The sequence below is a fragment of the Gastrolobium bilobum genome, unplaced genomic scaffold (genome assembly GCF_033153095.1).
Source record: "Gastrolobium bilobum isolate Gb01-03AN ecotype WA unplaced genomic scaffold, APGP_CSIRO_Gbil_v1 utg1505, whole genome shotgun sequence".
Lineage (NCBI taxonomy): Eukaryota > Viridiplantae > Streptophyta > Magnoliopsida > Fabales > Fabaceae > Gastrolobium > Gastrolobium bilobum.
The window spans coordinates 1-143594 of record NW_026897785.1 but is presented as its reverse complement, the minus strand read 5'-3'; the positions used below and the strand labels follow the sequence as shown (position 1 = coordinate 143594).

General features: G+C 34.0%; 13 protein-coding genes, 1 long non-coding RNA gene and 1 other non-coding gene across 23 annotated transcripts; 8 read left to right on the top strand and 7 right to left on the bottom strand.

Annotated features, from left to right (window-relative positions):
* Positions 1-6240: 6240 nt before the first annotated feature.
* Positions 6241-12350, top strand: LOC133310314 (uncharacterized). The gene is made up of 5 exons (XM_061511230.1): positions 6241-6369; positions 9723-10018; positions 10146-10268; positions 11367-11657; positions 11964-12350. The coding sequence occupies exons 2-5, from the start codon at positions 9770-9772 to the stop codon at positions 12171-12173; spliced, it is 873 nt and encodes a 290-aa protein (XP_061367214.1). The 5' UTR covers positions 6241-6369; positions 9723-9769; the 3' UTR covers positions 12174-12350.
* Positions 12351-13019: 669 nt separating this feature from the next.
* LOC133310316 (uncharacterized) lies at positions 13020-15194 on the bottom strand. The gene is made up of 2 exons (XM_061511232.1): positions 14985-15194; positions 13020-13475 (listed from the first exon to the last, which is right to left on the bottom strand). Exons 1-2 carry the CDS (start codon positions 15097-15099, stop codon positions 13189-13191), a joined length of 402 nt encoding a protein of 133 aa, XP_061367216.1. The 5' UTR covers positions 15100-15194; the 3' UTR covers positions 13020-13188.
* Positions 15195-16573: 1379 nt separating this feature from the next.
* Positions 16574-19645, bottom strand: LOC133310311 (uncharacterized). Of its 2 annotated transcripts, none has more exons than XM_061511224.1 (4): positions 19567-19645; positions 18297-18525; positions 18107-18183; positions 16574-17701 (listed from the first exon to the last, which is right to left on the bottom strand). In XM_061511224.1, exons 2-3 carry the CDS (start codon positions 18516-18518, stop codon positions 18127-18129), a joined length of 279 nt encoding a protein of 92 aa, XP_061367208.1. In that variant the 5' UTR covers positions 18519-18525; positions 19567-19645; the 3' UTR covers positions 16574-17701; positions 18107-18126. The 2 variants fall into 2 exon arrangements, with proteins under 2 accessions (XP_061367208.1, XP_061367207.1); XM_061511223.1 differs by lacking the exon at positions 19567-19645 and adding an exon at positions 18728-18756.
* A 17762-nt stretch (positions 19646-37407) lies between these two features.
* Positions 37408-48333, top strand: LOC133310306 (ADP-ribosylation factor GTPase-activating protein AGD5-like). Its single transcript, XM_061511215.1, has 11 exons — positions 37408-37690; positions 38712-38770; positions 38953-39043; positions 39789-39843; positions 39954-40044; positions 40175-40400; positions 45789-46014; positions 46147-46325; positions 46573-46902; positions 46999-47057; positions 47961-48333. The coding sequence occupies exons 1-11, from the start codon at positions 37640-37642 to the stop codon at positions 48115-48117; spliced, it is 1524 nt and encodes a 507-aa protein (XP_061367199.1). The 5' UTR covers positions 37408-37639; the 3' UTR covers positions 48118-48333.
* Positions 48334-51913: 3580 nt separating this feature from the next.
* Positions 51914-57330, bottom strand: LOC133310310 (cytochrome c-type biogenesis ccda-like chloroplastic protein). 4 transcript variants are annotated; one of them, XM_061511220.1, is made up of 13 exons: positions 57246-57330; positions 57000-57093; positions 56549-56665; positions 55950-55984; positions 55335-55465; positions 55145-55230; positions 55036-55067; positions 54396-54557; positions 53724-53796; positions 53537-53637; positions 52674-52766; positions 52520-52566; positions 51914-52349 (listed from the first exon to the last, which is right to left on the bottom strand). In XM_061511220.1, exons 2-13 carry the CDS (start codon positions 57091-57093, stop codon positions 52277-52279), a joined length of 1044 nt encoding a protein of 347 aa, XP_061367204.1. In that variant the 5' UTR covers positions 57246-57330; the 3' UTR covers positions 51914-52276. The 4 variants fall into 4 exon arrangements, with proteins under 4 accessions (XP_061367204.1, XP_061367202.1, XP_061367206.1 ...); XM_061511218.1 differs by having other exon boundaries at positions 57198-57325; XM_061511222.1 differs by having other exon boundaries at positions 57009-57093; positions 57198-57325.
* A 3482-nt stretch (positions 57331-60812) lies between these two features.
* On the bottom strand, positions 60813-68150 carry LOC133310308 (proteasome subunit alpha type-6). Its single transcript, XM_061511216.1, has 9 exons — positions 67888-68150; positions 67256-67350; positions 67086-67167; positions 65852-65948; positions 64203-64261; positions 63961-64043; positions 62587-62682; positions 61773-61832; positions 60813-61109 (listed from the first exon to the last, which is right to left on the bottom strand). The coding sequence occupies exons 1-9, from the start codon at positions 67961-67963 to the stop codon at positions 61017-61019; spliced, it is 741 nt and encodes a 246-aa protein (XP_061367200.1). The 5' UTR covers positions 67964-68150; the 3' UTR covers positions 60813-61016.
* A 4611-nt stretch (positions 68151-72761) lies between these two features.
* On the top strand, positions 72762-73954 carry LOC133310301 (uncharacterized). Its single transcript, XM_061511209.1, has 2 exons — positions 72762-73097; positions 73271-73954. The coding sequence occupies exons 1-2, from the start codon at positions 72762-72764 to the stop codon at positions 73952-73954; spliced, it is 1020 nt and encodes a 339-aa protein (XP_061367193.1).
* Positions 73955-94794: 20840 nt separating this feature from the next.
* On the top strand, positions 94795-107677 carry LOC133310298 (myosin-2-like). Of its 2 annotated transcripts, XM_061511206.1 has the most exons (26): positions 94795-95869; positions 96229-96330; positions 96426-96569; positions 96654-96804; positions 96906-96933; positions 97082-97250; positions 97470-97533; positions 97669-97682; positions 97772-97856; positions 98655-98758; positions 98851-98989; positions 99280-99398; positions 99499-99651; positions 99736-99825; positions 100391-100468; positions 100699-100857; positions 101496-101693; positions 101919-102124; positions 102199-102334; positions 102749-102878; positions 103189-103299; positions 103382-103494; positions 105072-105287; positions 106718-106777; positions 106832-106871; positions 106923-107677. In XM_061511206.1, the coding sequence occupies exons 1-26, from the start codon at positions 95432-95434 to the stop codon at positions 107207-107209; spliced, it is 3534 nt and encodes a 1177-aa protein (XP_061367190.1). In that variant the 5' UTR covers positions 94795-95431; the 3' UTR covers positions 107210-107677. The 2 variants fall into 2 exon arrangements, with proteins under 2 accessions (XP_061367190.1, XP_061367188.1); XM_061511204.1 differs by having other exon boundaries at positions 106718-107677.
* Positions 107678-108571: 894 nt separating this feature from the next.
* LOC133310317 (chlorophyll a-b binding protein 13, chloroplastic) lies at positions 108572-110289 on the bottom strand. Of its 2 annotated transcripts, none has more exons than XM_061511234.1 (3): positions 110090-110289; positions 109803-109964; positions 108572-109246 (listed from the first exon to the last, which is right to left on the bottom strand). In XM_061511234.1, exons 1-3 carry the CDS (start codon positions 110195-110197, stop codon positions 108737-108739), a joined length of 780 nt encoding a protein of 259 aa, XP_061367218.1. In that variant the 5' UTR covers positions 110198-110289; the 3' UTR covers positions 108572-108736. The 2 variants fall into 2 exon arrangements, with proteins under 2 accessions (XP_061367218.1, XP_061367217.1); XM_061511233.1 differs by having other exon boundaries at positions 108581-109246; positions 110060-110287.
* A 294-nt stretch (positions 110290-110583) lies between these two features.
* TRNAF-GAA (transfer RNA phenylalanine (anticodon GAA)) lies at positions 110584-110656 on the bottom strand. The gene has a single exon. It is a non-coding gene; the product is annotated as a tRNA-Phe (tRNA).
* Positions 110657-114817: 4161 nt separating this feature from the next.
* Positions 114818-118167, top strand: LOC133310312 (protein FAR1-RELATED SEQUENCE 5-like). 3 transcript variants are annotated; one of them, XM_061511226.1, is made up of 3 exons: positions 114818-114967; positions 116259-116784; positions 116887-118167. In XM_061511226.1, the coding sequence occupies exons 2-3, from the start codon at positions 116272-116274 to the stop codon at positions 117148-117150; spliced, it is 777 nt and encodes a 258-aa protein (XP_061367210.1). In that variant the 5' UTR covers positions 114818-114967; positions 116259-116271; the 3' UTR covers positions 117151-118167. The 3 variants fall into 3 exon arrangements, with proteins under 3 accessions (XP_061367210.1, XP_061367209.1, XP_061367211.1); XM_061511225.1 differs by having other exon boundaries at positions 114818-116784; XM_061511227.1 differs by having other exon boundaries at positions 114818-116784; positions 116865-118167.
* On the top strand, positions 117324-118085 carry LOC133310300 (protein FAR1-RELATED SEQUENCE 9-like). The gene is made up of 2 exons (XM_061511208.1): positions 117324-117350; positions 117417-118085. Exons 1-2 carry the CDS (start codon positions 117324-117326, stop codon positions 118083-118085), a joined length of 696 nt encoding a protein of 231 aa, XP_061367192.1.
* Positions 118168-118564: 397 nt separating the features above from the next.
* On the bottom strand, positions 118565-120448 carry LOC133310297 (uncharacterized). The gene is made up of 3 exons (XR_009751440.1): positions 120352-120448; positions 119201-119393; positions 118565-118950 (listed from the first exon to the last, which is right to left on the bottom strand). It is a non-coding gene; the product is annotated as an uncharacterized LOC133310297 (long non-coding RNA).
* A 2594-nt stretch (positions 120449-123042) lies between these two features.
* Positions 123043-125973, top strand: LOC133310299 (uncharacterized). Its single transcript, XM_061511207.1, has 5 exons — positions 123043-123105; positions 123624-123688; positions 123791-123823; positions 123921-125064; positions 125704-125973. Exons 1-5 carry the CDS (start codon positions 123043-123045, stop codon positions 125971-125973), a joined length of 1575 nt encoding a protein of 524 aa, XP_061367191.1.
* Positions 125974-128988: 3015 nt separating this feature from the next.
* On the top strand, positions 128989-143344 carry LOC133310315 (uncharacterized; the record flags this gene model as incomplete). The annotated part of the gene is made up of 9 exons (XM_061511231.1): positions 128989-129076; positions 140210-140432; positions 140595-140755; positions 140871-141016; positions 141129-141191; positions 141289-141392; positions 142091-142244; positions 142321-142363; positions 143153-143344. Coding segments are annotated over exons 1-9 (1174 nt in total), but the record flags the coding sequence as incomplete, so codon positions are not given.
* Positions 143345-143594: the final 250 nt, after the last annotated feature.

The window sequence follows — 143594 nt, the reverse complement described above, 5'->3', positions numbered from 1 at the left end:
AAGCCAAAGGGCTATTTTTCATTTATTTTTCCTTAACTTCCCTATAGGTCGAATTCCCACACATACCTATATATCCAATATTCTTCCCTCCCATTCCATTACGTCACACCAACCTACCATCCATTTAAACACCATTCACAATCATACAACATCAATTATACCATTTTTACATCATCAAACCATACATGACCTAAGTTATCCAAATATTTTCTCAATAATTTTTATGAGTTTAATCACTATAAAACATCATTCTAAGCCACTTTATCTAATACACATTTTCAATTTGAGCTCTCTATCTAGAGCTGGCAAAATGGGCCGAGCCCGCCAAACGGGGCGAGGCGGGCTAAGTTTTCTAAACCCGCTGCCCGCCAAGCCCGCCCGGGCTGATTTTTTTATTTTTTTTTAATTTTTAGTGTAAAATGTGACGGGCTTGGCGGGCAGCCCGCCCCGCCCGCCCAAACGGGGCGGGGAGGGCAGAGATATCTAGCCCACCTTCAATGGCGGGGCGGGGCGGGGCGGGCCAGCCCGCTTTTTGGCGGGCATGGGCGGGCAGCCCGCTTTGCCACCTCTATCTCTAACCATATCAATCCATATACACATGCTCTAGGTCATCAATTTCAAATCTTCTAAAATAAACATCCATAATTAGAATTAGAGCTACTCACCAAGGATCAAGGCCAAAGGCTTCACAACACAATACCCAAGCAATAGCTTGAGCAACAACTCCCAGAACACCTATTTTTCTCCAAATTTTCGTGGCTGATTTATAGGGTTTTCTCCTCACATAATGCTCCTCACAAGATGCACTATACATGAAAGTCATTCACAAGAGGGTGGGGAACAACTTTGTAGTTGGAAGTTTCTCTCAAAAGTGTCTAAAAAAAATTAGAATTTCACAAGCTCAAAACCCTCCACAATGGTGAAAAGCTCGACGGATTGAGAAGAAGGAGGAGAGAGAAAAATGAGAAAAATCTGATTTCAAGTCACTTTATTCACTTAAGTCACTTAAGTGGGCCTCACATGTCAATTAACTTTCTTAAATCACCCAATTTAACCCACAAATTCATAACCTACGTATTTTTCTCGTTCACGTCATATTTTTACTTTCTAGAAATACTGATCATATTTTCGCGCTTATCGGTACAATTATACCGCAGTATTTTACATCGATAAAATAACTTCATCAAAATTTTCAAAACTTGCCTATCCACTTGATTTTTCGTTCTGAATCCTTTTTCGGCATTATTTTTACCATTTGAGATCTTCTATTCAATTTTTCTTGTCTCGGTTTACGTGTTTGGTAAATTACCATTTTGCCCTTTTTACGTATTTTGGCCCTAATTTCAGGATTTTCACTAATCCTACCCCTTAATCCACAATTTCACATATAATTATATATTTAAAAATACGAGGTGTTATAAAAAGAAAGTAGATAAGAGAATGCAAAATTACACCTAAACGATGTAATTTTATTAAAAATGATACAAAGTTGTTAAAATGAAAAATATTTTTCTTATATTGTTGTAGATAAGTTATCTTATGTTAGTGAAATAAAATTATAAGAGAGACCCATAAATGATTGGAGAGAAAAGAAAATAAAGGAGGGACTCACTTTTATTATGTGTTTGTAGGAAGATGGGTTATCTAATGTTGAATGAGATAAATGTAATATATATATATATATATATATATATATATATATATATATAAGTATTTCTCCAGTCACAGGAGATAAAGTTATCTCCAGTTAGCGCAAAACAACGTCATTTTGGGCTATAAGATTAAAAAATTAAATGATAAAAACTAATATAACTCTGCAATATATTAGAATTACAAAAGCATCTTGATTTTTTCTCCAAAATGACGTCATTTTGGGCTCACCGGAGATAACTTATCTCCGTTGACTAAAGAAATTATTTATCCATGTGTGTGTGTGTGTGCGCTTGCGCGCAAAAAATCAAGGGATTCGGTCCACATATAATTATTGTGTACAAAATTTTGTGTTACAACACGTAGCATAACATTTCATTATTGTGAGGAAAAAATCAAGGGATTGGGTCCACATATAATTGTTGTGTAGAAAATTTGGGTTACATCACGTAGCATAACATTTCATTTACCTGTGTGTGTGTGCGCGCGCAAAAAATCAAGGGATTGGGTTCACATATAATTATTGTGTACATAAATTTGTGTTACAACACGTAGCATAACATTTCATTGTTGTGTAGAAAAAAATCAAGGGATTGGGTCCACATATAATTGTTGTATAGAAAATTTGGGTTACATCACGTAGCATAACATTTCATTTACCCTTGTGTGTGTGTTCATGTTGTAGGAGAATTATTTGTTACTACTAGTGACTCTTCAATTTTCGTGCAGTATCTTTTTTATTTTTTTAATAGATTTTGGCCCCACATAAGATGTGTCTATAATATGAGAAAAAAATTTCTACTGCATGAGAAAATTAAGATCAAGGGATTGGGTCCACATATAATTGTTGTGTAAACATATTTGTGTTACATCACGTAGCATAACATTTCATTGTTGTGTAGAAAAAAAATCAAGAGATTGGGTCCACATATAATTGTTGTGTAGAAAATTTGGGTTACATCACGTAGCATAACATTTCATTTACCTGTGTGTGTATGTGTTCATGTTGTAGGAGAATTATTTGTTTCTACTAGTGACTCTTCAATTTTCGTACAGTATCTTTTATTATTTTCTTAATAGATTTCGGCCCCACGTAAGATGTGTCTATAATATAAGAAAATTTTCTTCTACTGCATGAGAAAATTAAAATCCATATATAAATATATATGGTAAAATCATTTCTGCAGCCGCTTTACGTACAGCAATGACAAGTATATGGTTATGATTCCCCACATTTAATTCTTTGTATGGTTATGATTCCTCGCATTTAATACTTTCAAGTATATATATGAAAAGTATTTAATGCATGTATAGCAGCTGCAGAAATGTAAACTCATATATATATATGCACTTATTGCGAGACGAGTCCTCATATGAACTTCAGGCTTTGAGGGGGTATTTGGTAGAGGGGATTTTTTTTACCGAGAAAAAAGATTTCCTGGAATATGGTGGGAATTTTTTTCCCGAGTAAGTTACGAAAAGGTGTTTGGTAGGTCAAATTTTTTTGGAAAAGTTGGGTTAATTTTACTTATGCTATATTTGGTTGATTGTAAAATATTGGTGAAAATCTGAATCGAAATGGCAAAATTATCCATTTTTACACAACTGCTGGTATATTGTATAAGGGCATTTTTGTCTCAAAGTGTGAAAATATGTTTTCCAGTTGGTGGGGGAAAAAATAATATGTTGGGTAGGATGGTAATTTTTTTTTCATGTATAGTTAAAAATGGAAATGATGGAGAAAAAACTATGTCGGTATAATTTTACTATTATTCATATCAAATATGATAAAAAAAAGAAAATCTTCATTCCACTTTCTCAGGATTTTCTCAAAATACTCATTCCAGATATACCCCTGACAAAAGAGAAATAGTTCAACTATTGAAGAGAGAGTGAGAACAGAGAGAATCTTCTCTTTTTTTGAAGAGAAAGATGAAAGGAGAAAGAGATGAGAATTAGTTTTTAGGGCTTTACTAATCTCATGCAATAGAATAGAACTCTGTCATGCAATAGAGATAATCATGTGTGGGACCCATCCATTATAGAAAAAGAAAAAAGAATAAAAAAGTAATACGCAAATCGATGTATGTGTAGGAAAGAAAAATTCTCTTTTACAATATAAGAGTATATTTTCCCTAATTTTTAACATATGCACTTATTTCCAGTCTTATTTATATCCACATATTTCAAATCTTCTCTCTTTGTAGTATTTTTTACTACTATTCAAATTTATAATTTTTAACTTTGAGTGTTTTTTATTTTCTTTTATTTGCATTAGCAGATTATATTTTTTATATTTTGAGGTTTTTAATTGAATTCATTAATAATTTAAATATTTATTTTATTTGTTATCATATATATATATTATATAACTGAAAAATATTTCTGCAGTTACTGCAGATAAGTTATATGCATTTAGTCATTTACTCCCAAAACGACATCGTTTTGGTGTTGAAATATTAAAAATTATAATTATAAAGATTGTTATAACCCTGAAATAAATTAAAATTACAAAAATACATTAATTTTTGCCTCAAAACGACGTCATTTTGGGTTCAATGCAGATAACTTATATGCATTAACTGCAAAAAAAAAAAATGAACCCATAGTATAATTAAAGGGGTTTACATTCATCATTTAATATGACACAAAAAAATTTTCTACACATATAATATTTTATGAGACCTGCACTTTTTGAAATAAAAAAAAAATTAAAACACGTAAAACAAATCTCTATAATATTATATAGTCAATTTTTTTACATAACTCTTATAAACGTGACAATGAACGAGAGCCTTGTGCAGCAACTTTGATTTTACCATAGAATATTCTCCTTTCGAAAAGCTTTTTTCTTTTTCTCAGAGATCACGAGATCCACGTTTTTGAAGTGTGCGCCACATCACGTGACACCTGCAGTTCTATATATAAATATACAAAATATAACAAAAGCTGTCGCATGTAATGACTGTCTGTAGTTGAACGATCAGATCCTAACAGCTGATAGATAAATACTAGGGGTGTACCTACAATATTATTTGAAGTTTAAATAGCTATTTTTAGATTAGTTTGATAATTAGCCCATCATCATGTTGATGTTTACGTCGTAGAGGATATTTGTGATTTCTAAAAAAAAAATTAATTTGATAATTGTTTGCTATATAAATGTGTAAATATGGATCATGCAAAATCCTCTGGGTGTGTCATTCATAGTTAAAGTCAGCAAAACGAGCTCGGCTCAGTGGGCCAACCCGCCCTATCGGCTAAACGAGACGGGACGGGTTGAGTTTTTCAACCCATCTCAAAAGCGAGGCAGGGCAGGCTCATTTTTTTGCGGGTTGATGACGGGCATAAACGGGCCGAGGCGGATCAGTGTAAAATAGACTCGGCTTGGCGGGCCAACCCGCCAAATGGGGCGAGGCGAGCTCAATTTTTTCAGCCCACATTCAAAAGCGGGGCGGGGCGGACTGACTCATTTTTTGACGAGTTGATGGCGGGGTAGGGCGGGCCGGGGTGGGCCGCCCACTTTGCCACCTCTATTCATAGTCATAAAGCTGATTGCAAGGTAGTCATGAATAACGGGTGTTAACTGACCGAGCTGAGCTTTACTCTTAAAAAACTAAGCCTGTGTTTAAATATGTCAGCCTGACCAAGCCTGTTACCTGTTATAACTTATAAAACGAGAGGCTCTAAGGTCGAGCTTTTGAATTAGAACCTGAGACATTTTATTAAACGAGCTTTTATACAAGTTCAAGTCTGGTGCCAACAACCAAATTTAGACATGTAAGTTCAGGCCTTCACGAGCCGAGCCAAAAGTCCCTGAAAGACCCTTGGCTTGTTTAGCACCCCTAGTCATGAGGATCCCTTTATTATAGAATCTAGAAGGTTCAAATACATGTATTTCCTTTGTTTTACGATATTAATATAAAGAAAAAAACATATTATATTTACAATATATTTCTTATCACCTTTTATAATTATTTTTATAGTTGTTGAATCAAAATCAAATTAACAATTCTCACTTAATATTATTTTATAATGGTTGATTTATCTAACAACCATAAAGAGATTATAAGAGAAAATAAATTATAAATATACGGTAGGATATTGTAACAACCAATTAGTATTACTATCAATGTTACTACCAATCAATTTTACCGTTAGATCGATTATGTTGTCCCAACAATTATATATATTCCATCTTTGTATGGTTATAATTTTTCATATTTAATGTGAAAGCATTAAATATGAAAAATCACAATCATACAAAGATGAAAATAAATATAAAGTACTAAATATGGAAAATCATAACCATACAAAGATGAAAATAAATATAATCGACCTAATGGTAAAATTGATTGATAGTAACATTAATAGTAACACTAATTGGTTGTTACAATATCATTCCCTTGTAAATATAATCTTCCTCGCTAAATAATATTATAGTCATCAAAGTTGTATAAAAAAAAATTTAATTTATATAAATAATTTATTCATATTTTATGTCACAATAAAAAAATGCATTGTAGACTACGCAAGAGAAACGCGCAATTATGTGGACTTTGACCGCGTCATTGTGTTGTCCAACATTAATGTTATCTGAACCCACAGAGTTACACTTACTTACTTCTGTTTTCTCAAATCAACGTTTCAAGCTCAAACCGATCTTTGTGGTTTCCTGAAATAGCCAAAGAAGAAGGCAAAGGAAAGTTTTGAACCTTGGTAATACCTTCTTCCGACTTGTATTTCTATGCTCTTTTTTTTTTTTCAGTGATTTAGTGTAATTATTTTCATGTGTGATATCATCACGTTTAAAGAATAGTTAACAATGCCACATATCCATTTTTCCTTATTTGAGAAGGAAAATCTAGTGTTTGTGATGTTTTGGTATTATTGTCACACTAGGGAGAAAAAGTGAGTTATTTTATTTTATATTATTTTTAAGTTTTTGTTGTGATTGCAGAGAACACACCATTGTCTAATTGTTTTTGTATTTATCAGTTGTTGGATCACGACTTAGATTTGTACTTCCATCGAGCATTTTATCTTGTCATTTTGAGTTGGATTCGAAAATTTGTCTTCTTTCGTTGTATGATTGGTTTGATAGAAACAGAGGAAGACCTGGTCATGAAAAGAATCTGAGTGGTATAGAATATTTTTTGGGGTTTAATCATATTGAACTGTTGGGAGAAACGGGTGGGGGAATGTTAGTACTGCAGAACTTTTGAGGAAAAGTAGGAAAGTGTGAGTTTCATGTTTAAAGATGATCAAGAGATTGACATGATGCAACTAGTTTCTTCTGTCTTTGGTTCAGGCAAGACTAGTTCTTTAACTGTTGGAATTTGTACATCAAAGGTATCTAACACAACCAAGACCATTTCCTGATAAAAGTTATATAATCAGGTATCCGAAAGAGATTCAGATGCCTTTATACTATTTGAAAAAACCACTCCCATTAAACCCCGACTAACGAGGATGGAGTGAGGGAAATTCTTGTACGCAGCATTTTTCTTGCATATTTGCAAATAGACTGTTTTTCGTCTTCGAACCAGTTATCTTTCAGTTATAAGTTGACAAAAAGTAGACGGGTGTAGCTGTATATTAACATCCTGAGAAATAGGGGTGTGCACAGTTTGATTTTCTATACCGAACTAGAAAAGTGGTTCAGTTTAGGCGAACCAAACTGGTTTTGAAAAGTGGTTCGGTTCTTGGATCAGTTTGAAAAAAAAGGGTTCGGTTTCGAATTGGTTTAATAAAAATGATTCAATTCTTAAATTAGTTCGGAAAAATGTGGTGCGTCTTGGTTTGGTCACGGGGTTCAGTTTAGTTCATTTGGTTTTTTAACACTTATAAAAATGGGTATGGTTCGATTCAGTTTAGTTTTTAGCCCAAACTGAATCAAATCGTTAAAGTGATTTGGTTCTTGAATCAAATTGGTTTTGAAAAAAAGTTCGGTTCTTGAACTGATTCAAATAGGGTGTGTATGACAACCTTTCCGGAATCAATTTTTTTTTAATTTCTGTTCCTGGGAACAGAAATGAATAGAAAACTCCTTTGGTAAAACTGGTTTATTTTTTTGTTGCCAGGATGAACCAGTTTAATTTTTGTGCTGAGGAACAAAAAAAAAATCCAAAAAATTATGTTTTTTTGTTCCCGAGCACAAAATGAGAAACATTTGTCTCTCTCAATCACTCTCCGCCTCTACCATCATCACCACCACTACCATCATCCCGACACGACCACGGTCACCATCGTCGCCGCCGTCGTCGTACCACCAATGTCGTTGTCACCACCACCACCACCACCACCTCCACCCATCACTACCATCACTATCACCACTACCACCGCCACTACCATCACCATGCCATCGCCATCGCACCACCGTCGCTATCACCATGTCATCGCCACCTCCACAACTACCACTACCACCACCGCCACATCACCATCGCCACCAACCACCACTACCATTAGCGCAGCCACTTCCATTACCACCACCACCACCATGCCATCACCATGCCGCCGCCGCCACCACCACCACCACCATCGTCGCAGCCACGGCTATTAACGTCGCCGCCGCCACTGTGCCACCATCACCACCACCACTACCATGTCATCGCCACCGCCACCGCCACCGCCACCGCCATCACCACCATCGCTGCAACCATTGCCATCACCACCACCACAACCACCACCATGCCATAACCATCACCACCAGCACCATACCACCACTACCACCAGCATTATACCACCACCATCATTGCCGCCACTACCACGCCACCATCATTGTCACCACTACTACCACCGCCACCATCATCGCAGCCACTGCCATCAGCCCATCACCACCACCATGTCACTACTACCACTGCTGCCGCCACTATCGCCACTATTACCACCATCATCGTCGCAGCCACTGCGTCTCCACCACCGCCATGTCATCACCACCACTACCATCACCACGCCACCGCCACCACTACCACCATTACCACTACCACCATTACCACCACCACCGCTGTCGCCACCACCACCGCTGTAGCCACCCCCACCACACCATATGGAAAAGAAAGTGATGATCCGAATTTTTTTTTTATTTAATAGGAATTATTTTTTATTATATTATTTGTTGTGTTATCAAACACAATTCTCATTCTCAGAATAAAAATAGAACATGTTATCAAACATATTTTTTTTTCTCAAAAACTGTTCCAAGGTACAGAAATAGAAAAGAATTATTTCTTTTCAGAAACAGTATCAGGGAACAGAATGGTTGTCATGCACACCCATAAAATGGTTCAGCTCTGAAACCAGTTGAAAAGAATGTAGTTCTTTTGGTGCAGTTTGGATTAGTTCACAGTTCAATTCATTTGGTTTTTTTTCACACCCCTGTTGAGAAAGGGATGCACCGTGTAAAAGGTAACCATTTGTCATGGTGGCCGTGGTACCTTGGTGACCAAAAGAAATTTTGGTATAATGAACTATGAAATATTTTCCTTTGTTTCTTCCTTTATCCTGGTTGAGTCATATGTTCAGATTAAATCAACTGATTCACCTTCAGTCTTGTTCTCAAAGAGGGTTGAAGTTCCTACCTGTAGATCCTATGTCCATTGGCATTGTATCCTTATTTTAACAGCCACAACATTACCTGTTCAAATTAACTAAAGGTGCACATGCCAGGACCAATTTTAAAGTGGAAGAAAAATAAATAAATTTAGATTTAGAATCAGGTTTGGAAAATGCTAGATACAATTAAGTAATTTTTACTCTTCCTGATTATTTTGGATAAGTGGACAATGATTAATCAATGTTTATAGAACTGACAAAGTAACAAGTAACAAATTCTCAGTTGACACTTTATATGTGAAAAGCTCACTCCAAACTTCCCGGAAGTGGCATCCTTGTGAACTAATATCATGGAAACTGATTATTCTGCTCAAATTTATGTTCTCTTAAAAGTTTTAACAGTTTATATACCTTTGTTAAAACGGCGTATGTATTGCATTGGAGTTCTGCATGTTACCATTCTAAATATTATTATCCTCATATGAGTTCCCTTAATTACCTTAGTCATCCATCTGCAGGCTCAATACCTAGAGTTCCACCAGGCTCAACAGCAGAAACAACTAAAATGCATCCTGCGCAGATTGTTTTATTTGGATCGACTTTCTGTGTCATGATAACAGTGCACTTTTCTATGAAGCTACTCTCAGATCATGTTTTAAACTGGAAGAAACCAAAGGAGCAAAAAGCCATAGTAATTATAATCCTTATGGCCCCACTATATGCTGTGGACTCCTATGTTGGTTTGATAAATTTTTTTGGAAGTGAAGCATTCTTTACATTCTTGGACTCAATTAAAGAGTGTTATGAGGCTCTGGTAAGATTTTATACATGCAATGTTTGTGCTGGGAAACCCTACCAGTACTTTCATGCTAAATATATTTTAAAATTTTTAATATTTTGATCTATTACAACTCACAACTTACTCCATGTGTTACCTACAGGTGATAGCTAAGTTCTTGGGTTTGATGTACAGTTATTTGAATATTTCCTTGAGTAAAAACATAGTGCCGGATGAGATCAAGGGTAGAGAGATTCACCATTCATTTCCAATGACTCTTTTTCAGGTGGTTGATCGTCATCAAATTTTGTAATGTTCTGATTCAAACTGTCTTCTGTCATGTCTTTCGCATGATTATGTTTGCAGAAATGATGCATCACATCAATGAATATGTTTCTGGAGTTTTAGATTTATGGTCTCTTGGACCATGTACCGCAAAAAAGGGTGCTTTATTCTTAGTATTAACAATTAGTGATGTTTATCATTTCCCTGTGACAAATAATGATTCTGCATTGATGTAGAGATGTAACGCATTCTTAAAGTCGCAACTAATACTGGGATCATGCTTACACCATATTGGATGTTTCCCTTTCAACGGCAACAACTTGGTTTTGTACACATACCAACATATATAAGTTAACTGTAAAGCAACAAAAGCACTTCATGAAAGAACAATGAATATATTTATTTTGGTAAAAACATTATGTCTAGTATATTAATAATTAGAGTAAATACCTTTTTTAGTCCTCAGCAAATTTCACGATATCCGTTTTAGTCTCTAACAAATAAAAAGGCCCATCGTGGTCCCTAAAATATTCAAAATGGATCCATTTTAGTCCTTTGAGAGACTAATATGGGTCTTTTTTGAATTTGTCAGGGACCACGATTTCAACTAAATGAGTCCATTTTGAATTTCTTAAGGACCACGATGGGCCTTTTTATTTGTTAGGGACTAAAACGGGCATCATGAAATTTGCTGAGAACCAAAAATGGTATTTACTCTAATAACTATTATAGCATGTACAGTTTTCTTTTCTTTTTTAATTAAAAAAAATCTAAATAATGAGGTTTTACCAAGTGTTCTTGAGATGTTTAAACCTATAGGTTAGTGCACATGTTTTCCCAACTCTTTCCCTCTCAAAGTACCCCAGTCAAATTTTTTGCTGTAGCCAAGGGAAGGAGGGACTTGGTTATTTGGTTCTGCGAGGATGTTATGCAGAAAATTGCATGTCCTTCATGAAGATGTGTAGAATCACCAGCAATGCACAGTATAATACACTTGATTCATCAATTAAACTAATCACACTAATTAATGTATTCTTTTTACTTGCGTGAATATTTCTACCTATAAATGTGTTTAACTCATCATAGCCACCATATGCAGCCTCATACTACTCGGCTGGACCATCATACGCTTAAGCTTCTCAAAAACTGGACTTGGCAGTTTGTAGTGCTACGCCCAGTGTGCTCCGTCTTGATGATAACTCTACAGTATCTTGAAGTTTATCCCAGTTGGGTCAACTGGACAATCACAATCATTCTAAACATTTCAGTGTCACTGGCATTGTATTCTCTTGTTGTTTTCTACCATGTCTTTGCTAAAGAGCTGGAACCACATAAGCCTCTTGCCAAGTTTTTATGCATAAAAGGGATTGTCTTTTTCTGCTTTTGGCAGGTATTTTCCTATGCTTTACCTTGATCCTTTGTACCATGATTGATCAACAGGTATTTTGTTTTGAATTTCAATTTCTCAATCACAGCATGCAACTATTAGTTAACATATTGGTTCTAGATTATGTTAATTGAAGACTAGCTATTTAGGCTTAGTAAAACATAAACTTATCCAAGATTATGAACACTACAATTCTCAGGGCAGGACATACTATCCTGGAATAAGCAGTTTTTTATTACCTTTACAAGATTTTTTTGGTTGAATAGATGTTATATTAGTTTAACAACTGTGTTAAATTCAATTATGCAGGGAATTGTGCTTGATCTCCTGGCAGCATTAGGAATAATCCGGTCCCGTTATTCCTGGCTAGCTGTGGAACGTATTGAGGAAGGGTACCAGAACATTTTGGTCTGTGTTGAAATGGTTTTCTTCTCTCTATATCAGCTATCTGCATACAGTGCTGCACCATACAGGGTTAATAACAACAGTAGCGTTTCTTCAGATAAAAAGTCAAAGTGATTCCAGGACATGGACTACTACTGTGTGTTAAGGTTATCAATGTATGCACTTTCAATATCACTATTGCTTCTCCCCATTTCTACACGAGACAATTGTTAAACAGTTGCATGAAAACATTGCGAAATATGCCAGAGTCTATTAAATAAAGGTCGAGATGCATTGATGCTAATTCTTAATATCTAGAAAGTTTTATCCAACATTTCTACTTTGATGCTCAGCTTTCAGTGTGTTTGTCTTAACTCTATTACAGATTCAATTCCTTTAGTTGCAAGTTATTTATATTGTAGCCTCTATATTTTTCATTTTCATAATAAGCTCGTTGATATTACAATTACAAAGGAAGTAAACTTCAAAAGTTCAAATTACTGAGTCATGTTCATGTGGCACTCACAAATACCATTATATAATCATAATATGAATTTCCACAAAAAAGGTTATATATTCATAATATAACTAGATAGATATATTATATTAAAATCGTTTTTATTCTGTTTTGTTTGAAAAGAAAGGGGAAAAAAGAGACAGATTCTTCTTGTTAGGGGCAATTTGAGAGCAAACTGACTTGCATACTGTTTTCATGCTGGATTCATTTGACTAGCCTCGTTAAAATATAATCAGCATGATAAGAAAAATACCCAATCATCTTATCATCGCATAAGTAGATCAAGCCATGTATTTGGTATGTTAAAGGCCTTATGTTAGACGTAACTAATTCATGCTCAGACCTGAGACCAGTTTAAATGGCTAGTCAGATTTTGGTTTTATTCAGTATTCACCAACATTTTCTGTTCTACGCTGAAATAAACAAAATAAACATCTTAGTTGGGGACTGCAACATTTGCATTGAAAAATAGATTATCATTAATAATGTTGGATTGAACAAGTTCTAGGACCTGGTAGTATCTACTCACTACACCTCAAGTGAGAGGAGGGAAAACAAAAAACAAAGCACATATTATGTTGCACTATCTTCATAGATATGTTCAATCTCTTGTGTTATTAAGTAAATTACATTCTATAGACGAGACCGAATGAATACTCTCCTTCCATTTTTCTGCACAAGATTTATTTCCTTAGAACCATCATCTGATTTGTTTGGAGGCAGTGACTCTTCAACACTTCTGGTTGATGTTTTGTAGTGCTGCTTTATATTATTCATGTCTTCCTTCACTTCCTCCATGTTTGTTTCAAAATGAAGGTCATTTGCAACCTTTAAATCAGGTTTCTTCTTGGTCTTTAAACGGTTTGGCAAGGGTATATTTATCAACCCTTCCGAAACCATCTTATCTGCCTGTTTTCTACCTGTAATAAATTATAGCAATGATATTTGCACATGAAAAAATCTACATTATTCTTTCATCACTTTTTTTTGTAAGATTATAAAACAAGAAACATACACATTTAAGCACACAAAATCTCTAAAGAAAAATTTTATAGTAACACATAAAGTTAGGATACACGGACAGATCCTGACTTTAAAAAAAAAAAAAATTGTGTTTGCTGCACTAGAAATACTGGTGCAACGATAGCAAAAATTGGGGACCCGTCAATTTAAAGACCATATTTTGAATATATGATAATAAAACTGAAATTTACCCCATCCCCAAAATATATATATATATATGGGTTTTATAAGAGTTATGTTGTAGGAAAAGTGATTGTGTTATGTTATAGAGATTCGTTTTGCATGCCGAAATTTTTTTTTTTTTTTGCTGCGGGCTCCACAAAATGTTGTTTCTGTAGAAAACTTTTTGTGGTCATATTAAATAATAGATGATAAACTATATATATATATATATATATATATATATATTGATGTTCATAGTCTACGTAGCAGTAATATCTCAAGTACAATAAAATGAAAGGAGTAAAGTTATCTCCTCCGAATACTTTTCCAACTTTATAAAGAAAGTATTAAATGAAGAGCGAGGATCTTTACAACTAATTTGATTACTTTTGAATTAAAATTAAATTCAATGGCTCGTGAAAAAGTAAACATATTTTTTGTGCAACATCAAAAGTATTTAATATTTTATTTATTTAATAATTAAAAAATATTAAGATGAAAGATAAAGAGAATTTATAACAATTTTAAATAAATATAGAGAGAGAAATTAGATGCACACCATTATTTAAACAGCAAATATTTTTTTTTTTTTTTATAATCCAGAGATATTCCCGTTTAACTTACTTCAGTTATCTTGGTCTCGGAGTACGACTCGAAATCTAGCTCTTCGTTGGAACACAAGGTATATTGAGTTTTACTACCAAAAGAAGGATGAGATTAATCCCCTCGAGAAGAACGACACATTCTCTTACCCTCAAATTTTTTTTTAAGAATTTCCTTAAGATAGAATTTGAATCCGACCCAAACAAATTTTGAAAGGTCAGTTGCCAAGCGAGAGATATGGGGTTTAAGCAAATATTTGTTGAAAGTTTGAAACAACTTGCTAGTAAATAAAAAAAAAACTAAACCAATATAATTCAGTAGTTTCGAATTGGATTAAGTCTATTTTTGTTTACCAACTGAAAAATAAAAATTATAAAACAAATAAAATGCCTAAAAGGAACCGACTTGTTTAAAAAATAAAATAAATACAGGAACAAACTTTAGCAACGATACGTTCCAAAAATAAAAACTCGAATCGCTCGAGTTTCTGAAAATAAAAAAATAAAAAAACGATAACGCATTTCTTTCTCAATAGTTATATATTCTTACCAGAAAATGAAACTATATTTAGAAATGATTCAGAAATGAAATGAAACGAAACGAAAGCTTTCGATTAGCTTAAGAGAGAAAAAAAGACCAACCAGGGATGATTTTGCGGGAACCGTCGATGGCGGAGCCCACGGCCAACTTGACGAAATCGACCAGGATTTGGCTTATATTATGGCGGCGGGCCATATCCGGCACGGCGGCGGCCATTTCCGGCAACGGATTCCGATAAGCTTCTTTAAATCGAACCAACTTGTGGTTATGTATTTTGATGGGGGAGCTTTCAATTTTGTTTGATTATTTGGATATTTATATAGACATTAGAGCATGAATGAAGGATATTTGTATGCTAAAAGTCATATCAAATTTTTGCGTTTTTATTTTTATTGTGTTCTTAACTTATTTTTAAACTTTTTTATATTTTTAAGTAATATTTTATATGTTAAAAATTAAAATATTTTTTTTTCATTTTCTAATAATCTAATTAATTATTTGGAAAAAAAATATTACGTACTCTTAAAAAATAATATATTCAAACATTTTTACTTTTTATTAATATATTTTGTTGAATAATAAAAATACGTTAAAGCAGATTTGTTTACTTATAAAATAATTAATAACTAAATGTTTATTCCAACTCCCCTCTCCATTTTTTTTGGCAAATATTGTATTGGAAATCATCAATATCGGGTACATCAATTCCATACACATCCTCACCAAGAAAAGGAAATAAAATAAACTTCCTTATTAAAAAATAAATTAATTAAAGCACAGGGAATTTGATTAAAATTAAGCACAATAATAAAACTCAGAAAATAGATAACACTATGATGCTGGACGCCTACCAACCAGCAAATTAGTGATTTGATCTTTATAATTATTTTTAACTGAGTAGTAAATTTAATTGTTTATACGAGTTAATTTTTAAATTTATAAAATCTATATTAATTTAATTGTTTTTATGTATTACTTTAGTCCTTAAAAAATTGACTTGATAACATATGGAGATTAGAGTATGTGTTTGATTCTTTTCGTAACGTCTTTGAAAGGAGTTTAAAGCCTTAATCTCGGAACCTGTCTCGGATCGAACTAGTCACGAAACGATGAATTGATTAAAATATTTCAAAAAAAGAAAAAATAACTTATACGCATAATTAAATTTGAAGATTAAATAGTAAATACCAAGAACCTTATTCAAGTAATTAGTTATTTGTTTGACTTGCCCCCAATAAATGTTTGATAGTGATTAAATCAAACTTGATCAATGAATCAGTTTTAAAAAAAACAAAAAAAAAAAAACTAAACTTCATTAGAAGAATAGTGACTAATTAACTAAAGTTTTATAAGAGTTATGTTGTAGAAAAAATGATTGTTTAATGTTATAGAAATTCGTTTTGCGTGTCATAATTTTATTTTATTTTTGCTTTAAAAAATATAAACTCCACAAAATGTTGTGTGTGTCAAAAAAAAATTCTAATCATATTAAAAGACAAACTAAATCCCCGATTAACTATTACCCACAATGAATAAAAGTTCAGGGCTTCATTATCATGCTTACGTAACAGAGACTTGCAGCCACAAGATATAGATAAGTGTGCACATTTGTTTTCTTCAAAGTCCTTGCGATTAATTATACATAAATTTTAATCGAATTTAAAATTTTTAAATTAAATTATAACATGTTACAATTCCTTCGATTTTGAGTGTAATAGACTACTAGTATCCTTAAGAAATATCATTAACTATATCCTAATGTTTTTTTACAAATATCACTCAACGAAGTTATGCGGTGTGGGCACAGAATACATATGATGAGCTACAACAACCGTGAAATACATTTATAATTCATCAAGCCTATGTCATAGTTCAATAAAAAACCATGATGAGCCACAGCCACTAGAACCAACAACATGCAGCTGTGAATGTGATCAGGAAACTTGTGAACTTGGCTGAATTGCATGCATAAGCTGATCAATATCTTCAATCAAAATTGCTTTTGCATGTGGAACTGGTGCAACCAGCATCTCCTGAATTTGCTTCTGAATATGTTCTTTCAATCCTACGTGTACCTTTGCATACAGATTTCCATGCTTGTGTGCGCATGTCTGCCAAAGTTACATTCCACCTCATAACAGAAGGAGAGCATGTTATCCGGCTGGTAAATGATGCAAGCCACCTATAATAGAAGACTTATAGCCAAGACCTTATATTTTACCCTTCTTTAGATCACCAAGAGCTTTTCAGTACAAACAGATTTCTCTTTAACTATATCTACATTATCGGTATTCTCTATAGCTGCTTGCTTGGCTACAATTCTCTACGTTAAGAGGTATTCTACCTTTGGAAAGAAACCTCGAAGGTTTTTCCTTACAACTGAGTCACTGTTCTGTTTTTTCAAACTAAAAAATCTGAAATCCCCCATACTTCTACCCTCCCCTCCTATTTAAGCTAATTCCCTACCTCTACAATTTTAGCCGCCCAACTATTCCAAGTAACTACTCTCTGACCCAATCAAAAAGTTCCTCCATGGCATGAAACATGAATGATACGAGCCAGGGAAAGGAAAAGAGGCAGCAAGGTTGCAACTTGCAATGTGATGTATTACTATTACATCAAAAGTAGTTAAAAAAGAGTAGACAATGTTGCTTATGCTAAGCCAATTTATCAATCAAGCTTAACTGACTCAGTTACCATATTGTGCGGCTAAATGCGATATATACAAACTGTAAACAAGCCTTTTCTTAATCTTTTAGTCTTCAAGATCCATAAATAATGCTCAACACCCCCACAACGTAGTTACCAAATTTCAAACCTGTGTTGGGATTGATAAAAAAAAAAAAGACAACAGGATCAGCTGGTGTTAAAAGGTACCCTAAGATTTAAACTAATAAAAAAAAAAATAGTCCTCATTAAACCCGACTAGCGAGTGTGGGATGAGGGCAATCCTTGTACGTAGCCTTACCTTTGCAAATAATTGCAAAAAAACTATTTCCCGAATTCGAAACCGTGACCTTTTGGTCACAAAGAAACAGTTTTACCACTATTCCGATTTGCCCTCAAACTAAGATTTAAACTAATATATTAAATAAATAAATAAAAAGCAATTATGACTATCAGAAGCAGTATCTGAAGCCAAAATAACATGCACGTAGACCTCATACACGTGAGCACACAGCATACAGTTATAAACCTAATATTGATTCTCCCCAAAACTTACCATCGTGAGTAATAATTCTTTCACAAAGACAGACCAGCAAAAAGCAAATCCAACTCCTCCTCCTGTGATACAGTTCTCTGACATAACAGGGTAAAAGCAAAATACAACTGATAACTAGGTAGAAGCAAATACATTATTTAGAAACTCAAAGACAAAACAACCTATAGCTGGTAAACATAGAATGGCCAACCTGAATAGACATAAGTTGCATAATTGTATGAAGAACCTTCAGACGATGTATAACATAGGTACTGTTTGCAGGCAGTTGGTTCATTCTCTTTATTTCTTCATGAACTGCAGCCTGCTTTTTCTCAGACCATATTTGTTTCTGTGGTTCAGGCTGATCAACAGTTCCAATCTCCATCATTTGATCATCGGTATTGCTACCCTTTAAATGATCAAGGGAATCCATTTTTCCACTGAACAAACCAAACATCAACAGAACAAATACTCAGACACCCTTCGCCAAAAGAAAAATACATAAATAATACTCAGACACCACAGCCACACCAAACAAACATGTAGAAAAAAAAACTCTTAAAGGGCCATATATAATCTTCTCAATTACAACATATAAACATGATAAACCCTAGATATTGGCAATAAATCTAGTACTCCAACCTTAGTCACCAGGGTTATAACCACCAACAGAAGTTGTTTTCCTAAAATGTTTCACAGCTTCAAAACAACCATGCAATGTTAATTGATCTCAAGAACTAAAAGCTTGATATAAGCCTCTAGTACTCTGCAAAAGTAACTACAATCAAAAGAGAGAAACTGACAAGTTCGAGTTAACATGAATTGTAGCAGCAGCCAAATACAACCAAGGAACATTTCTAGATCATTAGCCATCGGCCCATCACAAAGGATGAATATATTTTAATTGATTTACAACAAAAAAAAGGACTCATGCAACAACAGAATATCAATATCACAGAGAGAACAGGTTTCAAGATCAATGGGGAAATAGAGGAAAGCAAATTTCCCAATTAAGTTCTATAGTTAAATAAAAGGTAATAACCCGATACAAACTTCCCCAGACAGTATATGCTATACACAACTAAATAAAATCATATTCCAGATAAATTCTTGTTTTAACTATATCCACAATAAAAGTATAACCTAATTAAGATTTTTAAACTAGAGTGAAGGCATTCAACTAATGTTTATTAAAATGACACTATATGATTCAATGATAGTGCAAAATACACTTTATGCAATCAAAATTAAATCCTTAATTCATTTCCCTTCCCAAGCATGACAATATTTCGAAAAATGGTCCCCGTTTATACACGCAACGCTTTTCAACGAATTACCAGCATAGAGATTATGCTTTTCAGTTTTTCTTTTCTTTGCTTAAACCCTAAACATATTATAAACTGGGGAAATAACCAACACGAAATTATATAGAAAAGTAAAGAGAAATCGGAACCCTAACAAGAAAGAAACGAAAAACTTACAAGGAGGAAGTGTGAGGAATCTTCCAAATCGCACAATTTGGGGCAAAATGAATGTCTTTTGTTCAGCTTAATAACGACGTCGTTGGCACAGTGACGCCGCAAAGAAAAAAAAATATTGAGGATATTTTGGGTTCCATTTTTTCTAGCAGGTGAATAAATAATAAATGGGAAATATGTCTCTCCTCCACGGAAGAGACAATATTTTTCTTACAAATACATTGAAATGTGTGTCTTTTATTCTTTTTTTCTTATTGTGGTGGGACCCACGATGCTTTTGAGTCTGCAACATGAAAGAAGATGCCTCCTACTACATAAGAAAATACAAACACATAATAAATATCTACTGCAGAGAGAATAAACGTCGAACGAGACCCACCGATAAACTATGATACACGGACACGGGACACGACACGTCGACACGTTAATTTTAAAAAATGTCATATTTCGACACGTTGGAACACGTTTTGATATTAAATAAAAATTTTAATATATATAATATAATTTATATTTAATACATATAAGAGTCCATAATAAGTCATATAACCAATCAAATATTTAAATTTCATAACATAAATATAAATATAAATAATTTTTCGTACTTTGTTAATTTTTCATGTCAAATTTAATAACAGAAAAAAATAAATTCATAAGTTATTTCTTTTATATTTAGTTAACAAAAAAAAATTAAGATTTAAAAAAAAAACGTGTCCGAGCGTTGACCGCATGTCGGAAAAAGTTGACTGCGTGTCAGAAAGATGTGTCGGAGAGTTGACTGCGTGTCTCCAAATATCGGACGCATGTCGGAGCGTGTCCGTCACGCAAATTTTTCAAAAACTTGCGTATTCGTTCTTGTTAGCTGATAAATATGTGTCTGCGGAAGATAATTTATTTATGTCGCATTTTGCTATAAAATAAGGGATTTGTATTTGTCATTTAACATGACACAACAAACTTTTCTACACACACAATATTTTATGGGGTCCACATTTTTTTAATAAAAAAGAAAAAAAAAATTACGGCACGCAAAACGAATCTCTATAACATTACACAATCATTTTTCCTACAACATAACTCTTATAAAACCCATAAAATAATACCATGAATCCATTCTACATAAACTAATTAAGCGATGTCATTAGTTTGTAAATTTTTTATACGCTCTAATTTTCGAAAAATCAAATTAAAATGAAATTTTAAATATAAGTAATTTATTTTATAACAGTGATGAAATAAAGAAATTAATCTTTTTCATGTTATAGGAGATGATTTTATATTTTATATTTTATATTTTACATATACATAAAAGTGTATATAGCGATTTTACTAAAAAAAAAAAAAAAGTGTATAAGGCTCGTATAAGATCATGTGAAGAGAAGAAAAAGAAAATATTTGTTACATACATTTATATATATATATGTAAAAGATAAAATTATCCCTATAACATAAGAAACATTAATCCTTAAAATAAATATTCTTGTGAACAATAGTAAGTTGTTTATTCTATATTTTAAATTTGAAAATAATTCAAAATTTAAAATAATTCAAATATTTATTATATAACTGAATAGGTATTAAATTTTTGTACTAAGGAATTTCTTTTCATTAATAAAAAATTTCAAGTTCAAGTAGAGGTAGTAATTTTTAACACGATGCAAAAAATTTGTATACAAGTTAACCTATTTTTAAATCAGTGTCGTGTTGTGTATCAACCCGCAATTATAATACTGACCCGTGTTAATTTTATTCTAAGTTATTCCACGTGTCCTGTCAATATGACATTGGTGAAAGCAATATCCACTACAAAGAATATTTATGTTATGGGCTATCTGAGTCATGTCAATCCCACAATGAACAAGACCCTTTGAAGTTAGTATGTTATTGATGTCTTGCTAATCTGTAAAATAAATAAATCAAATATTTATTCTCTCAAAAATATTCATATTTGTGTCTGACCTCAACCAAACAAAAACGCAATCAGCTAAAACAAATTGTCACCCCTAAATTTTTACCAGAAATAGAGGAATCGGAACCCTAACAACTAACAAGAAAGAAACGAAAAATGAATGTCTCTTGTTTTTTTTTTTGGTTACAAAAAATGAATGTCTTTTGTTCAGCTTAATAACGACATCGTTGGAAGACACTGACGCCGCAAAGAAAAAATATATATATATGGAAGGTATCTTGAGTTCAGTTTTTTTTTTCAGCAGCGGCATAAAATAAATATCTACAGCAGCGACAAGAAATGGGACCCATTATTTAAAAAAAATATCCCAATCCGATGTCATATCTTGATAAATATATGTTTGCGGCAGATAAATTATTTTTGCCGAAGTTGTAGAAATAACTTTGCCATAAAATAATACCAAGAATTCATTCTACATAAACTAATTAAGCTATGTCATTAATTTCATTTCGAAAAATCAAATTAAAATGAAATTTTAAGTATAAATAATTTATTTCATAACAGTGATAAAATAAAGAAATTAATGCTTTTTATGTTATATGAGATAATTTTATCTTCTACACACTCATAAAAGTATGGGAGACCCATGTGAAAAGAAGAAAAAGAAAAAAAATGGGACCATTTACTTTTATCTATATGTAAAAGATAAATTATCTCCTCTAATATAAGAAACATTAATCCCTAAAATAAATATTATTTTTGAACAATAGTAAGTTATTTATTCTATATTTTAAATTTGAAAATAATTCAAATATTTATTATATATAGTGAATAGGTATTAAATGTTTGTAGTAAGGATTTTCTTTTCACTAATAAGAGATTTCTAGTTAAATCTACAAAGAAAAGAGAGAGAGAGAGAGAGATTTCAAGTTCAAGTAGAGGTGGGAATTTTTAACACGATGCAAGAAATTTTATACAAATTAACCAATTTTTAAATCAATGTCGTGTTGCATGTCAACCGCAAACACAATACTAACTCGTGTTAATTTTATTCTAGGTTATTTCTTGAGTTTGGTGAAAGCAATATTATACTAAGATTATTTGTATTATGGATTATTTGTATCGTGTTATGTCATGTCATGTTGTGTCGTGTTAATTTCATAATGAACAAAGCCTTTTAAAGTTAGTATGTTAGTGAGGTCTTGTAGACTTGCAAAATAAATAAATCTAATATTTATTGTGTCAAGAATATTCATGTTTGTGTCCAACCTCAACCCAACACAAACACGACCTGCTAACTCAAATTGTCACCTCTAAATTTTAGTTCTAGAAATAGAGAAAATGATTTTGGAAGAATCATCTCTATATGGATTTGAGAGTGTTCGAACCGAACCAATAAAATAATTAATTGATTGTAGAAAAAAAATCCATAAATATTTACTTTTTAAATTTCAATTGAAACTTTTGAATTTTTATTAATCATCATCTGTATTATATTATGGGATCTATTTGTCTCTGTTGCATGAGATAATTATCTCATGCAACATGAGATAATTATTTCCTTTATATTATTAACATTTTGTTGTATCCATTACAAGGGTTAAAAAAAAAAATACATTATCATTTACTAATATATTATCATATGATTTAATGAGTTTAACAATAAATGAATAGTTAGAATATTATATAACCTGACATTATGTCATTAAGGTTGATTTTTTTTTTCACATTCAGAGTGCATTAAAATTAAACTTTTATTATCAACAACTAATTCAAGTAGTGAGTAATTTATTCTCCTTAATAAATGACTCGAGCTTGGATAATTGAAAAAAATAATCTTGAGAGAGCCACTCTCAATATAAATCTGATAATGCCTGAGTCGATCTAATCGTATAATTGATGAATCAGTTGGGGGAAAAAATCTTATTAAAAAACTTATTAGTTAAGGAAATGCTTTGAATGTGAGAAAAATTGAAATAAATGTAATGGTGACATGTGTAATAGAGTTTGAATTATACGTAGAGATAGATATGGATAGATTTGGAAATAAATTTCAAATTCTAAAAAGAGTTTATTATCATGGTTTAAATTCCAATGAATTATATAGATGAAATTGTAATAATTATTATGTGATGCTCTGAGTAGATATAAGAAAGAGATCTAAAAAGGATTCAGCTTCTTTTGTTGGCAATGATTTAATTAAATGATTAGAGTGGGGGATGACAGCAATCAATTATATAAACTTGATTAGCAATACACAAGCATTCGTTTCTTTCTCACAATCTCCAGTGAAAACAATCAAGCAACAAATAGTCCAATGATTAAGGTTAAGAATGATATATAGTATATATCATATGGGGTTTGCATTTGTCATTTAACATAACATAACAAACTTTTCTACACACATAACATTTTGTGGTGCCCACACTTTTTGAAGAAAAAAGAAAAAAAGCAAATTACAACACGAAAAACGAATCTCTGTAACATTACACAATTATTTTTCCTACAACATAATTCTTATAAAATCCGTACTATATATGCATCTTTATATGAACCTTCGAAAATGGAAACAGAGGGTGTCACATGGCCCTTCCATTGCTTTTATCCCTACCGACTGACACTTTTTTATTGTAGGTTGACTAATATGTAGATTCTTATCTTTTCTTTGGTGCCTTTCGTTTCATTCATTAGCACCAAACATTTACCTACGAGACAAGGTTTGGCCACCTGCTTTTGCTTCGCCTTTACACCAAAGCATGCAAGATCTTCACAAAAATAACTTTATATTACGGGGTTTATACTTTTTATCCAATATAAGAAGAGTCTTCTCAAGTTACACTCGCATTGTTTTGCATGTTAATATTTTTAATTTTTTTATTTACTTTTTTCAATGTAACCTATTTGAGTATGTGTGTGCTGCAAAAATTCCCATCTTATATTACATGAGAAGTATAAACCCCTTATATTATTGAATTGACCAATGACCATCATATATATCATATCAGTTATGTTGGTTGCATGTGACGTGCTCACATAATTTCCAAAAAGTGAAGTGAATAATTGATTTTGATTAAAAAAATATTTCAGTTATAAATAATGCACACGCCATTAATGCAGATGAATAAAAGAAGAAAGTAAAACAAAATAAAAATCAAAGATAGTGATTGGGGTTATGTGAAAATATTTTTGTATTGTAAATAACATTTTAAAACAAAACAGAGAGAGAAAAAGAACGGAAGAAAAGAATTCGGTTGATTGATTATATATAAATTATGTGACAGAAATACAATGAATGAGTTACATTCATGATTTTAGTGTCATATATATTATGAATTTAATTTCTCTCATATTATATGAGATAAAAGTATTTTTTATACATATATAAAAACATATGGGTTCACATTTTTTATCCTCTCTCTTTTCTTTACATAGACCCCACATATTTTTATATATGTGTAAAATATAATTTTATCTCTTATAATATAAGAAACATTAAACTCATATATTATAAATGTCACATTTCACTTTATATTTAAAAATAGGAAAATGATTTCCTTATGTTACATGAAAAATCATTGTCTCATGTAGAAATATTATAGTTTCTTAGCAAATTTATGGCTGTTTCCAAGAGAAAGTAGTTTTTATTATTATTATTTTTTTTTTTAAAAAGGTCGAAATAAACAAAACCTTAGCAAGAGAAAGAGAAGCGTACTTTATTTTCGTTTTCTGAGTGACACTATTTTGGTAACAACGGGCAAGTAGTGGTCCACTTTAAGAAGAGATTAATTTTTGTACACTTTATATTTTTAAATTAGCCAACAGCAAATCTTGGGATTAATAAAAAACTTAAAATATGCTGGTTATTCCTTGTGCTCTCCATCGTTTTCAAACGAAACCATGATGATGGTTTGGCCAAATCTCTGACAGCGATTCCATTGTCCAACGGAAATGATATCAATTTTCAATCAATTAGCAACAACCAAAAGAGACTAGCGGAAGCCCCTTTTTTTTCCTCAAGTATTCTCGGATTAAAGTGGAAGGTTAATTGTTTTGAGGCGAGAAATTATATTAAGTGAGTAAAAAAATTTTAATAAAACTTTTTTTATATATATAGCTAGGGATTGAACCTTTATCAATATGTTTAAGAAACTTATTATCGATCAACTGTGCTAAAATTTGTTTATGCAGAAGCTATTTTTACTTGTTACTTCGCCAAATAATTATTAGAGAAATGATAAGAGAAAAATAAGGAAAAATAAATGATTATTTTTCATAACTTCAGAGGATTTTTTCACCCAAATATCAAAAAGTACAATCTTAGTTTTTTAAATAATGATAATTACACACACAATTATATGTATATAATTTTATTATGTATTTACTGTTTATTTTATTTTACTTTATGTCCACTTATATTCTAATTCTATTACCTTAAACAAATATAAAATGGGGTTGGCCTTGACGTGGTCAATCATAATTATAGGTTACTTTTATATTCTTCACTCTTTGTTATTTCATTTTCTTAATGAATAAAAAGTCAAACTTAGCTCTCATTTATTTTGTTTTTGTTTCTTTTCTTTATAGTATTTCTCCCAATTCTCAACAAACATTCAAACTAATCTTATATGGAGCGATGTTATTTATTTTTATTTTTATTTTTTAAAACAAAGTTTAATGAATTGCCTATTGATCAATCAGGTCACTAATGTGTAATAATTAATGCTCATAATGTAATTGACTTAATCTGTTAAATTTATAATTGAAGTAGGTAATATTAATATTAAAGACATCACTAATTCATGGATAACCTATTGAATTTGTCGATGTAATTTAATTTTTAAAACATACGAAAAAATATGCATGGGTCACCCACTACAAAAAAAAATCTCAATTTTTGACGGAAATTTTCGACGAAATATATTCCGTTCAAATTAAAGACGGGAATTTTGAGAAAAAACGTATTCCGTCGAATTTTTTGACAAAAATAATATTCCGTAGAAAATTTTCGATCAAAAAATAATTCCGCCGAAAACTTTAAAAAATATATGTTAAAAGAAATTACATTTATGAAGTTTTCGAAGGAATTCATTTTCCGTCGAAAATCTTCGACGAAAAATAAATTTCGTCGAAAACTCTTATAAATAATTAATCAAAAAAGAAAATATATTTATAAAGTATTTGACGAAATTTGTTTTCGCCAAAAAAATTCGACGGAAAAATAATTTCATCGAAAACCCTTATAAAAAATAGATCATAGAAAAAATTATATTTATGAAGTTTTCGACGGAAAACAAATTCCGTCGAAAACCCTTATAAAAAAATAAATCAAAAAAGAGAATATATTTATGAATTTTTCGACGAAAATCAGATTTCGTCAAAAATCAAATTTCGTCGAAAACCTTATAAAAAATAAATCACAAAAGAAATTATATAGTTTTCCGTCAAAAAAATTTGACGAAAAAATAATTCTGTCGAAAACATTTTAAAAAATATTTTCATCAGTTTTCGACCGAAATTCATTGATTTTTCGTCGAAAACCATTACAACAATTTTCGACGAAATTTTATTGATTTTCCGTCAAAAAATTTCGACGGAATTTGATTTTCGTTGAAAATCAATACATCAGTTTTGGACGGAAATTCATTAATTTTCCGTCGAAAACTTTCGACGGAATCTATTTTTCGTTGAAAACCATTACAATAATTATTTACGGAATTCCATTATTTTTTTGTCAAATATTTTCGACGAGATCTCTAATTCTGTCGAAAAAATTGTTATCAACGAAGAAAAATTCGATAGCTTGAATACGTTGATAATTCGACAGCTTGAAGTTTTCGACATAATTTTTATCATTTTTGACGAAATTTTTTCGACAAAAGAATGGACTTTTCTAGTAGTGATCCGCGTTCTTGTTTTACTTCACAAAACACAAATGTATGATCTTTTTTGGACATTGATACAGGATTTACCAATGTTGTTCCATAGGATAAAGTAATATTGTTTATATAACAAAATCAAATGTATTATGTCTATGCTTGTTCATTTGTAATCCAGAAAAAAAAATTAAGAACAAAAGGATATTATAATTTTTTATTTTCATTATATTGTTTTTAGTTGGTGAAAAGAAATGAGCCATTACTTATTCTCACACCATATGGGGATGAGGGGGGTATTTTAAATGCATTATATTTTCTAAAATTAAAAAAAGTACTTAATTATATTTATTCTACTGACTCTTTTATAATTAATGCTATTCGGATAATATTTTTTGTAATTTTAATAAAAAAAGTATCTAATTTCGTAATACTGAGGGAAAGAAAAAAAAATGTTTAGGCAATATTTAGCAATGACAATAGTAATGTTCATGAATTTATCATAATTTATGTGCCACTGCCTATTGTGTCGAGTCCATACTTTATTAACCCCTTTCTCTTATTTGACCCTTTATTTTCTTTTCTTGTTACGGTGTATATTTAAAGGAAAAATATTTGTTATTTTAAAGGACACAATTTTGTGTCATTTTAAATAAAACGACGTTGTTTTATGAATATTTAGTGATTTTTTATATTCTTTTTTCTCCGTAAAATTAAAAAGAGAGAGAAATTTGGGGGAGAAAATGTAAAAAATACCAATTATACATTGAAACGACGTTATTTTATCTAAAATGACACAAACTTGTGTCCTTTAAAATGATAAATATTTTTCTCATATTTAAAATTTTATTTATTTTTTAATTTAGTTCTTGGATAAAAATATAAATAAAACTACTATTATTTACGTCCTAGATTTTTATTGTTAATAAAATACTTTATGTTAAAGCTATAACACAGTGAAGTGTAAAGATTGATTTAAATTTATTTTATGGAAAATATGTCTCTCATGTTGTATGAGATAATTTTGCCTTATTTACACATAAAAAAACACTTTTTGTCTTTCTCTCTCTTCTTTTTAGATGGTCTCATCCACTTTTTTATATTCTGCATGAGACAAAATTATGTTGTGTAACATGATAAATATATTCTCTTTGTTTTATATATAAGAACTAAAATTATTATATTTTTGGTCTTTGTGATGCAACCAATAATACTATTTTCGGTGCTTTTGGAACTATGCAATTTTCGATGGCCAAAATGTAAATTGTTGTGCAATCTTTCCTGCACAAGTAGTTGTAGCTACATGAAAACGCATAAGCCACAATATAACTTGAAAAGTTTTGGTGTATAAATAGAGGCCTTCCTCTTGATTCAATGCATCCAAAGTTCAAAGGAAAGTGCTTCCTTTATATACTAACTTAGAGAGAAAATATCAAGTGTCTCTTAAATGTTATTTTGAGTGAATGTGTACTCTCTTAACATAAGAGAGAGTGATATTTTTCTATTCTTGTAATTTAGAGAAATATTATTATTTCTTCCATTTCATGAAAATATTCTCTTATCTTGCCTATAGTTTTTCTAATTGAGTTTTTCACGTAAATCTTATATGTTTTTTCAATTGGCGTATTTGTTAATCTCTTGACTGGTAGAACTAAGATAAAGTTAATTGCACAATTGTTGTCTAAGAAAGTACTTAAAAGACAGGAATTTTTACCATTGTGCCCCTAATTAATTAAAAATTACCATTATGCCCCTGTTTTCAAACTATTTAAAAAATTTGCCTTTTCACTAAATGTAACACCAATATGTCATTGTTTGATTGTTGACCAGGTGATGTAATCGATTACATAATCATTTTAATCGATTACGTTTTGTGTGCCATTATGTAACAGAAGCTTTGTAATCGATTACATAATGCCCACCGCTTTTTATACCAAAATCTCTCACGTTTCTCATCTCTATTCCAATCCATCAGTATTTTATTTCATCTAGGAGTGTTCATCAACCGATTCAAACTTTGATGATCGAACCAAAAAATCGATAACTGAATTAACCGAAAATGGAAAAGTTAAAATAAAAAAAAAACTGCATATTTTAATTGGATTGGATCAGTTTTCGGTTTGGTTAGTGAAAATCGATTCAATCCAAACTGATCCAATGTATTACACATTTATGGTTTTCAAAAGATAGTGACTTGGAATCTTGTTATTTTGTAGACTTGTAATCTTGGATGTTATTGATAGCAAACTATCTTGTTTTAATTTTTTATTATCTATTAATCTATTTTAACTCTTCATGAGTTTTAAGACTTTTTTTAGTTTGAAGACTTGAATTTTCCAGTAGTTTATAATTTTGAATGACTTTATTTTGATAATACCTAGTGATTTGTATGAATGAAATTTTAGACTTTTAAAAAAACTAAAAATCAATCCAATCCAAACCGAATAAAATTGGATTGGATTTAAAAAAAAATTCAAACTGAATGAATGATTAAATGATCAATCTGAAGGGATTCGATCAAATAATTTTTGCTTCAAAACCGATCAAATCCAAAGGACGAACACCCCTAATTTCATCCCACAATCTCTAAAGCCTTAATCTTGTGAAATCATTGTCATTACACTCACATATTCAATTTTTTTTTTCAAAAATCTAAACCCAAACCAAACTAAGTCCCAATTTCGTGTGAAAGATGAGCTTAATTTCAAACACCTATCTTGCAGTGATCTACCATAATGGGAGGCAATTTAAAGGTCCAAATAGTGTCCAATTTGAAAGAAAAATAAAAATGATGAAAATCAAATGAGGCACTACATACAATGAACTCAAAGGGGAGAATTCACCAAAAATTAGGGCTACAAGGCAGACAATGCATTCATCGCTTGATAGCCAGGTACAAGAGTATGGTTGATTAGGATACAATATACTAAATTGGTAATGATTTCAATGATGATGAATATGTGGATTGTGCCATAAATGCATTTGTTAACCAGAGACTGAATTTTATTTATTTAGATATATGTTGAAATTGATTCTGATCAGTCTTCGTCTCTTTTTTTTGTTGGAAATAATCAGTCTTCGTCTCTACCCATGCATACAAGCACTCCACAGTATTTTGCTCAAAGAGACAGAGTTGTCGGTTTATCTGCACCTGCACAAGTGTTAAGTCAGATAACATTAAGGGAGAAAAAAGATGATGAAGAGGATATGGAGAGTTATAAAGAGGGAGAACCTGCGAGTGTTATTCTACTAAGTGACTCCTTAGATACTGACGTGGAGGGTGATTTTGATGCTAATATGAACCTAGTAAACTTAAGTTCCCCGGCTATGTCACCACTTAATGTTGACCCAGTTACCACTGATAAGTTAGTAAATTTCAATTTTTTATTTAAAATTTCATATTTGCGTTGTTATCGCTTCTAAAAAAATATCATGCTTTAGATGTAGGGTCATAAATTGAGCCATTTTGGAATGAAAGCCAACATCATTCCTTCATTATTTGGGCGCACCCTAATGAAGAGATGGAAATGTTATATGGTGACGATGATGTGTACGATGATTAGCAATTAGGGGATCTGTTGTATATGCAATAGGAGTTTGGTTCCAAATCAGAAATGCAACATGCCGTGAAATTACATTGTATGAAGGGTTATCATACAACCATAGTTGCAGAAAGCGATGGGCATAGATTTGTGATGAAGTGTTGAAACCATGCCGACGGTTGTCCCTGTTATGTGAGGGCAATCATGCCCAAGAGTGGAAATAAATGGATTATCTATAAGTGGGGTAAAGATCACACCTGCTTACGAGGGTATTTCCGGGATCATAAACAACTGGATTCATAGGTTATATGTGTAGCCATTATGGGTATGTTTTTGTATGATGTGCAGTTACCTATGGTTTGTTTATGTTATTTATTTAGTGAAAAATACTTATTAACAAAATTGAGAACTTGCTTTGTTTACATATGATATGATACATTCATTTATGTGAAAATATAGTAGTATGTGTGGAAAGAATGAATTCTTCACCATTAAAGAAGCTAAATGACACTTAGGTAGCCTAAAACAAAATTATGGTCAAAGCCACTAGTGTAATTGATTGCCCTATAGTGGTGCAATCGATTAAATTGATTTTGACCATATGGTTTGTTTTCCACTCACAAAAATTTTTTATCTTAATGAGTTTGGTTCACCATTAACTTATTACATGTGACTTGGGGAGGGGTTTTCATAAACTCACAGGACCTACTTGCATAGTTGATTCCCTAAATGTACCAAAATTAAGTTTGAGGTTGGTTTTGACACACCAAAGTGTCATTTAGCTTCTTTAAATACTAAACTTGATTTATTCCACATATATTAGTGTATTTGGACTAGAAAAACTCAGTTGTGGGTCTTAACGACATTTTAGGTTAAAAGTGCCAATATTAAGCTTTTGTTCTAAAGTACGTAATTCAAAACTTGCATACATTAACACTATATTCAATCTTCAACAAATAAATATCAATAACATCAAAATAGACCTCCATTTCATTAATAAAAGTTCGTTACATAAAAGGAATCTATAACATGAATGAAAAATACATCAACATCCTATATCAGCCCCACAAACATAAAAAAACCTAAATCTACTCTGACTTGGTCTCCTCTTCCTGCTCATCTGACACATCTGTCCTCATCACCGCTTGCTGCATTCTCATTAATATGAACTTGTGCAAACCTATCCTCCAGGCCCTTCAATCGACCCTGAATGTGCCTAAACCTCTCATTCTGTTTATTCACCATGCTTTTCCACCTCTTTTTCTATTTACTCTTCATGCGATCTATTCTCCAAAGTGTGGCATTGATGCCTTTCATGACAACACTCAAGGTCCATCCACCTGCCATCTCCTGCAGGTCAGCACCATTAACATGATCGATCATCATCACTATCATCATCATCTGCCCCAGCCTCATCCATCTGTGCGTCTGGTTCAACCACATGGACTTTAACTTGGGGTTGTGTTTTCCACCAATACACAACCCTTGTCTTTACGATCTCACACTACTCTAGTAGGTGCTGTCCGAACTGGGCATTATACTGCTTGTTCTTTTTCATACGCTCGGACTCCATGGGAACTTTAAAATGCTCTAATATCCTCTAAACCAGGAAGACATATGGAAGTGCACCCTTGTTCTTAGCCTTATACATAATCCAACATATATAGTGCCTCTAATTCGTCTGTATGCTATGACAGATAGCCCACAAGAGAGGTCATTCACCCTCTAGCACCCTCCTATGATTCTGTGCTCGCGGGAACAATATGTGGGTCATGATGTAGAACATAATATGGGCATTAACACTAAACAGTCCCACAGTATAAATAACATCTTCCCCACACGCGATATCACGCCTCCTGGTCCCCTGCACAATATCCCTTCACACATATCCAGGAATGGGGGCATTGTTTTCCCCATCATACTCCACTACATCACTTGCATCGAAGTCGTGTCCTAATAACTCAAACCATATTGGAGCTGTCATCTCTATCCCTTTTTCGCAAACACGAGACCTCAGCTCACCTTGTGAATAACTGAGGTTATTGTAGAAGGTTCTTACCATAACCTCTGAATATAGACAAGACATCTCAGCCAACACTCTTAGATGTGACGCCTCCAACAATGCCACTACGTCAAATCCCTTCGACACAAAGAATGCCAAATCCAATGACTTCGGCCCAATAATAGGTTTGCCAACCAAATCATATATAAATCAAGCATGCTTCGAGCCATCATAATCAGGCAAATATTCTAATGGGAGGTCTATAGGCTCAGGCTCATGTGTCCTCGAAAAAGAAGGACGACAGTTGTGGTGCTTGGTCCGTTTTTATCTTTCAGTTGCAAATTTCTTCGAAGTTCATTTGCTGTTAGCCATGACAACAACAAAAATCTACAAAAACACAAGAAAACTTATCCACAACACATAACACAAACATAATAAAAAATAAACTGAAAAATCAGTCATGAAAATCGACCAAAATAATAAAAATTACAAAATCTATGAAACTTAAACCCTAAATCATATACATTCATCAAAACCTAAACAAAACAACCATAAAATCGAAAAATCAAAGCAAAACCTTATGCCAATTGAACTAAACCACTACCCAATCAGTCTAGGGTTCATAAATCCGAAAAAGAATAAGTAAAAAAATAAGCAAACCGAAGAAAACATATCGTGCAACATGAAGAAACAAGCAGGAGATGTTGTCTTGTGAACCCACCACATGATTGAGGGAAGATTTTAGGCAAAAATCATGAATTTGAGTCTTAAGGTTTGTGTACTCGATTACCCTTTTGTTTATAACCCTCTTCGGCCAAATGAGGATTTTTAAAAAACATCCCTGACATACGTTAATCGATTACACTATTGTAGTAATCGATTAACTTACGTGGTCAACGGTCAAACATGTATTTTTTAATCAGTTAAGTCATTTTTGTAGTCGACTACACTATTTCACGATATTTAATCGATTAAGTAAGTGTTTAATCGATTATATTGCCTAGTCAATGATTAAACAAAGGCAGATTGGTGTAAAGTTTTGAGTCAAGGGAAAAATGGTAGTTTTTTAAATTAATTAGGGGCACTATGGCTAAAAAGCCATAAAAGACACATAACCTTAAATTCAATGGCAGAGCCACTTGGTAACCAACTGGTTTTAAAAAATGGTACATGTTTTCTTTAAAATTTATTGTACAACCTTGATACTAGTTGGATTTTCAAAAATGGTATAACCTTGGCACTAGCTGGGTTCTACCTGGTTGGACTTTTGGCATTGGCTTGGTTTATTTCCTAACTCCGCCACTGCTTAAATTTAGTGGTTATTTAATTAATCACCGTTTAATTGTACAAAAAGACTCTCATTTATGTTTACCTAGGCAATTAGTACTATTAGTAGTGTCTTGAAATTCATATTTCTTATTTCTTTCAATTCTATTTTAGCTGTATGATGCTCTACATTTTATACATATTATAATCTTTTTTAAGTTGGTTTATTTTATAGTAATTCAATGTCAATCATGCAATGTTATAATGGAAGTAGAAGGTGGAGACAGAATTAAAATAATAATATATATAAAAATTAAATTACTTTTTCATATGATAATTTAATTAAAATAAATATTATATGTAGAGATCGAAAATATATTTTAAATTTATTTCTTAAAATAATAATTTATTATACGTCTAGTTTTGATTAATCTTTAAAATGTTTACTTTATTTTAAGAAAGCTTTCTTCACAAAAAATTTGTTATAATCTCCTTCCTCACATTTCTACATCAGATTTTCTAAGCGGATGCAAAGCCCTCATTACCTATATTGCACCGATATTGATACAGGCTCTCAAGAACGGACACGCTACAATTTGAAAATTTTGCGTGTCGGGCCCGGTAACCGGCCGCATCGACCCGGTAACCTTCGTCACCGTCGGTTCCCGCAACCAAGCCTTTTTTTTATTATGTCTTTCTTTCTGAAGGGCTTGCGGTTCATTACACCAAAGGCTGGCTTTCAGTGAACTATTGAAGCTATCGAGAGAGTACCAAATGCTGATGAAGGTTACCGACTTTCGATGGACGCGGAGCCAACGAGTCTTTAAGTAAGTGGGCGAACAACGTAACGAGTCTAAGGTTACAGAAGCGTTCGCCAACTTTGATAGGTAAACGCATTGCAAGCAAATAGAGCAGAGAGCTTACCGTCTGTTTCTATTAGAGTCGCGAGTTTGTTGTAGTCGGTCCGTGAAGGGAGAACTTGCTGCTTACTTGCTATATCCTCGCGTTCTTGCACGGCGTGTCCGACACGCTTCCGACACGTGGTCAATATTTGGGGATACGCGGTCAACTCTCCGACATGTTTTGACACGTTTTTCGACATGCAGTCAACTTTTTTCGACACGTGGTCAACGCTTGGACACGTTTTTTTAGTCTTAATTTTATTTTATTAACTAAAAATAAAAAAAATTATTTATAGATCAATTTTTTTCTGTTATGGAATTTGACATGAAAAATTAACAAGGTATGAAAAATTATTTTTGTTTATATTTATGTTATGAAATTTGAATATTTGATTGGTTATATGGCTTATTATGGACTGTTATATCTATTAAATATAAATTATATTATATATATTAAAAATATTATTTAATATCAAAACGCGTCCCAACGTGTCGTGTCCCGTGTCCCGTGCCCGTGCCCGTGCATCATAGGATACAGGACACGGGATATGACATGATACTCTGACACGTTAATTCTAAAAAGTATTAGATTTCGACATGTTAGGACACATTTTAATATTAAATAATATTTTTAATTTATGTAGTATATATTATATTTAATATTCAATAATCTAATAAAAAATAAAGTTAAACTTATAATGCCCATCAATTTTGCAAAGAAACATAAAATATCACAAATACTTATATTAAACTCAATAAAATGGTAATCATAATCTAACGAATCTAATAATTGTAACTAAAAACGCAACGAAATCCACACCAAAAAAAAAATGCAACGCAACCATTGAACCCTCTTTTGAGTTTCTACAATATATGTTGGAGTGTCAGAGAGTGTCGAGTGTCGGAAAGTATCAAACACGACATGTCAGATTTTTTGAAGTGTCGGTGCATCACAACTCATCCTTACTAGCCCTAAACAATTCACATTTAAAAAATATCTAAATATAGATAACGTTATTATAAATCACTTTTAATCGAAATTTATAAAATTAAGTTAATGCAAAATTAATTTTGTAATAACTTGTGGTCTAGTGCATTACACACTTTTTTAAGAAGGGATATTTAAACTAGAAAATGAGAATATGTAAATCAGTTAAAGAATATAACTATAAATTTTTTAAAATAAAATAAAATTAAAAATAGCATGTTTTATTTTTGTAATAGATTATATTAAAAAAATAAGTTACTATTCATATGAATGTACTGTAATTTAATAGATAAAAAATAGAAATTCAAAATTTATCTTCACACTATGAATTGCTAACATCAAACTCCAAAAAAACACAACTTAACTTTAATAATAAAGGGTTAAAATATGATAAAAAAAAGGGGTTAAAATATAAGAATTTCCTTTATACCTAAAATTTAAATATATTGTAAATAATTTTTAATTGATTTAATTATTTTAACTAAACTAAGACAGAGTCTTTTGTTAAAAAAAATCAAAAGATGTGTCATACTTATCACTGTTTCAGGCGTTGTTAATAAACCTGGCCCAGCTAGGTCGATTTGAAATCAGTGAATCGGTCATATAATAGATCTGGGTGAAGCAGCGGATCGCTAATGCATTGAACCCGGTGCGACCCAGTCAGTTTTAGTGAAAATCGATGACTCAGTAAGTTAACCGGTGACTCAGTCCGATTTATTTAAAAAAAAATTCAAAATTTTTATAATTAACATATTGGAGTAGTCTGTTATTTATTGACTTATATAAGTTATGTACTACAAGCATTATATATTTGTTTGATCTTTTATTAGAGAATAATGTGTAATTTATTATTTTTATATTAAAATATTTAGAACCAAGTCAAGATGATACGGATCAACCTCTCTTTATCCCGTATCTCGATCCGGTCAATGACTAGGCTAGTTTTAATAATATTGAGTTTAGACTTATCACTTTTACTACCTAAATAGTTATTGTTAGATCAATTTAAATTTAATAATTAAAAAAAATATAATTGTCATAATTTTAAATTGATCCGATAATAACCAATTGATAATAGAGAAAAATATTTATCTTTTAAATGACACAACTTATATCCTTTCACTCTCACAAAGAGATGAGACCCACACCTTAATTTTTTTTTTTGTCAACTCTCTCTTTCTCTCTCTTAAAATAACACAACTTTATATTCCTTAAAATAATACACACTTCTTCGTTTATAATAAGATTAAAATGGCCGTAACTATAAGTCTATAACTCTTTCGTATAAAAAATTCCTAATTTTGTTTTTTAAAAAAAGGGCAAAACAGGCGCAAGTCCCAAAAACAAAAAAGCGAGAAAATATAGGGAAAACACAGATAATTAAAGTCAAGAAAGGGCGCATCCATTGCGATTTCTCTTCTTCTTCTCCTTCTTCGTGTTTTGGTCGCATTCTTTCTATAACAGATCGCAACCTAGAGAGAGAGAGAGGAGAGAGAAAGCGCGTTAAAAGACCAATTTGACCTTCGATCTTCTTCATCTTCCTCTCTCTCGCTTCTCGATTCGTTTTCAAGTTATTTGTTCGTCACATTCATTCACCATGAACGAGAAGGCCAACGTTTCTAAGGAGCTCAACGCCAAGCACAAAAAGGTTCCTCTTCCTCTTAGGTTTTCCTTTTATTTTCATTTCATTTCTTTATTTCTTTCTTCTATTTTTTTTTTTTGAATTTTATTTCAATGTCAATAATAATATGTTAATGTGCCATTCCTGAATTCACAAATCACCTCGGATCAATAATCTTGAATTATCGGATTGGATTCGATAATTCGAGAAACCGAAGTTCGAAGTTGCGACTTTTTGTGATTCCTTATGTCATAAATAGCTGTTAAATAATTCTTTTGTTAAATTCGATGAAAAAAATGTGTCGTTGGTTGGTGGTAATGGTTTTCTGAGAAATTGATCTGCTTGTTACGTTATTCGTTTACTGATTGATTTTATATGTTTAATTATTTTGGGGATTAAATTAATCAAAGGTTATTGTAATTACTATTTAATTTTCTTTTTCTTCTTTTTGGAGGTGTTTTGAGGTCATTTGCTTGCTCAATGAAATACTATGGAGCCATTGGAAGCATTGTTAGTTGGGAACTTGGGATTACTCAAAATCTTTGTGTTAATCTGGAGAAACGTTCAAACATAGTTTTTCCTTTAATTGTCTCTCACTTTATTTGTTTTCCTTCGTACTTCCTGTTATTTCTGTATTTGTTAATTTCTCGTTTTGAGGATGATTTAATACATGAAACGGGTTTCGGTCATAAGGAAAAGACTTTGTGCGGATCTTATTTGATTTGAAAAAAAAGTTGTTTATTAATTTTATTTATATTTTGAGCTGCAAAAGGCCCTAACTTCATTCGAAACTCAAATGTTATAAGTTTAGATAGTTGGTTTATTCTTCATTGAAATCTCGATCAATTTTCATCTATTGGAAATTTTCCAGTCATGAGGGTTTATATCCTTTATTTTTACAACATATGAACTATAATTTGGATTGTTTCCTTTATTGAACGGTTGCATTTGAATCTTGCTACACTTAATTTTTCTTCTTCTTTTTTTTCCTTTACGTTTGCTCTTTTGATTAAATATTTTCTTTATTTACTTTAAATTAAATATGCAGATACTGGAAGGACTTCTTAAATTACCGGAGAATAGGGAATGTGCTGACTGCAAAGCTAAGTATGTATCTGGCTGGATCTAAATGTTTCAATCCCTATCACACATTCTTATATCAGTAGGAAACCAAGGAAAAGATACTATTCGTTCCATGGAAATTGAATTGTCTTTGTATAAAGCATTTTCAGGATTTTTTTTTTTCTTAATTGTTTGTTCACAATTTTTTATGAAAATTTGATTTGCAGAGGCCCAAGATGGGCTAGTGTCAATCTCGGCATCTTTATATGCATGCAGTGTTCAGGAATACATCGAAGTCTAGGGGTACATATATCAAAGGTAATGTTATGTTCCTTGGTATGGTAGAAATGATTGAGGTCTGTGGGTTTCTCTTGTAATGCTGATGCTTATAAAGGTCTTAGTTTGATCTATCAGAAAAAAATGTATGAGGGGAAATTGTGTATTCAGGTCGACACATATGGAAATAGAATCATTTTGAATTCAATTACATTGAGTATCTTGTCTGTGGACTCTGTGCTATGCATATGTTGCACCAATTGTATTTTAAATAATTAATTTCATAGTCTTAACTATATGATTGTTTTGGGGGACTATATTATTTTTTATTCTCATTTCACACGCTTGCTAGCTAAATACTAACTAAAGGTTTCTTAATGAGTAACAATAATGAAAGTATATATTCCTTTTTAGCTGGTAACTTGCATCTTGATTGTTGTTGTTATCAGAAAGTAGCATTGCTGTAGGGCATTTGTTTGTCAATACATGGTTAGATTGTTATTATTATTTTACTCAGGCTCTAAAGAGTGTTAGGCTGATAACCTATTTGGTTCACACAATATTTCAATATGACTTTTTTTCATTTTCAATCTATTATCAATATTAATACTGACTCAATTTCATTTAGTAATAACTGAAACATAACTACTAAGTTCTACCTATTAGATATTTACATTCTAGTCCGTAAATATTTATATTAACTAAAGGCTGATTCTAAATTTAAACCTTGCTAGTACAATTTTATTTTTATTTTTTATTATATGCTTGCTTAATAGCTTTTCTGCAGGTTCGCTCTGCAACTTTGGACACCTGGCTCCCGGAGCAGGTTGCTTTCATTCAATGTAAGTGGATCTGAATGGTCATGACTTAGTTGTTATTTTGAGTTTTGTTAGTTAGCAATAGTTATATAGTCTGCTCATTATATTTGAATTTCTTTTTTGGTCCTATATAGCGATGGGAAACGAGAAAGCAAATAGTTACTGGGAGGCAGAACTACCCCCAAATTATGATAGAGTTGGAATTGAAAATTTCATTCGTGCAAAGTATGGCTGTTGTTAAACACCTTGAACCAGACTATTTTTTTTATCTTTGTACAGTTTGAAGTGTATGTTTCTTATTATGTGCACCTCGTGAAAATAATTCTTTACTTTCAATCTTTGCATATATTTAAAGGTATGAAGAAAAGAGATGGGTTGCAAGGGACGGGAAACCCAAATCACCTTCTAGTCTGCGAGAAGAGATAACTCCTTCACATTGGCAAAGGCCTGTGGAAAGAGGTGGGCATGCCTATGCAGTAGCGTCTGAGAATACTTTTGAGGAAAGGAAGAAAAGCCAACCATCAAATGTAATTCCTGCTACAAGAATTAGTGTTCCTGCTCCTCCCAAAGGACCTGAGCTGGTATAATCTTCTTTGTTCTTAATGTAATTGTTTTATATGTGAACTTCTCTCTCTCTCTTGTTATTTTTCCTATTTATGTGTTGAATTATAGTGGTTTTGTAGTCATAAAGGTCCATTGTTCTGCAATCAGTGCCATGATTCATGAGTTACTAGTATTTTTTATCAATAAAAGTAATACAAGAAGAGAAAATGCAGAGTCCTTCCATCAACTTTGAAGCGATAACAAATAATACTCTCAACCTTAAATTAGGCATCCTCCCTCTTATTTTTAAGAAAAATGCTTTAATAGTTACTGTTAGAATATTAGATATGATATGATTAGATATGATTAGATATGATTGGATTCCGTCTTATCCGTAAATATTCTGACTGTATTAGGATTAGGTTTGGGCCTTTCACTTAAGCCCATTAGGGTCTCTATATATTGTAACTCTCTGACACAGATCAATATACAACATATTATTTTGTATTCAAGTTGGTACCAGAGCTCTTTTGTTCTGGGAACCCTCGCTTCCGCTTAGAAACCTTGTTTTTTGCTTTAAAACCTAAGCCCACTGCTTAGGAGTCCTCTTTCTTGCCGTGCGTCCTTCCGGCAAGCCTTCTAGGGCTGTAAACAGCCTCTGAGTGATTTTTCCAAACGCGTCAGCACCTCCGACGGCCACCGGAACCACCGCCCGCCGTCAGAATCACTGTTCAGGCAACCGGAGACTTTTTCCGGCCACTTTTCCGACCAAACTTCACGCGATCAGGACCCTCTCTTCCCGGCGACCAGGTCTGTGGTGGTCCGGTCAACAACGCATCTTCCACGCGCCGTCACGCGCCACCTGTCTACTCTGCGCGTGGGCTTCACGCGCCACCTTCTGCCGGCGCGTGAGCACTATTCCAGCGGCTTTTTCCTGCCGGTCTTGGACAGAGAAGCTCGCCTTCTCCTCCCCTTTCTGGATCTGTGATTGTTTCTCTGTGGGTCTGACCTTAGACGCGTGGTTCTTCTTGATTGGATATCGTTTACGGCTTTTATATTTTATTTTTAAATGGCAGCAGCATCTCTTGATCTCTCGGAGGTTAACTCTCCTTCTATTGTTGCAAATATAGCTCAGTCAGACAATGCATCATTTGGTTCAGGTTTGGACTATGCTGCACTCCAAACCCCTCTCAGGAAGGCTTCTCCTCAGTCTCAGCCTTATACTGGTAATCCCGTTGCTTGTGTTTCTCATTCTACATCACTTGGCACTTGGATATTTGACTCCGGTGCTACCGATCATCTCTGTGGTAATAAGGAACTCTATACATCTCTTACTTATTCTGATCATTTACTGTCTTTTACCCTTGCGGATGGAACCAAAGCCCTAGTTCGTGGGATTGGACAAGCTCGTCCGACCTCTACCTTGGCCCTGACATCTGTCTATTACATTCCTGGCATCCCTTATAACTTAATTTCTATTAGTAAGTTGATCCACTCCCTCACTTGCACCATTACTTTCTCTAACCATTCTGTTTCTGTGTAGGATCCGGGTACGGGGAAAATGATTGGAGTGGGTCGTGAGTCACGGGGGCTTTATTATCTGGATGTGCCTCGTCCTTCAGTAGCATGCTCTCTCACAGAATCTCCACAACTTATCCACAGTCGCCTTGGTCATCCAAGTCTTTCAAAGTTGCAGAAAATGGTTCCTCTTTTGTCCGGTCTTCAGTCTTTAGATTGTGTGTCATGTCAACAAAGGAAGCATACACGCTCCTCTTTTGCCAGTCGAGTCAATAAACGAGCTGATGCCCCTTTCTCTCTTGTTCATTCAGATATCTGGGGTCCAAGTCGTACCTTGTCTGTCTTAGGTTTTCGGTATTTCGTTACCTTTATTGATGATTTCTCCCGTTGCACTTGGACCTATTTAATGAAAAATCGTTCCGAGTTATTTTCCATTTATAAAAAGTTTTCTACTGAGATCCATACTCAATTTGGTGTTTCTATTCGTATTCTACGTAGTGATAATGCTAAGGAATATGTTTCTATTGATTTTTCTAATTTCTTGGCCACACAAGGTACTTTACATCAAACTACTTGTCCTCACACTCCACAACAAAATGGGGTGCCTGAACGTAAAAACAGACATCTTATTGAAACTGCCCGTACCCTTCTTATTCATATCCAGGTTCCCCTTCACTTCTGGGCAGATGCTGTACTCATCTCTTGTTTTCTCATCAATCGCATGCCTTCATCTGTGCTCCACAATGACATTCCTCATAATCTATTGCTTCCAGATGTTCGTCTTTATCCTCTAACTCCACATGTCTTTGGTTGTACTTGTTTTGTTCATGATCTCACTCTTTGTAAGGATAAGTTAACATCCAAAGCCTTTCAGTGTATCTTTCTTGGTTATTCTCGTCTTCAAAAGGGTTATCGTTGTTATTCTCCCGACCTTAAGCGTTACTTAGTTTCCGCTGATGTCACTTTTCTTGATCAACAACCCTTTAATTCTATCCCATCTCAGATGTCACAGGTTGATCATGTACTTCCTGTCCCTTTTCTTGACTTGTCTTTGCCAGCTGCAGGTGCTTCTATTCCAGATGAGCAACCTATTGCTTCTATACGTGAGGACCGTCCACTTCTCACCTATCAGCGTCGCACAACTGTGCCTCCTGTCGACTCGACTCTTGCTGACTCATCGCCCACTGCTGTTGCTTCTTCCCCTCCGGATCCTTCATCAGAGACTCTTCCCATTGCTCAAAGAAAAGGTACACGTACTACTCGTAACCCTTATCCTCTTTATACCTTTTTGAGTTATGACCGTCTTTCTTCACCTCATTTCACCTTTGTTTCTAGTCTTTCTTCTATTTCTATTCCTAAGACCACAGGTGAAGCACTTTCCCATCCAGGGTGGCGCCAAGCAATGCTTGATGAGATGATTGCACTTCATTCCAATGGCACTTGGGACCTTGTTTCTGCTCCTCCAGAGAAGTCTATAGTTGGTTGTCGCTGGGTTTTTACTGTGAAAGTTGGACCTGATGGCCATATTGATCGTCTCAAGGCACGTTTAGTTGCCAAGGGTTTTACTCAAATCTTTGGCCTTGATTATAGCGATACATTTTCTCCGGTCGCTAAGATGGCGTCAGTCTGCCTCTTTCTTGCCCTTGCTGCTGTTCGTCACTGGCCACTCCTTCAACTTGACATCAAAAATGCCTTTCTTCATGGTGATTTACAAGAAGAAGTTTACATGGAGCAACCACTTTTGTTGCTCAGGGGGAGTCTGGAAAGGTGTGTCGTCTTCGGAAATCCTTATATGGTCTCAAGGAGTCTCCTCGAGCATGGTTCAGTCGCTTCAGTTCTGCTGTTCAGGCGTTTGGCTTAATCCGCAGTAAAGTTGACCATTCTGTGTTTTATAGGATTACATCTCCTGATAAGTGTATCTATTTGTTAGTCTATGTTGACGACATCATTCTCACCGGAAGTGATCAAGACGGAATTCGTCAGTTAAAACAGCATTTGTTTAGTACATTTCAAACAAAGGACCTTGGGAAGCTGCGTTACTTCTTGGGAATTGAGGTGGCGCAATCCAGACAGGGCATTTCTATCTGTCAAAGGAAACATGCCTTGGATATCCTAGAAGAAACTGGTATGTTGGGGAGTAAACCAGTTGATACACCTATGGATCCTAATGTCAAGTTATTGCCCGGACAGGGGGAGCCGTTATCTGTTCCTGGACGTTATCGGAGGCTAATTGGGAAGCTCAACTATCTTACTGTGACTAGGCCAGATATTTCTTTCGCTGTTAGTACGGCTAGTCAGTTTCTTGATTCCCCTTGTGATTCACATTGGGATGCTGCTGTGAGGATCCTCCGATACATCAAAGGAGCACCAGGAAAAGGTTTGTTGTATTCAGATCAGGGAAATATAGAAATTTGTGGTTATTCAGATGCTGATTGGGCAGGATCACCCTCGGACAGGCGCTCTACTTCTGGCTATTGTGTCTTCTTTGGAGGAAACTTAATTTCGTGGAAGAGCAAGAAATAACCTGTTGTTGCTCGATCTAGTGCAGAAGCTGAGTATCGTGCAATGTCAAATGCTACCTGTGAGTTAGTCTGGTTAAAGCAGTTGATTCAGGAGCTTCATCTTTGTGAACAGAAACAACCCATGACACTCATCTGTGATAATCAAGCTGCGCTATATATATCCTCTAATCCTGTCTTTCATGAGAGGACCAAACATATAGAGATTGATTGTCACTTCATTCGAGAAAAGATTCAGTCAGGAGAAATCAAGACTGCTTTCGTCAACTCCTCTGATCAACTAGCGGATGTTTTCACTAAAGCTCTTAGAGGTCCTCGGGTTGAATACATTTGTAACAAGCTTGGTGCTCATAATATATACGCACCAGCTTGAGGGGGAGTGTTAGAATATTAGATATGATATGATTAGATTTGATTAGATATGATTGGATTCCGTCTTATCCGTAAATATTCTGACTGTATTAGGATTAGGTTTGGGCCTTTCACTTAAGCCCATTAGGGTCTCTATATATTGTAACTCTCTGACACAGATCAATATACAACATATTATTTTGTATTCAAGTGTTACTGTGTATGCATCCTGAATGCCTCGTATTGGATATTTAAGCCTGTACCAAAAGAACAACCTTAGGATTGGTGGTTAGGAAATACCACAGTGATGATCATGAAAATAATGAATAAAAGCATCTCTTGTGGCTTTTTTAAAATTGATGGGGCTTAATTGCCAAAATTGGAAGTTAAGGATCCTGTGCACTTTCTTTGATGATAACTAAGTTTTCAAGTGTGCAGGTGTGGCCCAAGATAATAATTGCAAAGTAAAACAAGAAACAAGAATAGTTTTTATATCAAAAAAGGGGAACAATATGGTGTGAGTAGAGAGTAGCTTTGTGACATGTTGAAACACAGCCGTAATGTTGTGATGTGTGTTACTTGTATTGTTGTCTCATATATGCCTGAAATGCCACTCACCTCTAGATGTGTTAATATCTATGAACTCTATTATTTTCAAGGAAAATCAACGAACTGTAATTCTTTCCTCGAGTGCATCCTATCCCTGATCTGAAAAGATAAGTCTATCCATTTTCAGAACACAGTCCAAGTCGTGAAATAATAAAACTAATATGCAGATTCCTTCTAGGGAAATTTTATGTTTGAGGTACGTAATGATAGTGGTGGGTGTTACGAAAATATTATCGGTGAGAGAAATATTAATTTTGACATTTTTTATATAGATAAATTATGACACTCCAAGCAATTAACATAGATTATCCTCCAGCTCTTGTTCTTTTTTTATTGCGTTTAAATAATTTTTTTCCCTTGATCTGTAAAGTTGAAAGTATCATGATTTGTACTACTAGATGTAAGACTATATAATCAATTCCTGAACAGGTAACTCCTGTGACAAAACCTAAGCATATTGAGAAAGTGGAACCTGTGGAACCACACCCTCAAGCTGGAACTTCAAAGCAGACTACTGGTACAGCTGAAAATTCCCCTCCAAAAGTTGACTTTGCTACAGACCTTTTTGACATGTTGTCCATGGATGGTCCAAGTGAAACGGGCTCAGGGGAAGCTGGTGCTACTACTGATGATAATAACTGGGCAGGCTTTCAGTGTATGTTTTATAAATATAACATGGAAGCACAAAAGAAAGCTTTTCCAGACATTGTTTTTGAAGAATTGAAGAAGCTTCTTTCATTGTGTTGTGTTTGACTTATGTTATAATTTTTTGCTATAATTGTTTCAGCTGCTGCAGAGGCATCAACAGCCGAAAAGACTGATGCCATGAAAGCAGTTGAGAGTACACCCCAGTCCACATCTGGAATTGAGGATCTGTTTAAAGATTCACCTTCAGCGACCCCAAGCTTAGCTCCAGAAAAACCACAAAAAGATGTAAAAAATGATATCATGAGCCTCTTTGAGAAGGTATGTGTCAATGCTTCAACAGGTTGGTTTAAGACTGTGAGTTCCTTCTTTGACTTGATATGCTTGGTCTTATATATATGTATATATATTGTGTGTTGTTATTTGAGCATTGCTTTTTTTCCCTATGTATGAGTTATTATCCAAGAAACTACACCAAGTGAATTTAGTTGATCTCTATCCTCAGATGGGTTGTTATTTTGGTATGTCAACAAGATTTTACCTGACCCAGTAAATTCGATACCTGCAGACCGATATGGTGTCTCCATTTTCTATGCATCAACAGCAGCTGGCCATGCTGGCACAGCAACAGTCTCTTCTAATGGCTGCTGCAGCCAAGTCTGCTGGTGGGGATTCCAAGTATCCTGCTAGTGTACACCCGCAGCTGGCCATGCTAGCACAGCAACAGTCCCTTCTGATGGCTGCTGCAGCTAAATCTGCTGCTGGGGATTCCAAGTATCCTGCTAGCTTACAACAACCTGGGTCCAATATGCCTGTCCAAAGTTGGCCAGCTTCTGGCTACCCAATTCCTGGAGTAATGCCCATGGGTGGTCAGGGAGAGTTGCAGAAACTTATTCAGGTAATAATTCATGTAAGCATTAAGTTAATAGTTTAATGATTTGTTCGTATCTAAACAGCAATTTATTTCTCTTCTTCCTTCTGGCTTCTGGGTTAGACGATGAACATGACTGCAGCGCATCCAGCAGGGAGCTCGGTTCAGTATCCACCATCTAGGTACACCCCTAATTTCTGACTTTGTGTACTTAAGCCTATTTAATTTCAGTTTGGATATGTAATAGGGATTGGCTTGAATGTGACCTGATCTGGCTGCATAGAATTCTGAATAATCTTAGATCGATATTGGTCCAAACTGCCAATCAGAAGGAGCCATGGTTCCACAAACCAAAATTAATGAGCTACGTGTGGAATGCTGTGCTAAAAGGCTATTTAAGGGGGTTCTTTTTCCATTATGGATTTCAAAAGATGATCCTCTTCTGAAAAATTTTCCTTTCATGGTTGAGGACTAGTGTCATTAGCGTTGGAATAATTTTCATATTAATCAACTGCTGGTTTTGCTGTCCCATCCCTTATGCTACTTAAATTTGAGTGCGAATCATCTCATCCTGAAAGCATGCCATTGAGACAGTCTTTTGTTTCAAACATTTCTTACAAATTTACCAGTATTATTGGTTGGGAAGATATAGCATCGTTTGCTTAAGATTATGATACATATAGGGCATTAATCTACAAAACTAAACATCTTATAGTCATCTATCTATATTGCACATTGTTTGTACATGATCTATAGTTCTATATAATGACGTGTTTCATCCCAAATATATATATATATATATAGGATCCTTTGACACCGACGTCAAACTTTTTAGTTTGACACCAAATCCTAACCGTTGATTTCCGCCAATCAACAGTTATAATTTATTGCGAATTAGTAATTAATTAATAAGTTTGATACAATAAATTATAACCGTTGATTGGCGGAAATCAACAATTAGGATCTGGTGTCAAACTAAAAAGTTTGACACTGATATCAAAGGTATATATATATATATATATCTGTTGATTTCTTCTTTATTTATCCTTATTTTTTATAGTTAACAAGGTTACCATTTGTTGCAGCTTCTATACTATGGGGCAAGTTGCTCCAGTAAATGGTATGATGACAACGGGAGTGAGTAAAGCTGAGGCAGCAGCTCCGGTATCATCAACCACTTCACAGACGGAGAAGGAATATGACTTTTCCTCTTTAACCCAAGGAATGTTTGCGAAACACTGATTGGCCTTTGCTTATTCCCGGCTGTGTCATATATCACAGGAGATTAGTTCAAATTACAGTAAAGTACACTTTCTTTTTTTCTTTCCCCTTACCTGTCCTTGGGTTGTAATCCATTTCTAAAGCTACTGAGCTAGTTCAGTTTTTTCCTCCTTGTTGGTGATTGCTTCATTTGTATCATCGATAGGTGTATTCACAATAAAATTTAGTGATATTATTTATTCCTTTTTTTCTTCTTCTATATTACAGGTAGTTGGTCTTTCACTGCATTAAACAAATATGTTCAAAATTTACTTTGGTAATTTTTTTATTTTATAGTATTCAAATGATAATGTTGTCTAATAATTATTTAAAGTGTTATTTAAATATATAATAATTATTTAAAGTGTTATTTAAATATATAATAACCGAGTTATATTTACAACTCCTTTTCGCTTATAATTTTTCATAATTAAATCTTAATTGTTGATTTTTACTAATCTAATGATTATATTTTAGGGTTTAAGTTTTCTTATGTTGTAGGATTGTAGGAGAGAAAAAAAAATAGAGAGAAGTTAAATGTGGGTCCCATATTTTATATTTAAAAAGAAAAGAAAAATTAATTGACACGGAAAACGAATTTGTGTAGGAAAATGATTTACTCTCATGTAGCATGAGAGTATTATTTCCCTATATTTTATTAGGTTATATTTATTAATTAATTATTAATTTCTAATAAATTATAACTGTTTTATTGGTGAAAATAAGTGATAAAGATTTGATTGTAAGAGATTGTAAGTTAAAAGAAATTGTGAATATAACTTCTCTCATATAATAAAGGGAAAAATGTGTGTCATTTTAAAGGATGTAAAATTGTGTCATTTTCATTTACCAAAAGAAAAAAAAAACTTGTGTCATTTTCAATGAGAGAAAGAGATAGATTATGGGGGAGAGAGAGTTGACAAAAAAATAAAGGTGTGGGTCTCATTTCTTTATGAGAGTGAAATGACATAAGTTGTGTCATTTTAAAGGATAAACACTTTTCTCTATAATAAAAGGGTGGCCAAAATGACTTAATTGTCTTTAAAAATGTTGGCTTTAATGGTGATACAAATAGAAGGGCTTTTTTACAAGATAGGGGTTCTTGACCTTTAAATGTACTAATTTGGTATCTCATTGGGATATTTGGTATCTCGATGGGATATATTACCGTTTGGGGTCTTCAAGTTTCGCGCGCGGGGGGGGGGGGGGGGGGGGGTTGGGGGGGCTAATGGGTTTGAGTTCTGCACTCCTTTCCCCACAGAACTCAAGTTTTTTTTCTCTTTTCTTTAGGTGAGTGTCGCAACCCTCTTTGGGGAACTAATAGGGGGGGTGCCAAGTGGCATACTCTTGGCCTTTCACTTATTCCTTGTTCCCCTTTCATTCATTAAAATACTAAACACTACTCATTAACCCCTAAATATAATGTAAAATTTCTATATATTATTAATCACACATGCCTACGTTAGGATAAAAAAAGAATTAATTTTAAAAATTATAACAACAATTCACTAATTCATTAATTTAAAAGAAGGGTTCGTATTTTCTGTCGTCAATGTAGATAAATCTACATTGAGCCTAAAATGACGTCGTTTTGGAGCAGAAATCATAGTATTTTTATAATTATAAGTTATTTTGAAGTTATAATTGTAACATCCCGAGCGCTGACGAGGGCGGGGAGTGATCGCCGGTGCAAAGAGGCACGGACAAGGAGCGGCTCCTGACAGGCTTCCAGCGAGGGGTTACATGCATGAATGAATCGAATCGACACCCGAAAGAGAGGGATTCCAAAGGCTGTGTAGGTATAAGACTGCACAGTTTGGGATAACTTATAAAAATTAATTGGTACTACTTATGCTAACAAGATGCATCTATTTTTCGGTAGCCCGGAACAGAAGAACTTCATAGTTAAGCGTGCTTGACTTGGAGCAATTCTGGGATAGGTGACCTGAGAAGTTTTCCAGGAAGTGTGCGAGTGAGGAAAAAGCACACTGAAAAGTCTCGTGTTAGTATGTGGGGATAGTCATTGATTTTTGAAGCGGTCGGGCGTTACAAGTGGTATCAGAGCAGGGCCTCTCATCCAGTACTGTGTGGTTCGAGGACGAACCTGACGGAAGCTGGTGGGCATGTAACATCCCGAGCGCTGACGAGGGCGGGGAGTGATCGCCGGTGCAAAGAGGCACGGACAAGGAGCGGCTCCTGACAGGCTTCCAGCGAGGGGTTACATGCATGAATGAATCGAATCGACACCCGAAAGAGAGGGATTCCAAAGGCTGTGTAGGTATAAGACTGCACAGTTTGGGATAGCTTATAAAAATTAATTGGTACTACCTATGCTAACAAGATGCATCTACTTTTCGGTAGCCCGGAACAGAGGAACTTCATATTTAAACGTGCTTGACTTGGAGCAATTCTGGGATGGGTGACCTCCTGGGAAGTTTTCCCAGGAAGTGTGCGAGTGAAGAAAAAGCACACTGAAAAGTCTCGTGTTAGTCTGTGGGTCGAGCGTTACAATAATAGTATTTTTCATTATAATTTGTTAATCTTTCAACCAAAACGACGTCGTTTTGGGAGTATATATAGATAATAACTTATCTACATTCACTGCATAAACATTAAAGCCTTAAAAGAAACTCTAAATATTAATCAACATATTTTTACTGCAACAAAATTATTACTATGCAGTAAAAATAGTAATTACAAAATTACTATTTTTACTATAACAAAATTACTATTTAGATGCATAGTAATTATTCTTCGTTTATTACTATTTTTACTGGAACAAAATTATTTCTCGTTTATTATTATTTTTATTGTAACAAAATTAGAATAATGATATTTTTGCTTCAACTTCACTCTTTATTTTTGAGTAAATACCCTTTTTGATCCCTAACAAAAAATACGGTCCCCACTTTAGTCCCTTACAAAAATAAATTAGTCAGTTAGTTCTTAACAAATTTAAGGTGAACCTATTTTAGTCCTTTTGAGGGACTAATATAGGTCATTTTTTGAATTTGTGATGGACCACGATTTCAACTAAATGGGTCCACTTTGAATTTGTTAAGGACTAACTGACTAATTTATTTTTGTAAGGGACTAAAATGGGAACCGTGCTTTTTGTTAGGGACTAAAAATGATATTTACTATTGATTTTTTAATGTTTAGTGGATAATAAGTAGTGTTTAATATTTTAATGAATGAACAGGGGAATAAGGAATGAGTGAAACGTTAGGATTGTGCCACTTGGCACACCTATGTGAGTTCCCCGGGAGGGGGTGCAGTACTAAATGACCCCATTGATACATACCAAAAATTAAATACCAGAAAAGAAAATTAAAGGGGGTAAAAACGCCTGTTTTGTGAAAGAGCCCAAACGAAAGTATGAGAAACTGACTCTTAAGATTTATTAAAATTTTTAGTGGAAAATATTTATCTGGTCACTGAATATAAAGTTATCTCCAATGAACTTAAAACGACGTCGTTTTAAAACTATAAGATTAAAAATTTATAATGATAAAGATTAATATAACCCTGCAATATAATAAATGATACATGAAATTTGTATAGATCGTACAAGTTTCAGATTGAGCTGGATGCGGTATTTCTTTTTATCTTTAGTGCTTGTAATGAATGTGCCTCAACAGCTTATTGATAGGCCTTAATGTGTCATCGAAACCAGGAATAACTGGAATTTTTATACCTTAAAAGAGAGCATGCTAGTTTGGTCATTGTCATTATAATTATAATTTTTTTTGCTTGGTTAAGTTAATGAAAGGTCCAATGCAGCAAGTTTCCTACCAATATAGGTTTTGTACACCAAATTTGGCTAGGAAGAAACTTGGACCAAGTTTCAGAGTATCATACAGTATATTCGATTACCTTTTCATGTTTGACCAAGATTCTTATATGTTTCTTAAAATGGATTTTTCTTCCTCCAAAAGCACCTCGACCCTTGGATCTACGTTGATCTGGAGGAAGAATTGGGGATGTGGTATGCAATAAATCTCATATTTGAATTTCTATTTCAATTGAGTACTTGTATAATATATATATATATATATATATATATATATATATATATATATATATATACATTGAACTGTTCAGGTAACAGGTCCCGGCGAGTTAAGAGCCAAGAGATTTTCTACATGGCCATTGTGGCTGGGAACAGTCTATCTAAGAAAGTATACATACCACCTCCTAGCAGCATTGCTCCGCTGTGGGACAAACGAATTGTAAGATGCATCAGAAACATGGAAAATATAAGAAATCCGATTAGGAAGTGAATACTCTTGAAACTAGAAAATAATCAAAGAGTAAGAATGATATTGTAGAAGGAAAACATAAGTGTACCCACTATGTGCTAATTAAAAGTTGCAACAATTACCTAATAGGATTGATCCATGCAGAGAACTTGCGAAATGAAAGCAGGCTCTGTCAGTATAGATTTGAATCAGAAATAGTGTTTTCCATGAGACATCCTTTTTCTAAAAGGAGGATGTTTAAGGTTAATCTATAAAACTGAAAAAACATGTATGAACCTGTAACGCTCCAGCGAAAGAAGCAGCCAAGAGTAAGGGAGAAACATAACCAGTTGTGTAAGTCAAAAGTAAGCTTCCTCCAATCACTGGATCCTGTTAAGAAATCATTGTTTCCTTCATCATTAGCATAAGAGTGACTAAATATGCAAACTGAAAAGCAAATAGACAATCAAAATATCATGCAATGATGTACATATATTGTCACGAGTCCCACATTGGTTGCCCATACAACCAATATAGGGTTTATAAGGCCTTGGGCACTCCCACCTTTTGAGCTAGCTTTTGGGGTGCTGACCTAAAGGTCCGTAAGAATTGGTGCTTTTGTTGAGAGCTAAAGTCACGGAAAGAGCTACCTATAAGCTGGATTAAGGTGTTATAACTCCCAAAGGAATGTTGCACTGAATACTGATAGATGAGTGAAGCCGCCAAAAGAAAAAGGGCTACCACCATGTTAGTGTCGATAGAGTGAAAGCCGCTATGGTCATCGGCCCTTAAATGGGTGGCAATGATACGAGTCCCACATTGGTTGCTCATACAATCAATATGGGGTTTATAAGGTCTTGGGCACTCCCACCCTTTGAGCTAGCTTTTGAGATGGTGACCTTAAGGTCCATAACATATATCAATTAAGCATCCCTTCTACTTTGACATTTTGCACAACTACATGATCATATATTTGATGCATCATTAAGCCATTTGTCATGGGGCAATGGGAAAGCAGATATCCTAAAGTTTAAACTTTAAATCTTAAAACATAAGTTATTTAACACATTAGACCCCTCTCAGTTTTTTAAACTGACTAACTGAAACTAATGAGCAAATAACATTGTTTTTCCTTTAGTTCTTTTGCCAATAGGAAGTACCTTGGATGCAGCAACGTATCCCAAAAGGGTGGCCAGGACAGGTGTACTACAAGGCGAGGCAGCTAATGCAAATGTAAGCCCAGCCAGATATGCTTGTACACCTAAGAGTAGAATTCCTTCATGAGAAATACTTTGTATTCGAATTTATACTGAAAGGACTAAAGTCCATGTAAGAGCATCAACTTACTTGATGGGAAATTCGCAGCTGCTGCACGTGGGTCAAAACCGTCAAAGAAAGAGGGGAGTCGTAATTCAATGATCTGTAAAAAAAATTCAATGTGAATTGCAAACAAAAATGCAGCAAATCGTCTAGTCAAGGAAACTTTCATAGTTGATTAGCTTTTAAAACTTGTGTTAGCGAGTGTCTTATACTAAAAAGCTTAGAACTTAGAAGAATGTCTTCTTCTAAGCACTAGTATGCATCAGACTATCACTGATGAAAAACGATGAAAAACGCACTAAGAGCTGAAGGTAACTAATGTAAAGCATGTCCAAATATTTGAATTTATAATTTGAACATAGTAGCTATGAGTATAAGTAATTGTATCAACAGTTAACTACACGACACTGATATGACAGGCCTAATCCACTATTATTTATTACATGATTTAATGATTTTGTCAAGAGCATGATGAATAAATGGTTCCAAAATGCAGTGAAATAGTGAATAACCCTGCCAACGGAGAGTGAGGTTATGAATGTTGTTGGCGACAAAAGTAAAATAAAACAACAAAGAAGAAAATTAATAGCACAGATTTTCATACCAAAAAAAATTAGCACAAGAACACAGAAGAAGGCTGGAAGTAGTTGTTGTTTGGGGGGGGGGGGGGGGGGGGGGGGAGAGAAACTGTTTCACTACCTCAAGAAGGTTCAGGCCCATTATTACAGCCAAACCAGAAGCAGCCAAAGGTAATCCTTGGCCAATCTGCCCATAAGCCTTTCCTGCAACTGATGCTGCTACACCCAACAGTGCTAATGTGGTGGCAAGACCTAAGGAAAATGCAATGGAATCTCCAATAACCTGACAGGTAGAAGACATGATTATTAGTAAGAGTTCTGTCTGTTTGAGTGTGTCGTACTAGCATGAGAGTCTCAAATAGAATTTATCCAAAAAACGGAATAAATGTGACAAGTGGAGGAAACAATGCACTTTTGAGAAAATTGATATATGAGATACTATGGGTCTTGGTGACTTCCTCATATCTGCAGCTTACTGAACTAAACTCAATGTATATAGAGTACAAATAAAGAATAGAAGGCCTCAAAAGACCAAAGATCCAATCATTTGACAAACAAAGCCTGCTTAAAGAGCAAGGCACTTTGGTTGTAAAATACTGCACATATAAGATCTTTTTGCCTTAGTAAAAACCTAATTGCCTAATGACATTTGCCTTACTATATATGTAATGAACTATAGTAATCAGATAACTTCAATCCTCATATTGAGCAATAAAAAGCGATAAGAATAATGTCACAAAAATAACACAGCAAGTTATTACCTCTGATTTGCTTTTTCCAGAGCCAAATGCCCCTGCCATATTCCAACCAACAAATTCAGGCATATGAAAATGTACTGATGCTGAAAATGCAAAACAACAGCAGGCTTACCAATGTAACCGAGGGTCAGTGGTAAGACACTAAGTGTACAGGGAGAAAGGCTGGTTACAAGCCCTGCCCCATAAATTACTGCCAAACTGTGAATATGAATAAGAAGCAAACAACAAACCATAAACACAAGTTTCCAATTTTCAGGGAAAAAATAGAAACAAAAGAATGTCTAAAGGTATTTATAGTGCACCTAGTGAAACTGAGAGAGGTTAGTTGGTCCTGCACAGCTTCGTTGGCCTGTTGTCCAGCTGTATATAGAAAGCCTCCAAACCACTCACCGAGGCTTCCATCAGCCAAGGCATAAACAGAAGCAGCCATTTCCTGTCTCAAAAGAAAATAATTCTAGTTCGTGAGAGATATGCCAAAACTATGACTTGGATGCATAGTGTTATCATGATTTACAACACAAGAACTGATTTGTACCATTTTAACTATCGAAGGGACATTCGCAGAATAATATCATTCAACAAGCTTTCCTAGTTATCATTGGTTTACAAAAGCTAGCAACTTTAGTTCAATATCACATACGCAAATAAAAGGAAGCAGAAAGAGCCACTGTACTCTCTCCTCAATTTCCTGTTGGTTGCTCAATATGCTAGATTTACTAGACCATTATATATATTGAATGAGTTTACAATAAGAACATATATGTAAGGGCCTTCTGTGTCTTTGATAAAATAGAATATAAAAAACAACTCATAGAATAAACACATCAAAAGGGACATTGGAAAGAGCTAACAACTTAAGAAGATATTGATGCAAAAAGACATAGAAACGCCTCACCAACATATTTATCTGTACTTACAGCTTTTGCAGTGATTGGAGCAACCAAGTTTGCCGCTGAATAAGGATTGAAACAAGAAATATTCACCAATACAATCAACCAATCCCAATCATCCATGTGATAGCAGTGGCATAATTCAGAGAAAAGTTTGAAAAGGGAGAAAGGATCAGGAATTTGACAAAAATGCCAAGCAGCAGTAGGTAAAAGAAGTAGTATGCAGTGACATGTCCTCTAGAACTTGTATGTCACCCAAACAGTAGCAATGGATTCTTCCCAATTTTATTTTACATGTAGAAATTTGAATTAGCCTTGAGGAGAATTATTTATAAGTCACCCAAGCCAAGTTGTAAATATAACCTGCATAAAAGTTGACACTAGCAAGTTCACCCATCCCCAGCAAAGGAAAAAAAAAAATACAACAAAAATGAATTAACAAGTATGTACAAGAGGCCTGTACAGCACAACATTAAGCTTGTTTTGCAAAACAACAAGAAGCCTTATCCCAATAGGAGAAGCACCCCTAAAATGAGATGAAAAGGAATAAAAAAAAGGTTTTATCAGATAACACAGCACCCTGTGATAAATTAAAGAAAGGAAACAAGGTTATTGAAAGGCAATACCTGTCATGGCACCTATGAATGTCAAAATGTTATTGCCATTAATCTTCCACTTTGATTGAAGACAATTGTCAGGTTCAGAAGGCTTTTTGTGCGTATTGATGGGAACAATGTGCTTGCCTATAACCAAAAAAAAGAAAGAAAGAGCATACCATGTTTTAGATTTTCTTCAAAAAACTGTGAACTAAATGTTTACAATGTGTAATGAAATAATTGGGAAATGGCAACTACATTGTTCCAATGATAAAAACACGAATAACCCATGAGTAGTCTTCCATGCTATCTTTATTTCACCAAAAATGAAACCATACACAGCCAATAAAAAATATAACACATCTTAAAAAGGAAAAAAAAAAACATAAACATTAACAAAATCAGCAATTTTTTTTCTTTAAAAAATAAAAGTAATGAAAAATTCTCCAATTATGATCAACATGGAACTTAGAAGACTCACCGGGACGGCTATCCCGGTCAGGATTGCAGTTTGCAATTCTGAAACATTGAAGCCCAAGACCATAACTGCATGAGTAGCTCATACTCAAACTCATCTGAATTTACAATGAAGATTGAGAAAAAAAAAAAAAAAACAATAATTGTAGTTAGCTTTTGAAGCCCAAGCTCAAAATTAAGAGTTTATTTTCCACTCACTCACCTCACCGTTTTCACCACTTTCTTGGCAACCAAACAGAGACTTTCTTACCGTTGGAACACGGAACTGTTGGGATTTGCAAAAATCCAATCCTCACGAATTGAGTTGTGGCGGTTATCTGTGTTTCGTTGCTTCCTTGAGATGCTTAAATTTGACTAGTTTAATATATATATATATGAGTTCACTGTTTCTGCAGAGTTACTGCAAATAAGTTATCTGCACTAAGCTCAATATGACGTTGTTTTGGGGCGGAAATCAATGGTATATTTGTAATTTTAATTTATTTCAGGGTTATAATAGTCTTTATATTTATAATTTTTTAAGATTTTAATATCAAAACGACATCGTTTTGGGAATAAATGCAGATAACTTATCTGCATTACTTGTAGAAACATTTTTTCTCTCTCTATATATATATATATATGAGGCGGGATCCTTTGACACCAGTGTCAAATTTGAAATTTGACACCTCGTCTGAAAGTCATTATATCAAAAAAGATAACGGCTCTGATTTGTAAGCATGTGACACTATTAATCTTTTTTGATCTAACGGCTCTCAGATGAAGTGTCAAACTTCAAATTTGACACTAGTGTCAAAGGATCCTACCTATATTTATATATATATATAGGTAAAATCATTTCTGCATTTAATATTTTTTCACATTTAATGTTTTCATCTTTTGTATGGTTATGATTTTTCACATTTAATGTTCTCATCTTGTGTATGGTTATGATTTCCCGCATTTAATGCTATCAAGTATATATATGGCAAGTATTTGATTGTTGCACGTACAACAACTGCAGAAATGTAAATCCCATATATATATAACAGCTGCAGAAATGTAAATCTCATATATATATATATACATATGAAAAAATATTTCTACTGTCATTTTAGATAATGTTATCTACAGCTATCTCAAAAACTATGTCGTTTTGATTAATGAAGGGTGTTTCTGTAATTTTAGGTGAATTAGTGAAGGGTGTTTCAGTAAAATGTATAGGATAAAAGAATAAACAAAATTACACAAACACCCTTCATTAATTCACCTAAAATTACAGAAACACTCTCCATTAATCAAAACGACGTAGTTTTTGAGGTAGCTGTAGATATAACCTTATCTAAAGTGGCTGTAGAAATGTTTACCCTATATATATATATATATATATATATATATATATGGGTTTATATTTCTGCAACTATACGTACAACAGTGAAATATTTGCCATATATATACGTGAAAACATTAAATATGGAGAATTATAATCATACATTTGTCCTTACTGTACGCAAGTAGAAATAATTTTATCATATATATATATATATATATATATATAGAGAGAGAGAGAGAGAGAGAGAGGTAGGATCCTTTGACACCAGTGTCAAATTTTAAATTTGAAACCTCATCTGATAGCCGTTAGATAAAAAAAGATCAATGACTCTGATTTGTAACCATATGACACCATTAATATTTTTTGATCTAACGGCTATTAGATGAGGTGTCAAAGGATACTACCTCATATACATATAGATATAGATATATATATATATATATATATATATATATATATATATATATATATATATATATATATATATATGGTCCTCAACTTCTCTCATTTTAAGAATCAACTTCTCCTATGGTTATAAAGAACCAACTTAACCCAATATCTTAAATTATTAGAGCTTTTTTAATGGCTTATTATTCTTTAACACGAAGAAATTTTGTGCGGAAAATAATTCTAATTATGTACTACGGGTAATATATAGTTGTAATATTAAAGGTATTTTTGTCTCTCCGCCACGTCAATTGACAGCCTTATGAGAAGAGAAAATAAATAAATAAAGATAAATTCATTTCTATATCCTGTATGATTATGATTCTCCACATTTAATACTTTCACTTTTTATATGTTTTATATAGTTATGATTCCTCGTATGCAATACTTTCACATAATATATATATATGACAAGTATTTGACTACTGCACGTAAAGCGGCTGCAAAAAAATAGAATAAAAAAATAGCTTTTAAAATTGTTAGTACAATGTAGTGCATAATTACAATTGGTTGCTGCACAAAATTTCTTCGCAGAAGAAATAGATTCTCATACATATAACTTTTAAATCATTGTTTTTTTTTTAATATAACTATTTAGAATTAAGAAGTGTGATTATTATGATATGTAATATGTTTTTTAAAATCACTATTTCGTGCAGCTTAGCTATTCTAGGTGCTGAAATCATTGTTTGAAGTAAAATTGCTATTCTTTTATAAATACTCATTATTCAAATGGTAATTTTGAAAAACAATATTTGATCCCAATCTATCAAAATTAAAACTCTTACACTTTGGTTGGATGACAAATTAACAAGTTTTCTTGTTCAGGAGCTTAAAAATGATAGGAAGTGGAAAAAAAAGTAAAGAAATTTATTTTATCTCTCCTTTCTTCTTAAACCCATTTTTACTTTTTATTTTTTAAAGATTAGGGTGGAATTAAGAATTATAATGGTTCTGTTTTGTCATTTTATGATTGAAAATTATGGAATCTCATTTTGTTCTTAATTTAACTTCTCCATAGGCTCATAATTTAACTTCTTCTTCTTATTATTATTGTTATTATTCAAACATAAATATAGAAACATGGAGAGAGTGACTTGAGTGGTATGTTTTGTATTAATGTAAGGAATCGTGTTCAATCTTCCTTTAACCCTACGAAAGCTAAGTACTAAAAAAAATAAGACTTAAAACGAATAACTTCTTCTTCTTCTTCTTCTTCATTATTATTATTATTATTGTTATTATTCAAACATAAATATAGAAACATGGAGAGAGTGACTTGAGTGGTATGTTTTGTATTAATGTAAGGAATCGTGTTCAATCTTCCTTTAACCCTACGAAAGCTAACTACTAAAAAAAATAAGACTTAAAACGAATAATTTCAAGAAATAAAATAATTATCTGAATGCATAAAAAAAATTATGTTTATACAATAAAATACTAAAAGAGAGCTATAAAAAAAAAAAAAAAATTGATCGAAAATAAAATGGTATTAATCTCCCACAACTGTTAATAGTCACGTCAGATTATAAGCAAAACGCTCCAATAACTAAAAAAAAAATTCCTTAAATTTTAATTGTATACCACTCGCATCCAAAGAAAAAAGAGAACCACTCTTAAATATGAATTAAAATTCTCATTATATTTAAATTTATTGGAAAATAATTCATTCAATAAAAAGATAGAATATCCTACGCCAAAGTTCAAATCTCAACGTAAGGCCCTACAATTTTTGACACTATTATACCTATATTTACATTTATGATCATGTCAACCTACAAATTAAAACTAAAAATTTACTGAATAATATGATACCAGAAAATGTGCTCCCAAGTAAAACCTCTCTTAATTTCATGATGCTGCTCGAACTCGACCAGACTGTAGAACAAACAGTCCTATACAGAAACGAGATATAGGATTTTCGTTGCCCTTATGTTCAACACAAAATACTTCAGTTTCTCTCCACCCCATGCGTTTTACTATGTTTAAGGAATTGATATCTATCAACATAATGACAAGGAAACATGACTGATTATCAATAAAAGCTTGGGTGATCTCTGAAATTAAAAAAATAAAATAAAATAAAAATTATATCTTCCATTCGGGCGTTTTCATTTGTCTGCAGTTGCATCAATCTTGGGTAACTAATACTCAAATATCATGAAGGAAATCAATTCAATGTTCCCAGACAAAAAGTACATGATTTAATCTAACATCAGATAGTTTGAACAATCATATCCTTGTTTTATCAAATCCAAGAACTCAGTCGCGCTCGCTTATTGCAGTCAAGTGCTCATCTATCTCCTCCGTGGATAAAACTCTAAATACTGGATTCTCCTTCTGCACCACTCCAACCTAGAAGACACAAAATACAATCATTTGCATCAAATCAGAGAAGAAAAAAGTTTTTGTTGGCTGGCAATAATCATAAAAACTTTAATCATACCTAACCTATAAATCTGGAACAAAAATGTCAACACACTGATTCATGCCACAAGCAAGCATGTAATTTCAAAATAAAGAAATAATTTACTTCTGGAACAGCTAATATCCCAATCAATCCTCCATTTCATATACCAATCTGTTTCAGTTATTGATCATCCACTTAACTACGCACTAGAATCTACAACCATTTGGAACATGACAGGAACTGAAATTAGATTCTAGACTATTATCTATTCATAATCTAAGAGTGACACTAATGGAATAGTTAGACTCATAGTGAAAGAAAAATGTTCTGGCCTGAGTTGCCTAACATGAAAACAAAAGCCTTGCTCAGATAATTGAGTTCTCAAGGGAAGGTAGTAAAGGCAAACACTACGCAGCATGACAAAAATGCATGGCTATCATTTAATGAGAAAAGTAACTTGCAGACAATCTTTAAAATCATAGACAATTATTGATTTGGCTCTTCAGGGACTAAACAAGAATTTAAAAAATTAAATTAAATTATTTTACCAAATTTCAATTGACATGGTGTTGTATAATGGCATTTGGGCTCTAAAAATAAAGTTCTACCTCTATCTCAGTGGCCTTGAAGTCCTCCTGAAGAACTGATTGCAAGGCAGAAATGGCAGTCTGAAAAAAAGCAGGGAAATCTTAGAGTTAGAACCTCTTCAATTACAATATAGCATCTTTTAAAGTCTCATGAACAAAAACCAGTTACTGTTTGTGAAATAACACAGTTAAGAAATTATCGCCCACTTGAATGAAAATAGAAAGAAGGGCAACAATAAGGCTGATTGTAATATTCACGAAACCAGTGATTATGTGTTAACGTCATAACTAATATAATAAGTTACAGTTTTAATGAGGATCCAAAGGTATATAAGTTTGTTGCCTCCTTCATTAGCACTCATATTTATCAGGCTTTTCACCTTTCAAAAAAACACAGCCAATCTTCAGCATCCAGGTATATTCAATATTTTATTCAATAACTTTCATTCAGACTAATAATTATAGAATATAATAGCACAGTAAATATTTATCAAGAAAAAATTTAAAAGAGTTGCCAGAAAAGAAAAATAAAATAAGGGATCAACAATTTATTTGTTTATCCTCAAAAGGAGGAGAAAATCCAAAACGTTGACATATATTCTTGAAGGCACACAAGTTCTCAGCGACAACTAGGTAGTCTACACTTTCCATACCAACAAAAGCCAGCTAAAAGACAGTCAATTTCTCAAGCTAGACAGATGGAACTTCACAATGATACTTGTACCGTTGTACGGAATACTAGAATATTAATTTTAAAGAACACCTACATCTTTTATGCAGAATTTAGCTTGCAAAATAGGAGGGGGAAAAATAAAAAAGAAAGCAAGAATGCTACCTGAACTGTCTCTTCATAGGTAAATGAAGGGTCATTCTTCATCTTCTTTTCCAAGAAATTAATCGCCTCTTGGTCCTTCAATCCAGCACTTGTGGCCTGAGTACATCATAATAGATTCATAGAAACTTTAATTTCTGTCTATAAGCGCATATAATAACAAACAGATTATGAAGGCACAAAGTGATGAAGAAACAAAGAAACACCATCCTTACTCTGAAGCATTTAAAAGGTTCAAAATCAATGTACATCACAATCTATGTGTATAGATTAGAGTAAACTAAAAGATTAAAATAGAAAAGTAATCAGCAAAGCAAACAGAACAAAAAGGTAATCTCTAAGCATTGACCGGAGATGCATAGGCTTCTCAATGTTTCTAGTTCTAGAAAAAGGTAAAATGAGACCAAAAGAGGAAGGGGGAAAGGGAAAATTCAGAATGGGTGAACGCTCATGTTCTTTAACAGGTGATCACGTACTTTATAACACGAGTACATTATAAATGAATAAATGATAATTATTATATCAGCCTTATGATGAGTTCAAAGCTGCTAAAATAATTTCAAAAATGATAAAGCATTAGATTTTTCAACTACAACCATCACCCCCTCCATTATACACCCAATAGCAACTTTCCTCTTTAATATGAGATAGACATTATACTGTGATAAGAATCTTGAGGTACACCACCCCAAAAGCTAGCTCAAAGAGTGGGAGTGCCAAAGGCCTTATAAACCCCACATTAGTTGCCCATACAACCAATGTGGGACTCCAAGTCCCATACCTTGCAAATGGGATCGTAACATTCCACCACGCTCCGCAGCCCCGGCGCCCACACGGGCTGGTTTTGCGCTAGTCTTATACTAGCCCCGGGCGAACATTGCAATGCCGACGTCACCACCTGCGCCGCTCGATTGCAACCGAGAGGCATAGTGGGAGGCTCTGATACCATTTGATAAGAACCTTGAGGTGCACCACCCCAAAAGCTAGCTCAAAGGATGGAAGTACCCAAGGCTTTATAAACCCCACATTAGTTGCCCATACAACCAATATGGGACTCCAAGTCCCATACCTTGCAAATGGGATCGTAACATACTGATAGTAGGATTCTATCATGATAACTTTCCTCAATCAATAATAATTGATATCTTACTCTAGTAATAAAATAAAATGGAATAAACAACTTTAAATATGTAAAAGCAAATAATCTTCTTTTAATCACCCCCAATTCCTCTCTATCATTTTATGATGACATGTGATAGTTTTCAATGCATAACATATTAAAATAGATATATAAAGAATCATAACTTAGAAACTTTTATGGAATATAATTTATTACCGAATGTTAATCAATCAAGTAATAGATGATCATCTATGTACCTTGTGACCAAAGTAATGACCAGCTGGGTCACATTTGTAAAGCTGAGGCCCACATTCGTCATCAATACCCAAGACCATAGCAACTTCACAACACAAAAGATTCAAAATCATACAAAGAGAAATGGCATCAATAATGACAATAAGTAATTGAATTATAAAATGATTGTGATCATACATTAATTATGTGAACTTTCACAGCAGGTGAAAATTGTTCAATGGTGAAAAGTCTACAAAAAACATACCTACTCCAAGGGGCCTCATGTAAGCATGTTGAGTATAGACCTGTGATTTGTCTGCAATCCTGTTGGTGTAAAAGACCACAAAAGTCAGATACAAAGATGTTATTGACTGATTGTAAAAACCTAATATATGTTAACTCAAATACAATATCCTTTGACAAAAGTCAAAATTATAGTCAGATTCAACAGATGAATTATTATGATCAGCTTATAGCATTCTAAGAGCATATGAAGTGTGGAAAAAAGGAATTGCATGTAGTAGCAGAGGCCTAAGAGCACATTCATAGTGCTCAAAACCTTAAATACATGACAAGCATTGACAACTCTAATACTGCAAATAACTATGTTTTCTTCTGCATAAAAAAAAATCCCAGAAGCCATATTTTTTTTTCTATTTACTCCATATTAAATTACTAACTACTTCAAATAAAAATATATAACAACATTGACAAAAATAATGTCACAATTTAGAATGTTTGAGCTAGCAGCCATATTAAGTTACATAGACCTGTTTGATAATCCTTTTAAAGATTTTAGAAGTAAAACCTACCACAAAAAACAGAATATCCAGAAATGACACTGTGCATCCACTCACAGTAATGCAATTGAAAGCAAAAAAGAAAGTAAGTTATAAAGAACTAATGTTAGTACTACAACCAAAAACATTCTGCCACTGCAACAGAAGCAACTAACATTCTTTTCAAGAAATTTAGTTTGGTAAACTAAAGCAGCCCTAGAAATCTCAAGCTCTACAAGTGTCCAAAAAAATATTGTATGCTATCCTTTGGTTGCCAAATACCTTATATGTCTATCACAAAATCTAATCATAATCAGAGCCATTTCCAGTGACTGGGTGAAAATTTGGACATAACTAATACTGCAAAAATGACAGTGAAGCTGGTGTAGAAGTAGAACCACATAGAGAGAAAGAGGGAGATGGAAAAGGAAAGTAAAATCCACTTAACCACTGATGACTTTACTATCAGATTTACAACGAGGGCTGTATATAACTAGCTTGGAAAAGTGAAAGGCAGCGATGAAAAACCTCATTTATCACGTCCAATAAATTCAATCCCTTATAAAACCCTAAATTAAAATTAAATTATCACATCTATTGAAGTAAGTTTTTCATTCTGTTTACTAAAAAAAAAGTTTCTCATTCTCTATCAAGATCCCTATCAGAACCACATCACAAGTGTAAGAAATAGTTGGAAGCTCCAATGGCTTGCTAATATTCATAGGCATTAGGCACAATGGTTCCTAATTTTGGATCTGGTAACAGCGCCTATTTGGAGAGGGAAAAATAATAGTTTCTGGATTGTTTTAGTACATTAGGTGCTGATGACTGAATCATAAGGGTGCAATTGACATTTTCAATATGATTATGGCGGTGGCAACAAATAATAGAAGCTTCCAGTCACACCCCCAATTGCAGAACCGCATGTTATAACATCATGGCCATTGAGACAACAAACTGAAGAGAAGAGGAAAACAAGTTTATGCATTGTTCCAGTACATTAAATAAAGAAGTGGAAGATAACAATCTTCACAACAATATAATGGAAGCTTGCATTGCAGATATGAAACAGAGTAATAAGTAGCTAGTAATAGTTATGGTGGCAAAATATCTTGTTTAAAACTGAACCACTTACCATTTAGCCAATACATCCACGGGCATCTCATATCCATATGTAAAGCGAAACTCAGCTGCTTCATTTCTTGCTTGTTGAACGAGTGTCCTAGCATCAGCTGCAAAGAGGTATTCCAATGGGATAAAGCAAAAGTGAACTTAGGATGTAAGGATATTTTAGTTCAAGATATATCAGTAAACAAAATATTCATTTTCTCCGGCCAAAATCCAAACATTTTTTCATATATTGCAATTCAATTTACAGAAAAACAATATTATCATTGTCTCTGTGAGTCTGTGATCATATGTAAAGTTATCCCTACGCGCAACTTTGACAGTAATATTCAGGTCTAATAGAAACATTTTCTCATAATAAATTATTAACCATATTTTATGTTGGATTGCATAATGACCAGTGATACAATCAACAAGGGCAGATTTGGGAAAATATATGAGAGGAGAAAGAGCAGAGTAGTCCCACATGGACAAGGTGAGTCAGCAGCAACTAATGAAGAAAATTAGTCACACGGACAGCAAGGACAACAAAGCAATAACAGCAAGAGAGTGGTCACGCGTGTAGCACGAAGTTGTTACAAGTTTGTTACAAATAGGAGGAGGCGCATGGGAGTGAAGGATTCTTGGAACTTGGGACTTTTGGGCATCCTATTGGGTGATTAGGGAGAGAACCAGAACCTCTCTAAGTGTTCTGGGTAGTAGTTATTTGTAATCGTTGTGGCTTTGTAATTGTCTCACTGTTGTTTTCATTTTCATACTTGTAATTGCCATTGAAGAATACTGTTGGAGTTAATAGTTTGAATCTGAGTTGATATCAATACTATAAATACATTTACTTCTTTAAATTCCGCTGTCTATTATCTCTGATACCTATCAACCAGCATCCCAAATAAACAATAAGTAGGTACATCTGTCCCAGACGTTTGGCTTCAAAAAGGATCTCTATTTGCCAACGCCCAACACGTAACAATCAACGAGAATGAGAAGCATTATCATATAATCATCATTGCTTTCTTATTTTCCCCTCACTAACAAGCTGCTTAGGTTGATATAAGATTTTTCAAGTCGTACTTTCTATTTTACTATGAGATACAATACAACAAAGAAATTGTCCGAGAGATGCTGCCCGAATTGACTTTCACTGAAAACAGATTTATATTTTAACTGGAAAAGTATGCAAAAAAACTTCATAAAACATCTACAACAAAAGAAACGATGAAGAGATGCGATACAAAACATACCCGTAATGCCAGTTGCCAATAAACCAAGGTACTTTGTGATGGGAAAGAGATGTGTAACACTTGTCTGATCCAACAGTTTGTCCTGCATTGAACATCCAAAACTTAAGCAACCAGCGCAATTACTCATAACAAGCAAAAGAAAGATCTAAGAACCGACTTCTTGTACTCACCGGAACCTTCTTCTGAGTAACGACACAAATCGAATCCTTTCCTCGGACGCCAATTGAGGTGATCCCAGCAGCCTTAACAGCCTTGAAAGCATACTCTGTTTCGCGCATTCAAAAATCCACAACTTAGAACACTAAAGCCTAACAAACTAGTCAACTCATTTCCAAACAAGCACAAGGAAAATTTCATAATGCCATGATGATCAAGGCTCATTTCACTGTTGTGTACTTTTTATTTTTACTTTTACTAATTTCCACTTTCCTAATGCTTTATCAAGTGCAATCCCAAAATAATAATATTAGGAATATGAATTGTGTGACACCCACTCAAATTGAATGAAACCCCACCATTGCAAGCACCAACCTAACTCACTAGTCCACTGTCGATAATTTTAATTTAAATAATCAAAATTAAAGAATGACTAATATTACTAACCCAGTTATGTTATCAAATTTACATAAGAACAATATCTTAAAAACAAAAAGCAAATAAGAGTTAATGTGAGAACAAATTGGGTCATTTCAGTAGGTAAAAGATCTAAAGCCATATTCGAACGATTAAAACGTCACCGTTTGCAAGACGTTCCACTAAAACCAGAAGAAAAAAAACTCAGTTACTGAGACAAGTAACGTACCCACTTGAAAGAGACGCCCCTCGGGGGAGAAAATAGTGATGTGGCGATCGTACCCGCCTCCACTTCCTCTACTCATGTTTTCGGCTTACTTTTTTTTTTCCCAAGGTCTTTTCGGGGATTTCGCGTTTTCTGACGGAGTACAGTGACGGCACTTGCGGTGGTGGACGGCGGAGAGAAGATCGTAATGTAATGGTTTTTCAAAAGAACAAGAAGTGAGTGGAGACTTCAGACTTGAGACGGTGTTTTTCTTCTAAAAGTGTCGATCTCAGCTTCCTACTCAAGAAAAGAACAAATGGGCCGCACCGGCCCCCGAAACCCATCCCAAACCGGTGAACCAGTCCACTGGGCCGATTTATTGTACAAGAATAATTTAAAGAGAATAAAATGAGTTAAAATGGTGTCTTAATTGTATTTTCCCTATTATTCAAAAAAAAAAATGAATTAAAATAAAAAGCTGAAAACCATGATATAAGAAGTAGCATAAATACTAGAGAAGCTGCATAAACACTAGAGAAGCAGCAAAGAGAAGAAGATCCTTGAAAGAATGTGATTTATTACGATAGTCAAGTGGGACCTAACACTTAAAAAAAAAAAGTCAATTCAAATTTTTATGTATTTGCATTGTTTCACTAATAATAGGAGAAACAATTAACTCATACCCTATTCCTTTTGATTTTAAGTTCATAGTACTTTCCGTTCTTTTCTTTTTTTGTAATTTAGGGTTTTTCTATTCTTATATCACATGAGTTGGTATCTCTTATGCTATAGAAATAACAAGTGATGGGTCCATCAGTTGTTAAAAAAATAATAATACGAATTTTGATGTCTCACAATAAGAAATCAATCTCCTATTACATAAGAAAATGACTCTTTAATTTATTCAAAAGTGCTAGCTTGCTCGACAATTTTATATATTGGCAGGGCATGCCTTAATTGGGCATGAAAAATGAAAAATAAAATGTTGTTGTAATTATTAGTAAAGAATAATATTTATTTACACTAAACATGCCTTAGTTTTTCTTTTAAAATTTAAAAAGACTAAATCTAACACTCCTTCTCAAATTCTATTCATATTGTATCAAATGCTAATTATGTCTTGCTTTTGTTAGCTTTCTCAAGCATTTACTGAGCCATAATAGGCTTCTAGTAGGCATTGAAGCCCAACAACTCAATTCACTATTACTGAGCCATAATGGGCTTCTAGCAAGCATTGAATGTCCAAATCAATCGTTTCCCTTTTCCTTTTAATTTTTTTTTTTTTTTTCCTTTTGGTATTGTGTTTTCATCACTAACTAAATTTTTATAGAAGTGTTGGTTTTCACTAAATATTTTAAGGGAGAAGAATTTCTCATGTTGCTAGAGAAATTTTCTCTCTTACAGCACAGACAATATTTAGGAGAGAGAAAAGTGAAAGAGGTGAGTGAAAAAAAAATTGAGGTGGAGTCCACCATTTCTTATGTGCAAATTTTTTTATTCTTCTTATATAAAATGAGAAGTATAAAGCTCATATTTTAAAATTAATAAATGTTTGTCAACTTAACAAAATATTCAACCCTCGCTCAAGAAGTATATATGAACCGTGTGTCATATTGTGGTTACTTTTATATTTCTCATGTATAATATCATTTACCTCAAGAAAAAAAAACTATATTTACACACACAAAAAAATAAAATGACAACTGATCGGTTGCTATCCTACACAAATTTATAAATATATCAATAAATTTTAATAGTGAATTTTTTTAGAATAAACTACCTTTTGGATCCTCAATAAATATCATGGGTTTATTTTAACTTTTTAGAAAAATAATCGACTCGCAGTCCCTCTGAAATTAAAATACATCTATATTAGTTTTTTTTATGGACTAACATGGGTCTTCTTTAAATTTTAAAGAGATCACAGTTTTGACTAACTGAGTCTATTTTAAATTTCAGAGGAACTACAAATCAATTTTTTTTTCTAAGAAATAAAATGAGTCTCATAATTTTTTTTAGGCCTCAAAAGATACTTTACTCAATTTTTTATATAGCTAGCTCTGTTGCCTATATAATTTAAGAACATGGAAAATACTTTCGGCACTGCAGATGCACCGAATATTCGGTATATATTTTTATTAAATATGCACAAAAGTAATATATTTATATTATTTTTATTTTTATAATTATTTCTTTTTAATAAGGAATTATCTACTTTCATTGCACGGAAATATGCTCCGGAAACATGCGGACAAGCAAATAACTTAACTTCAACAGGTCTTAATTGAACTAGCAGTTCTCATTCTTCGTAAACATTACATCCCAAAATATCATGAAAATGAAAAGAAAATAAGTGAGAGAAGTTAGAGGGAAAGAATTATCTCATTCCGAGACAATTCAGAAACTTGTCAGAAATTTCATTTGTCAGGATAATGTTCAATAATTGGAGGCACCTCAGCACATGACAAGAATTTCTTTTATAAAAAGCACAATTAAAGGAATAAAAAGAACGTGCATGCAATAAGAGTGAGACATGGAATAAGTAGCTCATTCTCTCGGTTTTAGGGTATGTATGACAACCATTTTGTTTCCTAGCATTATTTTTGAATAGAAACAATTCTTTTCTATTTCTGTGTCTTGGAACAGTTTATGAGAAAAAAAATATTTTTGATAACATTATCTATTTTTCTTCCGAGAATGAGAATTGTGTTTGATAACTCAATAAATAATATAATAAAAATAATTCCTATTAAACATAAAAAAAATTTGGATCATCACTTTCCTTTCTATATGGAGTGGGCACAGTGGTAATGGTGGTGGCGATGATGGTGGTAGTGATGGTGGTAATAGTATGGTGGTGGTGGTGACAGCAGTAACTGCAATGATAGTGGCGGTGGTAGTGGTGGCGATGGTGGTGATAGTAGTGGTGGTGATGATGACAGTGGCTACGGTGATGATGGTGGTGGTGGTGACGGTAGTGGCTGCGACGATAGTGCAGTGGTAGTGGTGGTGATGATGGTGGTGGTGGTGATGAAAGTGGCTATGGCGATGGTGGTTGGTGACGGTGGTGATGATGGTGGTGATGATGGTGGTGACGGCAGTAGCTGCGGCGGTGGTGGTGGTGGTGGTGGTGGTGATGACAGTAGTTGCGGCGATGGTGGTGGTGGTTGGTGACGGTGGTGGTGATGGAAGTAGCTGCGGCGGTGGTGGTGGTGGTGGTTGGTGACAGTGGTGGCGATGGTGGTAACGGCAGTAGCTGCGGCGATGTGGTGGTGGTGATGGTGGTGACGCCAGTCACTGCGGCGATGTGGTGGTGGTGATGGTGGCGATGGTGGTGACGGTAGTAGCTACGGCGATGGTGGTGGTGGTGGTTCGTGATGGTGGTGACGGAAGTAGCTGGGACGATGGTAGAGGTGGTTGGTGACGATGGTGGTGATGGTGGCGACGACAGTAGCTGCGGCGATGGTAGTGGTGGTTGGTGACGATGGTGGTGATGATGGCGGTGGTGGTAGTGGTGGCGATAGTGGTGGTGGCAGTGGCGTGGTGATGACGATGGTGGCGGTGACGGTGACGATAGTGGCTGCGATGATGGTGGCGGTGGTGGTGGTGACTGTGACGGTGTCATGGTGGTAGTGATGATGGCGGTGGCATCGTCGTGGTGGTGACAACGGCACTGGTGGTACGACGACAGAGTCGACGATGGTGGCGATGGTCGTGTCGGGATGGTGGTGGTGGTGGTGATGATGGTAGTGGTGGAGAGTGATTGAGAGAGACAAATATTTCTCATTTTGTTTCGGGGAACAAAAAAAGCTGAAATTTTTTGATTATTTTTTCTGTTCTGAGGCACAAAAGTTAAATTGGTTATCTCGGGAACAAAAAAATAAATCGATTTTACCAAACGAGTTTTCTATCTATTTCTTTCTCATGAACACCCTTAGTGATTTTGGGTCCGTTTGAAATCTTTTTTGAAAAACATTTTTTTTAATTTTTCTTAAAAAAAAATTCATTTGATAAGGTCTATTTTATAAAAATAAAAATTATAACTATTTTTTTGTTTTTAGAATCAAATTTAGAGAACATAACTTGTTTGATTGTGTTATGATTTTTTTGTTCTTAAAATTGTTTTGTAAAATAATTATGGAAACAGTTGTTTTCTATGCTTGTTTTATTTTGAAAGATAAAAACCAAAATAGAAAACAAAAACAACTCAGACATGTTCTCTACATTTAATTCCAAAAAAAAAAAACACAGTTATAAATTTTTAAATGTTATTTTTTACAAAACAAGTTTTACTAAATGGATTTTTTTTCCTGAAAATCAAAAAATTGTTTTTGTAAACTAATTTCAAACAAGCCCTAAGTTGTTTTTGTTTTGTGTTTTGATTTTTAATTTTTAAAACAAAAAAATATACAAAACACATATTTCATTAACTATTTTATAAAATTATTTTAAGAAAAAAAATCAGAACACAATTAAACACACTTTTTATTTTTTGTTTTTTTCCTTCTTGCAAGATGGTTCTAGTATCATGATATTAATGGGTGAAATTGTTGAGTATAAATATTATTTAACTAATTTTAGTTATTTTTTAAGTGTTTGAGTTAGGAGTTAGCTTTCTGTTAGTCTCTGTTAGTTTTTGTTATGTACAACTGTCTTTCCTTATGCATTGACACATACTATATATACGTGTGCACTGTGTAGAATAGATATGATTGAACGCGAGATTACAATTCAATTTTAGTTTTCTCTTCACTTTCAAATGAGTTTCTTTAGTTTCATTCGTATCATGGTATCAGAGCTCTACACAGAGCTCTGATATTCGCCATTTCCTTTCTGTTCTCAATTTTGTTCTTCTTTCTTAATATCCTGTTGCAAATTACTTACTACATTCTTGATCTATGGCGAATCTGAGTTATGTTCATATCGAAGAAACAGTGGAAGATCAAGGTCCTGCATCCACTGCAATCCAGAGAAGTGAAACGAGATCATCGAATCATGTTGATAATTCAGATCCAGCAAGTCCTTATTTCTTGCATTCCAGTGAGAATCCCTCACTTGTGCTAGTCTCAACGCTGATGAATGGTAAGAATTACCACGGTTGGGCTAGGGCCATAAAGATGGCATCGATATCGAAAAACAAGTTTTCTTTTGTAAATGGGGACATATCAGCTCCAAATCCATCAGATTCTCAGTATGCGGCATGGGAAAGGTGTAATACAAATGGTTCTCTCATGGTTACACCGTTCTATTACTGAATTTATTTCCCAATCAACTTTATGGATGGATCGAGCATCAGATGTATGAAATGATCTCAAAGAGAGATTCTCACGATTGAGCGTCAGATGTATGAAATGATCTCAAAGAGAGATTCTCACAATCTGACATCTTTAGAATTTCTGATTTACAGGATGAACTTTACAGATTGCGTCAGGGTGATAGCTCTGTGTCAGACTACTACACACGGATCAAGATCCTATGGGATGAGCTAGAAGCTTTGCAACCAACTCCAACATGTACGTGTGTTCGTCCTTGCTACTCAATAGCTTCAGATGTGAAGAATATTCGTGAGAAAGATTACTCAATTCGCTTTCTCAAAGGACTGAATGATCAGTTCTCAAATGTTAGGTCTCAGATAATGCTAATGAATCCTTTGCCTTTAGTCAACCGTGTCTTTTCTTTAATAATGCAGCAAGAGAGACAACTGCATTTGGAAGGAGTTTTTAATAATCAAGAAGTTCATAAAGCCTTCTACAATTCCAATGAGCAAGTACAAGGCAGAGTACGCTTTCAGGCACGAGGCAGAGGACGTGGTAGTTTCACTGGGAAAGGAAGGTCAGGTTCTTCAAGACTTTGCACCTACTGTGGTAAGACAAGTCATATAGTGGAAACTTGTTTTGAGAAACATGGGTATCCCCCTGGTTATAAGCAAAAAGGGGCAACTCACAAAGCTAATGTAGCAGTTGTGCCAAAAGATCAGATGCAAGCTTCGATGGAGGGTATAAGAAATCCTTCACATATTGATTTGCAAGATGGCTTTACCAATAGTCAATACCAAACAACACTTGAGATGATTCAGCAATCACTCCAATAGAATTCACCTCACACAAGCAACTTGGCACAAGCGAAGGCATTCAGTGCAGAAACGACAGAATCCTCCTCAGGTATCTTTAATGTTCAGTGGATTTTAGACACAGGTGCCACTGATCATATCACATGTTCTTATGCAAATTTGTCTTGTGTTCACAAGATTGAACCTATTACCATTTTCTTACCAAATGGAAATCAAGTCTTTTCATATTATTCTGGTACTGTTCAACTCTCGAATTCTCTCAAGTTGACAAATGTGTTGTTTGTTAAAGAGTTCACAGTGAATTTAATATCAGTCACTAAGCTGATAGAAGAATCTAATTGTCGTGTGATTTTTCAGCATCCAACTTGTATCATTCAGCAAATGCCATCTCAACAGATGATTGGTTCTGCTGATTTGAAGAAGGGCTTGTATGTTCTTCGAGACACTAACTATGAAGACAAACACATTAGTCCTGCTAAAAAGGAGTTGTTGATAGATACACTTCCTTTCATTAATAGTACTCGTACTACACAATCCTTTATTTCTGATGAATGGCATTCCCATTTAGGGCATTGTTCGAAATCTGTAATAAAAGCCATGATGTCTCAATTTCCTTTTATCTCATGGAAAAACTTGGATGATCCATGTGACATTTGCCATTTAGCAAAACAAAAGAAATTTTCTTTTCCTAATAGTTCATTTGTTCCCAATTGTGCTCTTGATTTAGTGCATGTTGAAATCTGGGGACTTTGCTCTCTTAACTCAGTGCATCGATATCATTATCTTTTAACTATTGTAGATGATCATACCCGTTTCACTTGGGGTGTTCTTATGAAATCAAAATCTGAAACACGAAACCATATTCAGGCTTTTGTAGCTCTTGTGAAAAATCAGTTTAATATTACTATAAAATGCTTCTGCAGTGACAATGGCCCAAATTTTTTAACGACTGATTTCTTCAATGATAAAGGCATATTGCATCAGACTTCATGTGTGGAGTCCCCTCAGCAAAATGGAGTTCTTGAAAGAAAACAACAACATATTCCTAACACAGCAAGGGCTCTTTTCTTCCAAAGTAAACTTCCACAAAGTCTATGGTCTTACTGCATCACTCATGCTATATACCTCATTAATCGATTATGTTCACCTATGCTACAAAATAAGTCACCATTTGAGCTTTTATACAGCAAGCCACCTGTTATCATCCATTTAAGGAATTTTGGGTGCCTGCCATATGCCTCTACCATTAGCAATGGGCGTTCAAAATTTGATCCACGTGCTAGAAAGTGTGCATATCTAGGACATAAAGATGGTGATAAGGGATATGTTCTTTATGACTTGGCATCTAGACAGATTTTCATATCACGAAATGTGATATTCTATGAGAAGTATTTTCCTTTCTCTGAGTCAGGATATTCAAGGGAGGATCTTACCTGGCCTCTTACAGTTGATTCAACAACTTCATATGATTTAAACATTCCACAAAGACTTCATACACCTGAAACACCTCAACAATAATCTTCCATACAAGAGCATCAACCTTCTGCATCTGGAACAGATATCTCAAGTGAAATATTGCCTACTTGCTTGGAAAATCCCACTGCTCCCACCCTTCCAAGATGATCCACCAGAGTGAGAGGGCCTCCTAAACACCTCGAGGATTTTCAACATCACATGACAGCAGCTGTTGTTAGTATATGGATGTCCTAGAGACAATCTTTTGATTAGATTAGGACATATGTGGACCTTTTATATTGTCGCAAATAAATATAAGCACTCTTTATCCTGTTTCATATTTTGTCTCGATATTATTGTTAATATTATATGAGTAACTGGATAAACCCCTTGGAATAGAATAGGTATCTCTTGAGTATCTGTGATGAGATCACGATCATGAGGATTCAAGGATACCAGGTGTTTATTCCTAATTTTATGTTCCTAGTCTAGAGACACTGAGAATGGGGATCAGTCATCTCGGGTAAGACTAGCACGGCTTATCTACTTGTATTCGGATACAAGGTAAAGACCTCATGAGCTACAAATATGGAGATGTCTTAGCTAAAGTCGTGGGTGGACCTATAAGGGTATAGCTTGCACTGAACAGACCCACAAAGAGACTCTATGAGGAAATCTTACAAAAGGTATCATTAGAGCAGTCTCTAAATATTTGGGTATGTCTTTCCTTAGGCCAGAAGTTTTCACCTAGACTGTGTTCTAGAAAGCATGTTTTGATTGTATACCTCGTCTGCCTGAAACATGGAGATTCATAGGTATGCCTTTGGGCATGTCCTAAAAGAACACAAGCCTAAGGTGATAAGATTAAGGAATTCGTCAAATCTCTGTAAGGAATTAGGTTATCTGTAAACCGGAGAAATTGGGATGACATATACGGGACTCGGGAATCTATACATAGTAAAAGAGATCATGAGATGATCTGCCTTTAGAGTCAGTAAATTGAAGACTCCCTATTTCGAATTAAAGCTTACCCTAAACCGCAAGGGTTGATACATCACCTCACCCTAGGTTTAATGGTAAGGTAACCGAGACGAAAGGAAATATATACGGTAACCAAATATATTTAATAGGATGATCATGTCATTAACCTAACTAGCTCTGGGGCAACAAAGCATTGCTAGTGCTCTGTGTTGTAATTAAATGGGTTGTGGTCTTGTTGGGCCCAAGCCCATTTATGTCAGTAGCTATGTTGGGCCTATTGGGTCACACACTAATACCTTATTGTCTTGATAATATAGCATTAAAGGTTTTAGGCCTAATAATGGTTATTAGCCCAAGAAGAAATTTGGATGCCCACCTAAGAGGGAAAGGGCGCATGGTTGTTGTAATGTGCTTGGATGGTCCAAGACATTATTAAATAATTTAATTAGTTAAATTAATTATCAAATATTTAAATTTTGAATTTGAATTTTGAATTTAAATGTTTGAAAGTTTGAATTTAAATGTTTGAATTTGAATTTGAATTGGCTATAAAAGGTTGTTTCATAACAAAAGGATAAGATGAGATCTTGATAGATCAAATCCCAAGTATCAAGAGGAGATCTTTGGATATCATCAAAGATGATTTGGGGCACTGATTTGGTGGCCTTGTGATGATCATTTAGTCAACCAATTAAGCTCCAATCATATTTGGTTGGTTGAGAGAATATTTGAGTGAGTTGGCTCAATTTGAATTGCAACTACTCAATGTATTTGGACTGCATTTTGGGCCAAAGGGGCGCACCATATGGCTGACCATATGATGGTCATTAAGTCAGATTTTTGACTAGGTATAGACTTAGTCTCATGAGGATAGGATAAGAGGTTGTTGGCTAGATTTGAATTGCAACAACTCCACTCATTCCTCCACAAAAGGGGCGCAACTTTGGTCAGATCTTTGAGAGAAAAAATCTGATTCAAATCCATGGTTCTCTCATCTCCTTAAGTGTTTTCCTTTTGTTAGGTTCTCTTTAAGAGTTTTTTGAAAAATAACCTAGCCACTGATCATCCATTCCATGTGCCACTTTGTGAGTTTTCATGTTGAAAATTCACTCATCTAAACACCTTGAAACCTAAGCCTCTTTCTCTCCTATTGGACGCCTAGCTTGCTCCTTTGTGGTGTTCGAATTGGTGTCTTTTCAAGAAGAGTTCTTGCATCTTGACAAAGGGTGGTGTGGATCAACATTAGAGGGTTTGAACCTTCAAGCCTAACACTGATCACCTTCGAGTTTTGAGTTACGAACAAGGTATCTCTCTGTCCTAGAGTATGTATCTTGATTGGTATGTGTGTTTCTGTTTTGAATTTTTTTTTTCATCATCACATGCCTACGGCCTTCAAGACCATTTTCTTTCAAGTGGTATCAGAGCCCAGTTGCTTTACCATCGACGAGTGATGGTACCTTGTTTGTAAAACTTGTTCTTTACGGTCAAAAGTTCTTTAAAGAGTTAAAGCTTGAATCCTAGCATATGGATTTTGAATTACAATGCTTTAAATTGTTGAAGTTTTTAGTTTTATGAACATGTTAATGTGATTGCTATGTTCATATATCTATATGTGTTCATGGTTTTGTTTCTTCTTCTTTGTGAAAGTTTTGAAAAGAAACAACTTTTTGAAAGGGTTGATTCGGCCATGAGGGGTACTTCGAGTACCTTGATTGTTTTCTTATTCTTTCTCTATGAATTGTTTCATGAGCATAGCATGAAATTTTTGTGACAAAATTTATCATATATATGCATATATGATTCGGCCACACAAGGTGTGATGACTGCATGCGTGGTTTAATTTTGTGTTCTTTGAGAAAGAGTAAACAAAATTTGAATTATATTAATTGTTATATAATTCGACCATTAAGAGAAAAAATTAAGAAAATTTGAATCATGATTCTTGTTATGATATTTTAATTGTTAAAATATTAAGACGTATGTGTGAACATGTTTTGTGATATTTGATATTATGTGCTTGCAAGTTCTTTAACTTTTTAGGTGCAAATTGGAAGGCGATGGTCATGGTGCCCGAATTTAAATTTCAAATTTTTAACTTTAAATTAAAGGTTTAATTTTGCTCTATTTAAAGTAGAGATGTAAATTTGAATTTTAAATTTTTTTGTATCTTCATTTGTCCCTCCAAAGATGTTTTGGAGTTTCTTTAATTATTTTGTAATTAAAGAATTAGGCTAGTGGCGTTTAGACAAGAAGAAGTCGTGGCCTAAGGAGCAAGATGGAAGAATGCGCGAGCACCATGACTGTCTCAAATAAAATTGCCCAAATACGACTAGTGTAATCCGACAGATGTTTGACATAGGTTACGACTAGCATGATAATAATACATATGCGTTTGATGAGACTTAGTAAACCCTAAATAAAATGAACCCTTAAAGAAATCAATTATCAAGTGCATGATTACCTCCCACCACCAATATTACTCAAACCTCCTCTAAATAGTGGTGCTCCACAACTTAGTTGGGATCCACTGTTTTGTAACAGCCCGTTGTACACCGGTATTGTTAACATTCATTATGATATTAAGCGCAGTTACAATCACAGCAATTCATTTATAAAAATGTGAATAAACTTTTTCCGATTATTACGAGAGCCTTTAAAACATAAAAAGCGTAATAACTAAAAGCTGTGACCGTAACCGTAAACTCTTGCGGAAGACTTATTTAAACTATTTTTATAACTTACTTTACTTATTATAAGTTACTAAGGGGTTCCCATAAACCCACTTAGCCAATTACTAACTTTTACATTTTTACTTACCCGAACATGGTTCACTAATTAAATTACTGCGAACGCACCACAAAAATTCCGACCTTACACTCAGGTTATATTTTCTTACTTAATTCCCTTTATAAAAAGCTATCACACGCTATAATCGGAGCACGTTTTCTCCGGATATCGCCGTTTGAAGTTGGACAAGCAAAATTGCCCTCCAACCCCAAAACAACTCTAAACATCCCTCACTCTCTGAATTACTGCACAGAATCCACTCATCAAATTGCTATCAAAATTTTACACCATAAACTAGACACCTCAATCTTCGATTTGATATATCATACGCTTAATTTGACCAAGAAACGAAGCAGGAATAAAATTCCCAAAACTGGACCAGAACAGCCCCCAAGTGCAGGGCAAACAGGGCAGTTGTGTTCACTGACTTCCACATGGCTGCGCACAACCCATAAAATTCTAAGATTTTGTCACAACGTAAGGGATATCTCAAGTTTCAAAACGGCATATGGAACGTCCCTATTGGACCTCTATGGAGGGAGATAAGCTCTCCCGAAGTTCACCTAAAATCTGCCAGTTCTACAGAAAATTCGCCAGAGTTTCCTTTGTTTTTCCTTAAATCCCTAAATTTACACAAGCTCACTAATACCTCAATGTACCTAATAATCCAATAATAATCCAATGGGTGGCACACACACAAAGACCAACAATGCCTTGGGGCACTTACAACCCAATTCAGCTTATATTTATTACACAGTTTATACTATAATGCTCACTTTAAAATCCTTAACTTGTTTCAATCACAAGATCCATTTACATGCCATTTCTCAACATAAGCATATAATCATCACCCTACAATAGGCCTAAAGCCCTTCCATCATATTACATCAATATTCATGCATACTTACAACCTTTCATTTAAATATAACAACGTACATATTCATAACTTGAATTTACAACTTGAAATATGAACTTGAATTTACAACTTTAAACATAACTTCGAACGAAATAATAACTAACTAGACTCAGGCACAATATATATCATGAACAAGTAATAACAATGCTCCCATGACTCATCCTACGGGCCTCTTGCCCGCCACTCCTGTGCCACTGCTACATCTTGAAATAAATGCCCCGAGACGAGGTGAGATATACGGATATATCTCAGTAACCCAGAGGTTCTAGAGAAAACTCCGCCCAGTGGTTCACTTCGATGCATATCAATAGTATAAAACAACCACTTTCAAAACGGGATAAAGCAAAGGATTTAGAGAAACTCGAGAATATTGGGATATAAAATACGACGAAGCGGGATGACAACTACCAATACCACGCAACGTCCTCGGCATATATAAGCCTACGGGTATCATCCAAGGTGTGTTCCAAGAACCACAACCATGATGCCCCAACCATCCATATACACCCGAGACATTCCTAGTGTGCTCCTATCCGGATCACACACCACGACCCTAGGTCAACTGGAACTCCATCTCGGAGACCTATCCAGTGGAAGTCCGAAACACTCCGCAGATATCATCTGATTAGAGAAATCATTGATAGGATGGATGTAAAGATAGATTATGTTCCCACTGATGAAACCTAGATGATTCTCTGACGAAGGCTGTTTCTTAGAGAAAACATGATAATCATTATGAGGCTTTGGGTATACGACTTAGGTCAGATTGGCTCTAGGCCAAGTGGGAGCTTGTTAGTATATGGATGTCCTAGAGAAATTTTTTTGATTAGATTAGGACATATGTGGACCTTTTATATTGTCACAAATAAATATAAGCACTCTTTATCTTGTTTCATATTTTGTCTCGATATTATTATTAATATTATATGAGTAACTGGATAAACCCCTTGGAATAGAATATGTATCTCTTGAGTATCTGTGATGAGATCATGATCATGAGGATTCAAGGATACCGAATGTTTATTCCTAATTTTATGTTCCTAGTCTAGAGACACTGAGAATGAGGATCAGTAATCTCGGGTAAGACTAGCACGACTTATCTACTTGTGTTCGGATACAAGGTAAAGACCTCATGAGCTACAGATATGGAGATGTCTTAGCTAAAGTCGTGGGTCCTATAAGGGTATAGCTCGCACTAAACAGACCCACAAAGAGACTCTATGAGGAAATCTTACAAAAGGTATCATTAGAGCAGTCTCTTAATATTTGGGTATGTCTTTCCTTAGACCAGAAGTTTTCACCTAGACTGTGTTCTAGAAAGCATGTTTTGATTGTATACCTCGTCTGCCTGAAACATGGAGATTCGTAGGTATGCCTTTGGGCATGTCCTGAAAGAACACAAGCCTAGGGTGATAAGATGAAGGAATTCGTCAAATCTTTGTAAGGGATTAGGTTATCTGTAAATCGAAGAAATTGGGATGACATTTACGGGACTCGGGAATCTATGCATAGTAAAAGAGATCATGAGATGATCTGCCTTTAGAGTCAGTAAATTGAAGACTCCCTATTTCGAATTAAAGCTTACCCTAAACCACAAAGGTTGATACATCTCCTCACCCTAGGTTTAATGGAAAGGTAACCGAGATGAAACGAAATACATACGGTAACCAAATATATTTAATAGGATGATCATGCCATTAACCTAACTAGCTCTGGGGCAACAAAACATTGTTAGTGCTCTGTGTTGTCATTAAATGGGTTGTGGTCTTATTGGGCCCAAGCCCATTTATGTCAGTGGCTATGTTGGGTCTAATGGGTCACACACTAATACCTTATTGTCTTGATAATATAGCATTAAAGGTTTTGGGCCTAATAATGGTTGTTATCCCAAGAAGAAATTTGAATGCCCACCTAAGAGGGAAAAGGCGCATGGTTGTTGTAATGGGCTTGGATGGTCCAAGACATTATTAATTAATTTAATTAGTTAAATTAATTATCAAATATTTAAATTTTGAATTTGAATTTTGAATTTAAATGTTTGAAAGTTTGAATTTAAATGTTTGAATTTGAATTTGAATTGGCTATGAAAGGTTGTTTCGTAACCAAAGGATAAGATGAGATCTTGATGAATCAAATCCCAAGTATCAAGAGGAGATCTTTGGATATCATCAAAGATGATTTGGGGCGCTGATTTGGTGGCCTTGTGATGATCATTTAGTCAATCAATTAAGCTCCATTCATATTTGGTTGGTTGAGAGAATATTTGAGTGAGTTGGCTCAATTTGAATTGCAACTACTCAATGTATTTGGACTGCATTTTGGGCCAAAGGGGCGCAACATATGGCTGACCATATGATGGTCATTAAGTCAGATTTTTGACTAGGTATAGACTTAGTCTCATGAGGATAGGATAGGAGGTTGTTAGCTAGATTTGAATTGCAACAACTCCACTCATTCCTCCACAAAAGGGGCGCAACTTTGGTCAGATTTTTGAGAGAAAAAATATGATTCAAATCCATGGTTCTCTCATCTCCTTAAGTGTTTTCCTTTTGTTAGGTTCTCTTTAAGAGTTTTTTGAAAAATAACCTAGCCACTGATCATCCATTCCATGCGCCACTTTGTGAGTTTTCATGCTGAAAATTCACTCATCTAAACACCTTGAAACCTAAGCCTCTTTCTTTCCTATTGGACGCCTAGCTTGATCCTTTGTGGTGTTCGAATTGGTGGCTTTTCAAGAAGAGTTCTTGCATCTTGACAAAGGGTGGTGTGGATCAACATTAGAGGGTTTGAACCTTCAAGCCTAACACTGATCACCTTCGAGTTTTGAGTTACGAACAAGGTATCTCTCTGTCCTAGAGTATATATCTTGATTGGTATGTGTGTTTCCGCTTTGAAATTTTTTTTTCATCCTCACATGCTTACGGCCTTCAAGGCCATTTTCTTTCAGCTGCCACTAAACCAAATCAAAATTTTGGTACTTGTGCCTATCCCCTATCATCTGTGGTTTCTTATAATCATTATTCTTATGCATATTCGAAATTATGTCATAATGTGAGTTCTGCTATTGAGCCACAAACATATAGACAAGTAGTCCAATTCAAGGAGTGGACTTCTGCAATGAAAGAAGAAATTGCTGCACTTAATCATAATAGGACATGGACCTTTGTGGATCTACCTAAAGGAAAGAAGCCAATTAGTTCCAAGTGGGTCTATAAAGTAAAGCATAATGCAGATGGCTCCATTGCTCGGTATAAAGCAAGGCTTGTGGCAAAGGGGTATACTTAAATGGAGGGAGTAGATTACTTTGAAACTTTCTCCCCAGTTGCCAAGTTGACCACAATTCGACTTCTCTTAGCTGTTGCAGCTTTACGTGGATGGTTCTTAGAGCAACTGGACATCAATAATGCCTTTCTCTATGGAGATCTTTCTGAAGAAGTATATATGTCTGTACCAGAAGGTGTTAACCCCCCTAATCCAAATCAAGTTTGCATGCTTGAGAAGTCCCTTTATGGACTTAAACAAGCATGTCGCCAATGGAATGCTAGATTGACCACTGAACTTATATCTCTTGCTTACGTACAATCCTCTGCTGATCATTCCTTGTTCACCAAACAAAATCATGATTCATTCACTGCACTCCTTGTGTATATGGATGACATGGTCTTAGCTGGCAATGACATGAATGAGATACAAGTTGTTAAAGGTCACCTTGATAATCTGTTTTGTATCAAAGACCTTGGACCCCATCGGTTCTTCTTAGGATTTGAAATAGCTCGATCTCAACATCGTATTGTGTTGAATCAAAGAAAATATACCCTTGAATTACTATCAGATGGTGGTTTGACTGGTTTTAAACCTGTCTCTACTCCCATGGAGCCTACCATTCGTCTAATTCAAAATCAAGGAGAACCTTATCATGAGCCAGCGGCTTATCGTCGACTTGTTGGGCGTATTCTGTACCTTACAAACACCAGACCTGACATATCTTTTGATGTTCAACAGCTTAGCCAGTTTGTGGCTCACCCAATGAAGCCTCATTTTGATGCAACCATTCGAGTTCTAAAATATCTTAAAGGGTCTCAGGCAAAGGCATTTTCTTTCCTTCTAAGAATTCCTTAACTCTATCTGGCTTCACAGACGCAGACTGGGCCACATGTCCTGATACCGGCAAGTCTACAACAGGGTTCTGTGTCTTCATTGGATCCTCCTTAATTTCGTGAAAATCCAAGAAACAGAGTACCGTAAGTCGCTCATCAGCAGAAGCGGAGTATCGTGCCTTAGCTACTCTGACATGTGAAGTGCAGTGGCTGACTTATCTCCTTCATGACCTTCACACCCTAGTTTCTGGTCCAGCCATGATCTATTGTGATAATTTGGCTGCAGTACACTTAGCACATAATCCAACATTTCAAGAGCGCAACAAGCATATAGAGCTTGACTGCCATGTTACACGTGAGAAAATCATCAAAGGATTGATCCATTTGCTTCCTATTTCTACCAAACAACAACTTGCTGACACTTTTACAAAAGTCCTTCATCCAGCTCCTTTTCAAGAGTTTCTGTCCAAGTTGGGACTTTATGATATCCACCTCCCAACTTGAAGAAGGGGGGGGGGGGGGGGGGGGGGGGGTTTGAGTATAAATATTATTTAACTAATTTTAGTTATTTTTTAAGTGTGTGCAGTTAGTCGTTAGCTTCCCGTTAGTCTCTATTAGTTTCTATTATGTACAACTGTCTTTCCTCGTGTATTGACACATACTATATATACGTGTGCACTGTGTAGAATAGATATGATTGAACGTGAGATTACAATTCAGTTTTAGTTTTCTCTTCACTTTCACTTTCAGATGAGTTTCTTTAGTTTCATTCGTATCAGAAATAATATTTTAGTTACCTAATATGAGCGCAAGGAGCGCACACAGAAGAAAACTATAAATGGTCTAATAATCATTAACATATGGAACTTGGGGGCATGATTGAACGATTAGGACTAGTCCGTGATAAAATTCACTGATGGATGGGTGTATGTCATTATGGCTATAATGCTTAGTTTCCTTAGATTTGGTAATTGAAACTAAAAGAATAATGGTACATTAATTAATCGTCCTTTTCCAGACAAGCTTTTTATGGTGTATGGTGATGGTTCGCAGCAAAGGGTGCATCGTTATGGACTGTAGTTAGAATTCTTTTTTGGTTAATCGTGCATTGCACCTACCATGTAATATATTATTATTGACCACCACATGCGCATCGTGTAGATATGATTACAATCGATGATAACTTATGTTGAGTCAACCTTCAATACAATTACATAATTTTGCGTCCTTTTTTTAATCATGATATTTGATGGTAAAAACAAAGCTCCATTGATACTCATGACCTTAATCCTTAAAACCTTGCATTAACGTTTGATGTCCAGTCTGTTAGAAAAAAATTGTTATTTCCTAATAATTATTTGATATATATTTAATTATCAATTATATCATACTATTTAATTATTGAATATATTAAGTTATCAAAATATAGAAGTCAAATCATATTCCTAATTTGGTATGAATTAAATGAGTGAATACCTACTAAATGGGATTGACTCAAATGATAAATGTTTAATTTCGTTTAAATAAGATATTGAGTTAAAGTATTTGTAAATGCAAAAATTCTCCTTTAGGAGAGTTAGCACTACCATGATATGTATATTTCCAGTTTGAACAGGATTGCTTTTTTTTTTTTTGATAACAGAACAGGATTGCTTTACATGAAGGATACCTGTGGTTTATCCAAAAAATAAAACTGAGTGAATACCTAGTATTGATCTAACTAAATGTAATGGATGCCTAATGAGATAATATATAAAAAAAATTAAAAATTAGAATTATGATCCCAATATATCAAATCATGAGTATGCTTATTTTCCCTCATCTAATGTGAAAATATTCATTAAGAGCTTGTTTGAGAGCCATTTTTAGGAGGGAAAAGGAAGGAATGAGAATGTTTTATTTATACTTTTTTCTTGTTTGTAAATTTAAAAAAGTTAGAGGAAGGGAATTGAGAATTTTTGTAAAACTCTTCAAAATCCTTTTCACTCTTAAAATTAAGAGTAAAGCCCATTTTAGGTCCTTAACAAAAAGCACGGTCCCCACTTTCAACCCTTACCAAAAAATACCCATATTAGTCCTTTTTTAGAGATTAAATTGGATTTTAATTGAATTTTTGAGGAATCACATTTTTTAAAAACTAGAATTATAGAGGGATCAAAAGTTGGCTTTTTTGGTAAGGAACGAAAGTGGGGACATATTTTTTTGTTAGGAACTCAAAAAAGGCTTTACTCTAAAATTAAAGTTCTCTCAATTTAGGAGATTTGAGGAAGAAAATATTAGAACGGAATCATTTATCTTCTCATTTCACATTAATCACTAAAATCTTAGCTTTATAGCACAAATCAGTGACAGCATATCTCTCTTATGAATCAACAATAGATTACAACTCTCTGGCCTTAATCTTATCAAAACAATAGGAAGTTTGGTAGTTTTTTTTTTTTTTGCAACCAAAAAAAATGACATTGAATGAAAAAGTAATATTTAAAGTATAAATTGAGACATTGAAATGAAAAGGTAATATCTAAAACATAAAGTGAGAAAAAAAAAATTAGTATCAAAAAGAAACTTTGATAGCTAAAAATTGGTTTTAGCCATCATAGAACGACATGTATACCTTGCCATTATGCATAACTTTCCTTTGATTAATTGTTTCCAAAAAGCATCATGTTTTGAGAAAGGATTCCTCCAATTTAGTCTAATAAAAGGCATGAACTAACATCATAGCTATCTATGGACAACAAACCAAACAATTAATGTGAAAAGGTAACCATTTTGATTAGATAAAGTGATTTTGATTAAAAAGTGCATCTTTAAGGTAGACGCTCAAAATAAATTCAAAGCTCTAACCACCACTGTCCGGAATATTAGTCTCATTGTCTCAACTATGCAATAATCCCTTAGCACCAGTGTGCAGCTAAACTGTGCCAAATGGGTCACAACACGTTATCAATAATGCATAAAATCAAGGCAATGTTAACGGGGAAAAGAACAAGCATTAAATACAGGAGTCACCATATCATAGTTGCTATGGTTGGTGATTTAGACCCACATTAAGTGAAACAAATTGAGAATGGTAAATGGAAGAAGAATAGAGCCATTGCTTGCTATGTTTTGATGCACTTGAATTGAATAATGGGTGGGGTTCCCATTCCTTTATTGATTTAATAAATCAATGTCGAGGGGCCAATGTTTTGTACTAGTTGTGGAGCTTCTTTATTTGGTGAACTTAGTGGTGGAGCTTTGAATTACTCAATCACCCTTCTAACAATAAAGAAATGATAAATATTCCTTTTATTCCGTTCAAGTTTTTTATATTATTCATTACTGAAATCAAAGTGATTTGCTTTATTAAAATAGGGTTGGTTGTACTTATTACCCTTTATTATTTTTTGTTACCATAAAGTTAAAGGTTTTAATTTTTCTGCAGTTGTGGCAGAAAGATTTATGGATTTTTTGATTTTTTTTCTTCATTAATTAATTAATAATCATTTTGTTCCTTATCTAAAACTATCTAACAATCTACTCTTCTTTAATCGATTAACTTGAAGATTTAATCGATTAAATTTTTCTCTTAATCGATTAAATATCCCTGTAATTAATTTAATCGATTAAAACTTATATTTAATAGATTAAATATCCCAAATGAGTGTGAAAGCATTGATTGAATGAGACAAACACGATATTGGAGGTTATTTGAATTTTGAATTTTGAATTTAATATAATAGGAGCTAATTGCGATTTATATTTAATAGGAGCTGATTGCGTTTTGTATTTAATAGGAGTTGATTGTGTTTTGTATTTAATAGAAGCTGATTGCGTTTTGTATTTAATAGGAGTTGATTGTGTTTTGTATTTAATAGGAGCTTATTGCGTTTTGTATTTAATAGGAGTTGATTGTGTTTTGTATTTAATAGGAGTTGATTGTGTTTTGTATTTAATAGGAGCTTATTGCATTTTATTAGGAGTTGTCATTTTACGAGTTTGTCAATTAACTTTAAGATTTAAACGATTAAATCTTCAAGTCAACTATTTTTCTTATTTTTGACCATTTAATCGATTAAATCTTCAAGTTAATTGATTAAAGAGGGGCAGATTGATAGATAGTTTTGAATAAGGGACGCAAAATAGTTACTAATTAATTAATGAAGGGTAAAAAAGGGGTCAAAAAGCCAAGATTTATCTGTCACAGATATATATTTATCAGAATCCGTCACGAACTCTTATTTTTATTATTTAAAAAAAAATAAAATCCAACATGAGATCCTAGTAAAAATGTGTCTGTGCTAAATAAAGTTTTTTTGCCATAAAGGCAAAAATACTTTTGCCAACGTTAAATTTAGATTCAACTTTTGCAAAATGCAGAACATGATCTTATTCTTTTTCGCTGGACAAGTTTATTTTTCTCTTTCGTTAACTCAAAAATAATGAAGGATGGAAGAAAATGTGAGATTGAATAGAGAAAAAAAAATTGATAGTATGAAATTTATGTTTAATGCGACCAAAATGAAAATTGATAATAAGATATGATTGTTACATTATTAAAATAAGACTGGTCAGATTATTGTTTTTTTTTTTTGAATTAATCTAATTTTAATTATTTTTTGAGATAAATTGGCTCCTCTCAATATCCATACGAACTTTGACTCTTTTAATTGATTACGAGCTTTATCTCCTTTCTTTTTGGTTTTTTTCACCCTTGTTATCAACTCATTCCCTTGTTATCAACTCAACAAATAGTTATTCTAAATTTCTAACTTTAACCCGGTGAGATTATTGTTCCTTTCAATTCATAGTAAAAGTAGGATCACAGACATGGTTGTCCCAACAGAATCATTACATTTGAACTCGATTGTGCATCTCGTCAAAAGCCATGCATGTTACTCTGTACCTTTCAGATTTTGTTTACTATCGTGACTTGATCACTTTTTGCATTGAAGGGACGAGAACGCAATAAGGCACACACACCCATTAGGCCATTATCAATGTTAAGGTAAATGATTAATTTCTTAGTTTTTCTTCCAAATTAGTTTTGATTAGACCCCCTCTTAATTTTTTTATTATTTAATTAATTTATTGATTATTCGATTAATTTAGTTTGAGCTGGTTATGATTATAAAGACAAAAAAATTTTCTACCAAATTTGTTGAAACTGAAAAACCTCGTACTAATTGATCCACGTATTTGATGGTAGATTTTTTTTTTCTTTCTATTTTGCTATATTTAAAAAATTTTGATGCAAAAACTTAAGAACCAATATATAGGAATGCTAACGGGATGAATTATTCAAAATTCCCTCCATTATATTGATGTCACCATCTCTACTTAACTTTGACTTTAAAATTAATTAAAAAAATGGCATAATTGAGAAAACGAGAGAGAGAGATGAATGTTGGTACTTGTTGTAATGTCCTCTATCAAGTATGGAATGAAGTTCGAAGTTTTAGTTGATGCGTGTGTGGTCCTAAATTGAATACTAAGTGAGCAGACAAGAGCCATTTACAATTGGTCGTGTCCTTTTCAACAAGGCCAAGTGCATAATGTTATCTTTTGTATTCTATTTAAAGTTCTGCATTATGACCTAAAATATAAATCTATTAACTAATTTACCCTTATGGATAATGCAAGCGTGATTATTATTTGATTTGCAATTATTGCAGGGGCCAATGCCCCCCACCAAGCCAAAACATTGCTCCTTCTTGGGAAATTGGATCACTTTTGTCTAGCAAAAAAAAAAAAAAGAGATCACTTTTCACTTTTTTTTTACTTATCTACAACGTGATCTCCAACTAATTTGACCCTTTTAAGATATAAAAAAGAAAAGAAAATAACATTTAAATATATGTATAGGATTCAGTGTTATCAACTCGGATCATCGATTCGGTCGGGATAATGGGTTATCTATTCAACCACATGAATTAAATATATATAATAAAATATAAATATAGAATTAGAAACATTTTAGCTAATAATTAAAGTTGATTTAATGGTAAGTGCTATAGTTATAATACCTACAAATTTCATTAATAGTATTTTTAAGGTATACTGTCCTAAATTTACAAAATTGATTTTTTTTAAATCGGTGTAGATTGAACCCAGTTCAAGAAAAATTCACCGATTTCATACTGAATTAAATATATAACCGATTCAATACCTAAATTAGATCAATAGAAGATCCAATTTACAGGTCAACCGGTCGGATTTTTATAACACTGATAGCAGCAACATTTAATTGCTTTTTGTAAGTTCTTTTAAGAAGTTTTTTATTTTATTTTAAAACAAGCTATTTTTAATATGAATTGAATTATGTTTGATCAAACAGGCTTGTCCTTCTTTCTTAATTTATGTTTGAAATGTAATATTTTTAAGTGGCAATGTTTAATCACCAATTAATGAACTGCATTTAAGTAAGATACATTGTATGTATATCTGGATTAGTTTGACAAAAATGTTTTAAAAATAATAATTGTTTTCATAAAAATGATAATTATTTTCATAAAAATGAAACAATCTTAAACATTTTAGTAACCGATTAATCAAAGTTTTTTTTTTAGCTATAGAGAAAAGATAAACAAATTTAATTAATCTTTTTTTGGGTTTCATTATACTCCTAAATCTTAATTAAATTTGTTAATTCCGTTATCCAAAAGTTGTTGGTTTGAATTTTATGAATCCCAATTTCTGATGATAATGGAGAGGCATAAATCCAAAATCGAATTAGACACCAATTGATCTTTATTTTTTATTTTTTTTTGTTAATTCCGTTATCTTCTTTGTTCAAAATTGGACCCAAAATATTCTTTTTTATTATTCATGTTTCCAATATTAATAATAGTTTTTAATATTATTCTAGAGTGGAACAGTGACCAAAGTGCCACTGTTCCACAACTTATTTCCCTAAATGCCACGTCAACAGTGCAATTTTCCAATATGCCACGCGGACAAGTTCGCTACAGTGCCCAGCGAACTTGGTAGCCAATGATTTCGTTACACATGACACATTTTGGCAAGAAAAGTTGACTGCCACGTGTCCAAGTTCACTACGATTGGTAGCGAACTTGGTAGCCAATAATTTCATGACATGTGGCACACTTTTGCAGGAAAAGCTGACTGGACGAAGTTCGCTACAAGGGGTAGTGAACTTGGTGTGCTAGGTTGCACAATCTCATTGCCCGATCAAAATTAATGTTCCAATCACAATAAAAAAACAAAAAATGACAATAAATTGTAATTAATGTATTAATCACAATTAATGTATCAATCACCAATCACAATTAATATATCAATCACCATTCACAATTAATTTTGATCACAATTAATGTACCAATCACAATTAATGTATCAATCGCAATTAATTTTGATCGGTACATTAATTGTTTGTGATATCATTGTTACAAATTCGTACGATGTTTGTGAGAGATAAAATATGTCAAATGATGTATCATTGGGTAGATCTTAGAAAGTTATATGAATTAAAATAAAAAAATATCTGATTTGGATATCCGAATCAAAAGTTATGGCCCTCCGAAGTGATTGGTACATTAATTGTGATTGGTACAATCAAAAGTTAATCCTATTTGTACGCTAATTGTGATTGAGACATTAATTGTGATTGCTAATTGACACATTAATTTTGATTGGCACATTAATTAAACTGTCGTTTTCCTTCATTTTCTGTGTTTTATTGTGATCGATACATTAATTCTGATTGTGCCACGTTGCACCTAGTTCGCTTAGACTTTCAGCGAACTTGGTGCATGTTAGACACGTGGCACACCTACTTCGCTGCATGTGGCAGCGAACTTCTCCAATGTGTCAGCGAACTTCTCAAATGTGTCAGCATTTGTTGCAATATAGTTCGCTACTGAGAGTAGCGAATTTGTTGTCCACCAGAAACGTGCCACGTCAGCAAATCAAGTTCGCTGGGCACTGTAGCAAACTTGCCCACGTGACATATTGAGAAATAACACTATTCACATGATATTTAGATAAAAAAAATCAGTGAACATTGACATTTTCATAAGTGTCGCTATTCTAGATTCGAGGGTAGGTATAGCATCGATTTTGCATTTCTGAACTTGCCGTCTAAGTGAAAGTTGTTGCCATCATTAAAGGCAGCAGAGGAAGGAAATGGCATTGCAGATATATGGATCAGATATTATTGCCAGTATTTATTGTTTGTTGCAATCACGAATGACTTCAAACTAAATTTGAGTTATTTTTATCAAAAAAATTATATTTATATTTTTTTTACAATCTCTTATAAATTACCGTATATATTAAGAATAATATATTTCAACACACAATATACTACACCTAATATATAGTTTAATTTGTAAGAATTTATAAAAAAAAAAATTTGTAAATATAATTTTCTCTAATTTTATTATTTACGGGTCATTGAATTTTATTGAATTTGACTAAAAGAATAATTAAGTTCATCGGTTAAACTAATAAATGGTTGGATCAATTAATTTATAATTGGGTACTTATCTATGTATTATCTATACTTATTATATATAAAATTCTCTAATTTGGTGTCTAATTTTTTTTTCTAAAATTATATTTATTATATATTTATAATATAAAATTTAAAAGGATGAAATTGTAAATACATTGATAAATTTAAAGATGAACATCAAAAAGACATATTTAAAAAATTTGGAACTCACTAAATACAGTTATTTTGGAATAATATCAACCTATGTAAATATCTCTAAATGTTTTTCAACCTTGTATTGCGTAATTTTCAGAAGAGTTGAATTAAAAAAAACAAAATCTTTTCTTCACAAATTAAGTAACATTTTTTAATATATTACATGAATTAAATTTAACTCAATAAAATATGGATTATATTACTCTTATATTGTACGAGAGTAATGTAACTTTCTTTAGACCCATTGATTTTTGTGCCTTTTTTATTTGATTTTTTTAATAAATAATGGGGACTGATGCATTTACAGTTGACCCATGGCACATGACTCAACTATTGACTCAAGAAGCTCAGAGTCAACCAGGGTTGTGATCCAATAAGTATGACCCAATTGCTGAAAGAAGCAGTGATTTAAAATATAATAAATTATTTACAAAAAAATTAAATAAAATATAATAAATTACGATTAAATCTAAGTCCCAATAAAACAGCAAATATGATTTTGATTTATTTGGCAAGAAAAGAAAAGCAACAAATTTGGCGTGATTTGATATATAAGATTTGAGACGTATTTTGAATGATTTAATTGAAATTATTTATTTATTTTTAGAAGCTAATTACTGATTTTAGGTAGTTTTCTTATTTTTAGGATTTTAGATTTTGAATTTTGAATTGATTTGTAATTAGCCTATAAAAGGATGCTTATGACCCTTATTGTAGGAAATCAGTGATTTAAAATATAATAAATTACGATTAAATCTAAGTCCCAATAAAACAGCAAATATAATTTTGATTTATTTGGCAAGAAAAGGAAAGCAATAAATTTGGCGTGATTTGATATATAAGATTTGGGACGTATTTTGAATGATTTAATTGAAATTATTTATTTATTTTTAGAAGCTAATTACTGTTATATTTATTTTAGGTAGTTTTCTTATTTTTAGGATTTTAGATTTTGAATTTTGAATTGATTTGTAATTAGCCTACAAAAGGATGCTTATGACCCTTATTGTAGGAAAGCAGTGATTTAAAATATAATAAATTACGATTAAATCTAAGTCCCAATAAAACAACAAATATGATTTTGATTTATTTGGCAAGAAAAGGAAAGCAACAAATTTGGCGTGATTTGATATATAAGATTTGGGGACATATTTTGAATGATTTAATTGAAATTATTTATTTATTTTTAGAAGCTAATTACTGTTATATTTATTTTAGGAAGTTTTCTTATTTTTAGGATTTTAAATTTTGAATTTTGAATTGATTTGTAATTAGCTCATAAAAGGATGCTTATGACCCTTATTGTATGAGTTGAATTTTGTTATTTTGATAATTATAACTGAGAACCAAAGAGTTACTTTTTTTTTTGTAAAATTCTAACTTTCTGTTTAACCATCTTTTCTATGCGTTTTCGACATCAAGGACCATCATATAATTATATCTACAACATATTTCATATTACACAAGAATAATATAATCCATAAAATATACACAATTACATAAGTAGTTGAATAAAATTTCAAATATCGTTTAACAAAATTCAAATTAAATAAAAACAAGTTTGTGGTTAACAGGCAAGAATTTTTTGAAAGTACTTTAAAAAATTTCTCCATAAAAGAGGTAGGCCTAGTTTTGTAATTTGACAAACATCCAACCCATTTTAATTACTGAACAAAAACTATCAGCATCATTTGCTCCCATTCATGCACTCATTTTTTTTATATATATAATATTTATAATTTGTTTTATTTTATTATATTATATTTCTGGTAGAGCCATTTTGTAATAAATATATATTCGTGGCTTAAAATAATGTTGTTTGAGGTATGAGATCCAGACAATTTTCTGAATGTTGCAGTACTGAGTTGCCACCTCTCACTTGACCCGAAAGATTTGAATTTCTTGACAGAGAAACACCATCACCAACTGCCACGACAAATACTACTAATTCAAATTCAAATTCATCTTATTTGTCTTGAGGTGCGTAGAAACGAATAATAAACCATTTTTTTTTTTTTTTTTTGATTTCACAACAGAAAAACAGAACACTGCAACAACAACAATAACAGGATTTTTCACAAATTGTTGTTGTTTTCGTTATCCCTTGTCTCTCTCCCTCTTTTCTCTGAGTCAAATGAGATTTGTTTCTCTCGTAAACACATCACATAACAACACAACACAACACCCTTACCGAAACATTCTTCCTTTTCTTTTTCACTCTTCAAACCTCGTAACTCACGCTTTCAGTAATGGAAACTTGTGATACACCTCTTCGATTTGTGAAATGAAATTGATTCATTGAACGTGGGAAACGAATTTTCAAACCCATCCTTCAAGCTATCACCGCTTCCAAAACTCTGTTTATTTATTTATTTAACATTATATTTTTATCTGCTGTACCAGTTTTTTTTTTGGTGGGGTTAACCAGTGTTTCCGACCTCAAATCTCAAAAGGGTGTCTTCAATTTCGCGGCTTTTGGAAATGCAGTGGTGGAACTCGAAGTGGGGGTGGTGAATTCTGAATTGGGCACGTGAATTTGAGGGAAAAGTTCTGAGATTTCTGTGTTTTTTTTTTTTTTTTGACATTGTTGGGGTGGAGGAACCAACAATATGATGCTATCAGCTTCGCCATGTTCGTTGGTGAGGAGCTCGCTGGAGGAGATGCTTGATTCGCTTCGCATGAGGGATGAAGAAGAAGAGAAGAAAAAGGACTTGCCGCCGGCATTGCCAGTTCGGCCGGCATCCCGGGCCCGGCTTCCTCCGGCGAGGCGGTCGTTGCCGAATAACTTCAAGGTTGGCGGCGGCGACCGCGTCTCGGTGGAGAGTGGATTTGATGCCAAGGAAGAGAATAAGAGGAAGGAAAATGTTGAGGGACTCACGAGAACAAGAAGTAGTTTTGGGATCAAGAGGATGAGGAAGGATTTGGAATCCCCTTACATGGCCACATCAGAAGAGAACTTGCCTCTTTCAGCATCTACAGCTTCTGTAGCTTCCTCAGAAATGATGTGGGAATTGGAGGGTGACAGCATTTCTTATTTCATCAGAAAGGTAACTTGGAACTTGAGAAATTAAAGGTTATGAGTTATGACTTATGACATTTTAGTTATATGATGTTGCATTAACTCTGATGATGGATGAAGTTTTAACAGTGGTTCTTAGTTTTTGGTTAACTGCTTCTTGTTCGCAGGATCCTTTCTATTGGTTGGTTAGTTTAGAAGGCTATTTGATTAAATATATCAAATTTTCTTTTAGAATTTATCTTAGAAGCTATTATTTTTGTTTGTGGAGTTATGTATGAGCATCATGCTTGTTCTTTTGTCTATTCATAATTGGGATAGACTGAGACATTGTTCATGGCATGTGCTTTTCTGTTAAATTCACTTTCGGTTTTTGGTTGTTTTCCCCAGAAGCTTCGTGTTTGGAGTAGGCAACCAAGAGGGAAGTGGGAACTAGGAAGGATACAATCAACTTCTGGAGAGGAAGCATCTGTTTCACTCTCAAATGGAAATGTAAGTTTCTTTGCTTTTTGTGTTTTTGAAAGATAGTGTGTAGTCTTGAGTATGCAAGGTGACAGGTTATTCATGCTGTTGAATTTTTCTTTCAGGTTATGAAGGTGGCCAGATCAGAGCTCCTACCAGCTAATCCTGATGTTTTGGAGGGTGTGGATGATCTAATTAAGCTCAGTTATTTGAATGAGCCATCGGTTCTTCACAATCTGAAGTTTAGATATTCTCAGGAGATGATTTATGTATGTATGCCTGCTCTGGCTTTTTCTTTTACTTAGGTGATTATCTATATGCTCTGATATAATGCTTGTGCTTTCCTTGTGTAGAGTAAAGCAGGGCCCATTTTAATTGCACTCAATCCGTTCAAAGATCTCCAGATTTATGGAAATGATTATGTCTCAGCTTATAGGCAGAGATTTATTGATAGTCCTCATGTTTATGCTATGGCAGATGCGGCTTATAACAAGATGATAAGAGGTGAATGAAGTTCTCCCTTTCTCTCTCCTCCTTGAAAATATTTATGCTGTACTTGAATGACATGTTTAAAAAGGCTTCCTGTTTGCTTTTGTGTATTGCAGATGAAGAAAATCAGTCCATTATTATAAGGTCAGCACCTTAGTCCATTCAAGGCTCTATTTTGTGCATGACACGTAATATATGTTCTTGAATTCAATAGTATTGAATTGTCATAGTAGTAATAAGATATAATCTCAAGGGTACTTGTTAATAATCAATGTTAGAATTTTGTTTGCAGTGGTGAGAGTGGATCTGGGAAGACAGAGACAGCAAAAATTGCTATGCAATACTTAGCTGCTCTTGGTGGTGGAAGTTGTGGGATAGAAAATGAAGTTCTTCAGACAAATTGTATACTGGAAGCTTTTGGGAATGCAAAAACATCTACGAATCATAGCTCTAGCAGATTTGTGAGTTTAGTTTTCTTTTTTACTTCCTTTAGTATAATGGAGCTTGCTCCTGCTTTTGTTTTATTAAGATTTCTATAGCTTGAAAGGTTTTCTATCAAGTGTGTCCATAATATTTTGAAATTTTAATCTTCCTTTTATTTGTTGAACTCTATGCTGCACTTTTGAATAATATTTAAAGGCTGACCAGCTTAATTCATATACATTTTTGATTTGGTACAGGGAAAGTTGATTGAAATTCATTTCAGCGCCTTGGGCAAAATATGTGGTGCTAAAATTCAATCCTGTAAGCTTGTTCAAGCTATATATGTTACTGCAAATGTTTTTGTTTGTGATATCCATTTCTATTGCAATTACTGAGTTGACTTATTTTTATGGCTTTGTGGATGTCATATGCCAACCCATATGCTAACTCGAACAGTTCTATTGGAAAAGGTAATTTGTGATGCTCTATTTGAACTAAGTGTGGATCTGTAATGCTTGTCTTTTGTCACTTCTGAACTAATCATGTCTACTTTGAGCAGTCAAGAGTTGCTCAACTGGCCAGTGGTGAGAGGTCGTATCACATATTTTATCAACTTTGTGCTGGATCTTCATCTGATCTTAAAGGTGTGTTTTCAAAGAAATCTATCACCTTGTTTGTACACTTACATACTTTTAGTCACCATATCATTTTCATATGACATATCTGTTTCTATGTTTGGGTTATTCACAATGTTTTGAAATGGCAATGATCATGCTGTTAACTTCAATAGCAAAGTAGCCCATTCTTTTTGTTCATTCTGAAAGAATTCAAGTTTTTTGATGCTCAAAAAGTTCTCAAATTGTGGTATCTGGATTTTTTTGGGCTTTTACTTACCCTTATGTTACACCATCGTGACAATTGGCACGTCTATATGATAAATATGACCTGTCATTATTCTGTTTAGATACAACAGAATCCAAATAAAATCAAATCACTCTCCATTGAACCCCAACTAGCGAAGGTAGTGGTGAGGACAATCCTTGTACGCATTCTTACCCTTGTACATTTGCAGAGAGGTTGTTTCTTAGATACAACAGAATTATTCTCTAAAAAATATTAACTGTTGAAAATGAGTCACAGTTCAATCTTTTGACTAATATATCACTGTTTTGGGACAACTAAATTGCTCAATTACCATCCCTGAGACCATCTATTTTAATTTTTGGAGTTTTGGAGTTTGATCCTCCCAGTATGATCAGTAAACCTCCTCTGCCTTTTTAATTTTGTATACTCAATTTAAATGGACATTTAATTTTAATACAAGTTAATCAGCATCAATTTCAGCATGTAAAGTTATTTTATTTTTGCAGTGTGGTTTCTTGATCACAATTGAATTTGTAAATATTTTGACTCATACAGAATCATTTTCTTTTCCTCTGCAGAGAGACTGAACCTTAGAACAACCAGTGAATATAAATATCTAAATCAGAGCGGCTGCCTGACAATTGATGGGGTTGACGATGCTAAAAATTTTCAACAGCTGACGGTATCTTACTTGACCGTGTTTGGTTTAAGATAAACTCTTTAACTTTGATTATGGCCTCCTAAGATCTCATTTGGCATCTGCATTTTCCTCAGAAAGCATTGGATACTGTTCGAATTTGCAAAGAGGATCAAGAGCTGATCTTTAAGATGCTTGCTGCAATACTATGGCTGGGAAATATATCATTCCAAGTCACTGACTGTGAAAATCACATTGAGGTTGTAGATGATGAAGGTAAGATTCATATCTTATGTAGCATGCCTTTTGATGGACTACTTGCACCCCGTGCTGTTTTGTATCTACTAATTCGGTGTCCTTGAATTCTTAAAGCAAACTGGGACTCACTTGGATTCTTTGCAATGCCATATACTGTACAGAACCAAATTATATTTTATTTTGTATTGTGTAGGAATGACTTTGAAGTGGTTCTGTTTGATTGTGACTAAAATATGAACTTAAGAGGGTATATATGAAATTTCAGTTACAATTTAAGAGTAAATTTAATTATCTAATTCTTTTTGCAGCTGTAACCAGTGCTTCGCAGCTGATGGGTTGCAGTTCCCAGGAACTATTGGCAGCATTAACTACCCATAAAATCCAATCTGACAAGGATATTATTGCCAAAAGGTTGACATTGAGGCAGGTGTGTTCCTTACTTAAATATTTCAATTGTTCTATTCTTTTTATGGCTCCTAAATACTCTATACTCAGAACATATATATTTTTTCACATTTCATGTTCAGGCGATTGATACAAGAGATGCAATTGCAAAAGTTATCTATGTATGCTTGTTTGACTGGCTTGTAGAACAAGTTAACAAGTCACTTGAAGTGGGTAAAAAATGTATTGGGAAATCTATAAGTATCCTTGATATATATGGGTTTGAGTCATTCCAGGTGCGCAATTTGTATTAATGAGTTTATTTATGATTAAAAGAATGTTCCATAAGTTCTAATAGCTTCTTGTTTCTCTTTTTTCAGAAAAACAGCTTTGAGCAGTTTTGTATAAATTATGCCAATGAGAGGCTTCAACAACATTTTATTCGGCATCTGTTTAAACTTGAGCAGGAGGTCAGTAACTCTGTTAAGTGTTAAGTGTTAATATTGCAAGGTAATTTGATGCCAATCCTCTTTAACCTTAAAGAAATTGGGTGATACAATTACATGAATTTGTTTCTGTGCATTTTTGTCTTAAAAATGCTGTAGTGTGAATTCCAAGAATTAAGAAATTTGTTTCTTTGCATTTAAAGTTTTAATACTTCTTTTATCCTTTGGGAAAGAGCAGATTTGGTTAAGAATTCAAAAATTATTGCCAAATACTAATGAAAAGAGATCATGTTTTGAACATTGTAATGAATGTAATGCCATAGTTAAGCATGTTGGCTTCTGTAGTTAAATACATTCATGGTGATTAAATGGTGGTATGCTACGTAAAAAATAAAGTTTGATCAAGGACGCGTTCTCAATATGGTATCTTCAATAATACTGTGAGAAAATAATACTGTGAGAAAATAATACTGTGAGAACAGGTACTCTTTTTGCTCATGCATAAGGTTAATATTACATGCTAAGCATGAGTTTTTCAATCGGCTTGATATGCATAACAGCAATATCACAATTTACATTTTTTTGTCAGGATTATGAATCAGATGGCATAGATTGGACTAAAGTAGATTTTGATGACAATCAAGAATGCTTGGATCTATTTGAGAAGGTACTTTATATGGTTTAATTTCTCAAATGTTGAGTTATTCCACTTTCCCTGCAAATAGAGATGTTTGATGGTTGTAGTTTCATTCATTTCCAGACACTGCTTTTCCTTAAACCAGATTATTATTATTATTTTCTTTTTTGAAAAAATTGTGTTCAGGGCCTAATGTTCGCTGTGTTCATATTATTGTCTGATTTGTATGGCCATCAAGTTATCTGTTGTCAAATATGCAGAATCCTCATGGTCTACTCTCTTTGTTGGATGTGGAATCTAATTTTCCCAAGGCTTCTGACTTAACATTTGCCAACAAAATTAAGAATCACCTGAACGCTAATCCTTGTTTCAAAGGGGAAAGTGGCAGAGCTTTCAGTGTTCGTCACTATGCAGGGGAGGTTAGTTTCTGCTCAGTATTTAAGGAGCGCTGGAAATTAATTGCAACAAAATCTACTTCATTTTAATTTTTAAATTTGAATTAATCATTCAGTTTAATTTGTTTAAAATTTGCATTCTTTTCGACAGTATTGCATGTAGAGGACTAGAATATAATGTGTAAACATGCTTGATACTAATATAGATAAGGCAGTAGAAATCACAGTACAAAGATCTGTTTTAATGGTTTGTCTCATGTTATCTGGAATATAATCTTATGCAGAATGTGATTTGCAGAAGGCCTGGTTTCTGAATATGATAATTTAGTTGTTCTAGAACATAATGGTGTTGTCCTCTCTTTCTAGTTCCTAGTTCCTACTTTATTTAAGAAGAGTTAGTTTTCAGTTTCTTTCTTTGCCTGCAATATAATAACATATAACACTAAATGTTGGGTCCTATAAACATTTTGAGACAAATGTCATTCAGATGTTAAGCATGCAATCATGCATCTGGCAAATGATTTATAGCTGGTGCCCTTATTGTTAAGTTGCTATTTCTAATTTTTTGTCTCTGAGCCTTTAGGGTTATACCATATATGTAATGTGCACCATGGAAGTGAATTTTGTTTTTTGTGATTTTACTAACATCTGGACCTTTTTAGGTTTTGTATGATACAAATGGCTTTCTAGAAAAGAACAGAGACGCGCTGTTTTCTGATTCCATTCAACTCCTATCATCATGTAATTGTGAACTGCTGCAGTTGTTCTCCAAAATGTTTAACCAGTCTCCGAAGCTATCAAATTCCCTCCACATTGGCACACTGGACTCACAGAAGCAGGGTGTTGGAACAAAGTTCAAGGTAATCTTGTAGCATTTCTTGATCTGCTTTAGCTTCATTAAGATTTGGAAAGAAATGATTGTCATGGCTTGTTACATAAGATTAGGACATGATGATGGACAAAAAACTCTATTCTGAAAATTACATTATTTAATAACATAGTATTGGAATTTTAGGAGTTTACTGAAAAATAATTGAAATTCCATAAATTGAGGGAAATAAATCTAACTAGTTTCATAATTTTAGGGTCAATTATTCAAGTTGATGCATCAGTTGGAGAGCACCACACCTCACTTTATTCGCTGCATAAAGCCAAATACTAAGCAGCTTCCTGGCATTTATGATGAAGACCTTGTCCTACAACAGCTAAGGTGTTGTGGAATTCTAGAAGTTGTTAGAATTTCAAGGGCTGGATATCCTACTCGAATGACTCATCAAAAGTTTGCTAGAAGGTAGTGGAGAAACCTCTCATGGTTTTTAGATCATCTTGAATGATGGATTGATTTCAGTTCCTTAATGTATCTAGGTATGGGTTTCTGCTTTCTGAGGCCAATGTACCTCAAGATCCATTGAGCATCTCAGTTGCTGTTATGCAAAAATTTAATATCCCTTCTGAAATGTACCAAGTTGGCTACACCAAACTATATCTTCGAGTGGGGCAGGTATATGTCTAAGTTTTCTTTGCAGGGCTGGAATTCCTACTTTCTACTTTCTTTTTGTTTTTTCCCACCTTAATCATATAGTTTGGATTTAACCTGTCCATAGTTCGGCATTGGAGACATATTTCATGCTTTCATTTCTCAAAATTGCATTTTAAAAAGCCTTATGCGTATACTACATATTGAGTTAAAAGTCAAAGATCTGGGTCATAATTGGCTTGGCTTGTCATACCAGTTGATGTGCCATTGAAAGTTTATCAACTATTTGTCCTATTAAATGAGTATTTTGTCTTTGAACCATGGATTTTTTTGCATGGCTGAATATTAAATTATATAGTCTTATTTTAGCTTGAGTTTACATTCGTTCATATTGTGGTTTCTCTGATTGTTATTCTTATGCTCTGGTTGGTTTTGTAGATTGGTGCACTGGAGGACAAGAGAAAACAGGTTTTGCTGGGAATACTTAGGATTCAAAAATGCTTCCGTGGTCATCAAGCTCGCAGTTACTTCAGTGAACTTAAGAATGAAGTGGCAACATTACAATCATGTACTGCCAGTATCAATAGTAGTTTAATTTGGAGCAAAACCATCTACTGCTTGTAGGCATTATGCATATTTTTCTTCATTTTGATGAAGACTTGTCAAGTAAATATTTTCTTGAAAACATAATTGATAAGAAACCTCTGTGCAGTTTGGTTTCTACTTTTAAACTATAATTTGAAGACCTTATCTATGCTCATTCAATCAAGAACGTATGCCTAAACTGATGACTCAAATTATAGAACTCTTGTTACAAGTGATTGTTAATAATTTGGGTTCTAGTTTATTTCTTAATTGCGTATTTGGTTGCATTGCAGTTATTCGTGGAGAAATTACGAGAAGGAAATATGGTGTTATGATGAAGTCTTCTATAACCATTTATTCTAAAAAACTTGAGGAGATCCATGCAATCATACTACTGCAATCTGGTTGGCATAGTTTTATTTTCTGTCGAGTTTACCCTTAGGATGAGTTGAATTTGATTTGCTTATCCGTTTCCTTTACATGCAGTAATTCGTGGCTGGCTGGATCGAAGATATGCTAGTCACATGAATAAGTTAAAGAAATATCCTGAAAATGCAAAACCTAGGCGAAAGTCACTTGTGAAGATGCCAGAATTGAAGGTATTTTACAACGCATTTAACTCCAGTCTTATTTTTTGTGTTATAACTTACATAACTCCATCTATTTGGTTATTTTTTCAGTTGTTGTATTACACTAGAAACTTTTTGCCCTGTTTTTATTTTTTCTCTGACTAAAACTTGTAGCAATTTTGACTTCCGTTCAATACAGTGTCTAAGGACAAGGTGTGTGTTTAAGATTCCCTTGTTTGGTACGACAATTAAAAAAGGCAAACCTCGGTGCACAAGGCTTCTCTACTTTGCAAGGGTAGGGGGGAGGGCCAATTGAATGCAATCTTACCCTTGCATTTTGTTTCCCAAACTCGAAGTCGTGATCTTCTAGTCACAAAGGAGCAATCTTATTATTGCTCCAAGGCTTGCTCGAGCCTTCTTGGAATGACAATTGAAAATTGTTCAAATTAGCAAGAACATATGCTATCCATATTTGGTAGCACATAATTTCTTAGATTTTATGGAATAGAGTAATTGATCAAAGAGAGTAAGCGCATGAGCCATACTCTAAAAACTATGGGAGAGTAATTGATTGGAGATAAAGACAAGAAACTCACTTTTCAAAGACCAATTTGGCTTTATGCCTGGCTGTTCAACCATGAATCGATATAACTTTTGAAGGTTTGATGGAGAGGTATCAGAGGAGACGAAAAGATATGGATGTAGTTTTCATTGATAAAACCTACAATAGGGAGTCATGCGGTGCTGGAGAAGAAGGGAGTTCATATTGCTTATGTTCAAGCCATAAAGGATATGCATGGGTTTTAACTTTTATGAAACGTGATGGGGCCATGAAGGATTTCCCTACAACTATAGGTTTACACCAGAGTTCAACCTTGAGCCCTTATCTTTTTGCCTTGGTTTTGGATTTGGACATTCTTACTCAACTTATACAAGAGCCAGTGCCTCAATGTATGCTTTTTGCTTATGATGTTGTTCTTGTGGGAGATATTGAGTTATGGAGGGGAAGCTTTGTAATCACATGGATTTCGTTTAAGCAAAAGTAAAATGGAATATATGAAAATTTTCTTAGTCACACAGTTTAGGTATCTTGGATCTATCATACAAAACGAGGGAGATGTAAATCATAGGGTTGAAGCTGGGTGGATTCAATTTAGCTGATATATTTAAGCATACAAATAGAAATATACTTTTAAAAGTACAAGTCCCTTTGAGCAAACTAGAAAAAGTTATTATTCAATTGGCACTTATAAAATTTGTCCTAGATTAAAAACAAATTGTGTTGCTTCCAGCTTTTACTAGTCATCTGCCAGATATAAAAAAAGATTTCCGTTGTCTTCATTTTTGTGGTAATTGTACTAAGTACTAACCACTGTAAGCTTCTAGCTTAATGGTACCTAGGACTAGTTTGCATGGAGGTGTGATTGAAAACTTAAATCTGTTTTCTCTTTTATTGCAACTTCTGCATTAGAATTTAATGCACATGTCTTTCTTATTTACCTTTTGAGCGAATTTTCTTCCATGGATGTACAGTATTTTTCTTCATAATTTTTTTAAAGCTCCCATCCACTCACGGTGACGGTTCCCCCCACCTATTTTTTGTTTAGCAGGTTTTGTCCAAAGAGTCAACTCAGAATCTGCCTTCAGCTTTAGCAGAATTCCAAAGGCGGCTTGACAAGGCTAAAGCAATTGTGGAGCAAAAGGAAGAGGAAAATAGTGAATTGAGGGAAAAACTAAAACAATCTGAGAGAAAGAGGGTTGAGTATGAGGCAAAGATGAAATCAATGGAGGAGGCATGGCAAAAACAGGTCGCATCTTTGCAAGTAAGTTTTCGGTTCAGACAAGTCCTCAATTTTTGACATAATCATGAATGTTATTAGGGGTGTGCATGGTTCGGTTTTTCATAACGAATCTAACCGGTTTTAAAAAGTTTAGTTTGGTTCATGATTAAGCTTGGTTCATTTGGTTTTTTTCACACTCCTAAGAGTGGGCATGGTTTGGTTTGGTTTGGTTCTTAGTCCGAACCTGTAAAGAACCTTGGGATACACCACCCCAAAAGCTAGCTCAAAGGGTGGGAGTGCCCAAGACCATATAAACTCCACATTAGTTGCACATACAACCAATGTGAGACTATATATCTCAACACGCCCCCTCACACGAGAGCCCATTGGGCTTGAAGAGTGGACAATGCAACAGGCCCACCCTACCTGTGCTAAGAAATGCCACAAGAGAAAATGGGGGGCGGCGATGCTCTGATACCAACTTAAATGTAAAAGAATACGTTGTGTATTGATCTGTGTCAGGGAGTTACAATATATAGAGACCCTAATGGGCTTAAGTGTAAGGCCCAAACCTAATCCTAATATAGTCAGTATACAGTCAGACTATTTACGGATAAGACAGAATCCAATCATATCTAATCATATCTAATCATATCATATTATCCCAAGGTTCTTTACATGGTATCAGAGCCTCGCCGCCCTCCACTTTCTCTTGTGGCGTTTCTTAGCACAGGTAAGTTGGGCCTGTTGCATTGTCCACTCTTCAAGCCCAATGGGCTCTCGTGTGAGGGGGGGTGTTGAGATATATAGTCCCACATTGGTTGTATTATGTGCAACTAACGTGGAGTTTATAAGGTCTTGGACACTCCCACCCTTTGAGCTAGCTTTTGGGGTGGTGTATCCCAAGGTTCTTTACAGAACCGATTAAAAAATGGTTTGGTTCTTGAACCGGTTTGAAGAAAATGATTTGGTTTTTGAACCAGCTTAGAAAATGTGGTTCTTTTGATGCGGTTTGAATCAATTCACAGTTCAGTTTGGTTCATTTGTTTTTTCTTTGCATGCCCCTAAATGTTACTGTAATGGATGCAGTTGATTGATCTGATCAAACCAATCTTTTAACAAGTTTATTTACCTGTAGTCTACTTGAACAAGTTCGTGCTATTCCCTGCACTCAATAACCAGCAAAAGATTTATCAAAGAAAAAAAAAAAAAACTTTGATCACTTGTGTCAATTTTCTTAAAGAAGAATTAGCAGGAATTGTTATAACAGGCTAGTTTGATATCGAGTTGGATTTAGCTTTGAATTTGTCATTGCTAATAAGAGAAAACTGTTGCTGAGAAATTAATGTGCTTCTTGATTCTCTGATCTACCATGAGCTTGTTGCACTTTTTTACTAGACAAACCCGATGTACAAGGGTTTTAAATCTAAGTTAAAAGTCTAGAGAAGATTTTAATTGCAATTTCAATGCAGGTGAGTCTTGTTGCTGCTAAAAAGAGCCTTGCTTCTGAGGATACAGCTATTCAACCTGTAATGCCTGTAATGCGTGATCTACTGTCGCGTGAACTGGTGTCACCTCGGTACTACGATTCTGAAGATGCTACTTCTATGGGATCTCGAACTCCCGGTGGGAGCACACCTTTAAAGATTTCTGGTAGTCTCTCTGTCTCTTATGCAGGGAGACAGTCTAACGGTGCTTTGACTACAGTCAGCAATCTGATGAAGGAATTTGAGCAGCGAAGACTGAACTTTGATGATGAAGTAAAAGCTCTGAATGAGGTTAAACCAGGGCAGTCTGCGAACGTGAATTACGTTGAAGAAATTCGGAATCTTAAACATAGATTTGAGGGATGGAAGAAACAATACAAGGTTAGATTACGTGAGACAAAAGCAAAGCTTCAAAAATTAGGGAATTCAGAAATGGAAAAAAGTCGGAGGACATGGTGGGGGAAATTAAGAGCATAATAGCATTCAGTTTTCAAGCACACTCTCTTTGCTGAAGTATAGAAATGCTGAAAGATTCAGCAAAAAAGGCTTAATGATTGTTTGTTATAAATTCTGTCCTTTTGAGGAGTTGCTTCTTCTGTATCTTGCTGGGGAAAATATTTTCGGTACTCTTGTCCTACTGAGTACTCCGTACATCATTTATTAAATATGACAAAAAGTAATACTTTTACTCTACCCTCACCTTTATAGTTATTTCCACCTATATCCTTTATTTTTCCTTTTTTGGCAAAGATGTATGTACTCCCGAATCAGCTCCTTGCTGGGACAGTTGATAAAATTGTTACCATTGTACTAGTTGGTGAAGGGAAACATTGTTACATGATGGAAGTGTTATAGGCTGTGCATAGTTGTAGTAGGCTCGCTTAATTGTATTGATTACTCTAGTTTGCTTGTGTATATTCTTTTTACTTCTTTTTTTCTTTTTTTGTGAAATAAAAGTAATTCCTCGTGTATATTCTGTTGTTGCTGATGTGATCTAAATCTAAGCCTAGAAGACATTTATTATAGTTAAGTGCGATCTTTTTTTTTTAAGCTAGAAGCTACTTATAAGCATAAGATAGGCCAAACAGGTTTTGAAAAAAGCTCTTATAATGAAAAGCTTTTTTTTATAATGAAGAAAAAAGTTGAAAATTAAAAGCTCCTAGGAGGAGCTTTTTTTAAGCTCTTATCTGTTTTCTTTGAATTGTGTGTTTTTTTTTTAAAATAAAGAGTTATAAAGATAAAGAAAGATAAATTTCTTGAAATATGTGTTTTTAATTAACTTTTAAGTTAAAACTTTTATGTGATTACCAAACAGCTTTTAGTTTCTTTTTTTAAACTCTTTTTTTTTAGCTTTAACTTATAAGTAGCTTCTAGCTTAAAAAGAAGAGGATCCAAACAGACATAAGTGTTGGTATCTTTTGTGTAAGGGAATTTTTTTTTTCTGTTTTGCTATATTCATGACTACAGTTCTCTCAGTGTATTGTTTAAACATAAACGTTCGTTATAGAGCTATATATTTTCTCATACATGAATATTGGTCTTGGAATAACCTTCATATTTCTGCAAAAATGGATGTTAGCATCACTAATTTACTATGCATGCCATTATGTTTACTGTCTCTGTTATAGTCTGTTAGTTTGGATTTTCTTATGTCAAAATTTCACACGTGTGAAAATTAATTTAATGTCCATTTTTCTCTTCATTGTCGTTAGGTGCAATTTTTCTCTTAATGCTAGAATACAACATTAAAGTGGCCATTTGGTTCATTACATCTTTGCGGCCCCACATTACGTTTCTTTCTGTGGAACATTGCTTCCTTTATTTAATATTCATATGCCTTCTTATTTGTTTGTACAAACAGATTAACGTGGGATCTCCCTGGTTTAAAATGAACATAAAAAAGTACACTAAACTGATAAATATTATGATAATAATAATCTACAAAGAAATTTCCATGTCATGCCATTCATACAAAAAAACAAGCATACATAGGGAAATCATTTTTTAAGAACCGGGCACAAACTTGGTGGCATAGACCCAAGCATTATTAGCCACAGGGTTATCAAGGTGATCCAAAAGGTTCTCAAGTGGTCCTTTTCCAGTGACAATGGCTTGAACAAAGAAACCAAACATGGAGAACATAGCCAACCTTCCATTCTTGATCTCCTTAACCTTGAGCTCAGCAAAAGTGACAGGGTCATCAGCAAGACCAAGAGGGTCAAAGTATTGACCACCAGGGTAGAGGTCATTACCCTCTCCTACACCAGGAAGGCCATTGATTCTGAATCCTTCAACAAGACCCATCAGAACAACTTGGAATCCTAGCACTGCTAGAATGCTTTGTGCATGAACAAGGTTTGGGTTCCCCAAATAGTCAAGGCCACCTTCTGAGAATATCTGAGCTCCAGCTTTGAACCAAACTGGTTCTTTGAAGTCCACTCTAACCCACTTTTCAAGCACTTCAGGGGTTATGCACCCTAGTGCTCCAAGCATAGCCCAACGTCCATGAATCACCTTTTTTCATATATATAACCAATTTAGTACATATATCTCACTATATAGATTGCATAAATGAAAAAAAAAAATTATTTGTCCTTTATTGGTTTTGTTTTAAAACAAATGAAACAAGCCCACAAAGAAAGAGGATTCTTACTGCAAAAGAGCAATTGAAGTTCAGGCTTTCTAGTGATTTTTCTAGCACAGGCTTGTATTAAGACTATTTTTGCTTACAAGTAAAATCAAATACAACTTTCTGTATTGTGTCAGCAGAGGCAAATATATGTTTTTATGATAAAGAAGCTAGATGAAAGATTCTTTGTGCATACAAGAAACCTCATGCAATACCAATGAACTTTTTCACCTTGATCAGATATCTCGAGTTTTGAGTCGTGATAATAGAAAAAAATTGATATTGGAGAGCCACTCCAATATGAATACAACATTGCTAGAACCAGATTAAACTGGTTTGCATATCAGAAAAAGAAACCTTATGCAATTTGGCCTTTTGAATAATTGAAATCTTTGGTGTTGAAAAAAGAAAAGAAAAGGAATTTAAGCATAAAAAACTGACCTCAAGAGCTCTATTCTTGGCAAATGCTTCAGGGTCAGCAGACAAACCAGCAGTGTCCCATCCATAATCACCTGGGAATTCTCCAGTTAAGTATGAAGGGGTTTGAGCTGAAAAGGGTCCCAAGTATTTCACTCTGTCTGGTCCATACCACAACTCATTTCCCTGCAAATGCATGAACACAAACCCTTTACATAAGCCACACAACACAACCATAAAAAAACTTGAGGTAAAGAATTGAGAAAAACTTGTGAAAGTACCATGGTGTATTTCCCAGCTCCCAAACAGACAACATCTCTAAGAGGGTTGGCATTGGTTCCCCTACTTTGACCAAGGAAAGGGGTTGTTTTAAGAACAGTGCCAGTGCTTGCTGTGGCTGCCATTAATGTTGATGCCATGGCTTCCAAGTACTTTAGTTGAAACTCTCAAACCTTAATTCACTTAAATAGAAGACAATAATAAGAAGGGTGAGTGTCTTACATCATTTGTAGGGAAAGAAAATCAGAAACATTGGTGGTTAGGAACACAAGAGTGGCAAGTTTGTGGTGGTGACAGTGTTGTTTAAATCAACCAATGAGAAGGGTTTAATGGATTTCTAGTATCTCCAATTCATATATTTCTATCCAAATGTTATCTTTTTTGCCCAACATAATTTCTTGTCTTATTTGTCTATGCAATGTGGCATAGCACAATAATTTCTTGTCTTATTTGTGTATGCAATATGGCATAGCACACAAATGCAGGGTGAAATAACTATCATGGGAGATATTTAAAAACATTAAAATGCGGTGAGCGTGGATCGAACACGCGACCTTCAGATCTTCAGTCTGACGCTCTCCCAACTGAGCTATCCCCGCTAGATGATTCTTCATATCTAGTAATGAAATACTTTGGGGGCGTTTGGTTGAGGAAGTTTTTTATGAATGATAGGGAAATGATATTCATAGGAAAATGGTAGGAAATAATAGGAAAGTGAGTTTGGTAGGAAAATATAAAAAAAAGTTGTTTGGTAGGAAAAAATTTAACTGGGAAAATTAGATAACTTTTATAAAGTCTATGTTTGGTTGTAGGTAAAATATAGATGGGAAAAAAAAAACAACCAACAAAATCCCAAATAGCCATGCCAATGGGGGGAATACCACATCTAAAGTGGGAATATTTGTCCATCAATTTTGATCCAAATAGCCATGCAAATGGGATACCTAGTAAACTCATTTAGGTGGGCAAATTTGAAAGCTTGTCAACCAAACATGGGCACCCAATTTCCCCACTTCACATTTCCCTATTATTCTTCTCAAAAACCTTCAACCAAACACCCCCTACAGAAAATACGGGGCAACTTTTTTATTTGTTGGACCTTGGTATATGTATTTTTTAAGCTTAATTTTAGATTTTGTAGGTACCACTAAATTATTCTAAATGTTGGAATTTATTTTTAGGAACAACGGAAATCCACTTACTCTTTTATTTGATAGTAAAAATATAAAAAGTAAATTACTTTACAATAGACAGACATAGTTACTCTATTTTTCTAGTTTCGTGTACCGAAAAAAATAAAAAAAAATTGAGCAAACGGATCATTTTAGTATCTTAAAAAAAATGTCATTAACATAAATTTAGTAATCCATCAAATTAAAAAATTTATTAATTTAATTATTATTTATGAAAAGTGACGTCTGTTCTGCCTCAGGCAGATATGTCTAACCGTAAGTTAGGTTGTTGATATTGGATCTAGTGCTTTATCTCTAGATACATATAAATTAGGTATCTTTGGGGCAGCAAATCACTATACACTTGTACGACGGCCTTAGCCAGAGGGAGTGTGTGTGCTATGTGGTTGCATAAATTAGGATTAGTAAAAGATCAGTCATACTTATGGTATTTAGCTCCCATTTATAGTACTTACCTTTAGGCTTGTGTCATTTGGGCTTTCTATGGATGTGGGTCTCACTCAGGTCTATAACAACGTCAATATAGTTTCTTTTTTTTCTTTTTAAAAAGTATCAGAATAAAATTAAAAAACAATTGAATTCGAGACAAAATTGATATAATTCTAGACATGAAAGTTATGTTTTTCCCTATCCTTGATTGATAAAAACTTTGGGGAGTGATACCTTTTATTAGGGCGAAGAGTCCATGATTATTATATCTAGGAAGTGGATAGAATCCAGAATAAGTTATATAGGAACAATGACCAATGTGTCACTGTTCATTAACTTTTTTATCCAAATATCACGCGAACAGTTAAATTTACCAGACTGTCACGCCTTGAAGTTTGTTACCACTGATAGCGAACTTGGTAGTCAATAATTTCTTGACACATGACACACTTTCGCAGGAAAAACTGACTGTCACATGTTCAAGTTCGCTACCACTGATAGCGAACTTGGTAGCCAATGATTTCGTGACACATGGTACATTGTCACAGAAAAAGTTGACTGAACGAAGTTTGCTACCAGGGATAGCGAACTTCGTGTCCTACGTGGCACAATCTTGTTGTCCGATCAAAATTAATGTACCAATCACAATCAAAAAAGAAAACGAAAAAAATAACTATTTAATTAATGTACTAATCACAATTAATGTACCAATCACCAATCACAATTAATGTATCAATCACCGATCACGATTAATTTTGATCACAATTAATGTACAAATCACGAATCACAATTAATGTATCAATCATAATTAATTTTGATTGGTACATTAACTGTGATTGGTGATTGGTACATTAATTGTTTGTGATACCATTGTTACAAATTCAAACGATGTTTGTGAGAGATAAAATATGTCAAATAAGGTGTTATTGAGTAAATCTCGAAAATTTATATGAAATAGAATAAAAAATATCCGATTTGGATATCCGAATCAAAAGTTATGGCCCTCCGAAGTGATTGGTGATTGATATATTAATTGCGATTGGTACAATCAAAAGTTATTTCCATTGGTACATTAATTGTGATTGGTACGTGATTGATGATTGCTACATTAATTTTGATTGGTACATTAATTAAATAGCCATTTTCCTTCATTTTTTTTAATTGTGATTGGTACATTAATTCTGATAAGGCAACGAGATTGTGCCACGTAGCATCTAGTTCGCTTGGACCTTTAGCGAACTTGGTGCATGTCAGACACGTGGCACACCTAGTTTGCTGCATGTAGCAGCGAACTTCTCCAATATGTCAGCATTTATTGCAACGTAGTTCGCTACTAGGACTAGCGAACTTCTCCAATATGTCAGCATTTATTGCAACGTAGTTCGCTACTAGGACTAGCGAACTTGTTGTCCACTAGAAATGTGCCACAACAGCAAATCAAGTTCGCTGGGCACTATAGCGAACTTGCCCGCGTGACATATTGGGAAATAATACTGTTCGCGTGACATTCAGGTAAAAAAGTCAATGAACAATGGCATTTTGGTCACTGTTTCAAGTTATATATATATATTTTTGGAAGGGTTATATTTACAAACTTTTTGCTTACAAACTACATTATGTACTATCGGAAGTACACTAGGTTATACTATGTACTTTTGGGAGTACATAGTATAATTTACAAAAATTTGTAAAATTTTTTGTAAACGGATCCTTCCCTGTATTTTTGTTGAAGATAACTTATATATTATAAGGGGAATGATATTGTAACAACCAAGTTGTGTTACTATCAAGTTACTACCAATTAATCTCATCGTTAGATCAATTATGTTGATCCAACGGTTATATTTATTTCCATATTTGTATGGTCATGATTTTTAAAATTTAAAATTTTATATTTATTTCTATCTTTGTATGGTTATGATTTCTCATATTTAATGCTTTCACTTTGTATGGTTATGATTTCTATCTTTGTATGGTTATATTTATTTCTATATTTGGATTAACATAATCGATCTAACGGTAAAAATGATTGGTAGTAACATGATATTAACACAATTTGATTGTTAAAATATCATTCCCCATATTATAAAGTGAAGACATTCCACTCTTGATGATCTACGTGAATTTTTCTCAATAAGATTTCAGTTATAAAATGGGAATAAGAAGAAAAGGTCCTGGGGAGGGGGCTGAACCTTTAGCCATCACTGCTCCCCCGCACTCCGGATTAGTCCCATAGCCGGCTCAAAGAGTCGAAGCTCGTGGGGATACCGGAGGGAGCCAACTCGTCTCGAAGAGATAATTAGGGTTGGGTAACTCTAAAAGAAAGAAAGAAGAAAAGGTCCTATTCCTCACGTGCATAATATTTGAAATTATTAAAGAAGATTTCAAATATGTCTTTTGAACATCAAGCAATTTATAGTTTTTTTTAAATATTTTAAATATTTAAATTCTAATATGGATCCAATTAATTTTATCATGAATATGATCCCATGCATCCCACGAATCAAACACTAATTATTAGATTTAAATCCTCTCTAATGAGAGAAAAATAAATGAATCATGAAATATTTATATATTTATCTTTATAATAGAACTTTCTATTACTATTTAAAAGTCAGAGAGAATTCATATCCGAATTATTGAGTGCCACTATTAATTTAAAAAATATTTTCCAGAAATCAACTCCAAAAGGGAGAATGCATATGGATACATAGATAAGCAAAGGAAAAAAAAATAAATTATTTTAAAAATAAATGCGCACATCCATCCTATCTTCATAGGCCAACCATGTTTTCTTATAAATTTTAGTAAAGTCATTTCTTACAAATTAGTATTTTCTCGACTATGGGTTTCAACTATTTTTTAGAGTTTAATTTTAATAAACTGCAAGTGTAAAATAATTTTACGGTTTTATTAATAGTGTATTTGAAAATATACTGGGAGTTAATAGATTGCATATTATTTAATGGGTTTGACCATACAAAATACGAGTAGGATACTGGGACAATCAAGTCATGTTATAACGATGTGACTACCAGTCAATCTCACCTTTAAATTGACTTTTTGATCGAACGATTCTGATTTAATGGTTATATACCCCCTCAGTTCACCTTCTCTCTCCCCCTTTCTCTCTATCATACTCTCTCTATTACCGGTCATACTCTCCACCGTCGCCGCCGCCCATAGCCGCCGTCGCGCGGACGCCCCTCCACCTCCGCCGTCACGCCGCCTCACTCCACCGCCGCTGTCGCGCCTCCCCCTCTAATCCACCGCCGCCGTTAAAATAAGGTATAAGACATACGCTCTGTTTTGTAAATGCGAAACTTTAATTTCCAGTTCTTGTGTGTGCTGAAAATTTAGGTGCTTATACAGATCCAGTTTAATTTCCAGTTCTTCACATAAACTTTAATTTCCGCCGCCGCAGGGTTTATGAGTGCTGAAAATTTTCATTTATCGTTATTAGGTGCTTATGCAGATCTTTCCTTTTTTGCTTTCTTTGTTCATATTCAATTAAAGACTTGGCACGACAATCGAAAATTGATTTCAAATGGTTAAGAAGAATTGGTGTGGGTTGGTTCCAATTGTATACAGTATAGTATATAAAAGATGCATCGAATATGGTCTAGGGGTATATTGAATACATATAGCTATTACACTTTATAACCTTTTGACCAAATAAAGGATTGTATAAATCGGATACTTATTTCTTACTGATTCTATTGCATATTAAATTATTAATCCTGTTATGTTGTTGCTTCTTTGATACATTTGTTCTATACAATATAGATGCTTTGATTTGGATGAACTTTTACTGGTTTTTAGATAGTCAAATAAAAATGAGTTTTCCTATATTACAGTTTATTATGTAAAAGGCACCAAATCAAAAGTGACAATTATGAGAGAAGGATAGGGGTGAGGGTCTGAGGGCATCCTTATAAGTAGTTACCTTTCGGTCACAAAGCCACACCTTGATTTCCTTATGTTAGATTTTAGTCTTGTAACTGTTTGACAGTCGGGAAGTGTATAAATTTCCAGTGTGGAAATTTATTCAATGTCATTTGGTTTGTGAGATTGCAGAATCTATGTCATATTGTTTAAAAATCGAGATTAGTCTATTTCTCAAGTGGATTACTTGTTGTGTTTGTTAGCTTCTTATCCGATAGTAGTTCTCTTGTAACTATTATTGTTAGTTAAGTGATAGTCATTTGCCTTTGTGTCTTGCTTGATGTGCCAAGGATCTGGACTTAATATATCCTTGAACTTTGAGTAAGTTGTTCTTGCATAAATGTGTGCTTTGTGATGTAGCTTATCATTTTCATCAATCTTCTCTTAAAAAGGTTAAGAAAAATGGGAGATAAAAAAAAACTACTCCCATTAAATCCCGGAATAAAAATGGGAGATAAAAAGGAAATCCTTGCATCCTTGTTCCTTGTATATTTACAAAGAGTTGGATTGGTCTGTATGAGATTGTGCTGATTGAAAAGATTTTTAAATGCAATACAAAAATGTGGAGAATTACACTATTTGACGACAACCATAATCATGGTCTTGTGACTCCAAAGAGTGTTCGTTATCTCAGATCACACAAAAAAATGTCTAATGCTGCAAGATCGTTGGTTGAACACTTTAGTGATGCAAGCTTGCCCACAGGAAAAGTGGCTACCATCTTCAAAGGCGATGAGTTATCATTTGACAGTCGAGATTGTTATAACCATCTAACAAGTGTGAGGAGAAGAATATATAACGCAGGAGATGCACAAGCTGTGTTAAACTATTGTGCTAAACAACAATCATTGAATCCAAATTTCTTTTATTCCATTAAATGTGACGATGAAGATCGCATGGAAAGCTTTTTTTGGATTGATGCAAGGTCCAGGAAAGCTTATGAGCTTTTTGGTGATGTCATCACATTTGACACGACATATAGAACTAATAAGTATTTAATGCTATTTGGACCTTTTGTTGGTGTAAATAATCATTTACAGTCAATCTTGTTCGGATGTGCTTTATTGAAAGACGAAACAAAAGATACTTTTATTTGGCTATTTAAGGAATGGCTTCGAGGAATGAATGAGAAACATCCGGGCGCCATAATTACTGATCAGGTATAATCATTTTAAGTACATATTTTAAATTGTTTCATTTATTAATTATTGTATTCTTACATATGTCATTGAATTTATAGGACATGTCAATTACCAATGCAGTATCCAAAGTTTTCCCAAACAGCAAGCAATGATTTTGTATGTGGCACATCACAAAAAAGTTTCCAGAAAAATTGTCTCATGTCTATCAGAGCGATTTCAATAACTGTATCCATACAAAAAAGAGCACTCAAGATTTTGAAGACAAATGGCAACGTATTCTTGATAACTATGGTCTTCATGAGAATGAGTGGTTGCAGTCACTTTATTCAATTAAAGCGTCTTGGGTACCAATCTTTAACAGATCCATTTTCTTTGCTGGTATGAATACCACTCAGCGTAGTGAAAGCATCAATTCATTCTTTGATGGTTTTGTTACATCTGGCACAACCTTAAAGGAATTTGTAGAAAAATATAATCAAGAAGTAGATGCTCGTTATGATTCATTCAAAAAACAAGACTTTGAATCTAGGCACAAAGAAAGGCGTTTAACATTGAATATGCCATTGGAAGAGCATGCAGCTAAGGTTTACACGCGTGCATTTTTCACAAAGTTCAGTGATGTGCTTTCTCATAATTTTCGTCTCTCTTAGGAGAAAATTGGAGATGATGGTGAGTGGGTTACCTATCGAGTTTTTAATAGGAAAGAGAAGGATTATTCTGCAACTGTGAAGATGAAGTTGGAAAATAAAGAAGCAAGATGTTCTTGTCAGTATTTTGAGTTCATGGGAATCCCATGTGAGCATATTATTTCTATTTTTTTGGTTGAAAATGTTGAGCAGATCCCTGAACATATGATTTTGCGACGCTGGAGCAAGGAAGGAAATGATATAATTAGTACAAATAAATACATTTGTAATTTTGATGGTGAAGGACTCCTTCGCGGCTTTGAAATACGCTCTAGAGTTTCAAAACTTATTGAGCTTGCAGATAGGTCCAATGAAGCAACTAGATTCGCTTGTAATGGTCTTGATTCTCTCACTGAATCTTTAGAAAAATTTCCAAGACCTGATGAGAGTATTGGTCTTGAGGATTTTGATTCACATTACTTGAGTTCTCAAGCTGAAGAGTCATCTATGATGAGATTGAATGATCCTAACATTTCACAAACGAAAGGTCGAAAAAGGGAGTCACACAATATCTCACAGGGACGTAGAATTCATAGTGGAATTGAAGAAGCATCAAAGAATACTAATATTTGTGGAAATTGCAAGAAACGAGGACATAATAAGCGTACATGTAGAGAGAAAAATTTACATTGACTTTAGTTGTTTTATTTTTTATTTTGGGTTACATGACATTTTACATGATTATCATTTAATTTATTATTTCTTTTAGTTGCTATAAGACATATTGTATCATTGATATAAATATTTTTGTAATTTGGTTTATTCTTGTATTGAGTTTTTTATATTAGTGGCCATGTTTCTTTTTAATAATGCCAATTCACTTTCAAAAATATTGCAAGGAGAAAAAGACGCAATTTTCAATACAATGAAACAATGTGTACAATATAAATTTTTATATCAGCATCCTTTTCAACCGAATTAGATAAACCTTGGTTTACAGGATACAAATGTGCCTCAAAAAATACAAAAATAGCTTCTTATAAACAACAATCATAAAATACAAAAGTAAATTACATTATAATTATCAATAACCACAGTGCTTGTTCCATTTATCAAACTTCTCTTTTTTTACATGAATATAATGAAACAGATTCACACAAAAATAAGGGAGAATCTGATCAGGAGTCTTGTAAAGCTTCTATTTTATTAATCATGATGAACTAAAAAAAACCACCATAAAAATACATAATATCTTCACACCCCCTCACTATTTTAAAGACTCCTTTACATGTTTGGTTGAAAACAGCAAGCAAATACAAAATTGTTTGACCACAATGTAAAAAAAACAGAGAGATTCCATTGACCCCAAGTGGATATTATCTTGATTCACACCCCCTCATCATAGCATGTATCGAGCACACCAACCATCGTCTAAGGGTCCCATTGTCTTGGTAACTTTGCACCATTACTCATTGATTGCTTGAACTGACTTGTGTTGGGGACCAAATGACATTTGTATTTTCCATCAACTAGCCATGAAGAACATATTGGCTCCAATCTGGGTCAGCTTCAGCAACCTTGTTAGAATAATGAAGTTGAAAGCCATCAAAGGCTTCACATATAACAAGCATTGTTAGAATAATGAAATGACTGCACAAGAAAACATAGTAATTTTATTGATCAAAAGGCCTAAATAAGGGTGTTGTTATTAACATTGTTGTGGGAGATATAATTGGAATTTGCCTTTTAGGTTTTCTGTTCTCTTACTGAACATCAAATTGTCTGCAAACAAATGTACCTCACTTTACCTGCATAGCATGTCTATGAAGTTGTATACTGTGCAATGGAATAAGTCCTTCCTTATAACGTGAGAAAACAATCAAAGATCCCTTGGCAACCATTTTGAAAAAGCAACTGAAGTGAATCATCTTCTATCAAACTCTGTGCTGCTGAAGGATGGCTTGCTAGTGCTTTCATAATATGCACAACACTTCCCTCTACCTGCATAAGCAAAATAATTTCAAATGCAAATTAACCAAGCGCACAAACTTATCCAAATTATTTTCTTGAAACCAAGTCATGTTTTTTACTTTCTATGCTCTATGGAAAGGGTTTGGACTGAGGGAATTTAGAGCTTATGTGACAAGAACAATCAGAATTAAAGTCTCCAATTAGAAGTTAATATATTCAATTTATCAAAGACCTGTCAACCTTAAGGTTGTCATAAACAAGAGAAAAAAATTATTTCAACAAAATTGGGTGTCATCCAGACATGGTATATATATCATGGAGAGAAAAAAACCTCAAGCCGGCGGTCTTGCCCATCAAAGAACTGCATGACTATATATATTTCTCTTGAAAATAGCACATAAAAATAGCATGAAAATTAGGAACTGCATATGTCATTTAAACACACCCAAAAGGAAGAAGTCCATCTTCACAAACACACCCAAAGATATTTTTACATAGTTAAAGCATCTGAATATTCTGACCAATTTTTCAGTCAGTTATAAACATGCATTACACAGCTGACTTTACAAACAGACAAGGAAAAGCTGCCACATAGTAGGCCATGTCTGCTGCAGTTCATGAAGTGCAAATTAATGAATACAAATTTATTCATATCCATTCCAACAGATACACAGAGACAGCCAATGGTTGCATAGAAACCATCATTTCTGACTTACCCAGGAAATCCTCATCAAATTTGGCAGAGAAAATTCAGCTGTACGGTGACATTATTACCAGAATGGTTGTAAGAATTAAAGGAATTGTAACTGTATTCACAAAACTCAGATACACAAAACTTTGAAAAATCCAACGGCTGCTAGTACATAATTCCACTTTCCTCAATCTCATAATGTTACAGCATTTTACAATAATGTAAAATCTAAGGTTGTGTTCGCATTTAGAAGAGCAGAACAAAAGGCTGACAAAATAGAGCGTAATGATTCTATACCTTATTTTAACGGCGGCAGTGGAGTGAGGCAGCGCGACGACGGAGGTGGAGTGGGCGGCGACGACGGTAGATAGTATGATGAGAGAGAAGGGAAGATAGAGTGTGATGAGAGAGAAAGGGAGAGAGAAGGGGAAGTGAGGGTGTATATAAGCATTAAATCAGGATCGTTGGATCAAAAACCTAATTTAACAGTGAAATTGACTGGTAGTCACATGGTTGTAACATGACTTGGTTATCACAATATCCTATCCCTATAAAAATAGCCATATTATAACTAAAAATTTACACTGACTTAATGTTTTGTGATCGGTTCGATTTTCATAATGAGTGAAATTATTCTGTATGTTCCTAACTTCCTATAATAATAGTTGAAATTTTGTTAACCTTACGGGAAATGATATACTTACCATAAAAAAAGTTTGTCATATTTACAACCAACCTAATCATCATTGATTTCCGTCAATCTGACGGTTATAATTTGTTGGAAATTATTTGATCATATTTATTAATAATTATGAATTCATAATAACTTATAACCGTCAGATTGACGAAAATCAATGGTGATTAGATTGGTTGTAAAGGTGATAAACTTTTTTGGTGGTAAGTATATCCTGCTCCTTATTAAACTTTACAAACTTTTTGAAACCTTAAATAAATGAAGAAGGTTATACTCATAAACTATTTTTGTTTACAACCATATCTTAACTGTTGATTTCCGTCAATCAACGGTTTCATTTATTGTGAATTAATAATTAATTAATGAGTTTGATTTGTGAAAATAATAATTGTTGATTGACAAAAATCAACAATTAAAGATATGATTGTGAGAGGTTGTAAACGAAAATAGTAAGTATAACCTTTCTCTAAATAAGTTATAGGATCTATATTACCGATATTAAATAATTCTCGATACTTAATAGTAATCCCCGGTAGTTTAAGAAAGTTAATGACCATTAGCGAATATAGACCCATTTAAATATTTCTAAAAATATAAAAAAAAAACTATATTAAAAATATTTAAATTATAAAACTATTTTTAAAAAAATTAGTAAAATTATAAGCTATTACACGATAATTTATCTTATTATCAGTTCCCTCGAACATTTTGAATGGAACCCCAACGGCTTTTTGACCCTTTTACCTCTTATTAATTAAAAAATAACCATTTTGCCCTCCTCCCAAAACTATACATCAATTTACCCATATTTAATCGATTACACCAATTATTTAGTCGATTACACCAAAACTATTGATTTAATCGATTACATTAATCGATTAAACCAGTTAAAAATCCATATTCAAGCTTCGTCTTTTATTCCAACCCAGAAAGGAACGTAACATCCTTAAAACACTTACAACATCGAATTCACTTCCCAGCAACCTCTTCGTTCGGTCTCAACTTTTGCAAGTGTCTTTTTTTTTATCATTATTTTCTATAATGTGTTTCGATTTGAAGCCAACTTGTACTGTTTCACTATTCATATATAAACCCCATGAATGCTTTCTCTATTCACTGTGAATTGCTGCAAGAGGATGTATGTAGCCTTTCGACATCTGCAAGCTTAAGCCAGGGTTCATGCTGCTGCAGCCACTGGGTTGCTTTGCCATACTGAATTTGGCTAAAATTGAGGCCCTAAATTCTTGCTGATGTTGTATTTTGAAAACTTATTGGAACTGTAGAAACCATCAGCAGTAACTCTAGTTACAAAATAAAATTTGATGCTCATTTACCGCAAAAGATTTTCTATTTTCTACAAAAAAAATCACGAGGTGAGTCAAGGTGAATTGCTTGCAAAACACAAACACTTTGTACCTTAGCGACAATGCACGTGATATTCAAAGACAAAAATTATATATATATATATATATATATATATATATATATATATATTAAATTAAGAAATTATTAGTTTCTGAAGCCATAGCTCGCCTATCAAAAGCAACTTTGTACATCTGCTCTCAAGAGTGCTAGAGACTCAGAAGTGTGATTAGACATTAGGTATTACAATAATTGAGATGAGAGAATGGAATTATCGAGATGAATAGAGAAAGCATTCATGGGGTTTATATATGAATAGTGAAACATTACAAGTTGGTTCACATCGAAACACATTGCAGAAAATAAAAAGTTGAGATCGAACGGAGAGCGTTGCTGGGAAGTGAATTCGATGTTGTAAGTGTTTTAAGGATGTTACGTTCCTTTGTTGGAATAAAAGACGAAGCTTGAATATGGATTTTTAACTGGTTTAATCGATTAATGTAATCGATTAAATCAATAGTTTTGGTGTAATCGACTAAATAATTGGTGTAATCGATTAAATAGGGGTAAATTGATGTATAGTTTTGGAAGGAGGGCAAAATGGTTATTTTTTAATTAATAAAGGGTAAAAAGGTCAAAAAGCCGAACCCCAACGGTCAAATATTTCGAACCATCCAAAACGAACGATCCCCACCGTACACTAAACTCCCTCCTATCATCCAACGGCGTTTAACCTCAACAGCGAACAAGTCAAATCCGAAACAGAAACCACATACGTCGTCGTTTTGCAGCCGCTTCTCCTTCCCTCAACGTCACGCGCCATGTTATCCCATTTCCATTGAAGAGTGTTGTTCTCTGGGGTTCGTTAAAATTCGCATCAAGCAAGATTCTGGTTCAGACTCGGAGCGTTTTCGCAGTTCCTCTTGAGAATCATGGAAGCTTCTAAGAAGAACGAGATTGTGATCAAGAAGGCCAAAGATCACTGGGCTTTTCTGGTAATAATTTCTTTCACTTCTTGTAGGTTTCGTTTCCATCGATTCCATATTTTTCATTTTTAGGGTTTTGGTTATGCACTTTCTTGAGATTGGGGATTTTTGCTGCGTTTCTTGATAATTGTTCTGAACATTGATCTCTCATGTTCTAATAATGCTGAAATATGTGTGAAACTGATAGGGAAACCAGTTCAAGTTTTGTGGAGCGTAGAAGATTTTAGATTTGGAATTCGATAATCATGTTAGTTCGTGGTTGTCGTCCTCATCATCATTGTTGTTATTATTATTGTTAGCATTATTATTATTCATTTAAGGGATGCTATGCTAGATTCATTATTATTCATTTTAGGCAGGCTATGCTAGATTCATGATGTGTATTTAGTTACTGTGTTTGTTACTGTTTAGGGTCAATGTACTGGTGTCTTGTGTTAGTTCTGCTGCGGTAGTCAAAGTCGTATATTGATTTAGGTTTTTTGTTTTTGTGTGTGTGTGTGTGTGTGTTGCTACTGCATGACATACAGGAAGATATTGAAGCACCTATGTGGGCAGATTTGACTCTTGAAGCTAAATTTGGTGGTGGAGACATGTGAGTTTTTCAATTGGATTCCGCATTCCATTTTCTTTTGATCAAATTATGTTTTTTTATTAATTTTTTATTTTTATTTTATTTTTTAATTTTATGTTGCAGAAGGGATGATGACTGGTTCAACATAAGCCACCCGTAAGGATCCTTTTGGAATTTTTTTTCGGGTTTTCTATGTTGGGCTTGGGATTTTTGTAAATGGTTGAGTGCAACATTGCTATCAAATCATTTTCAGGTTCCACCAGTGGTCTGCTCGCCAGTTAAAATGTAAATTTTCTCATCCTGGCGAGGAGATACTGACATCAGGAGTTGATTCGCAAGTACTGGCTTCGCCAGAGCTTCCTTCTTCAGTCTCGAGATCGAGAGGCAAGCACTACAACAGCAAGACGTGGGAAGGTATTAATCTGAATACTTTGTTAGACAAACAGCAGGGTTTAAGTAGGAGATGCTTCCAACCGGGTTCCAGCTTTGGTCAGGAAGTGAAACCCAAATCAAAATCAAATGTTAGCAGGCCAAAAGGATTGTTGAGTGCAAAGTTAGGATTGGCTTTTGAACATAATGCCAGAGGAAAAGCTAAGTCCATTGAACAGAAGGGTTTAAGTAGGAGATGCTTCCAACCGGGTTCCAGCTTTGGTCAGGAAGTGAAACCCAAATCAAAATCAAATGTTAGCAAGCCAAAAAGATTATTGAGTGCAAAGTTAGGATTGGCTTTTGAACATAATGCCAGAGGAAAAGCTAAGTCCATTGCCAGTTGCAGCAATCCAGTGAGTAGTTCAAGTTCTGTGGATAACAAGACAGGTGAAAGCACTACAGGAAGCACGGTTACATCTGAAAACATTCTGCAACAGCAGAAATATAGGGAGGTATCTAGCCAACCATGTGGTCAGAAGAGAAGAAGCTCATCAGTTAGGAGTGTTAGTCTTGGGAAAAGTTGTCTTACAACAGAGGCTTCAAGAGTTCAGCGACAGCAGAAATATATGGAGGTGTCTAGTCAATCATGTGATCAGAAAAGTAGAAGTTCGTCACCTAGTAGTGTTAGTCTTAGGAAAAGTTATATTACAGGAAAAGCCTCAAAAGTGGAAATTGGTGGCGATAGCATGCAATCTAGGGGTCGTAAATCATCTTCCGGGAAGTCTAGTGTTGGGTCATCATGTTCAAACCCCGGTTATGAAGTTAAGTTTTTATCAAAGAAACTAAGAGAGAAAATCACAGATGAGAAAGATGTGGTCAAAATGAATCTTGCAGATAAGAACAGGTGCAAGCCTAGTAACATATCCAAGACATCTACCATTTCGGTTGAGGGAGCAAAATCTGGTAACAGAAAGGGCAGTAGCATCAATTTTGCAAAGCCAGCATACCATGGAACTGTAAAGTCATTGGTGAGAAGCCGCACTGTCCTTAAGTCACGTGTCTTTTTATTATGTGATTTGAAAATTCTTATCTTTAGTCATTCTGACTGACTTCTAAATGGAGCAACTATGACCTGTCCTACATGAAACACAGATTAATTGAATATTGAGAATTGCTTTAACTGAATGAATCATCAAATGCATCACTACATCTGCCTAATCAGACTTATTTTTCAGGCTCTTCCTTTTTATTAAGTGACAGTTCCCTTGTTAGTTATCACAATATTTTCCTTCCTAGCTATGCTGAATTTTTTTAATAAATTCTGTATTACTATTTAGAAATTATATGATTGTTATCAAGATTGCTGGGTTTACATTTTTGCAGGTCCAGTATCAGTCTCTATGTTCAACTTTTAAATCAGGCACAGATTAATTGAATATTGAGAATTGTTTTAACCGAATGATTATCAAATGCATTACTATATCTGCCTTATCAGACTTAATTTTTTTGGGTTCTTTCCTTTATTGACAGTTCTCTTGATAGTTATCACAAAATTTCTTTCCTTGCTACTTGTCAAATTTTTTATAGTTTTTGTTTTACTATTTACAAATTAAAAGATATATGTTATCAAGAATGCTGGATTTACATTTTTGCATGTCCAATATCAGTCTATACGTTCAAGGGCTTTGTTACCAATCAAAGTCAACAAAGAAAACTCGTGTGCTGGTGCTAAGGAGAAACTAGGAACTAGCAAGGTTAATAGTTTGACCGTCAAGGGAAAAGAGAATGCTACAACGAATGTGACAAGGAATCAGAAATGCATTGATAGAGGTGCTCCTGCTGCGGGTATGTTAAAAAATTATAAAACCACAGAACGCAAGCGTCTACAGAAGGGTGACACAGCAGGATCAGCTGCTTTGACAATACTGGTATTGTAGTCAATTGATTTGGTTCACTATTCTTTTGTGGTGGTTTTTTTTTTTTTTTTTTTTAATAAAAGAATCTAATTTTCAGACTTCTGTCAGAGTTCTAATATATCATGCATTATGAACTCTATTGAAATTAGAGAAAATAAAAGAAATTTCTTTATTTAGATGCATGTTGTCTTCCATTTTCTCATCATTATGTGTACAATATCCTTTTGTTAAATGACATTGTCAAAGACCTATTCTCCTAAAAAGTTAATTGGTTAAGTGAAAACTCATGAATGACTTTTCAGATATTACATGCAAGTGTATTGTTAATGTTTCTTCGTGAAGATTCACCAATTTATTTGTTTATATATTTATTTATTGGTTCATTCATTTTTCTTAAGAGATGATATTTTATAATTATTCCAACGCGCTTCTTGATCCTGCCAATGTAATATTTAGAATTGCACTACGGTTTTGGTTACTTGGTTATAAAATGCTCTTTTCCTTTCTCTCCTTTTTCGTTTTTGTTTGAAGTGCTCTTTGGCTAACCTTCCGAGTCTATGCAAATTCATTATTGCAGGGAAAAGACACCGATCAACGTGAAGAAAGAATCCAACTAATCTAGCCAGAAGGATTTACCTACTAAGGGTGTAGAGCTGCATGCTCACTTTATTTTTTCTTCCTTCTCTTCTCGGGTGATAAAAAATTAGGGAAAGAACTACCCCATTTCAAAATCTGGCCATGTCACATGCCTCAGTGAGAGGCCTTATAGTGGTTTATGCTAACTCTTGTATATGTATATAGTGTGTGTGAGTCTAGTATCCCATCCTGCAATTTTATTGATCAATTTAGGTTGCTGTTTCTGGAGGAATGGGTCAGGAGTTCATGGAGATTAGATATTAAATATGACACAATTTATTAGTAAAATTTTAAAATCTCAAGCTTTGAAAAAGTCTATGTAGAAAATAGGTCCCAGACCACTTTTATAAGGCCTGATTTACAAGTTTACAGGTTGACTTATATGGAATTATTTATTTTAATTAAATTAAAATAACATAATTATTTAAATAATTTTAATTAATAAAATAGTAGTATTTTTTTTTTTTTTTTTAATTCTTGAAGACTTAATAGATTGAAATAGGTTAATAGATTACCTCAGATTCAAAATATTTTATATAAATTTAATCCATCTACGTTAAAGCCTAACCTAACCGATGATTTGCACTCTAATTGCTCCCGATGGAAATGCCAACCTTTGGTACATCCGATGTATAATAGAAAATTCCCTATTGAAGACCTTCTCGTGGGTTTTTAATCATTACCCTATGAAGCAATTCACGTGCTCCTATCTATCATACATAATAAATTATTATTTATACATGGAAAGTGATGCTTGTGTTGATAAACTAATTACCAAAACCCTCTCAACACCCGTGCAAGCTATTTGGATTAATCTTGAAACTATTTCCTTTTTCCAAATGGTCGAGATAAGTTCACCTTGGAGTTTGAGGATAAAGTCTGCACTAATATCATTCATTACGAATGACATGAATGTATTCAGTGTATTGTTTCTATATATAATTGGTTGTCACAAATGACGAAAATCAATTGAAAATGCCCCCATTGAGGTAGAAGAGGGAAATCGAAAATGCCCCGATGAAATAGAAGAGGGATCTCCGGGATTTAACACTCAAGTACTTTGTTTACGCACTCATCTCTGCATAAGGAGTTATATACCTTAAATATGGGGCACGACTTTACTAGGCTGGCCCAATAATTATATTTGTACAAGGTAATGGGAGCTAGTGATTCATATTACAACAGTATCTTGCAGGAAATCACATACCAAATGATCACCTACTTAGAGCTCCAAATTTTGTTGTCATCTACAAACATGAAGAAAAGGGATAGTTATTAGAAAAGGAAATAGTACTACATAGTTATTACTTGTAGATCATTCCTTTGTTTTTTTTTCTTTTCAATATTGTTACTAATTAGATAAGTGATTCCACTCTCTAAATATAATGTATTTTCGAGCGGGTCGACCCGTCGAAGATAGAAGAAAATATTACAATGGAGAAATCTCAAATAATTCTACGGGTTAGAGTGAGATTGTGCGAGAGATATCCTACTTATAATTCTCACTAAAAAATCTCACAAAATCTACACCAATAGAAAATTCATTAAAATCGTTAGATTTTTGCATACCATGAGATTATTTTAGTTTGTTTAAAATCCTTATTGAATACCAGTGGATTTGTACGGACTCTAAAATAATCTTTTAAAATCCTAATCGAATACCACGTGACTTTTTTTCAATCTTTTAAAATCCTAATTGAATACAAATGTATTTTTTTGTCCAAAAACAGTCCATTAAAATACTTTAAAATCTCAATCCAATACATCTCCTTATAAATCCACATTGTCTTTCAAATCTTATAAATTCTATTAAAATCTTTTAAAATCCAATCTTACAAAATCTTGATTATAAAAAAAGTTTTTAAAAAAATCTTTAAAGTCTCTTCAATTTTAAATAATCTTTTAAAATGTAAAAGATTTTTTATTTCAATTTTTTTAAAAACAAATCCTAAAATTCAATATACCCTCCGGACCCGTGTACTTGCGGAATATATGAAAATAAAGACTATTTGATTATATTCTCACTGTTTTCCAAATTTTATAAGTTTTTTATACAAATAATGTGATGAAAAAATAAATCTCCCTATATTGATTCTTTAAATTAAATACAGACAACAAAAAAACGAAATCATTATTAAAAAAAAGAGGAAATCATTATCCTGTTATCACTCTCAATTAACAATGATTTATTTCTTAATTGAGAATAATTTTCCAAAATATATGGCGGTATTTAACGACGCAGTGTGTTCATATTGTGTGTGTAGTGTAGGCATTTCCAAAATCAATTGCCCGCGTAAACAAGATTGTTGCCTTAAACAAACGCAACGCGGTGAAAATTCAATCAATAAATAGCAGCAAAAGAAGAGCGCTGGTTATTGTTGTGTCTTCCATCACAGAGTCATGGGTTCCTTCTCCTCTACACTGCTTTTTCTTTTCTTCTTCTTTTCTTCCTCACTTGCCAATCACCATGACTCACTCCAACTCAAAGGTTAGAATTGTTAGTCTTCTTTTTTCTGTGGTTGTACTCCTTATATTCACAAGAACAAAAATCACTTATCTTTGTGTATATGGGTAGCTAGTTGTATGTTATATCAAATTGTTCACTGAATTTTCCATACTTGTGTTCGGTAAATTAATTACTTTGTTCTTGTACTCTTTTCCCTGTCGTTTTTGCATTTGAAAATAATCTTCGCACATTACAACTGCATGTATTGATATTGAAAGGCCAGTTTTGGATATCTCCCCTACCCCACTTTCTGGGGATTCAGCTGCTCATGGTGTTAAAGATATTTTACTATGTGAGCGTGTTCAAGGTGTCTGGTATCTCAAGATTGTAAAGATGTGAATTGAACACGCTCACATAGTAAAATATCTTTAACACCATGAGCAGCTGAATCCCCAGAAAGTGGATTAGGGGAGATATCCAAAACTGGCCTTTCAATATCAATACCTGCAGTTGTAATGTGCGGAGATTGTTTTCAAATGCAAAAACGACAGGGAAAAGAGTACAAGAACAAAGTAATTAATTTACCGAAGAAGTATGGAAAATTCAGTGAACAATTTGATATAACATACAACTGCAGGATATAAAATATCTTTTATATAGTAAAATATCTTTATAATCAAGATTTTGTAGGATTGGAATTTAAAATATTTTAATAGAATTTATAAGATTTGAAAGACAATGTGGATTTATAAGGAGATGTATTGGATTGGGATTTCAAAGTATTTTAATGGACTGTTTTTGGACAAAAAAATACATTTGTATTCAATTAGGATTTTAAAAGATTGAAAAAAAGTCACGTGGTATTCGATTAGGATTTTAAAAGATTATTTTAGAGTCCGTACAAATCCACTGGTCTTCAATAAGAATTTTAAACAAACTAAAAATAATCTCATGGTATGCAAAAATCTAACGATTTTAATGAATTTTCTATTGGTGTAGATTTTGTGAGATTTTTTAGTGAGAATTATAAGTAGGATATCTCTCGCACAATCTCACCCTAACCCGTAGAATTATTTGAGATTTCTCCATTGTAATATTTTCTTCTATCTTCGACGGGTCGACCCGCTCGAAACCGGATTCCACCATTGAAGCTTTGTGAAAGCTCACAAATAGCAACAATGATTTCGTTTTATTTTTTGTAATAATGATTTCGTTTTTTTGTTGTCTGTATTTAATTCAAAGAATCCAATATAGGGAGTTTTTTTTTCATCTCATTAGTTGTATAAAAAACTTAATAAAATTTGGAAAACAGTGAGAATATAATCAAATAGTCTTTATTTTCATACATTCCGCAAGTATATGGGTTTGGTATTTGTATTTTTAAACGATATATAATTCAGCGGCGAAGCCACGTACATTTTAGGTGTGGTCTCGACTCGAGGTAAATTTTAACAAATTATATTTATTATATATAATTAATTATAATTTAGCCCGAGTTAAAATTATAATTTGACCCGAGCTACAATTTGTAATTTGGACCTATTTAAAAATTAAAATATTTTTGGTAAGAGATTTAAGTAAGTTGTATTAGGTTATGTGTTTAATTTTCTCTTGTATAATTTTTTTTTAATAAATTAAAAAATATTTAATAAAAATATATTTCTTATTGGTACTGCCTGCTCAGGTGCTCTGTATTTAATATAATTTAAATGAGGAGGGTTATATTGACAAATTTTTTATTTACAAACTCTTACAAACTACACAATGTATTCCTGGAAGAACATTAGATTACAATATGTACTTCCGGGAGTATATAATATAATTTGCAAAAATTTGTAATAAAAATTTGTAAAATGATTATCCTTTAAAAGAATAAATATTTTTCCGAATATATCATATTAATCTTTTTTTTTTTGGAGTTACCCAACCCTAATTATCTCTTTGAGACGAGTTGGCTCCCTCCGGTATCCCCACGAGCTTCGACTCTTTGAGTCGGCTATGAGACTAATTCGGAGTGCGGGAGAACAATGATGTAATATCTTGATATATATCATATTAATCTTGATATATATCAATAGAGTATTAAATAATTTTGCATTAATGTAATATCTTATAAATACAATTTATATGATAGAAACTTTTATGGTAGATTTTGAGATAAAATCATCCAATGAAAAAATATTGAATGATGTAAGAGTGACTTTAATTATATCATTCCCTCCTCTTTTATTTATGAAATTAAATTAAATATAATATCACGATATAATCTCTGTAAGTAAAGTCAAGGTCATGTCTTATTTGTATAAGATTTTTTTTTCCTCGAATCTCATACATTTTATAATTTTGTAAATAAATACATATAATTTCGGTATTTTATAAATTTGATTCCTATAGTTAAAATACTAATAGAAATTTAACATGATGATAGAGTTGATTTTTTTTTCAAAAAGAAAAGAACTTTTAAGGTCGTTGTATAAGATTATCTAACATTTGAGGTTTATTTAAAAACAAATTTACACTTTTAAAATTGCTATGATTTAAAAAATAATTAATGAGATGTTTTTTGAATCAACTCACATTTTAAAAAATTATAATGATAATCTAACGTCAAGAACTTCATTAAAAAAATCTTAAATTGTAAAAATGCACGGGTATTGTTTAACAAACAACAAATGTAATTAATTAGAGAAAATTACGCTATTCTTCCCTTAAATTTTCCTTAATTACACATGATTGGCTCCAAATTTTGAAAATTACGGCAACTTTCTTTATATTTTATGGGCAGGATATACTTACCACTACAAAAGTTTATCACTTTACAACCAACCTAATCACCGTTGATTTCTGTCAATCTAATGGTTATAATTTATTGGATTTATTGAGAATTAATAATTATTAATAAATGTGACCCAATAATTTTCAATAAATTATAACCGTTAGATTGACGAAAATCAACGGTGATTAGGTTGGTTGTAAATGTGGTAAACTTTTTTGGTGGTAAATATATCTTCTCCATATCTTATATGATTGTCAAACTGTCACCCCTTTTAGTAGAATTTGATTTACAAGATAGTTATCATTCACAAATCACTAAATGTTATTTTTAACATCAAAAGGGAATACATTTTATTCAAGATTATTATTACTTATCTACCGGTTTATCAGTAATTCAATTAGTCCAATTGCAACACTGTCGAATTTGAGGCAGCTCTTCTAAAATTATTTTCTCCATTTTCAGTCTCAAACTCGAGATATCTAATTAATGGAAATAAGCTCCGTACCACTTAAATTTATAGTTGTTGGCAAGTAAATTTTCCATGCTTATCATCCCAATATCTTTGATTAACGAAACTAGTTATTAGAAATAATTTATATGAAATAGCATCATTCTTTTCAAATTGCTACAGAGACTAATGTTTATGAGAAATTTTTTTTTCCTTCAAAATTATTGGGTTTGTGCTCTTTTACTTGATCACAATTGGGCTAAGAATCTGAGAAGAGCCCAAAAAGCCTAGAGCCCAAAAGAGCTTAGGGTTAGGGTTTATTAGTATTCATATAAATACTACCACTTAAGTCATCAGCATCTAAGTAAGTTCAGATTTGAAAAAGTGCTCACACATTTCCTCTTTTCCCTTGAGGATAGTTTGTGAATTCTTGCCATGACACGGAGGAGATCGGATTGTGAAGGGAAATCATACATAAGGAGATTCTGCACAACATCTGCGCATCAAGAGATAAATCAAAAAACGATGATATTACATCCCAAACCGCAACGGTCTAAACGCTCTCGCAAAAAAAAAAAAAATCTCTAGTAAAAAAAATCTAGTTTTTAACTCTACAAATGTAAATTCTAAATAGATACTAACCCGTTTGATTTTCAGAGCTTGTTAATGCTTTAAACATAAAAACAATTACTTGTTCCAAACTCAATAAGTTTGATTATATACAACCTTACATTGATATATATGTAGGTTCTTTGACCCATATAGGGTTTCCCATATGTTTTTCATCTATTTGGTATTTGGTAGGAAGATTTTACCACAAAGGGGCATTTGGTTCCGCCCAAGGATCCCAACGGGTTCGAGCACCGTCCCCCACCCCAACGAAACCTTTTTTTTTATTATTATTATTTAAATTCTACATCATTTCATTGCTCCATTAAGTAAGGTATATCTAGGGATGTGCAAAAAATTAGTTCATCTGTCCTGCCCTTGTCTGACCTTGACCTGATCCATAAATATCTGTTTTTTTTTAACTGGTTTAAATACTGACCCACTTTTATTTGGGTCAGCTTTAGACTTGACTTATTTTAATAATTGACCCATTGACCCAAAATTTAATCCAGACCCATTAGCTACAAAAAGAGAAAATGAAAAATCACGGTAAGGCAATTAATGACTACGAGTATGATTTTGGACAATTTCATAGCATAACAGCGTACCTACAAAACAAAACTGAACCAGCAACGAGCAATTAATTGAATCCAGTTTAATATCAAATCCTACGAGACCTGTGCAGTTGCAATAGACAAGGGTTTATCTAGTTCAGACAGTCATGGCATATGTCTAGTTCAAATATATTACTGTTTAATTTGTATAGACTGGATTCCTCACAGGTTGGAGAAATTTCTCATATGCCAGTTTATAGGTTTACGGAGGAGTAAAGAAGGCAACGTCCTTTGATTATGTGCAATATATGCGGTGATTTGGTGCCAATGGTCATACAAAAAATCTAGAATTTTTTATCGTTATTTCTTGCCATTTCCGTTTCTGTTGGATAAAATAGTCTTAGCTTCTTTATGGTGCTCACCTAGTAGCTATTTAGTGGGGTTTCTTTGTTAGATATTCAAACGGATTGGCAGGATAGGTTTATTCTCCCTGATGTGCTTTTCATTTAGTTTCTTTGTTTTGGTTTGTGTTCTCTTTAAGAGGGTATACTATCAGTTGCTCCTGCAATTTCTTTCTTATGTGAAATTTCCTTTTATTGAAAAAAAGAAAAGGAATTTGTGACTTTAATCTCTAAACAGATTACATCAATTTATTTTTTCATGATGATCTCTGTTTGTGCCAAGAGAATTTGATGGGAGAAAGTTAAGACTAAAAAAAAGCCTGAAACCTAAGCTTTTTAAAGTTTTGTGAAGTACCAATTTGATATTCCTCCATTATTCTAGCTCTTTTTCTTTTCTTTTTTTATTACAAAAATAGTGGCAAAGTGTGCAACCACTCCTCGTCGGAAAGTTGTTTCCGGTAAAGTCCTCCCCAAGTGGGTGGATGCCTCCGAGATTCGAACCTTTTCCACTTCATTGACACGATTACATCCTGGAGCCTAGCCAACAACAGCTAGATCAACCCACTTTGAGTTGATTCTTTTTCTATTTGGTAGTTATCAATTTAATCATTATATTACTCACCAATTTGTTAAGTTTTTTTTCTTAATGTCTCGAGTTTGAATTTAAAAATGAATGGGAAAACAAAATTGTCGGGAAATCACACTCTTTATACTTCTAAAAAAAATATAATCATACTTCTAATCCTTTCAACTTCACTCAAATTTCATCTTGATTCCCATTATTTCAATTGTTACAATGTAATTCCTGTAACTTTAAGTTAATATAACCAAATTCATTTTCTAAGTCAATGTTAACATTTTTCTGGGTATTATCAATATATAAATTACATTAGTGTGAAATAAAATTTAATGACAAGAAACTGCTAGAAATTACATAATACAATGCCAAAAAAAAAAAAATTGCTATGTCAACGTCAATAAAAATATCTTAGTTGTATAGTTAGCTACTCATACCATTATGCATATTACATGTCATCATTTCTATCCAAAGACACTCCATAAAAGCAATTGAAATCACAGCGCAAGAGTTACACAAACTAAAAAAATACTCCATATGAAACCCTAATTTTCAAGGATGGATTCACTTATTTGTCCAGTCATTTATGCAAAGAGATTATTTGTTATATTTGAATTGATGACGCAATGTGTTCATATTGTGTGTGTAGTGTAGGCATTTCCAAAATCAATTGCCCGTGTAAACAAGATTGTTGCCTTAAACAAACGCAACGCGGTGAAAATTCAATCAATAAATAGCAGCAAAAGAAGAGCGCTGGTTATTGTTTGTTGGGTTTTAAACTTTATTTGAATAAAAGAAAATAGAAAATGAAAGGTTTTGTGGTGAAGAGGTGTGTCCCTTAGGAATTTGTTAGTGGACATTAATGAGTTTAAATTTTCTAAGAAGTAGTCATTAATGTGTTTAGATTTCCTAAGTTAGTCATTAGTATTTCTAGTTATTTGCTATTGCTTTTAAATAGTACCATGTAAATCATTTGAATGTAAGGCTTGGATGTTAAAAGATATACAAAGAGGTATATTCAGAGAACTCCTTGTGTGTTTCAAGTGTTTGAGAGAAACACCATTAGAGGACCTGCGATTCACAAATTGGTATTAGAGCTTGAGTTATGGAGAGTGTGAGCACTTCCAGTATGTCGTTGCCCCGCCTGACAAAGGCGAATTACGTGAATTGGAGTATCCAGATGAAGGCGTTGTTCGGATCCCAGGATGCTTGGGATGTTGTTCAGGACGGTTTTGCTGAACCTGCAACCACTGCAGGATTTACAGCAGCTCAAACCAAGGCGTTGAAAGAGACGCGTGCGAAGGACAAGTCAGCCTTATACACGCTTTTCCGAGCTGTAGACGAGTCCGGATTTGAGAAGATAGCAGGAGCAACGACGTCTAAGGAAGCATGGGACATCTTGGAAAATGTCTATAAAGGTGCTGACCGAGTAAAGCAGGTCCGACTTCAAACTCTACGTGGCGAGTTGGAAGGCATGAAGATGAAAGATTCAGAGGGTGTATCCGAGTTCATCACCCGCGTTCAAGCCGTGGTGAATCAGTTAAAGCAGAATGGTGAGGAATTATCTGAGACTAGAGTTGTTGAAAAGATTCTCAGGTCGTTGACAGACGACTTCGAAAACGTGGTATGTGCAATTGAGGAGTCGAAGGACTTGACTACGCTTTCTGTTGAAGAGCTAGCAGGTTCCCTTGAGGCGCATGAGCAGCGCAAGAAGAAGAAAAAGGAGGAGTCGCTGGAGCAAGCACTCCAGACAAAAGCAACCATTAAAGATGAGAAGACGCTCTATTCTCAAAATGTCCGAGGTAGAGGTCGTGGACGGGCTGGACGTGGAAGTGGCCGAGGTGGTCGTGGCCGAGGTCATGAGGTGAAAAATGAAGAAAGAGCTGAATCGAGTCAGAGAGGAAGAGGACGTGGCCGAGGTGGAAGAGGCCGGTGGTCAAATCAAACAAATGTGGAATGTTACAAGTGTGGCAAGTATGGCCATTACTCGAGAGATTGCAACTCGGACAAGTGTTACAACTGTGGCCGAGTTGGGCATTTCGCTAAGGATTGCCGAGATGAAAGAAGAGTTGACGAGGCTTCAAACCTTGCTGTAGAAGGAGATGGAGGAGTTCTTATGCTAGCCCATGGTGAAACCAGTTCAAAGAATGAGACGGAGTGGTATTTGGATACCGGTGCCAGTAATCACATGTGTGGTTACAAACACCTGTTTAAGGAGTTGAAGACGGTGGAAGCCGGACATGTCTCTTTTGGAGACGCGTCCAAAATTGAAGTAAAGGGCCGAGGTACGATCTGTTTCTTGCAAAAGGATGGACGAGTTGGTACAATCCGGGACGTGTATTACGTGCCCGAGCTCAAAAGTAACATATTGAGCATTGGACAGCTGATGGAGAAGGGTTACTCGGTTCTAATGACAGACCGAGTTCTACTGTTGAAAGACAAACAAGGGCGTCTGATAGCCCGAGTTCAGATGGAAAAGAACAGAATGTACAAGCTGAGTCTAAGGAGCATGGAGGTCGGCTGTCTGCAAGCCGGGGTAGAAGATAAGATGGACTTGTGGCATAGACGGTTTGGACACCTTCATTATGGTGGTCTGACCGAGATGATGAAGAAGGACATGGTAGTGGGACTACCGAAGATTAATTCTGAAGGAAGATTTTGCGAGGACTGCGTATTGGGAAAACATGCGAGAAGCCCGTTCCAAAGGATGGCAAGATACCGAGCTAAGCAGCCCCTGGAGTTGATCCATACCGACCTGTGTGGACCCATTAATCCGGGTTCCTTCAGTGGTAAGAAATATTTTGTAACTTTTATTGATGATTTCAGTCGAAAGACTTGGGTATATTTTTTGAAGGAAAAATCCGAGGTGCTAGAGGCATTCAGGAGTTTTAAAACAATGATAGAGAATGGTACTGGAAGATACATCAAGTCGGTCCGCTCAGACCGAGGTGGGGAGTACGTGTCAATAGCTTTCAAGAAGTATTGTGAAGAACATGGGATAAGGCGGTTCCTGACCGCTCCGTACTCGCCCCAGCAGAATGGAGTAGCTGAGAGAAAGAACCGGACTATCCTGGATATGGTCCGATCTATGCTAAAAACGAAGAACATGCCAAAGGAGTTCTGGGGAGAAGCCGTGCAATGTGCCGTGTACGTGCAAAACCGATGTCCGCACTCAAGTGTGAATGATAAAACTCCACAAGAAGCATGGAGTGGTCTAAAGCCATCAGTGGCTCATTTCAAGATTTTTGGTAGTGTTGCGTATGCACACATACCAGATCAATTGAGGACAAAGCTAGAAGATAAAAGTAAGAAGTATGTGTTTATTGGCTATGATGAGAAGACGAAGGGGTACAAGTTGCTGGACCCCGTCAATAAAAAGGTGTTGGTGAGCCGAGATGTAAAAGTGAATGAGGAAGATGGATGGGACTGGAGTAGTCCATCCGGGGTCAATATGGAACCCGGACTAAAATCAATTGAGGTCGGACAACCTTCGACCCGGATTCCTGAGAATCCGAATGACTTAGATAGTGATGAAGAGCAGAGACAACCGAGATTGAGGAGTCTACAAGATTTGTATGATTCCACCAGTGAAGCACACTTGGTATGTCTGTTGGCAGATTTTGAAGAAGTAAGTTTTGAAGAAGCAATCCGAGATGAGAAATGGCAATCAGCCATGGAGGAGGAAATAAAGGCGATAGAAAAGAACAAGACGTGGGAGTTAGCCGAGCTGCCCAGAGGAAGTCGGCCCATTGGTGTGAAATGGGTCTACAAGAAGAAAATGAACGCTAAGGGGGAGATCGAAAGATACAAAGCCCGGCTAGTGGCGAAAGGGTATAGGCAGAAGGCCGACATTGATTATGACGAGGTGTTCGCACCCGTAGCAAGAATGGAGACAATCAGGCTGTTGATCTCTCAAGCAGCCCAATTCGGATGGCCGATCTATCAGATGGATGTGAAGTCGGCATTCTTAAATGGAGTACTCGAAGAGGAGGTATATCTGGAACAACCTCCGGGATTCATGAAAGCCGGACAAGAAAGAAAAGTGTTGAGACTGAAGAAAGCCTTGTATGGGTTGAAGCAGGCCCCAAGAGCCTGGAACACAAGAATTGACAATTACTTCAAAAGGATGGATTTGAGCAGTGTCCATATGAACATGCTCTCTATGTAAAGAAGAAGGAAGGTAAAATTTTACTTGTTGCCTTATATGTTGATGACTTAATTTTTCTGGGTAATGATGAAAGAATGATAAAAGACTTCAAGAAGAAAATGACGGAAGAATTCAAGATGACGGATCTCGGTCTGATGAGGTATTTTCTTGGTCTGGAGGTCAGACAAGACAAATCCGGGATCTTCGTCTCTCAGGAAGCCTATGCAAAAGGAATTTTAGAGAAGTTTAAAATGACAGACTGCAACCCGGTTTCAACGCCAATGGAACCCGGGTTGAAACTTTCAAAGTATGATGGAGGAGAGAGAGTTGATCCGAGTTACTACCGAAGTCTAGTTGGAAGTCTGAGGTACTTGACGTGTACGAGGCCGGATCTGTGTCTGAGTGTTGGGATCATAAGTCGATTTATGGAAGACCCGAGGTACACTCACTGGAAGGCGGCTAAGAGAATTCTGATATATGTGAAGGGAACAATCTCACAAGGACTTCATTACTCGAAGTCGGACAAATACAAGTTGACGGGTTATTCAGACAGTGATTGGTGCAGAGATGTTGATGATAGAAAGAGCACGGCTGGCTATGTGCTTTTCGTGGGAAACACGACTTTCACGTGGGTATCAAAAAAGGAACCCATTGTGACCCTGTCTACATGTGAAGCCGAGTATGTTGCGGCATCTTGGTGTGTTTGCCATGCAATATGGCTAAGGAATTTACTAAGCAAGCTGGAGCAAGGGCAAGTCGGGGCAACCGAAATCCGAGTTGACAACAAGTCTGTGATCGAGTTAGCAAAGAACCCGATCAATCATGAGAGGAGTAAGCATATTGATGTCAGGTTTCATTTCATCCGAGATCAAGTCAAAGAAGGAAAAGTGGAGCTCACTCACGTTGCAAGCCGAGATCAAGTTGGAGATATTTTTACAAAGCCCCTGCCGACGTTGTTGTTTGAAAATTGCAAGAAGAAGATGGGAATGAAGGATGGTAGAGATATTAAAGTTTAAGGAGGAGTTTTGTTGGGTTTTAAACTTTATTTGAATAAAAGAAAATAGAAAATGAAAGGTTTTGTGGTGAAGAGGTGTGTCCCTTAGGAATTTGTTAGTGGACATTAATGAGTGTGTTTCTAAGAAGTAGTCATTAATGTGTTTAGATTTCCTAAGTTAGTCATTAGTATTTCTAGTTATTTGCTATTGCTTTTAAATAGTACCATGTAAATCATTTGAATGTAAGGCTTGAATGTTAAAAGATATACAAAGAGGTATATTCAGAGAACTCCTTGTGTGTTTCAAGTGTTTGAGAGAAACACCATTAGAGGACCTGCGATTCACATTGTTGTGTCTTCCATCACAGAGTCATGGGTTCCTTCTCCTCTACACTGCTTTTTCTTTTCTTCCTCACTTGCCAATCACCATGACTCACTCCAACTCAAAGGTTAGAATTGTTAGTCTTCTTTTTTCTGTGCTTGTACTCCTTATATTCACAAGAAAAAAAATCACTTATCTTTGTGTATATGGGTAGCTAGTTGTATGTTATATCAAATTGTTCACTGAATTTTCCATAATTGTGTTCGGTAAATTAATTACTTTGTTCTTGTACTCTTTTCCCTGTCGTTTTTGCATTTGAAAATAATCTCCGCACATTACAACTGCAGGTGTTGATATTGAAAGGCCAGTTTTGGATATCTCCCCTTCCCCACTTTCTGGGGATTCAGCTGCTCATGGTGTTAAAGATATTTTACGATGTGAGCGTGTTCAAGTGTCTGGTATCTCAAGATTGAAACTTGGGAGCTATGCTAGTTCATTCCACATTACTTTGGCTCCATCTGCTGCGATCCCAGAGAGGTTACATAACAAAATTCAGGTTTGTTTCCACAGGTAAGTACATAACTTGGACATACTGTACGTAGTATTCTTTATTTATTTGCTGTCACTACACCCCCTCATCTCATGTGCATGCTTGGTATGCACTCTCTTCTAGTTTCAACTTCTTTCAAAGTCTATCAAGATTGCCATTTCTTATTTATAAAGTATGTGCAGGAATAATGCACTTGGATGGTGTCAGTGTGAAAAGGATGAATGGACGAGTATTCAGAAGGGGATCTGGAATGCTGTCATGTCACCTTATGAAACTAGATATGTTGATGTGAGGATGAATGCTGGAATGTTGGGTTCTTCTGTTACAGTTTCCCTTGAAGAAGGTTTGTTTCTTCCATCTCATAAGAGTTGGGAAAATTATTCTATTGTCTCTTCCCTTTGTGGTTTCTTTTTTCAAAATTTTGGGGCTTATTTATATGTTACACAAAAACTTTGCAGATTTTCAGCAATGGCGCCTTGTATGTCTTGCATTGGGATTGATACTGCTGTTGTTGGCTCCAATTATTAGCAGTTGGGTTCCATTTTATTATACCAGTTCAATGGCTATAGGGATCTTTCTTGTTGTTATAATCCTTCTTTTTCAGGTATACAATTTACTTTCTTATTATATATGAATTTCATTTTGTTTCATTTCTTTTAATTTTTCCTTGGTTGTTTAACATGTTTTCTAACTAATTTCTTATAATTATGATATAGGGCATGAAATTATTGCCAACTGGAAGGAAAAATATCTTTTACCTTACCATATATGGTTCAGTGGTAAGTTTGATTTAATTTTGGTCATTGTTCCCTTGCAGCTCTTCATGTTTCATGCAAATATTATCACTGTTAATATTATTACTATGTGCTGTTTCAGCTTGGAGCTGGGTCATTCCTTTTGCACCAATTCTCCGTGTTCATAAATTCAATTCTTCAAAGTTTTGGGATGAGTGAAGAGATGCACATTCCAGTAAGTATATCTCTCTTTCTTTTTTGGATAACTTGGTACATATCTGTATTTATATGTTCTGTCATACAATACTGGCTGAATGGTTAACATCTATAGACACTTCTGGATTCCTAATCCTTTTTGTTGGCTTTTTCTTTAGACTCATACATTTTTTTCTTATGTATGACGAGCTAACATTCTGGGACACATTTGTAACATTTTGTTTTTGCAGTCAATAACTCACTCTTTTAAATTCTCCCTTACCTTATAATGAGGTGGCTTTTTTTGTTTCCTTTTGAATAACTTTTGACAAATGTTATTTCTTTCTTTGGGCTAGCAAAAAATATTTGCAGTCAACAGAAAATAGCTGGTAAAGGGGTGAAAATGACTTCATCTTTTCAAATATAATTATTTAATTTTCTGGAACAAGCTCAACCTTTCTATATATGCTTGTCGCCCTGATGTTTGCCCTAACTGTCATTCGCCAATGGCTAGTCCCTGGTTGGTGGTTACATTGTAGCTTTCACTTTCCACCCTCCCTGTTCCCCTTTCTGTGGTCCCTTCATTTCATGCTGCATAACTCTTGCTGATTGCTGGCCATCTTTGCCTGTCTGTCAGATATATGTTATCAACTGTTTTCCATCCTATGGGATTTGGCTTGTCTATCAGACATATCTTAAATTCTCTTTAATAAAATTATTTTCTTCAATGGTTTACGGGTTGCCATTTTTGTACTACTGGGTATCCTCTTGGCTGGAGCTGCTTTAGGCTACTGGGGTCTTAGGAGATTTATTCTTTCGAAAGAAGATGGCGGTGTGGATGCTGGGGTCGCTCAGTTTGTGAAATGGGCAATGCGCACTGTTGGAGCCACCTTGGTTTCGCAGGTTTGCATTTATATAAATAGGGAATGTGCAATAAACTATTGTTGTTATCTAACGTTCATCCTGTCATATATGACAGGTTATGCTAGGTCATCGTGGATTAACTTGTGTAAATTATTGTTGTTAGTTGCATGCAAATTTGAAGATGAATAATTTTTCTGTATGGAGAAAATATTCTGATTCAAAAATGAATGAAATAAACTATAGTTATAATAATGAAATGATTATTTTGAAAAACGAAAACGAAAATAATAAAAATAGTTAAATATAAAATATAAATAGTAAGAAAATAGTTTTAAAAAATGCAAAACAAAAATGGCATAGATTGATAAATTTTCTGAAAGTCGCTCAGCTTGGTAATATTTTTTATAAAGTCGCTTTGATTGGTACAGATGCTGTTATTGTCTATTTACTTGATTTTCATGGTAAAATTGTCTGTTGAATCCATGAATAATTGAGTTGATGCTGATGAGATGTAACTATTTATGTGAATTGAGATTTAACTATTTACTGGAAATGTTTGCCATATTTACCTAGTTTCATCCAATTTGTTCTGCCAGCTAACCTGAATGTTTCTTCATGATGGTGGTTTTGTCCAAGGAACATTAGATGAGATGGTTGTCATGAAATCATGATGCTCATTGCTGACAACTTGTTAATAAGGCATTTTGGATGTTTTCATGAATTGTTGTATATTGCTTTTATAGAATTTAAAGCCCATAATCTAATTGTAGGAAATGCTCACGGTTTATATAATTGAACATTGTAATCAATTTTTCCATTTTAGATAGTAAAGGAACCAAGAGGGAGTGAGATTCACTAACATATGCTGGTCTTTGACTGTTTAGATATCTGTATGACTGCCCTAAAATTGTTCCTCTATTTTTTTTGGTCATTGTTTGTCATTCAAGGCTTCAAGTCTTCCACTTTTAAAAATGCCATTATGATTTCATGTAGGTATGGAACTTCAGGAAATGATGATCACTCGCTGCTGTGGGTGAGAGGAACACGTGGCCGTGCTGAATTCCTTAGCAAGTCAACTCCTAAAGGAAAAATGTGGAGTAGTCCTAAAAGATCTGCATGGTCTGACTCTCCGGTGAAAGGTATTGTTCCATGTTTGAATCTTTCTGATATATGATTATCCTAGCAAGATTTTTGTTTTCCTGGTGAATCAAGCAAGTTCTTTACTAATAAATAGATCAAAGAAATTGAACTTTTGGCTGAGGTAGGCAGAATCTTATTCTTATACTGGCTTATAATGGTATCTTGATTTTGTGGAACTGATTAAGCAAAACTTTAGTAGTAAGTAGATCAAAATCAAAGCAATTGATGTTTTTGGCTGAAATAGTCAGG

Coding starts and splice junctions, on each gene's coding strand:
- LOC133310314 (XM_061511230.1), top strand. CDS start 9,770: ATGCATCCTGCGCAGATTGTTTTATTTGGATCGACTTTCTGTGTCATG. Junction 10,269..11,366: donor TTCCAATGACTCTTTTTCAG/GTGGTTGATCGT, acceptor CACCATATGCAG/CCTCATACTACTCGGCTGGA. Junction 11,658..11,963: donor TCTTTTTCTGCTTTTGGCAG/GTATTTTCCTAT, acceptor TCAATTATGCAG/GGAATTGTGCTTGATCTCCT.
- LOC133310316 (XM_061511232.1), bottom strand. CDS start 15,099: ATGGCCGCCGCCGTGCCGGATATGGCCCGCCGCCATAATATAAGCCAA. Junction 13,476..14,984: donor TTCCCGCAAAATCATCCCTG/GTTGGTCTTTTT, acceptor AATTTATTACAG/GTAGAAAACAGGCAGATAAG.
- LOC133310311 (XM_061511224.1), bottom strand. CDS start 18,518: ATGGATTCCCTTGATCATTTAAAGGGTAGCAATACCGATGATCAAATG. Junction 18,184..18,296: donor TGCAACTTATGTCTATTCAG/GTTGGCCATTCT, acceptor CTGTTATGTCAG/AGAACTGTATCACAGGAGGA.
- LOC133310306 (XM_061511215.1), top strand. CDS start 37,640: ATGAACGAGAAGGCCAACGTTTCTAAGGAGCTCAACGCCAAGCACAAA. Junction 40,045..40,174: donor GAAAATTTCATTCGTGCAAA/GTATGGCTGTTG, acceptor ATATATTTAAAG/GTATGAAGAAAAGAGATGGG. Junction 46,015..46,146: donor TAACTGGGCAGGCTTTCAGT/GTATGTTTTATA, acceptor TAATTGTTTCAG/CTGCTGCAGAGGCATCAACA.
- LOC133310310 (XM_061511220.1), bottom strand. CDS start 57,093: ATGAGTTTGAGTATGAGCTACTCATGCAGTTATGGTCTTGGGCTTCAA. Junction 53,797..54,395: donor TGGGCCTGAACCTTCTTGAG/GTAGTGAAACAG, acceptor TTTTTTTTACAG/ATCATTGAATTACGACTCCC. Junction 52,567..52,673: donor CTTTCGCTGGAGCGTTACAG/GTTCATACATGT, acceptor CTATACTGACAG/AGCCTGCTTTCATTTCGCAA.
- LOC133310308 (XM_061511216.1), bottom strand. CDS start 67,963: ATGAGTAGAGGAAGTGGAGGCGGGTACGATCGCCACATCACTATTTTC. Junction 64,262..65,851: donor GTGGATGTATTGGCTAAATG/GTAAGTGGTTCA, acceptor TTACACCAACAG/GATTGCAGACAAATCACAGG. Junction 62,683..63,960: donor GTCATTACTTTGGTCACAAG/GTACATAGATGA, acceptor TGATGTACTCAG/GCCACAAGTGCTGGATTGAA.
- LOC133310301 (XM_061511209.1), top strand. CDS start 72,762: ATGGCGAATCTGAGTTATGTTCATATCGAAGAAACAGTGGAAGATCAA. Junction 73,098..73,270: donor ATACAAATGGTTCTCTCATG/GTTACACCGTTC, acceptor TCTGATTTACAG/GATGAACTTTACAGATTGCG.
- LOC133310298 (XM_061511204.1), top strand. CDS start 95,432: ATGATGCTATCAGCTTCGCCATGTTCGTTGGTGAGGAGCTCGCTGGAG. Junction 96,805..96,905: donor TTATAACAAGATGATAAGAG/GTGAATGAAGTT, acceptor TGTGTATTGCAG/ATGAAGAAAATCAGTCCATT. Junction 101,694..101,918: donor GTGTTGGAACAAAGTTCAAG/GTAATCTTGTAG, acceptor TCATAATTTTAG/GGTCAATTATTCAAGTTGAT.
- LOC133310317 (XM_061511233.1), bottom strand. CDS start 110,197: ATGGCATCAACATTAATGGCAGCCACAGCAAGCACTGGCACTGTTCTT. Junction 109,965..110,059: donor GAGCTGGGAAATACACCATG/GTACTTTCACAA, acceptor ATGCATTTGCAG/GGAAATGAGTTGTGGTATGG. Junction 109,247..109,802: donor CCAAGAATAGAGCTCTTGAG/GTCAGTTTTTTA, acceptor ATATGAAAAAAG/GTGATTCATGGACGTTGGGC.
- LOC133310312 (XM_061511225.1), top strand. CDS start 116,185: ATGTGGAGAATTACACTATTTGACGACAACCATAATCATGGTCTTGTG. Junction 116,785..116,886: donor GCGCCATAATTACTGATCAG/GTATAATCATTT, acceptor TTACCAATGCAG/TATCCAAAGTTTTCCCAAAC.
- LOC133310300 (XM_061511208.1), top strand. CDS start 117,324: ATGCCATTGGAAGAGCATGCAGCTAAG. Junction 117,351..117,416: donor TGGAAGAGCATGCAGCTAAG/GTTTACACGCGT, acceptor CGTCTCTCTTAG/GAGAAAATTGGAGATGATGG.
- LOC133310299 (XM_061511207.1), top strand. CDS start 123,043: ATGGAAGCTTCTAAGAAGAACGAGATTGTGATCAAGAAGGCCAAAGAT. Junction 123,106..123,623: donor AAGATCACTGGGCTTTTCTG/GTAATAATTTCT, acceptor CATGACATACAG/GAAGATATTGAAGCACCTAT. Junction 125,065..125,703: donor ATGGAACTGTAAAGTCATTG/GTGAGAAGCCGC, acceptor GTCCAATATCAG/TCTATACGTTCAAGGGCTTT.